Genomic DNA, 121896 nt, shown 5'->3' with positions numbered 1-121896 from the left:
CCATTGTGGGCACTTGTAGGGATAACTAACTGAGATAAGCCCACACATAGTATACGGTCAACAATAAAGGGTCGTTGTTGCTATTAACAGGATTAGGGAGCACAAGAAAACCTCAGGCCCATGTGTTACGAAGGCTTGTTTGTCTAGGCGCTTCTAGCAGCATTGTGTGTACAGTTGTGTACCGGTCTTCTGTCTTAAAGGTGCGTGCAATCCGATTGATCCCAGTGTGAGGGCATACGTGCGCAATAAGTATTAGTTGAATAAATGAATGAACAAACGAACGACTGAAGGCAAGGTCAGCCTCTCAGTGCATTAAGAGGTTCAGATGGGGAGGACATTCATGAAACAGAAGGTTGATACACTCCGCCTCCGAAGTTAACGCCCTCTGTCCCCGTAGCCCCCTGCAATTTTCAGTGAACGTAAACTGTAAGATGGGCATTCGGACACGTCAGGCCTCACCGCGCAGCTGTAGATCAGATAAAGTGCTAGACGTGAAAACCTTTGTAAACGAACGTTCTCTACAAACGTGAGCGCGGCCCCGTATCACAGATGGCCCACGCCCACGCCGCAGTGGCAGGCACCGAGCCCCCGCTCCGCCCCCTCTTCCTGGTTTTTCCCGGCAACCCGCCCCTCCGGTGTCATGTGACAGGGGTGCCCTGCCGGGCCGAGCTCCTGATTGGCCGGGATGCAGAACGCCTCGCGATTGGCCCAAGGCCGGCGGGCCCCCGCCTCCCTCCTCCTCCTCGCCGCGGCCCACGTGAGGGGGGCGAGTCACGCGATTTCCGGGAACCCGTCAGGAAGGACATAAACAAAACAAACCCGAGGCAGCATGGAGAGGGGCCGCGGCCCCTGCAGCGGAACCGGACCCAGACCCTGAGCCGCCCCCACACCCACAGGTGAGCCCCGCTGCCTGCCGCCGGGTGCCCCAGGGGCCTGGGCTGGGGAACGAGCCGGGCGGGGGGCGGAGGAGGGCCGCTGGCCTAGGAGGCAGCAGCGCCGGGGCTCTGGGCCGGGCCGGCGCGGGGCGGGGGCCGGGACCAGGGCCGAGTCTGGGGGCGCGCGGGCCGCAGGCTGCCGCCTGCCGGTCACGGGGGCTCCGGTCCCCTCCCCCACCCCCGGCCCGGGACGGTTATATAAAAGCGCGGGGCGGCGGTGGAGGGGACCCACGGGCGGGCGGCAGGCTAGGCCAGGGGTGGGCAGCGCCGGGCGTCCGCCCTGCCAGGCTGGGCCCTTCACCGCTGCCTCCGAGCCCGGGGCCGTGGCTGCCGGCAACCGGCCTGTCAGAGAAGCGAGCGGGTGGGAGGGGCCGGGGAAGGGAGGGGAGGCGAGGCTGGCGGGGGAGGAGGAGAGAGAGGGGCGTGTGAGGAAGGGCCGGGGCCACGAAGGTTGGACCCGGGCTGGCAGGAGACGAGGAGGCGCGGGCTGGGGTTGGGGGGGTCCAGGCAGGGGTGTCTCGGGGGTAGCCGCTCCCCCTTCCCGTCCCCGCCCCAGCGACAGGCGAGAGGGGCCTCCCTCCCGGGATTTGTTTATATGTCTTCTCAAAGCAGCTTGAAGCGGCTCGTAGGCGGAGCCCTCGGAGCGGAGTGGCAGGCGATGCTGCCCAATGGGGCAGGCTGGCGGAGGCTGCCACGCCAATGGACGTGGGGGAGGCGGTGCCGCGGGCCCCCAATTGGTTAGGCTGTGCCGGGGGTGGGCCGGGTGGGGCGGCCATGTTAGATGGGAGGGGACCTATGGTGGTGGGTCACTGGGAGGGGAGGAGACAGGGCAAAGGGCGAGGGAGCCGGGCCGGGGGCGTTTCGGGTGTCCGAAGGCGAGTCCGATCGGACCAGGAAGTAGCACAGGGGAGCCTGACCCCGACCCAGCGCTCTCCCCACCCGAGCAGAGGAGGCAGGGAAGTACCGAGGGCAGTCTAGCCGCCCCTGGGGGTGGTTCCTGGGACTAGATGAAGCTCAGTCTCTGGATTCTCCCTCTTTCTCGGCCCTACGCTTCCTGACAAACCCAGCCGCCAAACCCTGTAATTGCCCTCCTTTAACCCGAGAAAGCAAACCTTTCTGCTGTTTCTGAGCGGGCTTGAGCCTTAAGACTACCTTAAGAAGGTACTTGGATAACTAGCGGTCTGAATTTCTGCACCAGGCCTCAGATGGAGGCAGGCAGTGAGGAGGAAGTTCTGCTTTTCTGGATTTTGCACGGAGAAAACCAAGACTAGAAAAGCCGAGAAAGTTAAGGGCTGGGCGGGGTTTCCATGTTTTCATCAGAATACCTTCTAAAGATCAGGCCTCTGTGCTTGCCCTAGTCTTAGTAGTGATTTGCCCCTACTGCTCGTGTAAATTGGTAGCGAACGTAAATCAACTTGAGAAAACTGAGCCTTGAGAAAATTATTTAGGTTTGAAGGTTCTTTAGGATTTTGTCTTGCGAATACCCTGCAGGTGAGAGATAGGATCAAGATCTGACTTATTTCTTTTAAAAAAGCAGAATATAAGACCTCTGTGTAAATCTTATGAGCTGTGATAAACTGTCACTTGATTGTACTTCTAAATTTTTTTTCTCGTTTTCTTTTAACCCAAAATAGCTAGGAGAAACACCAAAGATGAGGGTGGACGTGGGTGAATAGAAAATCACTTGTTTTACTTTGTTTTGTGATTATTTTGGCATCATGTTAGCCTTATTAAATGCTTAGTTTAGCTTTATGTTAACATCCGATTACAACCTGTGATTGCGTTGATATTGTCAAGGGTATCAGGCTTTTGATGCATCTTTGGTTAAGCACTTAGGGTAGGAACACGCCTTAGCTGTAGCGTGCAGAGGCTATTCAAGTTGACTATATTTATTTAGAAATTTGCGTTATCTCCTATTTTGTTAACTAGGGAAAAATAATAATTGGTAAATAAATGATTTGTCGATTTCTTTATTAATTTGACGTGATATGATTGACTGACAGTTCTGTTAAGAATGATATGTAAAAACATAGTCCCTGATAATTTGATAGACTTCAGTTCTTAAATACAACTTTTGCAGCAAATGAAAATAATAGCTCATTTTTCCTCTTATTCTGGGAATGGCAAATAGATGCAACAGGACTTATTTGAGTGAAGTTCTTTTGTATGACTGATACGGCAGCTTTGGAATTTTTAGGCTAGTAAGCGTAGAAGAGGCTGGATAGATCCAGAAGAAGAGACTTTGGATGCTCCACTTAACATCCCATTCTCTATCTGTTACGGCAGGTGAAGACAAACTTTTACAAAGACTGTGTCCTATTTAGTTTACTAGTTCATGGTGTGTGGGTTCTTGGATGCCAGTGTTAAAGAGTAAGGGAATAACTAGTATGGTTCCTGGTGCTGGTGAACTAAATACAAGTGACAGTAAAAGTACAATGAGCTTGTATGTTGATTCTATTAACGTAGCACAATTTTGAAAAGATTAAGAGAACTGAATTCACCTTTTGCCTTTAAAGTTTAGTTTTTAGTCAAGATTGACAATTATATGACTTTGAATGAATCAGCAGAGGTTTGTTTCTATGTGGGTTTGTAGTTGGATATTTGTGGTAAGAATTCTCTTTCACCGTATGCAGTAGTTCATCTTGCAGGGCAGATAAACTCTTAGGCTAGACATAAATTTGTCAGATCATTGGTTCTGATGATTCTGTGATAGAGGTCAACAGACTTATTCTGTACTGGGTCAAGTAGTAAGTATTTAGACTTGTCGGTCGTATAGTCTTTGTCACAACTACTCAGCTCTAGAAATTGTAGCATGAAAACAGCCATACTCAGTATGTTTGGGCTATATTCCAATAAAACTTTATATATAAGAACAGGCTATGGTCGAAGGCTGTAGTTTGTCAGCCCTGTTCCAGGACATCAGTCATTGTGTTTTAAGTACTTAGATGTTACGATATTGCAGAATATACACACATTTCCTTAAGGTAATATTTGAGCACTTGCAGAATGTACATATCTCTTGCCTTGAAGAGTTTTTAGAGTAAGAGCACATGGCAACGTTGTATTCTAGATTTTTATTTCATTTACAAATAGATGTTCTCCTGAAAAACTGTTTAAAGCAAATGTTAGAATATTAAGTCCTGTTTATTTTAGAGATGCGTTCTGATTGAAAAGACTTTGGCTTTAAGATATGATACTTAAGAACCTTAATATATTCAAACTTATGGTCCTGTTTAGGTTTAAAAGTGCTTTTAGCATAGCTTTCCTAATCAAACTGTGTACATCTGTTTCGAGAGATGTTAGTCAAGTGATTAGTCAACACACATAGCTCTTAGAGACGTTTAATTTGGAAGCCCACATTGATTGTGCCATTGCCTGAAATGTTTATAGAATTACCTAGATAGGGTAGGATATTTTTTCAAACAAGACTCAAAAGATAGCAGGTTGCCGCCCCTCCCTGTCCTCAGAAAATGTCAAGTGGTGCTAAGTGCCCACTGAAGCAGAGATGCTATAACCTAAAAATATTATGCAGGCAAATACTTAATTTTTTCGTGGGTAGCTTTTTGCTGTGTTTTTATGTGGTATTTCACCAGTTTTGTTGACTTAAACTAGATTTCAAGTGCAAGCATGAAAGTTTAGAAAGGAGAATATACTGACCTCTTAAAACTGGAAGGCGTCACGGGGCTGGTGATCTTGTTTCTGGTTCTGGTTAACCTACTGTTTGGCTGGGTGAGCATGGGCATTTCAGTTTATTAATTTGTACTAGTAGGGATTAATGATGTTTTCTACCTCATAGAGGGATATTGGGAAATTATTAGTTATTGTGTTCTCAAGCTTTTGTGCTTTGAATATGCTAATACTTCGGGCTACTTGGAACTACCTCTCAAATCTGGATTTGATTTTTTTTCTCTTAGCTTAATTGCCTCTCAGTTTATCTTTATTAGCCCCACTCTACAGTATTTCTCTATCCATTTACTAGTGAGCAACTTGAGGTCAGAGTGTGCCTCTTATTTCTGTATTCCCAGTGCCTCACACTGTGCCTGAATCCTTTTAGTGCCTCTGAACTGTTTAAATAAATGAGTGAATTGCTGAAAGCTGCTTATCTGGAAGGTAACAAAGTCAGTCTACTATTAGTAGAGATGTTGGGCTTTTCTTAGTTGGAAGGGAGGAATTAATCACCATCTGAGCAAGAAACATTCATTTTAAAATTGACCCTTTCTTTTAAGAAAGTTTATAGAGAAGCTATTTCTGTGTGTGTGAGAAGCTATTTTAATGATGTCTGAAAGTCCCTTGCATTCTTTTGTTAATTTGTTTTCAGATACATTCCATTAGTTAGACTTGTTGAATATTCCTTCCAGGCACGAAAAAAGTTGTGCTTTGTCCTTTGGATTTGTCATTAGCTCTTGGCACACTTGATCTCTGGGTGTTTGGCAAATGTGAGTGGAACCTCTTATTTCTTGGAGGTTTGGGATAATTGTTCATGTGTATAGAAGGGTCTTTTTTTGGGGGGAAGCAAATGATTTTTGGTAAAATCATTCTTCCTGATGAGTCTACTTCACTCCAGTGGGAAGGGCTGTACTTGAGAGAGTTTGATGCAGGGGGCTGCCGTCATACTTTGTACAATCCTGTTCCACCGCCAGCCAAGCCGTGTGTGCCTTTTCACTAGTTCATGACCTCTCTTCCAAAATCTGTATGGGAGCTCTCCTCCCTAAACAGCTTTCTAAACTATTCTTCTCCCTACTAATTCCCAGCAACTCTGTCATCCCATCATTCTGTCCTTTTAACATCAAAACCACTTTTACATCTTCTGTTACAAAGTTATATTTTTACTCGTTTATCTTTGGGTATTGTTGGCTTTGACAGTTTCCCATGAAAGCTTCACGAGCTTGCTGATTTCTTGTCCTTCAGACTCTTGTACTCTGATTTTCTTCCGTATAATCTTCTTTCTTGGAGAGTTTAAGGTGCTCCTTTTATTTTATTGAGCAAGTCCCTTCTGTGACTGCTACATACCGTTCCTGATGCAGTCTGCCTTCTTCTCTCTTATATGATTGCCATTCACAGAGAAGTTTAAAGCATTACAAAAATAAAACGAAAGAAAAGGTCCTTGATGGTAGGGGGAGGATATAGGGATAGGGTGGGATGTACTTTGGTTCAAAAGATTCGTTGACGAATCCCTTAAAGCAGCAGGGCTTCTAGCATTCTGCTAGCGTGGTATAAGATGAGGCAGACTCCGCAGTTTTTTCAACTGCTTTTTAGTAAGGGTTTTCGTCCTTACTGTTGGAGCCTCAACTGGAGTTGTGCGTAGACTAGTAGAGCAGACAGACGTTGCAGTTCAACGTTATGATAATATTTAGAACAAAATGTTCTGAAAATGTGGAAGAGGGACTACTGGCTCTGCATGGGAAAGTTGGAGAAGGGTCACAGAAAGGTGGCACTTGCACTGGGTTTTGAAGGATAGTGAAGGAAGCATTCTAGTCCAGTCAGCAAGGTATAAAATGTATACAAGATGTGTGGGGTCAGGTTGGTATGAGGAGGCTTCAACTAAGGCAGAGGCGTGGGGAGCGGGGTAGATGGAAGAGTAGGTGATTACTTTGTGAGGTTTAGGAGGAAAGAACATTTTTACTTTGCCCTTGTCCTCATTCTCCTGGGCTTGCTCTATACTGTCAGGTCTCCCATCTCTTTTCTCTGTAGCTCTGGGTTTCGTTGATCTCTTTTCCCCTAGTTTTTAGTTTTTCTTTTAGTCCCTCGTTAAAGTCTGACACACCTCCCTCCTTCTTCTCTCTTCTAATCTGCTGGTACCAAGGTACCTTTGATTCTGACGTAGTGTGTCCCTTGCCTGTATTTCACCTCCTTGCCTCCATCCTTTCCTTTATTCCTTTTGGGTTTCTTTTCCCTTTTTTTAACTCTTGCTTTTCCTTTTCATTTGCTTTATAAATTCAAAAAAACCACAAAAATTCTTTCACCCTATTTGCTTATTTCCCCTGTGAACAGCAATATATGTCTCAGTTGATTCCGTCTTGGGAAATCTTGTAAGATCAACTTGTCTTTGATACTTGTCCAAGAACTAATTATCCATCTCTATGAATTTCCTTTTATGAAGCGTTTTCCTTTGTAGTCAGAGACGCCACTTCTCATAGGCTACAATGCAGAATAAGACTACTTATATGCAGTTTTCTACTTCTTATGTACCTTAAAATTGTTCTGTGATGAGATCCAATTCAAATCTCACCTTTTCCTGAAGCTTTCCCAGTGTTTCCCAGGTAGAGAAGATAGTACTCTCTTTGTCGTTTTACAGTATTTTACAAACACTTCTTTTAAAGTTAGCTTTATTGAGGTATAATTTACATAAACTAGAATTCACCCAACTTTTAGTTTTGACAAAGGTATGCAGTCATCTCCCACCTCTACATTCATGATGTGGAACATTTCCTCCCTTACTGCAGAAAGTTCCCTCATGCCCCTTTCACGCCTGGCTCCAATGACTGATTTGCTTTCTATCACTGTAGTTTTGTCTTTTCTGGAATTTCATATAAATGCAATCATAGAATGTGTTGTCTTTTCAATCTGACTGCTTCTACTTAATGCTTTTGAGATTTCTTCATGTTGTTTCAAGTATCAATTGAGTACTTGTTATTGTGTAGATGTACCACAATTTGCCTATGCATTTACCGGTGATAGATATTTGGGTTGCTTCCAAATTTTAGGCTATGGTGAATAAAGCTACTATAAACAATCATATACAGGTCTTTTAAATATCTCTTTTAAAATTAACTACCTTTTATTTGAAGATGGAGTTGCAGATGGTTAAGAGCGAAAGTCCTGGAGTTAGCTATATTCCCAGACTTTTTGCTAGCTCTGTGGCTTTGAGAGTCTCTAAGCTTAGATTCCCCGTCTGTAAAATGGGACTGGATGGAGATGGGAGCAGGCTGGAGAGCACAGGCCTGTTTACAGGGATAATTCTCACTTTAATTCAAGTAATCGTTTTGCTGGGAATATGTTCCCAGTGTTGTCATGTCTGATTTTCTTTTCCCAAGAGAATGGCATTTGATGCTAGGAATCAGAAATTTTATATGAAATTTCCTATTTAAGTGCTGGCAGTTAAAACTTAATTTTTTAAAAAACACTAATGGGTGGGCAGAACAAAACCCATACTACAGGCATTGTTTTGTGGCTGCAGTCCAGTGTGAGACCTTTGCTTTAGATCTTCAGTTAACTTGTCTTTTGTTTAAAATGTAGGTACTCCTGGTAGAGGAAACTTGTTGGGACCCTGTTACCTTTGTTGTATGGCTTAGCGTAATAACTTGCTGGTTGTGTAAACTCCCAAGTTAAAAACTAATGAGTTGCTGTAAATGAATTTTATTCTTTCCTCTGATTGGAGGGATGTGAGACTACTGAGTGTCTGATGGGAGGGCGGGACTGGGTTCCGGTTACTCTGTGCTTTAGCTACTGCTTCTATTCGATGCTCTGTTTTCCTGGCAGTTCGGATAGTCTGCCTCCTTTGTTTGATTTATTTTGAACCCTGTTGAGACAAGTATAGTATAAACAGTGTGTTTGTTTATTAGAAACTGTGTAAGGTATAGTGGATATAAAGATAAATTTTCTGTGAGTCCATTCCCTCGAGTTGCCTGGAATCTGTGGTGAAGCCGGTGTGACTAGAAAAAAGAGAGAAATTGAATGTCGTCGTTTGAACAGTAAGAGCAATAAGCTCTCTAAGAAGCCCTGTCCCCTTGTAATTTATTTGCCAATTCTTTATTGTGTATAGAGATGACTAGTTTGCTAGCTTTATGAATTTCTTTGTGAATCCAAAGATTCTTTTGCTGATTAAACCAGCATAATTGACATTCACCCTCATAAAGCCGGGGGCAAGGGTGTTAAATGACCTGTGTATCCCTTATTCACCCTAGTTCCAGGCAGTTGGGTTTTTGTGATAATTAAGTGTGGAATTTAGACAATCTAGGATTCTGAGTTGAGTTTGGGTTTATACCTTCATAGCAGCAACATCTCAGGGACATCTTACACAGGGAAGGAATCTGAGAATAAAAATAACCACCATTTATTGAGTGTCTGTTTGGTGCCAGGGCTAGATACTTTACATAGTATCACAAATCACAATATCCCTACAAAGTAAGAGGGGGAATTATTGCATTTATACATAAGGGAAGGCAAGTGAGAATCTGGAGTGAAACTCCAAATATTTGGTTATAAGGCAGAATCTTTTATCTTGAATCTAGAGTTTACTTCTCATAGACCAAGGCTTTTAGGAGTATTAGAGCCAAAGGGACAGCCAGCAATGACTGCAAAACGGTATTCAAACCCTCTGTAGCTGTCTGCTTACGGCCTCTGTGGCAGCTGTTCTGTAGTGCTGTGCCGGGGCTGCAGTAGTCCCTCATCAGCACTTTCACTTTCCGCAGTTTCACTTACCCACGGTCAGCTGTGGTCCGAAAATTTTAAATGGAAAATTCCAGAAATAAACAATTCGTAAGTTTTAAATTGCGTGCACTTCTGAGTGGCATGATGAAATCTCGTGCCATCCCACTCCATCCCGCCAGGGGCTGAATCATCCCTTTGTCCAGCATATCCACGCTGTATATATGCGACCAGCCACCTTGGTTATCAGATTGACTATATTGGGTTTGGTACTATCGGCAGTTTCAGGCATCCACTAGGAGTCTGATAGGCCCCACGGATAAGAGGGGGCTAGTATATAGCCCATTTCACACAGGAGGAAGGAATTTGAAGGCAATTTCAAAATTGTCTCTAGTTATTATTCAAGCTACTTTTGAAGAAGTGTCAAATCTGGAAAAGGAGGGAGGAGACAATACATTTTGAAAAAGAGCCAACATCCCTGATAACAGAGTGCCAAAGTTATTACACTATGTCCAGAGTGTCCTGTGATGGATGTTTCCCTGGAATCTTGCTGTAAGACTCCAGTGTGTTCTCACCTGCGCCACTGTGTTTTTATGCTGCTGCCTTTAATTGTATTGTTCCCTTTTTACATTTGTAGATTTCTACAGAACAGCTCGGAAAACATGATTCTTTAAAACTCAAATCTTTAACCATCATAAAATATTTTGTTTTAATTAAAAAACGTGTGTGAGAATATATATACAATGGAATACTACTCAGACATAAAAAAAGACAAAATTGACCCATTTGCAACAACATGAATAGATCCTGAGGCTATTAGGTTAAGTGAAATAAGCCAGACAGAGAAAGGCAAACACCATATGATTTCACTCATATGTGGAAGATAAATGAATACATGGACTCAGAGAACAGAACAGTGGTTACCAGAGGGGACGGGGGTTGAGGGTGGGCACAAGGGGTAAAGAGGCACATATATGTGGTGACTGACAAATAATAGTGTACAACTGAAATTTCACAGTGTTATAAACTATTATGACCTCAATAAAATTTTTAAAAATGTGTGTGTGAGAGAAGGAGAGAGAGAAAGACAACAGTATAACATGTATCAATCCCAGTGCCTGGATTCAGTGGGTTTAAATAATTTTTAATCTCACTCCTTCCTCTACCCTCTCCTCCCTAGACAAGAATTATCCTAGGTCTTTAAAATTGACTGAAATTCAAACAGTACTCTTCCTGGAAATTTTTTCAAAAATTCAGGAGTACAATTTTAAATATTTTTACTGTATTATATAACAGTGATTCAAGACTCAAATTAACAAGCTACTACAAGATACTTTGGAGCACATAAAAGATGCTTGATAAATATTTATTGAATGACTGACTTCTTTGTACTGTCCTCTTTGTACGTGAAGAATGTTGCACCTCTGACTCCTTATCCAGAAGGAACTGTGGTCTCAGGGGATTTCCATTGATTGTCAGTTAACTCTTGTCTGGATGCCAAGAACAAGGCATTACTTTTGGCACTGTAGTGAAATAGACATGAGAGAGAATAATCATTCCCAAAGATTTTACAATCTGGTTAGTGGAGGAAAGGAGTTGGGGAGGAGGAAGAAGAAAAATATTGTGAGCAAAGGCATGAAAGGGCTGGAGTCTCACTATTGGAGATCCTTAGTGGAGTGAAGTGGGACTGTAATTACGTACCTCAAGGATTTGGGGGAAGTTGTAAGATCAAGCTAATATTAGTGTTATATTTATAGAAGAGTAGTGGAAGATGGGGTTGGAAAGGTAGTTTGATTGTGTCTGAGTATTTTGAACATTATCCAAGAGATGTTTCAAAGTTGCTGAAAACATATGAGCACAGAATAATTTTATAATGGGACATAAGAACTGGAGGGAGGGGTGGGAGATGGAAAGATCTGTAGGGCAAATATTGGAATGGTAAGTATAAAATGATGAGGCCAAGTAAAGGTTGAGAAGGTGGGAAGGGCAAAGTCATACACATGCATTTGTGCTCGATACAAGGTAAGTTGTCAGTATATCTTTGTTAGAATTGGCATGATTTAACAAAGCAAGTGAGGAGGAAGAAAAGAGTCAAGGCTGAGATGCGTGTTCCATGCCTGGATGTCTGAGAGTGATGGTACTATTGACAGAATAGGAATATTTGGATAGGAACGTGGCACATTGTGTCTGAGGTCATGGGATGTGAGTGAACATGGAAATCCTGGATCTCAGATGGTAGGGCTCGTGCACTTGTGTGTTTGGGCTGAAGATGTAGATTTTGGAGTCCTCTAGAGATGATCTTTAAGGCACTGAGAATAGAAGTGGTCTCTCTGATGATAGGTTTGCACAGAGGCATCCATTTACAGAATGACCTTGGACAAATGTCTTATTCTTTTGGGGGGGGGGGGGAGATTAACCCTGAGCTAACATCCTTGCCCATCTTCCTCTGTTTTATATGTGGTATGCCTGCCACACCATGGCTTGATAAGTGGTGCTAGGTCCACACCCGGGATCCAAACCAGTGAACCCCGGGCCGCCAAAGTGGAATGTGTGAACTTAACTGCTGCGCCACCAGGCTGGCCCCCAAATCTCTCTTGTTCTTGCTGAACTTTTCTTAATGTAAAAACTGTTGGACAGAGGGTAGAGGATGGTAATGATGCTGACACTTATCCAAGTTGTTTCATCAAATGACAGGGTGTAGCAATGTGCTTTGTAATCTGTAAAGAGCTACACAAATATGAACTCTTGAGTATTTTGTTGCCAGTGGTAACCAGGGATGGCTGGGGTTAGAAATGTGTTCTTTGGTTCTGTCCAAAACTGTCCCATGCTCTTATTCTTGTGCTCTGAATACTTGGCAGGTATCAAGGCTGCAGAAAGCCCCTAATATCTTGTAGTTGATAGTTCTGAGAAATAAAAAATAGCTCTTCCCATTCAACTCACATTGATCCAAAACCTGCTTTAGTGGTCTTTCTTTTTGGTTCCCTAAGGGTTTTAACTAAGCTCCCATATGTTGTCTCTGTATCTCAAAGATTAAACTTGGGCTGAAGGCTTTGGAAAGAAATTGAATAAAATTCTGAGAGGACTTGTGTCTTCCTCCAAGACTTCATTCTAAGGAGAGATCACTTTTTGAGATTTAGTATCTTTTCTTAGCTCCTCAGGATTCTCAGTAAAATGTAGTTTAATTACTTTGCTTAATTAAATTTTTGTGGCAAATCTCCTTCAACTCCGTATTTTTTAAACTCTGAGTGTGAGAATAAAAGGAGACTATTGAATTGACCCAGGGATAACAAGTTCACAAGGTGGTGTGGCAGAAAGAGCACATCTGCTTATAAGGTGGTGATAAGTCCTATTTGGCTAGGAAAATGATCTTTTCTCACCCAGTCTAAGGGAAAAGTCCTGTCTTCTCCCTCCTTACTCTCCTCTACCCCCTCTCTTCCCCACTTAGAGACCAGCAGCCTCAGGATTTGGAAAATCAATAATGGGAGTCTTTTGCTAATAATTCCTGACATCAGCTGTAACCTTCTGGTTTGAAGTTTACTTGCCTGTTTTCTAAATTTTGGAGTCTAGAGAGCTGCTATTGAAGGGTAGAGAATAGCGATTTGCCTACAGTTGTTTTCACAAGATTTCTATTACATGATAACGGGAGCAGGTGGCCCCCACCTTTCCTCCAGTGTGTTCTTTGCATAGGCGGCTTCTGTTTCCTCAATAGTTTGGAGATTTGGGGATCCCTGATTTCTGCTGCACCGTGAAACAGGTTGATTTAGTAAGCATCTGAAAACCTGTTTTGTTCAATGCTTGCTTAGTAGTTTTCAAAAGGAAAAGAATTACTGAGTAGGACTTATGAAGTATAGCAGGATGGCTGGAATGTGTAGCAATGGGTCCTGGTCTGCTCTGGAGCTTGGGCAAACTGATAAACTAAAATAAGGGAGTCCCATGGGATATGCCCATTGTATAAACTGTTAAATTACCAAGTCAGTGGTCCTTCCTCCCCCCCTCCTCTCCCTCCTCTCCCTTCCCACTCTTCCCTTTCTTTCATCTTTGCTTGGGGATTAAACCTCAGGAGAAATGATTTGTTTAAATTAGGGGTCAGGACAGTAACCACATCTTACAGTTGTGGGTCTGGTACAGTTTAAAGACAACAAAGAGAGAACCCAAGAACTCTGCCCACATGAAAGAAATGATGAGCACAAACCAGCAAAGATTAGGAAAGATCAAAATAAACCATGGTATATCAATTATATAACAGTATAAATGTGTCGGCATTTCTTATGTCAAAAAAAAATTTAAATATTTTTCGTTGTGGTAAATTAAACAAATTTTGCCATTTAAACCATTTTTAATTGTACAATTCAATGGCATTAAATACATTGACAATCTTATGTAACTATCACACTATTTCTGCAACATTTTTATCAACCCAAACAGAAATTCTACCCATGAAACAAAGCTCCTAGCCTCTGGTAATCTCTGTTCTACTCTCTGTCTCTATGAATTTGCCTATTCTGGTAGCTCATGTAAGTGGAATCGTATGATATTTGTCCTTTTCTGTCTGGTTTGTTTCACTTAGCACAATACTTTGAGGGTTCATCCATGATAGAGCATGTGTCAGAATTTCATTCCTTTTTATGGCTGAATGATGTTTCATTGTATGTGGGTACTACGTTTTGTTTATCCATTCATCTGTTGATGGCCAGTTGGGTTGTTTTCACCTTTTGGCTATTGTGAATAATGCTGCTGTGAACGTGGGTGTACGTTTATCTGAGTCCCTGCTTTCAGTTCTTTTGGGTATACAACCAGAAGTGGAATTGCTGGGTCATATGGTAGTTCTGTATTTTAACTTTCTGAGGAACTGCTGAACTGTTTCCCAGCTGTATGATTTTACGTTCTAGCTAGCAGTACACAAGGGTTCCAGTTTTTCCATATTCTCACCAATACTTGTTATTTTCCGTTTTTTGGATAATAGTCATCCTAATGGGTGTGTCAAAGAGTTTTTAACATTTACTCTAGTGAATGTTGGATGATTCAGAAGCACTGCTTATCATTGTGAGGAACCAGTTCCCTCAAGTTACAGAAAGGGAGGAGTGGCCTAAGCCAGTGCCATATAAAAGGAGAGCTGCAGGGATTCTGGCCATCGTATCCAGGATCTGCTCATTCAGAAGACATTTTCATTTATAAAGAGGTTTAGTTTTCTTGATGTCAACCTTTTTTTATATGTGGGCTCTCAGGGATCAACTGAAACCCTCAGCTTCAGAAGGGAAATGATGTAGGAGCTCTTGGATATGTGTGAACTGCTCGGCCCCACCAGGCAGCTCTTGGGTTTGGCTTTTAAATTTTGGATTAGGGGCCGGCCCGGTGGCGCAGCGGTTAAGTATGCGTGTTCCACTTCGGCAGCCTAGGGTTCACTGGTTCGGATCCAGGGTGTGGACATGGACTGCTTGGCAAGCCATGCTGTGGTAGTCATCCCACATACAAAGTAGAGGAAGATGGGCACGGATGTTAGCTCAGGGCCAGTCCTCCTCAGCTCAGGGTTAATCTTCCTCAAAAAAAAAATAAAGTTTGGATTAGTAGTTTGAACGGTCCCAAGGATGAGCTTTCGTAAGAAGTCCTTTGACCTTACCTATTGTTTTACTTTACTTTTTGCCTTGCCTAACACACGTAGTAAGCATCAACATATTTTCAAATGGAGAACCGAAAAAAACGTAGGGTAGGACATAGAGTGGAACATAGGGTGGAAAGGGCCATGAAAGAGCTTTGAAGCTGCAGCTGTCTTCAAGTGGTACCATTGCTGCTCATAAATCTATCATTTGCCCCATCTCATCGCTTCATGGAGTTAGTTCTCTGTTACCAGAGTATCTTCCTGTGCCTAAGAGCTGTTGTTGAATAGTTTTGAATGAGGCCAGGTACAGAAAATCTATTGGTAAATATTATTTCTGATGGACCTACAGTCCTCTCTCCCTTGAAGGACTCACAAAACTGTACTGCGAACTGGTGAGCCAGAGCTGTGAATACAAGGAAGTAGTAATTAGGGGAATTAATTTAGCCTTTCACCTAGTGTTTTGGTTTTTTTTTTTTTTTTTTGGAAGAAACACTAGTCTTAAGGTCGGCCTGAGGACAGGGTAGAGGATTTTATGATCAAATAAGTTTGGGAAATTATATCTGCTCTGCTTACCTATTAATGCTTCATAACATGCATTAGCACCTAGCACTTTAAAGTTTCCAAGAAGTCCTGCATAGAGGCACTATAACAATTTTGTTGGACGTGGTGTTTTCCAAACCTCACAACCCTGTTGTTGAGTAACCATCTAACATACCTTGGAACAGATATTCCTTAGGTTACACATTGGGAAATTAGACCATTGCCTTCTATGTACTTTAATATCAAAGCTTTGAGTAAAATATGGATATTCTTTAGCCCAAAGAAGTGTGCAGGCATCTTGAAAAGCGAGTTGGTACATCTTCCTACTCAGTGTTACTCAGGTGTCTAAGCATTACTGTACCCTTTGTGTGTGGCTCCCTGGTATAGGATATAGTTATGGAGCAATGTATCATGTTGGAAGAGTCTATGTAATGGTAATTGCTGTAGAAGCCTATATAATTTTTTTTCTTCCACTTTTGGGTGAGGAATTTTGTTCTTTATGCTTGTGTCACAATAAATGTTTGGAACGGTACCAAGTATTTTTGGAAAATGGTTGGAAAACGTTGGGGATGAGGATAATTTGTTGTGAACTCGAGTCATTAGTTTTAGAGAATGGAAAGTGTTTACCCCTGAAAAGAGGTCCTACTGCTTGGAGTAGAATTGGCCCCTTCCCCCTCCTGTTTGCTGCTACCTGAGAGAGCAGGAGAAGCAACTAAGGACCTTCAACTGTCCCAAGTGAACTAATTCAACCCTTTACATAGCGGATACCCTCACTTTGGGAATTGGTGTCTTTAAAGCATTTAGCCTTGCTGCCAACAGCTGTCACAGATGTTGAGTTTCTGAGCTGGACTAGCTATGGGACAAAAGAAAGGATTGGCAAATTATACCTATTGATAATAATCACCTTTCAGATATATTTTAGTACTATATCCTAATTTAATATCTCATTCAATTCTGATAACATCCCTATTACATAGTTAAGGGAGAATAATTGTAATTCCTCAGACTAGGAGGTAAGGCAAAAATTTAAGTAACTTGCTCTAATTTAGGCTGTTTAGTTTTTCAGGTTTTCTTTTTAGATTTTATTTTTCCCTTTTCTCCCCAAAGCCCCCTGGTACATAGGTATATAGTTGTGTATTTTTATTTGTGGGTCCTTCTAGTTGTGGCATGTGGGATGCCGCCTCAGCATGGCCTGACGAGCGGTGCCATGCCTGTGCCCCGGGTCTGAACTGGCGAAACCCTGGGCCGGGCTGCAGAAGCAGAGCGTGCAAACTTAACCACTTGGCCACGGGGCCAGCCCCAAGGCTGTTAGGTTTAATTATGGGATCAACTGGAATCCAGGTCTCCTGTCTCCCAAACAAGTGCTCTTTTTGCTAACTGCATTGACTGAAGTTTGTTTTGAGGCCACGAGTGTAAATAAGATTTTAAATAAATACTTATATTTGTATGGAAGTTTTATGGCATATAAAACTCAGTAGCCAGGAGGAGAGAGTAGTATTGTTTTCTTTCTAGAGGTAAGAAAAACGAGGCTTAGGAAGACTGCCCTACCCAGTGTTAGACAGTTTGCAAGTGAGAGCTGCAACTGAACTTAGCCCTTTTTTGTCCAGTGTTTCCTGATCAACCATGCTGTTGGAAGATGGTGTCTTTAGTAGATACCAATAAATATATGTCGAATAGAGCTCAATCTCTTCTTGAATCTTCAGCTCTGTTGCTGGTAAGGATAAGTTTCAGGTTTTAGAGAGTATCAAACCAGGATTACACTGTACACTTTGTTAAATGCATCACTTGAATCATTTGCCTTTTTGGGGTCTAAGTAATAGGAGTAGAAAAGGCAACTGACTTTGTTTCTCACAGGAATCAGGGGAAGAGTTAAGATTGAGACTACAAATCAGCAGTGGGACTAAGGCATGAAGCGATGTGAGGAGAAGATGGGCCAGAACTGGCCTTTGGCAGGAGCAGGGATCAATCCACTTAGACTGTAGCACTGGATTGAGACGTATAGTTAATTCTGTTTCTAGGCCCAGACTGGACCCTTGATGGTGTTTCTTAGGGTAGAACAGCGAGCTGAGAATGACAGCCCACCAGAGGGGAGAACCTACCAAAGATCCAGGAAATACAAATGGTAGTCAATTTAGTAATCTAATTAGATAGAACAGTTATTGAGTCCCTTGTTGACTTGCTCTTATTTGTTCAGCAAGAAGTCTTTGAAATTGAAATAATGGACACTCAAAGCTTCTAGCCCAGAGAATGTGTTAACTACAGAAGGCAGCTCATCTTAAATTGACTCTTTATACCAATCTAAGAAATGATACTGCATCTAGACTGAATGAGAGCAAGGAGGTCAACTGTAGGGCAGTGGTTCTCAGATTTTAGGGAGGATCAGAATTCCCTGGATGGCTTGTTAAACACATTACTGGGCCCCACTTCCAGAGTGTCTGCTTTAGTAGGTCTGGTCTGGAGCCCAGGGTTTTGCATTTCTAACAAATTTCCAGGTTGATGCTGCTGTTGATGATGCTGATCCTGGGTCACACTTTTGAGGACCACTGATCTAGGAAAAGATGAAGTAGGGTATAGCTGTTTAGTTCCTCTTGATTAAGGCCTTCACAGAGGGGAAAAAAAGGAACTAACATTTAAGTCCCTACTACATAAGACCTTCTGCCAGGTGATTTGCAATCATTGCTTAACTCTTGAAACCACTCTGCAAAGTAGCCCTTATCCCGTTTTCTCCCCCTCAAGAAATGTGTGTTAAAAACTAAATGGAATACTTATTACTTCAAGGGAAGCTTTCATTTCTAACTCAATAATGTTGCATATACCAACAGAAGTATTGGTTTAATAGGAGATTCTGTTTAATGTAGAGGATATAGTCTATCATTGACTATTACGTAGATTTATGAGAGAGATAAAATGTAGATTAATTTAGCGGTAATGATTATACAATAGATAGAATTAAAGCTGAGATGTTTTCTCATACAGAACATGAAGTGAATGGAAGCTTTCAGATCACAGGACAGATGGGTTTATGTTAATTGTGTCAGGCTGTTTTTTAAAAAAGTGTTGCCAATTGGTTATTGACTAACCCTATTTTAGAAACAAATAAAAGGAGGAATGGTGACTTTCAGTTGGTACTAAGAAGCAACCAAATTCTTGATATTGCAGCCGCAAGACTTACTCCTTTAAAGTGTTCTTCGTTAATGTCTTTTTTGAAAGGTCATCTTGTTTTTAATGGAGCTCAGTGAAGTTACTTTGTGTTGTTGTTTGACAGATTCACACAGAATTATTATTATTTTTTTAAAAACAGCAGTGATCCAAGCAGTTGAATTGAAGGTGTTCTGGGGAAACCTACCGTTTATTGTGAAAATCGTCTTTGATCTTGAAATTAAAAGTAAAGCTGGAAAGGAATTTACAAACGAGAAAAAAAAGAAGTTTGGGATTGGACTCACAGGATCTGGGCTTGGAAATGCCTCAGGTAAATCATTCAGAGTAGGTGCCAAATTTTATATTTTGCCACTGCAGAAAGTACCATTGGTTCTGTAAATTCTTTGAATCTTAACACAACTTGACATACTAACTACCTTTTTAAGACATTTTACTTCTGATCTCAGCTAGTTTTGAATACATGTCATGGCCTTCCTTCCATTGCTTCTGTTTGCTCCTCTGCTACAGGTTTGAAGTTTAATGAGCTTGACATGAGGAATATGGTGAATGAAAAGTTGGTTAGATGCTGGACGTCTGCTGGCTTTATGGAGGCTAGACCAACTCCCTGAAAATTAATCTGCCACAGAAAGCCCATTTCCATCTCCGTCTCCTCCCTGTTGCCCAGTTGTTCCTTTCCATTTATGCCTGTTGAGTTTAGAAGTAATTGTTAGGAAATGCGGAGGCACTTCAACCTCCGTCTCTTTCATACTCTCACACACAGTCATTCACACGTCTGTATACTCCCCACAAAATCTGTCTAAGAATTATATCTATTTATATTATGATAACTGCTTTGAATTGATCAGTTTTGGTTTGAGGTAATAACCACTGAAACAATAAGTGAAGCCCTGTTAGTCCCCACTCTGCACGTCCAAACTTCTTCCCTTCCGCCTCCAGTGGTTAGGTGTTTCCCCTCCCCTCGTCGTGTTCAGTGCTGGGAAGAAACCTAGAACTAATGAGAGGACAGGGACTCTTAGGTGGCTTTATGTGGGGCCAGGAAGAACTTCTCTTGAGCACAGGGCATCAGCAACTTGCCAGGACTGTCCAGTGACTCAGAGGCAGGCAGCAGAGGCAAAGAAAGGGAATAGGCTAGCTGGTATTAGAAAGACTAGTGGCCCAGCTCCACCCCAACCTCTGTGCCAAGTGGACTGCATACACTCATTTACAATTCTTTCCCATTCAAGGTTTAACTTGCTATTTATTGAATACTTGAATTTAGAGCTAATGAACACTTGTTTTCTCAAGCTAAATTTTTCTAGGAAGAAAGTTTCTGCAGCCTGGTAGGGTTGGGGGAAATCAGAGAAAGAAAAGAATGGGATGAGAAGTACCAATGAAGAAAAATATGATGAGAGAGTATGTGAAAAGGCCAGTCTGTGGTTATGTAGAAGGTGTATGGATAGTGAAATATAGGCAAATAGACTAATATAGTTTTTAAGAGTTTCGACAGAAACTTGCAGAAGAAGGACAAAAAGGCAAAGAGGAAATTTTTATTCTTTCCCATCCTCTTTCTTCATCCAAGTTAGATTTCAAGGTGAGGCTTTTCATTTGTTTGGGCCACTTTAGGAGTTTCAGACCTGACTTTACTCCTGACTTCATCAGAAATGGAAAAGGGAGATGAAGAGAAAAGAAGAAGGAGCATTAATTCTGGGTGCTGAGTCTTTTTTCCCTTTCTTATTCATTATGGAATGAATTGTACCCTTTCAGGGATCAGGATTAAGGCTACTGAGCTCATGCCCAAATTACTGGTCCCACTCAGGAGTTTTTTGGCTAATTGATGGATCCTGTGTCCATCACGTTCCTGAAGGCATTTGTTGGACCAGAGATGCCCAAATCGGTCTTCCAGCTTGTTTGGGGAACTAAGACATTGGACTCACTTAGGAGTGCAGAGTGAGACTACTTGCTACCTCTGCAAACTCCAGGAAATGGCAGGGAATTCTCCACTTCAGGGAGTGCTGTTAGAGATGGCTTTGAAGAAATGTTGTATAGCTAGGTAAAAGTATTCATTAGGTACTGTATGCTGGCTGTAGTGGCAAAATAAGTGTTAGATTTTAGAAGTTAGGTATTATTAACAATTGCCATTCTATTTCTTTTTCTGTTTTTAATGCATCCTAGTAATTTTCCTAAGTCCATAGTTTAATGTAGTTAAGTCTCTTAAATGTACTAAAGAGTAGAAAAGATACAGAATTGTGTTCTGAAAATAATGTTAGTAGGCGTGGGAGTGGGGCTTGTGTGTAATAAATTGGTCTTGAATTTGTCTTTTAACTGTCTAAAATTAAAATTACTCTGTTGTAGCCTAGTGTAAGCGGAATGGATCCGCCTTTTGGGGATGCCTTTCGAAGCCACACCTTTTCAGAACAGACTCTGATGAGCACAGATCTCTTAGCAAACAGTTCAGATCCAGATTTCATGTATGAACTGGTAAGTAACATTTTCTTGGATTCTGCTTTACTTGATTTGGGGTAAAAGTTTTGTGGTAGAGGTTTTTTTTTTAAATAAATGGCTGAGAAGAAAAAAAGATGAGATTAGGCCAAATTTGATTCTTCTGATATTGGTCTCATAATTTTAGAAGGCTATAAGAACCCATTGAAAATAGTAAGAGGAAAGGTTATCTACATATCTTTAAGTCCAATTTTTGTTGATGAGGATGAGAAACTGTCTTTTTTTTAAATGCCTGACTGCTAAAGGACTTTTCAACTGGAAAATTTAGGAGTGATAACATTGAGCAAGGTGTATGACTCAGAGAATGTGAGACAAAAATAGCAATTCCAAGCAGTGTCTGAACGTACTTATCCTTTATTCTTGAGGTAAGTGGACACTTAAGATTCTTAAGAAAAACGTTTTTAAAGTAATTTTAATTACATACAACTTGAGCAATACAGAAGTATATAAAGACTGGAAAACTAAGTACACAAATCTGTTCACTTACTAAAAATAATTGTATGCTTAATACAGGTGAATATTATAGTATATGAGCTGTACTTCAGTGAAGCTGTTAAAACACAGACACCCACACACAAGCCAAAACAAAACAAAAAGACCCAAACAAATGCAAAAATCAAAACAGAACAGAAACAAACTGAAAACTTCCTCGTTTCCTTCCTGAGCCTCTACCCTCCAAACCTCCTCCACAAACGTAGCTACTACTAACAGAGTTTTCTTTGCATATGTGAATATATGAATATTTTTAATTGGCTATCATCTTTATAGATACAGTATTCTGTAGCTTACTCTTTTTAATGTAAAAGTGTATGAGGAACAGCCTTTCGTGTGAGCACCTTAGAGCTTCATTGGGTTCTTGTTAATGGCTGTGTCGTCTTACTGGCATTTTAAAAATCACGTCTCTACTCATGAGGAGTCTCATACGCATGAGGAGTGTTTTATTCCCCATGCCCAAGAGTTGTTACAAGGTCTTACAAGGATCCTATCTTTCTGTGGCTGAGTTCCAGCTCCCTTTGGATTGCTCTTTGCCTCTATATTTAAGTTCTCACTGAAGAAGACAGATTCCTCTGTGATGAAGGTAAGGTCTTCATCATTTGCTTCATAATTGAAGCTTTGTTTCTAAGGAGATCCCAAAACGCTTCTAAGTCAAAGATCAGGAAATAGAAACTTTTTTGCAGAAAGAGTGTTTGTAGTAAAGTTCAAGAGCCCTTGATGTTTGGACCATACCTAAACCTCTCAAGGGACACATTTCCCCTCTTTTTTCTCCCTTGCCCAAGGAACTATTATATGGAATGGTAAAACATCATATAAGTAGTCTTTATCTTAAAATAAAACTGACCAGAGATGGAGTACTGATTTATCAATTTGATATATGGAAGTGAGGATGGAGAGGAATATTTCTTTCCTAAAATATAGTGTATGATTTTTTTTTTAAACCCTTCTCAGGATAGAGAGATGAACTACCAACAGAATCCGAGAGACAACTTCCTTTCTTTGGAGGACTGCAAAGACATTGAAAATCTGGAGTCTTTCACAGATGTCCTGGATAATGAGGGTGCTTTGACCTCAAACTGGGAACAGTGGGATACATACTGTGAAGACTTAACAAAGTACACCAAACTAACCAGCTGTGACATCTGGGGAACAAAAGAAGTGGATTACTTGGGTCTTGATGACTTTTCTAGCCCTTACCAAGATGAAGAGGTCATAAGTAAAACTCCAACTTTGGCCCAGCTTAATAGTGAGGACTCTCAGTCTGTTTCTGATTCCCTTTATTACCCTGATTCACTTTTCAGTGTCAAACAAAACCCGTTGCCCTCTTCATTCCCTGGTAAAAAGATCACGAGCAGAGCCGCTGCCCCTGTGTGTTCTTCTAAGACGCTTCAGGCTGAGGTCCCTTTGTCAGACTGTGTCCAAAAAGCAAGTAAACCCACTTCAAGCACACAAATCATGGTGAAGACCAACATGTATCATAACGAAAAGGTGAACTTTCATTTTGAATGTAAAGACTATGTAAAAAAGGCAAAAGTAAAGATCAACCCAGTGCAGCAGAGCCGGCCCTTGTTGAGCCAGGTGCACGCAGATGCGGCAAAGGAGAACACCTGCTACTGTGGGGCGGTAGCCAAGAGACCAGAGAAAAAAGGGACGGAGCCTCTTCAGGGTCATGCCACTCCAGCTTTGCCTTTTAAAGAAACCCAGGAGCTCTTACTCAGTCCCCTGCCCCAGGAGGGTCCTGGGGCAATTGCAGCAGGAGAGAGTAGCAGCCTTTCTGCCAGCACATCGGTCTCAGATTCATCCCAGAAAAAAGAAGAGCACAATTATTCTCTTTTCGTCTCTGATAACTTGGGTGAGCAGCCAACCAAATGCAGTCCTGAAGAAGATGAGGAGGATGAGGAGGATGTTGATGATGAGGACCATGATGAAGGGTTTGGCAGTGAGCACGAACTTTCTGAAAACGAGGAGGAGGAAGAAGAGGAAGAGGATTATGAAGATGACAAGGATGATGATATTAGTGACACTTTCTCTGAACCAGGTATTGTAATGCTTGGAGGCTTGCCAAACTGACCTTTCTCCTACTATCTTGAAATAGAAAGTTTTGCCATGGGTGCTTTTTTCGTCTTAGTTTAGGCATTAAATGACTGAATATCTTGGCTCAGATATGTAATTGCTTTTTTTCCTATTTAGGCAGTTCTAAAATAATCACTTTGGGGGCTGGCCTGATGGTATAGGGGTTAAGTTCATGTGCTCCTCTTTGGTGGCCTGGGGTTTGTGGATTTGGATCCCGGGCACAGACCTACACACTGCCCATCAAGCTATCCTGTGGCAGCCTCCCACATACAAAATTGAGAAAGACTGGCAAGATGTTAGCTTGGGGACAATCTTCCTCAAACAAAAAGAGGAAGATTGGCAACAGATGTTAGCTCAGGCCAATCTTCCTCACCAAAAAAAAAAAGAATCACTTTTGCTCATATAGTGGTTCATATGCTGATTCCTCGAGGGCTTCTCCTTACTTTATCTTATATTAAGTGACCTGATTTGTCACTCTCTTGAGCAGCTCAGCAAAGATGCCAAGAATTGGTTGGTTTAAAAAATATTCTGGGGCCAGCCCGGTGGCACAGCAGTTAAGTGTGCATGTTCTGCTTTGGCGGCCCGGGGTTCGCTGGTTCAAATCCCGGCTGTGGACATGGCACCATGTGGCAAGCCATGCTGTGGCACGCATCCCACATATAAAGTGGAGGAAGATGGGCACGGATGTTAGCTCAGGGCCAGTCTTCCTCAGCAAAAAGAGGAGGATTGGCAGATGTTAGCTCAGGGCTAATCTTCCTTGGAAAAAAGAGGAGGATTGACAGATGTTAGCTCAGGGCTAATCTTCAAAAAAAAAAAATTTCCAATTTCTGCATGTGTCTCTCTATCACAGTTGAGTAAGTTAGGAGTCCCTAGAAAGGTGAACCAAGTGACGATGGTTTGTATTACTCATGCCTATAACCAACAAAGCCTGCTTAATGAATAATGTAAGAGAGAGCTTTTTCTTTGTATCTGCTGCATCTTTCATTCACACAGTATTTTTCCATTTAAGAAAAATACATTCTATGATTAAATGAGTGTAAAGGAGACTCTGCAACCTGTGGGGAACTGGTTCACTTCAGCATTTACCTTCTTGGGCTGTTGCCACTCACTGTTGGCTTGTGTAGTTTTTTTATGAAAATGGTATTGCCACATGGCACACAGTTAGAAATGTGTAAAGAAGTGAAGATCTTCAAATTTAAGCAAAAGTTTTCTTCAGAAATAATGTTGATACTGTAACTTCTACATAAAAAAACTAAGTTATTAAAAAAACTTTATAAATTGTCAAGGAAAGCCCTTTTGTATGATGGTTGCTGGAATTTCTGGCAGTATGAATGCTGATGTTTAGTTTTCAGAAAGATTTTAAGCCATAGTAGCTATATTGTAGCCACTGAAGCACTGTTATTGCTGAAAGACTTTCCTTTTAGTGAAATCTTTCTGTTACACAAATGCTTAGATTTATGTATTTGATACAACCAAGTTGTTTGACTTGGGTGGAGTTTCAAGTAAGGAAAAGGTACTTTAAGTTTAATGTGGGGGAAAAGGGCTTATGCCTTTTTTGGTTTACTTTAGAACCCTGTACAGTCTAGATAGAACCATTGTCTCTTCTACCTAGCAGGAAATTTTTCTCTCAACAAATGAATAAAATCTGCTTTGAGGTGTTTCAAGGGAAGTTGTCTTTGTAGCTAATGGTAAGTTCTCTCTCTCTCCCCCATAGGGAGACCAGAGTGCTGTCTGTGAGTGGTCCTTAAAATCGGACAGATAGCCCTGTTGCTTTGAATCCCATGTTTAGGATTAGGGTAGGCGAGTAGTGGAAGGGTGAGACAAAGGGGAGATGGGTAATAATGAAGGGAAATGGAAAGTGTAGGCAAGGAGATACCTTTACCAGCTGGTGCTTAAAGGAATACAGAAGTCAGAGGGAGCCAGTAAATCCCGCCATCACCAACTAGGGCCAGCAAGGGCTATACTGTCTACCCCACTTCTGGTTGTAGTTTTGCTTTATCTATTTTTTTTGAGGAAGATGAGCCCTGAGCTAACTGCTGCCAATCCTGCTCTTTTTGCTGAGGAAGATTGGCCCTGAGCTAACATCCGTGCCCATCTGCCTCTACTTTATATGTGGGACGCCTACCACAGCATGGCTTGCTGAGTGGCGCCATGTCCGTACCCAGGATCCGAACCGGTGAACCCCGGGCTGCCAGAGCAGAACGTGCACACTTAACTGCTACACCGCTGGCCTGGCCCCTTGCTTTTCCTTGCCTTTTAACTCCACTTTAAATTCGTCCTTGATCTTTTGACTTGGTTGCACCTGGATAAATGTGTTGAGAGATGAGTAGGTCCATGAAGAGAGACCACTTGGTATGTGGACTCTCATTTCTATTTTCTCAGCCTTTTGACTCTCAAGGGAGGGGGAACCAGTGTTATAGTTGGTGTTGTCCTGTCATGCCCATTCTCTTGCATTGTCTCTTTCAGAAGAGCCCTGATCTGTGAGCTTGTTAATGGTAAATAACCAACACTGTTTTAAAACAGAGATGCATTAGCTGGCACTCGGCAGGGTAAAACCTCTCTTTCTGGCGTTATTTAACAACGCTAAATGTTTGGATGGCATTTAATTCACTCACTTCCAGTTGACTTGAGATACAACTTCTTTGGTTAGTATTACTTGGACACATCTCACAAATGTGAAGGAGTGACGTGATTTAACCACAAAAACAACACGATTTTTGGTATTATTTGGGGTTTATTTACATTTGCTGATGAAAATTTCTCTCTTCCTTGGAAGAGAGAGCTGAACAAGTGACTTCAGGAATGCAAAAGTGAATTACTGGTGAGAAACAGGAAGATATTCTTTGAAGCAGAAAAGTGGGGATAGTTCTAGTTTCTTCAGAATGCTTGTTTTAGGGTGGGTTGATTGGTTTAATTTGCGGCAGACGGTTTACAAAGGCCCTTTTGTGATGACTAGCTCCCTTGATGCTGTTTTTTTGGCAGTTGGCTACAACAGTGCCTGAGCTTACAAAGCTCCTGGAAAGGTGTAAAATGGAGTTTCAGTCCCTGCTCTGGACTTGCTCCCGAGTTTTAATAGAGCCTATTCTGTGGACAGGCTACCACTGTTTGGGGTCATGGAATTACATGGTTGTAACACGAAGAATTAAGTCCTCAGAATGAGACTTTATTTTGCAATCCCTACTAAACATTTTCACGATTGACTTTATCAGCTTCATGGCAGTAGTCTGCACTAACCAAAGACTTATTTTAGAATTTTAGGCAGTAAATGTGGCCTTTTTAACGGCTTTTTGATAATCATGTCAGGAAGGAAGGAGTTAGATCAGTATGGTGATCCAAATGAAAAGAAAAGGGAAAAGGCTCCACGGGAAATGTTGCATCAAACAAGTAATTGATTTGTTAAAAACATTTTGGAGGGAGTGCCCACTTTTGTGCAGGCACCATGTGTATTAGGTATTGGCTATCCAGAGATGAACAAAACAGACATGATCCTTGTTTTCATGGAGCTTAGCGTTGAGCGGCTTTATTTACTGTGTTATGATTTCTCAGCCTTTTAGTATGCTTGTGTGTACTGTGACTTGGCAAGAGAGATTCAGGGTGAGAGTCTCTTAAAACTTATTTGACCACAGAACTCACTTGGGGATGAAGACGTATCTTACAGTAATAGTGTTCCTTAGAACATACTATGAGAAATATTTGATTACCTTAAATTCTAGACCAGTGATCTGGGAATATAATTTTCCTGCCTTCTACTTGATCACAGTAGTCTGTATTGAAAGTTGGATGGCTTTAACTAACAAATCCATTGTGTGTGTGTGTTGGTGAATTTATGGTGTATACTATTAGAAAATGTCAATATATTGGGTCAAAGAAAACTGACGGGCCTTAAATGTTTTCTTTGGAAAAACACTGATCATATATAAGTAAATAAAACTTGTAACTAATTTGAGTGGGACAGAAGAAATCGAAATCTGCCTGACTCTTTGGGTTTAACATGGAGTATAGATTTAAAAAATCAGTTTAGACCATTTAACTGGATAGGTACAGGGAAAGTGGGAAGCCCAGTCGGAGCTAGACTCCTTGAGGCATGGGGCCTGAGTCAGTCCCAGCTCTGCGAAATCGCTTAAGGCCTCCATGAGCATGTTTCTTTGTGTAAGTGGGGTTAATAACCTCTTCCTACCAGGTTCTTAAAAGTCTCAAATTAAATATCTGTAAGTGAAATACGTAAGTATATTATGTGAGAGGGACAGTGTTTTGCCAGAAATCCAAGCCACTTGAGGAGAGTTGCTAGCTAAGGGAGCATGTCAAATTGAGTGTCGGGGGGATGGGCTGCCTGAGGAAGCTGTCTCCCTTAGGGCTGGGGTGGACTTACAGTGCAACACTAGGTCTTGACATTGGTAGGAAGGTGGGAGTGTTGTGGTTGGTCCATCAGCCTGTGTTGAGGTGTTTCCAGCCATACAAGGATAGTCTCTGTAAGCCAGTAATTTCTGTGAGCCAGTAATTTTTGCTTGGCCTGGTGGAGCAAGGGCCTTTTTAAAAAGGCCCTTGAGTCATGGGGTCTGAGTGGTACAAGGTGGCCCTTGCACCGTTTCCAAAGCTAGTTTGATAACTGGAATAAGATAAAATCCTTTAATTTCAAGTGAAACATTAGCACAAATCACTAGGCCAAAGCTAGTGCTTTATGTCTAACACAATTTTTAAAAATCAGGCTCCTAGAAATGATTGTGTCACTCATCTTGTGTATCATTTCTTAAGAAGAACCTGAGGTACACGGTCCCACTGCTTGCCACGTTGTCTTCAAGTACCACATGTGTACTCTAACGCTGTTAATGCCAGCAATGCTACAAAAATTTGTCTTCATTGTTGCCCTGAAATCATTCTGCTCTCTGAATTGATTCTTTTTTAAAGGTCATGTTTATTGAGGTATGATTTTCACACAGTAAAGTTCAACCTTCTTTAAGTGTACACTTCTGTGTGTTCTGACAAGTGCATGTAGTCATGTAATCACCACCACCACCGTCAAGATACAGAGTAGTTTGATCACCCCCCAGATTTCCCTCATGTCAGCCCCTCTCTCCACCTCCAGCTCCTGGCAACTACTTTGTTTCTATAGTTTTGCCTTTTCCAGAATGTCCTATAAATGGAATCATATTTCTGGTTAATTATTAATCTGAAGAAAACCTGATAAAATTCTTTTTTCTAAAGATGCAGATATCGTCACTTTCTTAGTGTCAGTTCCAGAGGAGCCATGTTTTTAGGAGGGAAAGTGGTCATTTTGCTTGGCCAGTGCAGGCTGGTATTTCCTGGCCACCTCAGGTTTAGGGTTGCATACATCCTGTGCATGGCCCCCTCCCCACTACTCCGTGTACCTAGACTAATGACGCGGAGTACATCTAAGATGGGCATTCTCGGGGAGTGTTTTAAATTTATAGGTCATCCTGTATTGGGTGTGACCAACAGTTCTAGCAGCTCAGAATTAAGTATTTTATGAAATTTCCCATTAGTAAGGAAAATAACTTCTTAAGAAGTGAAGTAAATGCAAATTGCTTTCAGTAAAATATTTGTTAGGCTAGGCATATGTGTTTTTTGATAGCCTGTGTGAGAACTGTCGTTTTTGTCCCTTTAAGGAAGAGGTAAGGTGGGAGGTAGGCAGAAGACTGCTGCTGCCTCGCACCATGCTGCCTAGTGGGGTACTATCATGGACATGCCCACAGCTCTGCCTGGGAATGCCTCCGATGCATCATATTAGAAGGAAGACATTTAAAATCACAGTGTAGTGTGGCTGAGTATCGTTATCTAATGGTACTTTGGATAGATAGTCTGTAGCTATATTTCGTTATTCTCTCAATCCTGTGTGAAGATAACAAAAAATGTGTCATATGCTAACTTTTAACAACCAAAGGGAAACCCAAGGAAGATCAACAGTGTAGTCATCTATGTTTATTCATCTCTGAATGTTTGAAAAGTTTGAGATTTCCATATTAAAAGTTACTTTATAGACCTGGTTTATTATCTTTGACATGCCAGTGATGTTTTCAGATGAAAGGAAATGTATCAAGTGACAAACAGAAGGGATCTTTTTGTTTGTTCTGATTAGTTTATTGAAATTTATGGAACTTAAAAAATTGTGATTGGGGGGGCTTTCTTTTTTTTTAAGGCTATGAAAATGATTCCGTGGAAGACTTGAAGGAGATGACGTCAATATCCTCTCGGAAGAGAGGTAAAAGAAGGTACTTCTGGGAGTATAGTGAACAACTCACACCATCACAGCAAGAGAGGATGCTCAGGCCGTCGGAATGGAACCGAGACACCTTGCCAAGTAATATGTATCAGAAAAATGGTTTACATCATGGTAAGAGGGGATTGCAGTCAAATATTTCGTGTCACTTTAAATAGAGATACTGAACCATAATACCTACTCAGTGGACCTACGTATTCAACCCTTTCTAGTAAACTGGAGAGAGGAACAGTAGAGCTGCTGTGTTTGCTGTGACTGCAGATATACTCACACATAAATAGCTTTGACCAGTGTTAAGAGCCATCACCTAAACAGGGACGAAGGCCTGTGTAAAAATGATTTCTAGTCACTTCTTATTCTACTTATCCTACTCAGGAAATGCCCAGGAGACTGCTGATTCCTGACCTGTCACAGTTACTATAAACCAGAAGGGTTGGGGAGCCAGAGAATGGGCTTCAGCATCTCTCTCTTCCATTCTCATCCTGTCTCCAGGCTGAAATGTAAACGAGGAGATTGACATCGAAGCAGTTGGGGGGAGACAAAAGCAGGGGAAGGAGAAGAAAGCAAGCATAGTTGTGGAGGGAAAGGACTAGAGGGAGGAGAGTTGAATAGTAGTGATCAGGAGAAGTCTGTAATCTCAGGAAGGCCACATTTTGAATTGTGAACCTAGGGAGATGTAGTTAAGGAGAATTTCTTCTGCTTAAATGTTACTGTTAGGTTAATCCAGTCTCTACCGAAAGAGGGGAGGGCAGTGGTAAGTTTCGTGCTCAGTAAAAAGTTTAGTCATCACTCATGCTACAGATTGAAGTTGCTAAGCATTTTTGACACAGGAATTGTATCAGAAGCATATTTGTGCCTTCTTTTCCTTTTCCACTGGCACCCAGGTCTGCACTCCACTGTCTTTCAGTGAGTAAAGATCTAGTTTTTGCCTCCAGATCAATTTTCTACCAGAAATGAGAAGACAGGTCCAATAATTAGTTTAAGGCAGCCTGTGGTGAATACTAGGAAAGTTGTTTGGTGTGTTGTAGTTCTGAGAACAGAGCCGTCCATCCTGCCTGCAGTGATAAGGCAAGACCCTTTGAGTCTTCATAATGTTATTTTTCAAACTAACTGAAGAATCGCTTTCAAAAAAGGCAATCCTTATTTGATGGACTTTTGAGTCCAACACAAGAATATGTATGTCTGACAAATTTTCAGTCATAGCATGAAAGCATCTTGGTTTAGGTAAAATCTCCTGACTCTTTTCTGACTGTAAATTATACCCTAGCCCTGATTTTTGTGTGCAGCTGAACTTGTACTCCAATCCTGAGTTTTGAGATGCTTTAACTGCCATGCAAATAATTAAGAATCTGTCGTACCAGGGCTAGAAAGCTAAGGTTGCGAAGGACGGAACAGGCTGGAGTAGGCCATATTACCCCCATTTCTTGCAGTCACAATGTGGAGAGGGGAGGAAGCTAGCCCTTCCAGCACAGGTGGTTAGCATGCTGAGACTTCTGAAATATGCCAAGACTTCAGGAAAAGAAAAGGGGCAGGGGGAGAAATGTGGTTTTAAAATACAGCTCTAGAGAGTATCTCTCTTGTTAAAGAAGATATTCTAACTTAAACTCCTTTTGAACCATCTATAGGAAAATATGCAGTAAAGAAGTCACGGAGGACTGATGTAGAAGACCTGACTCCAAATCCTAAAAAGCTGCTTCAGATAGGCAATGAGCTACGGAAACTGAATAAGGTCATTAGTGATCTGACTCCAGTCAGTGAGCTTCCCTTAACAGCCCGGCCAAGGTCAAGGAAGGAAAAAAATAAGCTGGCTTCCAGGTAAGTGCTAATCGCTTTCGCTCATGTGAATGAGGTATTGGAGGTGAGGTTAGACTCTCAGTGAGCTTGTGCAGCAGGGACGATCCCTAACCATTTATTCAGAAATATACTTTTATCTTACAAATATGATAATGAGAGTATTGTAATTTCTCCTTTGAAAGTAGAAGATGGTATTTATGCTTCACGGAAAAAGTTTTTAAAGGGGACAAGTGAATGGACTCAGGTGCATTATATTGTAGGATAACACGAAAAAACTTGTCATAGCTTTATTTTTTGTTTGTTTTGTAGTAGTTTAGGGTTTTTTATTGAGGTATAATTTACTTGCGGTAAAATTCATCCCTTTTAATATACACTTCTGTGAGTTTTAACAAACATATCCAGTCATGTAACCACCACTACAATCAACATATTGAACATTTTCTTCACCTTAAAAAGTTTCCTCATGTCTCTTTGTAAAAGTAAACCCCTTCTTCCACTCCTAACCCCTCACTACCACTGATCTGTTTTCTCTCCCTACAGTTTTGCCTTTTCTGGAATGACGTATAGATGGAATCATACGATAATGTAGCCTTTTGAGTCTGGCTTCTTTGACTTAACATGATGCATTTGAGATTCATCCATGCTGTTGCGTGGAGTAATAGTGTGTTCCTTTTTATTGCTGAGTAGTGTTCCTTTGTGAGGATATACTACAGTTTTTGCATTCACCAGTTGAAGGATGCTTGGGTTGTTTCCGGTTTTTGGCAATTATGAATACAGCAACCATAAACATTCACTTATAGGTGTTTGTGTAACATACGTTTTCATTTCTCTTGGGTAAATACCCAGGACTGTATGTTGAACTCTATAAAAAACTGCCAAAGTAGCTATTTCCCAATTAATAAAGTAAATTTTAAAAATATTTACTATTTTCCAAGGTAGCTGTACGTACTAGTTTACATGCCCACCAGCAACATATGAGAGTTCCTCTTACTTCACATTCTCTACAACACTTACTATTTTCAATTTTTGTTTGTTTATTTGGGTGTACTGGTCATAGCTTTATTTTTGAATGTGTACTAAAATTTTTTAAAAACCAGTTTGGATAAATGGTTATGTTGTGTTTTTTGGTTACTGAGTTCCTTGATAGAGACATCAGTAGGCAGTGATTTTTGTTGCTATTGGAAGATGTTTGACAGCAGCAAAAAGGAGTATTCATGAAATGACCACTTAAAACAAAAGGTGAACTAATTGCTTCTTCCTTTCACAGGGCTTGTCGGTTAAAGAAAAAAGCCCAGTATGAAGCTAATAAAGTGAAATTATGGGGCCTCAACACAGAATATGGTAAACCTAAACTTTTAAGAATTTGATTAACTTCCTGTTACCTTGCTGACCCCTTTCTTTTTCTTTGGTTTTGTTGTTTGCTTTCCCTGTATTCTGCCCAGTTTTAGTCCAGCCTCCTGTCCATGCAGTAAGCTGCATGCTCACTTTATTCATTCATGTCCTCCTTTTAGTGTGAGTGTCTGTATCGGGGGCTACGCAAGTCACATCTCTCCCCTAAATCTCGTCTCTACCTTAAAGAGCTGATCCACTTGTAACCACAGTCATCTCTTCCTTCCATTTTATGATTGTATTGCTGGGTTAGCCAATTTTATTTTATGAATTTAATTTAATTTTCTTTATTGCTGTAACTTTGGTTTATAACATTATATGAATTTCAGGTGAACATCATTATATTTCGATTTCTGTGTAGATTACATCATGTTCACCACTCAAAGACTAATTACAGTCCATCACCCCACACATGTGCCTAATCACCCCTTTCACCCCCCTCCCTCCCCACTTCCCCTCTGGTAACCACCAGTCCAATCTCTGTCTCTATGTGATTGTTTGTTGTTGTTTTTATCCTCTACTTATGAGTGAGATCATATGGTATTTGACTTTCGCCCTCTGGCTTATTTCCCTTAGCTTTATACCCTCAGGGTCCATCCATGTTGTCACAAATGGCCAGATTTCATCGTTTCTTGTGGCTGAGTAGTATTCCATTGTGTGTATATACCACGTCTTCTTTATCCATTTGTCCCTTCATCGGCACCTACATTGCTTCCAAGTCTTGGCTATTGTGAATGATGCTGCAATGAACATAGGGGTGCATGTGTCTTTATGCATTCATGTTTTCATGTTCTTTGGATAATTACCAAGCAGTGGAATAGCTGGATCATATGCCAGTTCTATTCTTAATTTTTGGGGGAATCTCCATACTGTTTTCCATTGTGGCTGCACCAGTTTGCACTTCCACCAGCAGTGTATGAGGGTTCCCTTCTCTCCACATCCTCTCCAACACTTGTTATCTCCTGTCTTGTTAATTGTAGCCATTCTGACTGGAGTGAGGTGATATCTCATTGTAGTTTTGATTTGCATTTCCCTGATAGCTAATGATGTTGAACATCCTTCATGTGCCTGTTGGCCATCTGTGTATCTTCTTTGGAGACATATCTGTTTGGATCTTTTGCCTATTTTTTAATTGGGTTGTTGGTTTTTTTTTTGTTGAGATGTATGAGTTCTTTGTATATTTTGGATATTAACTCCTTATGAGATATATGGTTTGCCAATATCTTCTCCCAGTTGTTAGGTTCTCTTTTCGTTTTCTTGATGGTTTACTTTGCTGTACAGAAGCTTTTTGGTTTGATGTAGCCCTGTTTGTTTATTTTTCCTATTGTTTCCCTTGCCCAGTCAGACATGGTGCTTCAAAATATGCTGGTAAGGCCAATGTCAAAGAGTGTACTGCCTGTGCTTTCTTCTAGAAGTTTAATGGTTTCAGGTCTTACATTCAAGTTTTTAATCAATTTTGGGTTAATTTTTGTGTATGATGTAAGATAATTGTCTGCTTTCATTCTTTTGCACCTGGCTGTCAAGTTTTCCCAGCACCATTTATTTTATTTTTTATTTTTTTCTGCTTTTTCTCCCCAAATCCTGCCAGTGCATAGTTGTATATTTTAGTTGTGGGTCCTTCTAGTTGTGCGAGGTGGGACACCGCCTCAGCGTGGCCTGACGAGTGGTGCCATGTCTGTGCCCAGGATCTGAAACCTGGGCCACCAAAGCAGAGGGTGCAAACTAACCACTTGGCCATGGGGCCGGCCCCCCAACACCATTTATTGAAGAGGCTTTCCTTTCTCCATTGTATGTTCTTGGCTCCTTTGTCGAAAATTAGCTGTCCATAGATGTGTGGCTTTATTTCTGGCCTTTCGATTCTGTTCTGTTGATCTGTGTGTCTGTTTTTGTGCCAGTTCCATGCTGTTTTGGTTACTGTAGCTTTGTAGTATATTTTTAAATCAGGGAATGTGACACCCCTAGCTTTGATCTTTTTTTTTCAGGCTTCCTTTGGCTATTCAGGGTCTTTTGTTGTTCCATATAGATTTTAGGATTCTTTGTTCTATCTCTGTGGAAAATGTTGTTGGAACTTTGATAGGGATTACATTGCATCTGTAGATTGCTTTAGGAAGTATGGACATTTTAAGTATATAAATTCTTCAAATACGAGAGCATGGAATATCTTTCCATTTCTTTGTGTCTCCTTCAGTTGCTTTCAACAATGTTTTATAATTTTCGGTATATAGATCTTTTGCCTCTTTGGTTAAGTTTATTCCTAGGTATTTTATTCTTTTTGTTTCAATTGTAAATGAGATTGTGTTCTTAATTTCTCTTTCTGCTACTTCATTGTTAGTGTAGAAATGCAACCAATGTTTTTTAATTCATTATTTTTTAAATTTAATTTTTTTTTTTTTTTTTAAAGATTTTATTTTTTCCTTTTTCTCCCCAAAGCCCCCTGGTACATAGTTGTGTATTCTTCGTTGTGGGTTCCTCTAGTTGTGGCATGTGGGACACTGCCTCAGCGTGGTCTGACGAGCAGTGCCATGTCCGCGCCCAGGATTCGAACTGACGAAACACTGGGTCGCCTGCAGCGGAGCGCGCGAACTTAACCACTTGGCCACGGGGCCAGCCCCTTAAATTTAATTTTTATTGAGTTAATGATAGGTTACAATCTTGTGAAATTTCAGTTGTACATTATTGTCTGTCAGTCGTGTTGTAGGTGCACCCCTTCACCCTTTGTGCCCATCCCCACCCCGCCTTTCCCCTGGTAGCCACTAATCTGTTCTCTTTGTCTGCATTTTTAAATTCCTCATATGAGTGGAGTCATACAGAGATTGTCCTTCTCTATCTGGCTTATTTCACTTAATATAATTCAGCTCAAGGTCCATCCATGTTGCAAATGTGATGATTTTGTTCTTTTTTTACAGCTGAGTAGTATTCTGTTGCATGTATATACCACATCTTCTTTATCCAGTCATCAGTTGATGGGCACTTAGGCTGCTTCCACATCTGGGCTACTGTAAATAATGCTGCAATGAACATTGGGGTGCATGGGACTTTGGGAATTGCTGATTGCAAGCTCTTTGGATAGATACCCAGTAGTGGGATAGCTGGATCGTATGGTAGTTCTATTTTTAATTTTTTTTAGGAATCTCCATACTGTTTTCCATAGTGGCTGCACCAGTTTGCATTCCCACCAGCAGTGTACGAGGGTTCCTTTTTCTCCACAATCTCTCCAACATTTGTTACTATTTGTTTTGGTTATTTTTGTCATTCTAATGGGTGTAAGGTGATATGTTAGTGTAGTTTTGATTTGCATTTCCCTGATGCACAGCGATGATGAGCGTCTTTTCATGTGCCTATTGGCCATCCATATATCTTCTTTGGAGAAATGTCTGTTCATGTCTCCTGCCCAGTTTTTGATTGGGTTGTTTGATTTTTTGTTGTTGAGTTGTGTGAGTTCTTTATATATTATGGATATTAACCCTTTGTCGGATGTATGACTTGAAATGCAACTGATTTTTTTATGTTGATTTTGTATCTTGCTACTTTACCATATTCATTTATTATTTCTAAAAGTTTTTTAGTGGATTCTTTAGGGTTTTCTATATGTAAAATCATGTCATCTGCAAATCGTGACAGTTTCACTTCTTCCTGTCCAATTTGGATCCCTTTTATTTCTTTTTCTTGCCTGATTGCTCTGGCTAAGACTTCCAATTCTATGTTAAATAAGAGTGGTGAAAGTGGGCATCTTTGTCTAGTTCCTGTTCTTTGAGGGATAACTTTCAGGTTTTCTCCATTGAGAATGCTGTTAGCTGTGGGTTTGTCATATATGGCCTTTATTATGTTGAGATACTTTCCTTCTATACCCATTTTATTGAGAGTTTTTATCATAAAAAGATGCTGTATCTTGTCAAATGCTGTCTCTGCATCTATTGAGATGATCATGTGATTTTTATTCTTCATTTTGTTAATGTGGTGTGTCACATTGATAGATTTGTGGATGTTGAACCATCCCTGCATCCCTGGAATAAATTCCATTTGATCATGGTGTGTGATATTTTTAGTATATTGTTGTATTCAATTTGCTTGTATTTTGTTGAGGATTTTTGTATTGATGTTCATCAGTGATATTGGCCTGTAATTTTCTTCTTTTGTCTTGTCCTTTCTGGTTTTGGTATCAGGGTAATGTTGGCTTCCTAGAATATGGGAGGAAGCTTCCCCTCGTGTTAAATTTTTTGGAAGAGTTTAAGAAGGACAGGTATTAAAGTCTTCTTTGAATGTTTGGTAGAATTCACCAGGGAAGCCATCTGGTCCTGGAATTTTATTTTTTGGGAGGTTTTTGATTACTGTTTCAATCTCCTTCTTGGTGATTGGTCTATTCACATTCTCTATTTCTTCTTGATTCAGTTTTGGAAGGTTGTATGACTCTTAAGAATTTATCCTTTTCTTCTAGATTATCCGATTTGTTGGTGTATAGCTTTTCATAGTATTCTATTATAATCTTTTATATTTCTGGGGTGTCTGTTGTAATTTCTCCTCTTTCATTTCTTTTTTTTTTTTTAAGATTGGCACCTGTGCTAAAAGCTATTGCCAATCTTTCTCTTTTTCCTTTTTCTCCTGAAAGCTCCCTGGCACATAGTTGTATATTCTAGTTGTGATTGCCTCTGGTTGTGCTATTTGGGATGCCACCTCAACATGACCTGATGAGTGGTGCCATGTCCGCTCCCAGGATCCAAACCAGCAAAACCCTGGGCCACCAAAGCAGAGCGCATGAATTTAACCACTTGGCCGTGAGGCTGGCCCTCTCCTCTTTCATTTCTGATTTTATTTATTTGAGCCTTCTCTTTTTCTTGGTGAGTCTAGCTAAAGGTTTGTCGATTTTGTTTATCTTTTGAAAGAACCAGCTCTTGGTTTCATTGATTTTTTTTCTATTTTTTTTTTTTGGTCTTTATTTCATTTGTTCTGCTCTGCTTTTTATTATTTCCTTCCTTCTGCTGATTTTGGGCTTTGTTTTTTGTTCTTTTTCCAGTTCCTTTAGGTGCACTGTTAGGTTGTTTATCTGAGATTTTTCTTGTTTGTTGAGGTAGGCCTGTATTGCTATAAACTTCCCTCTCAGAACTGCTGCTGCTGTATCCCATAAATTTTGGCATATCATATTTTCTTTTTCATTTGTCTGCAGATATTTTTTTATTTCTTTATTGACCCAATTGTTGTTCAGTAGCATTTTGTTTAATCTCCACATAGTTGTGGCTTTTCTGATTTTCTTCCTGTACTTGATTTCTAGTTTCATACCTTTGTGGTCAGAAAAGATGCTTGGTATTATATCAGTCTTCTTAAATTTATTGAGACTTGTTTTGTGGTTTAATATGTGATCAGTCCTGAAGAATGTTCCATGTGCATTTGAAAAGAATGTATTTTCTGCAGTTTTTGGATGGAATGTTCTGTATATGTCTACTGAGTCCATCTGGTCTAATGTGTCATTTAAGGCCAATGTTTCCTTATTGGTCTTCTGTTTAGATGATCTATCCATTGGTGTAAGTGGAGTGTTAAAGCCCCCTACTATTGTTGTGTTACTATTTCTCCTTTTATGTCTGTTAATAATTGCTTTGTATCTTTAGATGCTTTTATGTTGGGTGCGTAGATATTTACAAGCATTATATCCTCTTGTTGGATTGTTCCCTTTATCATTGTGGTGCCCTTCTTTGTCTCTTGTTACAGTTTTTGTTTTAAAGTCTATCTTGTCTGATATAAATGTTGCTACCCCAGCTTTCTTTTCATTGCCATTTGCATGGAGTATCTTTTTCCATCCCTTCACTTTCAGTTTGTGAGTATCTTTAGGTCCGAAGTGTCTCTCTTGTATACAGTATGTATCTGGGTCTTGTTTTCCTATCCAATTGGCCACCCTGTGCCTTAAGATTGGAGCATTTAGTCCATTGACATTTAAAGTAGCTATTGATAAGAATGTACTTATTGCCATTTTGTTACTTTTTTTCTGTGTTGTAGTAGTTCTTCTCTGTTCCTTTCTTCTTCTCTTGCTCTCTTCCCTTGTGGTTTGATGGCTTTCTTTAGTATTATGTTTGGGTTCCTTTCTCTTAATTTTTTGTCTGTTTATTATAGGTTTCTGGTTTGTGATTACCATGAGATTCATATATAATAACCTATGTATATAGCAGTCTATATTAAGTTGATGGTCTCTTTAGTTTGACCTCTTCTAAAAGCTGTGCTATTTTACCCCCCTCCTCCCACATTTTGTGTTTTGATATATCTAACCTCTTTTTGTGTGTGTGTATATCTGTTATCCTCTTATCAGCGAGACAGATAATTTTAGTACTTTTGTATTTTGACCACCATATTGTCTTCATAGTTGGTTGATCTGCTACCTTAACTGTATTTTTGCTTTTATCAGTGATTTTATTGCCTTTTTTGGGGGATAGTTTTATTATTCCTGTTTGTGATCTTCTCTTTCCCACTTAGATAAGTCCCTTTAGCATTTCTTGTAAAACTGGTTTCTTGCCGATAAGCTCCTTTAAGTTTTGCTTATCTGGGAAATTCTTTATCTCTCCTTCCATTCTGAATGATAACCTTGCCAGGTAGAGTACTCCTTGGCTGTAGGTTTTTTCCTTTCAGCACTTTAAATATATCGTGTCACTCCCTTCTAGCCTGTAAAGTTTCTACTGAGATTCAGCTGATAGCCTTATGGGGTTTTCTTTGTGTGCCACTTGTTGCCTTTCTCTTTCAGCTTTTAGGATTCTCTCTTTATCTTTAATTTTTGACATTTTCATTATATATGTGTGGGCGTCTTTGAGTTTATCTTGTTTACTGCTCTCTGCTTCTTGTACCTGGATGTCTATTTCCTTTCTTAGGTTAGGAAAGTTTTCAGCTACTTTATCTTCAAATAGATTCTCTGCCCCTTTGTCTCTCTCTTCTCCTTCTGGGACACCTGTAATACAAATGTTAGTGCACTTGATGTTGTCCCAGAGGTCCCTGAGACTGTTCTCATTCTTTTAAATTCTTTTTTCTTTTATCTCTTCAACTTGGATAATTTCCTCTAGTCTTTAGTCCAGCTTCCTGATCTGTTCTTCTGTATCATCTGCTCTGCTGTTGAGTCCCTTCATTTCCAGTATTGTATTCTTCATTTCTGATTTGTTCCTTTTTATATTTATATTTATAGCTTTCTTAAAGTTCTCACTGAGTTCATCTATTCTTCTCCCCAGATCAGTGAGCATCCTTTTGACTTTTTGTTTGAACTCTTCTGTCAGGTAGATTGTTTATTTCTGTTTCATTTAGTTCTTTTTCTGGGGTTTTGTCCTGTTCCCTTACTTAGAACGTATTCCTTTTCCTCTTTCTCTGTGCTTATATCTGTGTATTAGGTGGGTCAGCTGTGTTTTCTGATCTTGGAGAGGTGGCCTTGAGAGATGCCTTATGAGGCCCAGCAGTGTGCTTCCCTCTCATCACCAGTTCCAAATGTTCCAGGAGTCACCCCTGTGTGGGCTACATGTGTCCTTCTGTTGTGGCAGAGTTGCTCTTGCTGCAGGTGCCCAGGGATGCTAGTCTGTCCCCCTTGCCAGCTGGTTTTAATTCTCAGCTGTGTGTGGCTACTATGGACCCTTCAGTCACTTCACTGGGTGTTGGGAACCCCAGCAAAGTTGGCTGCAAGATCTAATAGCACATTCCTGTTGCAGTTTTTATGTTAAGTGAGTAGGCCCTCAGCATGGCTGATTGCTAGGCTCAGGGACTTACAGTTGCTGTAGGCCTCTGGCCTGCAAGGCTCTTGTCAGCTCTCTCATGGTTGCAGCTGAGTGGACGTGGCCCTAGGCATGGGGGCACCCAATTGTTTCAGGCTTTGGAAGGTGGAGCCAATCCCTTATGTGACTGTTTAAGAAGCACAAGTCTTCTGCAGCTGACAAGTTCCACTGCACACAGGGCCACACATACCATCAACACAGTCCTGCCCTGCGTGTGTCTCCTGACCCCCTGAAGCAGACTAGTTGCCCCACTGCAGAGGCACACACACTCTGCCAACTCCCGACACACTTTACCCACTCCTTGCGCACAGCTGCCCCGCAGAGGGAGACTCACTTGCCTGGTTGCAGAGGATCCAGGCACCCAGCCTGTGCAGGCCCACAAGTTCCCCAAGGGCTTACTGTTGGGACCAGCCCCTAAGACAGGCTTTCTGTCCTGGCTGAGCTGGATTAAACTGGTGCTCTAGTGGGTGGGACAGACCCTGGGCTAACAGGCCAGGGGAAGAACTCCAGTGGTGTCTGCCAGTGTCTGTGTCAGCATGCCTGTACTAGGTCACAGTAATGGCTGTTGCGAATGTCTCAGCCCCTGGAGGGGTCTCACCTCTCACCGAGATACACCCAGAGCCTATCAGGTGAGTCTCTTTTTCACCAAAAGTGTGCAGCTTTCTTTCTGGTGATTTTAGGTTGCTTTCTGAAACTGGTGAATTTGTGCATGGGCCCTTTAAGAGCTGGGGTTTTTTTCCCCTTATGTCCAATAGCTTTTCTGGGGGTATTTCCCATTGTTATTAGTAGCAAGCAAAGCCAGATATTATGAGACTTGTCTCGGTTGTGCTGAGTCCAAAGGATGCTTATAGCTGTAACGCTCCCCTGCTCAGGTCCCCCACTCCTCCAGGGAAGACTATGTACCTTAGGATTGCTCCCGGCCGGCCATGAAGCACCATGGCTTGCAAAGATGGCTTCTTTTCTCTCCAGATAGGAATTTCTGCCTCTTTCACCTCGGTCAGGACTGTCCCTTGTTATGGGGGTACTTTTTATGCAGTTTTCAGTTTTCTCTCAGGGGTGGTTGTTCCCAGAGTCATTGTAAATTGGTTGTGGGAGGAGGCAACTTCAGAGTCTACCTATTCCACCATCTTGACACCTTTCCTCTAGCCAATTTTATTGACTAATATTTATTTCAACATTTGAGTGGATAGTTTAGATTTGTTTTACAAATTTGATTGCTCATTAAAATCTTCTGTGTACATATAAAGATTCCTAGGCTTCTCCTCAGATCTTGTGAATTGGAATCTATGCACGTGGAACCCAAGAATCCATATTTTTAACACTTCCCAGATTATTCTTATGCAACCATCCTAACGCATATTTGGGAACTGTTGGTTTAGATGAGTGCTTCCCAATCTTTCACATCGTGGTACATAAAAAAATTATCATCTCTAAGGCATCCTGGAATACAGCAGAGTAGGCTGCTCATGGGAGGAGGCCCTATGGGCTGAGAGTATCATTATCTCACACACCTGGAACCCTTTTACAGCACACTAGAGACTTGGAAAGCTCTGGTTTTGTTCTTTGTAGTAAGAACTAACTTCCTTTCCCCCTTGCTCTGTTACTATTCCTTAAGCCTGGTATCATAAGTGTTTGTATGTTCCTTTGCCTCTAAAATTGTCCTCTTCACTGTGTAGCTCTTGGGCTAAGTTGTATCTGAAAATGGAACGGTGGTAAAAAGATCAATTATTATTTGTTTCTAGAGATTTTCTTAAGTCCAGCATGATGTCTGGCATGTAGGTGCTCAATAAACTGTGCAATTTTTCTTAATCCTTTACCTTGATTATCTTTTTTCCATTTGTGAGCGCAGATAGAGGATTTCCAACTGTGAAGTTTACAACTTGTGAAATGAACTGATGGTTTTATTTATTAATGGCCACTCAGGAGCTCTAATCAAGGTAAATGAATTAGGTTAAACCTTAGTTGGTTTCTTGGAATGGAAATTTACCTATTTTCCTATTATTCTTTCTTGCTGTTGAAACATTTTTGACCTTGAGCTCTGTGAGCGTGGCTGTATATTTAGTGATTGCAACGTTCTGGGCATTCACATTTCATTTTAGAACCCAGCTGATTCACACTGCAGGGAGGTGTGTTGGGCCACTGGGAGCCTTCTGGGTCTATGTTTCTTTGGACACATATTGGCACTTACCTGTGTGTTTTGAAAAACTGAAGTTAATGTATTTATCCATAATTATGTACATCTGTGTGGCTATATATTTTTGCATTTGTATATATGCAGCTGTATGCCCACAAACATATGCTTTGTGTTTGTGATGTAAATATATTCTAGAGTGGGGAACAGTTGAGAAGTTGGTAAGGTCCAGGAGTATGTGTGATTCTGAATGTATTGTTCTATCGCAAATTGAGTTTTGATGACTGCCTGAAATTTTTCTTGTTTCCAAAGCTAACTTAAAGCATCTGATATTTTCATGCAGGAAAAGGCTTATGTTTAGAAGGCAGCATTTTCTTCTCACTTAGTCAGCGTGGAGGAAGAGGACCTTCTCATTCATTTATTTCTCTTCCACTTCTTTCTTACCAGCATCTCTTCTCTAGTCTCTGTGAAAGAGAGCCTCACCTGTTGGTTTAGAAGGCATCTCAGAACCAATGAGATGCTCTTGTGTACTTTGCCACATGTAGTTTGAAAATTCTTTCTAGAGTTTCTGGTACATCTCGCAAGGGTATGGTGCCCTCGATTCCTCTAAATATCTGGGAGCCTCTTTCACTGTTCTGTGGACAACTTATTATCCATTACCTATCTCTTAACCCAGTGGTTTCTAGTATTTGTGATTCACAAATCAGTGACATTTGAAAAACATTTTGGGAGTTGGAAACTGTAGGTGTGCCAACTTTATATTTTGCCAGGTGAAAACATTAAAAAGAATGTCATCTACAATTGCTGTAATTTCATACAAGGAAGGATATTTTAGCAGTAAAAAATTGAGACAGGTATAATCTCACAATAGAATAAAATTAGCTTTATGAAAAATTTACTCTATTTTCCTTCTCCTTTTTAACTTATCATGAACTAGCACTGTTTGAGGGACTAGCTTTAGGGATCTAGTACTATACTACTCGTCTCATTCTGTCCGACCAAACCTCCTTCTGTTTATTCCTTCAACCAAAGCTCACAAGAAGCTGCTTTGTAGACTCAAATGTAGATTTGTTGACTCGAAATGGGAAATAGAACAACTGAGAGGACTGGAACTTCACCCTGACTGACGTATTTTGTCCCTAAGCAAGCTGTATGGGAAAATTAAAATTGGAAGATTCTTGAATGAACGTGGAATCAGAACAGGAGGGATCTGTTTATAGATTTAACGTTTGGCCTCAGTTTCTGAGAGCCAGATGCCTCCGTTTCCTGCTTGAGAAGGTTTTGGTAGTGTGAGAGCCCTTCACCTCTGCCCTCCCTGCCCCCGGCGTGCTGGGATGGACACTGCCCAGGTTTGAAAAGAACTGTTCTACTCTGTTTTAATTTTGATTTTATAGTGTTATTTTTTTCTATTTATTTATTTTTTTGCTGAGGAAGATTTGCCCTGAGCTAACATCTGTGCCAGTCTTTCTCTGTTTTGTATGTGGGTCACTGCCACAGCATGGCTGCTGAGAAGTGGTGTAGGACCACGCCCAGGAACCAAACCTGGGCTGCTGAGAGGAGTGCACCAGACTTAACCACTAGGACATGGGGCCAGCCCCTTCTTCCTTTTCTTTTTAAGAAATGTCATTTACTTTAGCTGTTGAGGATGTGGGAAGCTCATTGTTTCTCTTAAGTTCAGCCTGTATATTAATGTCCTGACAGTCATGTGCCACATAATGACATTTCAGTCAACAATGGGCCACGTATATGACAGTGGTCCCATAAGATTGTAATGGAGCTGAAAAATTCCTGTTGCCTAGTGACATCGTAGCCATCCTAAGGGTCACAGTACAAGGTGTTACTCATATGTTTGTGTTGATGCTGGTGTAAACAAACCTACTGCACTGCTGGTCATATAAAAGTATGGCATATACAATTATGTACGGTACACAATACTTGATAATGAACAACTTTAACTGGTTTATGTATTTACTATACTATACTTTTATTGTTATTTTACAGTATATTTTTTCTACTTATATAAAAAAATGTTTACTGTAAAGCAGTATACGCTGTTATACCAGCAGCAGCCTCATACATTTTGAGTTTACTGTGTCTCTTGATTGCATCATTTTCTTTTGTGCTTGATTTAATCTCATGTTGTTTTGTCTGTCGTGGCCCCTAAACATAGAAAATCCAGTGTTAATGTTGCCACTAAGAGGCTACATTGAGTGACTGACCTGGAAACGAAATTGAAAGTGATTAAGGACAATGAAGGTGGAAAAATTAGTGATGGTTATTGCTCTCCAGTCAGGCATGTCCCATTCCACCACAGCTATGAGCTTGAAGAACAAGAACAAAGTGACATAAGCTGTTAAAGGATCTGCTTCATTGAAGGCAACGAGACTAACATAAATTCAAGGAGGCCCTATATCAGACATTGAGAAACTTCTAATAACCTGCATTGAACATCAGACACAGAAGCGTATCCCTCTTGGCAACATGACGATCACAGCCAAAGCAGAAAGTTTGTTTGTATTGTTGAAAGAAAAGACTGGACCCGACTCCAATGTTGAATTTACTGCTAGCTCTGGATAGTTTAAATGATTCAAGAATCGTTGTTCATTATAATGTGAAAGTGAGTGGCGAGTCTGCAAGTGCTGATGTGAAGGCAGCTGAAGAGTTTTTGGAAACTCTAGATAAGCTGATTATGAAGGAAAATTACTTGCTAGAGCAAATATTCAATATGGATGAAACCTCCCTATTCTGGAAATGCATGCCTGAAAGGACCTTTATCCATAAGGAGGCCAAGTCAATGCCAGGTTAAAAACTCTTAAGGACAGGGTAACAGCCATGCTTGGGGGCAATGTTGCAGGCTCCAAATTGAAACCCTTTGTGATCTGGCACAGTGAGCACCCAAGGGCCTTCAAACATATCAATAAAGCACACACTGCCAGTGTACTACAGGAGCAATAAGAAGTCATGGGTGACCCAGCGCCTCGTCCCAGATGCCCTCCTGAATTGCTGTGCCAGGGGAGTGGAGAAGTACTGTTTGGAGAATGACATACCTTTCAAGATTTTGCTTATTGTTGATAATGCTCCCAAGTAGCTCCTTTTATTGATGATCTTCATCCCAGTATGAAAGCAGTGTTTCTCCCTCCAAATACCACCTCTTTGATCCAACCAATGGATCAAGGAGTTATAGGAGCTTTTAGAGGCCTACTACCCGACAAGGACCTTTGCCCAGGCAGGCTATTGCTGCAACTGAGGAAGGCACTGAGAAGACACTGATGCAGTTGTGGAAGGATTATAACATCTGTGCTGCATCAAGAACCTTGCTGGAGCTTGGGGTGATGTCACCAAGGAATGTATAAATGGCATCTGGAAGATACTCAAGAGGTTTGTCCATGACTTCAGAGGGTTTGCCAAGGATGAGGAGGTTGCAGAAATCAACAAGGCTGTGGTTGAGATGGCAAACAACTGTAACCTTGTTGTGGATGAGGATGACATTGAGGAGCTTCTAGAGGTGGTTCCTGAAGAATGGACTAATGAGGAGTTGTTGGAACTGGAATAGGAATGCCTAGTTGTAGAAGAGGCAAGAGGAAAGGAAACTGCAAGAGAAGAAAATGAAGAACCTCCAAGGAAATTCACAGTGAAGGCTTTAGCAGAAGCTTTTGCAGACCTCAGCAAGCTCCTTAAAAAGTTTGAAAACATGAATCCCAACACCAAAAGGTTTTCATTAATAGAGAGGAATGTTCATGGTGCATTATCTGCTCACAAGCAAATCTATCATGAAAAAAAGAAAGAAACCAAGTAAACCACCATGGATGTATTTCTGAAAAGAGTGACGCCTCCTCAAGAAGAGCCTCAGGCAGGTCCTTCAGGAGGTGTTCCAGAAGAAGGCATTGTTATCATAGGAGATGACAGCTTCATGCATGGTACTGCCCCTGAAGGCCTTCCTGTGGACAAGATGTGGAGGTGGAGGACAGTGAGATTGATGATCCTGACCCTGTGTACGCCTGGGCTAAAGTGTGTGCTTGTGTCTTAGTTTTTAACAGAAAAGTGTACAAAGTGAAAAAAAAAAGTTTTAAAAATAGAAGAAAGCTTATAGAATAAGGATATAAAAAATATTTTTATACAGCTGTACAGTGTATTTGTGTTTTATTTTTTTATTTTTTTGAGGAAGATTAGCCCTCAGCTAACTACTGCCAGTCCTCCTCTTTTTGCTGAGGAAGCCTGGCTCTGAGCTAACATCCGTGCCCATCTTCCTCTACTTTATATGTGGGACGCCTACAACAGCACGGCGTGCCAAGCAGTGCCATGTCTGCACCCGGGATCCAAACCAGCGAACTCCGGGCCGCTGAGAAGCGGAACGTGCAAACTTAACCGCTGTGCCACCGGGCTGCCCCTGTATTTGCGTTTTAAGCTAAGAATTATTATAAAAGAGTCAAGAAGTTAAAAGAATTAAAAGCTTATAAAGTAGAAAAATTACAGGTAAGCTAAGGTTAATTTATTGAAAAAAGAAAACTTGTTTATAAATTTTGTGTAGCCTAAATGTACAGTGCTTATAAAGACTACAGTAGTGTGTGGTGATGTCCGGGCCTTCACATTCACTCACCACTCACTCATTGACTCGCCCTGAGCAACTTCCAGTCCTACAAGCTCCATTCATGGTAAGTACCCTATACGAGTGTACCATTTATTATCTTTTATGCTGTATTTTTACTGTACCTTTTCTATGTTGAGATATGCAAATACCATTGTGTTACAGTCGCCTACAGTATTGAGTCCAGTAACAAGCTGTACAGGTTTGTGGCCTAGGAGCAACAGGCTACACCATGTAGCCTAGGTGTGTGTTAGGCTACAAAATGTAGGTTTGTGTAAATCTACTCTATGATGTTTGTATAACGAAGAAATTGCTTAATAATGCATTTCTTAGAACATATTCCTGTTGTTAAATGATGCATGACTTTATTAATATTTCAGTACATGGTGTTCTCTCTGTTATTTGTCGAGAAGCAGCATAAAATTTTTGTTTTATGTGATTTAGGGGTCAGCTGTGCTTTTCTTACTTAGTTGCACATTTTACCAACATTGTCCCTGCATGTAGTTTTAAACTGCCCCCGCCCCCAATTATTTCTCACTTCCCTCTTCATCATCAGTTTAGAGTGGTCTCTTCTCAGTATTACTAGTTGAGGGTTAGCAGTGCACTGATTTCAGAGCAGTCTCTGAAGAGACAGAGATTTATTTCAGACCATAAGAATCCTGTGTGTTGAAATTGGAAATGTGTTTTTCCTCCAACTTTATTGAGGTATAATTGAAGTACAATAATTCTACATATTTAAAGAGTATAGTTTGATTAGTTTGAACATAATGTATATACGTGTGAAACCAATCAAAATAGTGAACATTTTGATTACCTCCGGAAGTTTCCTAGTGCCCCTTTGTAAGCATCCCTCTCTTCACTCCTATCCCTGGGTAGCCACAGTCTGCTTTCTGTCACTATAGATTAGTTTGCAGTTTGTAAAATTTTATATTAATGGAATGCTACAATATGTTCTCTTTTTTTGCGTGGCTACTTCCACTCAGCGTAATTATTTAAAAATTCTTCTATGTTGTTACTTGTATCAATGGTTAGATCCTTTTCATTGCTGAATAGTATTCCACTGTATTGGATATACTGCAATTTGTTTATCCATTCACTTGTTGATGGATACTTGGGTTTTGTCTAGCTTTTACTGTAACAAAACTGCTATGAATATTCCTGTACAAATGTTTGGGTGGACATATGTTTTAGTTTCTCTTGGTTGAATACCTAGAAGTAGATTGTCTGGATCATGGGATAGGTGTATATTTAATTTTATAAGAAACTGCCAAACTGTTTTCCAAAATGGTTGCACCGTTTACATTCTCAGAAACGGTGTAGGAGGGTTCTAGTTGGTCCATATCCTTGCTAACACTTGGTAGAGTCAATCCTCTTAATTTTAAACAACCTAGTGGGTGTGTGGCAGTATCTCATTGTGGTCTTAATTTGTATTTGATTAATGATATTGAGCATCTTTACTGTGCTTGTTGACTATTCATATGTTTCGTGCGTGTGTGAAGTGCCTGTTCAAATATTTTACAATTTAAAACATTTGTCTTCTAAAAATTCTTTGTTTATTCTAAATACAAGTTCTTTCTCTGATATGTATTGGAAATATTTTATCCTAGTCTTTGGTTTCCCTTTTTTTCTCATTGACTTCTTTCAAAGACCAAACATTTTTAGTGAAATCCAATTTGTCAGTTTTTCCTTCTATATTTCGTATTTTTTGTGTTCTAAGAAACTTTGCCAACTCCAAAATTGCAAATATTTTCTTGTGTATTTTCTCCTAGAATTCATATAGTTTAGGTTTTACATTTAGGTTTATGATCCATTTTAGGTTAATTTTTGTGTATGGTGTCAGATAAGAGTTGATGTTAATTTGTTTCCACGTGAATATTCGGTTGATCAAGCACCATTCATTGAAAAAAACTTTCCCCATTGAATGGTTTTTGCGCCTTTGTCAAATCAATTGACCCTCTGTGTATGGGTCTGCTTCTGGACTCTGGCATTGTGTTCCGTTCATGTTTGTCTACCTTTATGTGAATACAGATTGTCTCGATTACTGTAGTTTATAGTAAATCTTAAAGACAGATGGTCCTTGTAAGTTTTCCACTTTTGTTCTTTTCTTTCAAAGTTGTTTTGGCTATTCTAGGTCCTTCACATGACCATATAAACGTTGGAATCAGTTTATCACTTTTTACATAAAAGCCTACTGAGATTTTGATTAGGATTGCTTTTAACCTGCAGATCAATTCGGAGAGCACTACCTTCTTAACAAAATGGAGTCTTCTAATCCGTGAGCTTAGTTTCGCTTTCCGTCTAGTTAAAGTTGTCATTAATTTCTCTCTGCCTCGTTTTATAGTTTTCAGTGTAGAATACTTGAATGTCTTTTGTTAGACTTATTCCTGGGTGTTTTGTATTTTTTGGTGCTGCTGTAAATGGAATCTTTTTGAAATTTTATTTTCAAATTCTTTGCTGCTAATATATAAATGGATTTTTGTGTACTTTACTTTTGTGTCTTATCTTGCTAAATTTGTTTATTAGTTCCAGTCGTAGGTATGTAGATGCCCTGGTATTTTCTATTTAAGCAATCATCGTTTGCAAATAAGGATGGCTTTATCTCTTCCATTCTGATCTTTATTTCTTTTATTTCTTTTTCTTGCCTCATTGCAATGTGTAGACATTGAGTAGAAGTGGTGATTGCCTTGTTGCAATCTCATGAGGGAACTCCTTCACGTTTAAGTATTATGTTGACTGTAGGCTTTTTTGTAGATGAGATGCACTCTGTCATTTTGAGTACATTCTCTTCTTTTCCTAGTTTGATTTGTCATGAATGGGTGTTGAATATTATCATATACTTTTTTTTTGCATCTACCAGAAGAATCATGTTGTTGCTCTCATTTATTCTGGTAATATATCACATTTTCACCTGTTAATATGGTGAATTACATTAACTGATTTTTTAATATTAAACCAACCTTGCATCTTGGAATAAACTTTGCTTGTTTGTGATGTATTTTCCTTTTTATATTAGAGTCTATTGCAAATATTTTGTAAGGTTCTATTCTAATATTTTAAGCTGGATTCTGTTGCTACTATTTTAAGAATTTCTGTGTCTGTATAAGAGAGAAATATTGCTCTGTGATTTCCTTTTTTTTGTAATGTCTTTGTCAGGTTTTGGTATTTGGGCTTTACTGGCATTATGGAATGAATTGAGCCATGATCTTTCTTCTTTTTCGAAAAAGTTTGATAAGATTGATTTTATTTCTTCATTGTATATTTGATAGAATTTTCCATTAAAACCTCCTAGATTTTTCTTTTGGGAATGTTTTTGGATGAATTCAATTTCTTTACTAGAGAGAGGCTGTTCAGATTTCCCATTTCTTCTTGTGTTGATTTTGTTAAGTTGCATTTTCAAGAAATTTGTTCATTTCATCCAATTTGTTGAATTTGTTACTGTAGCGTTTTCTTATTATCCTTTTAATGGCTCTAGATTCTGAAGTGATAACCCCTTTTTCATTCCAGATATAGGTGACTCATTGGTCTAGATGGGGATGGGGGTGGGAGTGGGGATCAATTTTGTTAATCTTTTCAAAAATCAGCTTTTAGCTTTAAGTTTCTGTGTTGTGTTTTTCTCTATTTGTGTTCTGTTTCATTGATTTCTGCTGTTATCTTTATTATTTCCCTCTTCCTATTTAATTTTGGTTAATTTTTCTCTTTTTTTTAAGCTTCATAAGATGGGAAAATTTGTTTTTAAACCTTTGCCTTTGAAGGACTTTGTTTGATTTATTTAATAAACATTTACTAAGATCCTGGGATTTGATATACCAGGCACTATCATTGGTCTGAAAGCTATGAAGACAAGTAAGGCAAGTTGCTTACAGGATAGTGGACATGGATATATCTACAATGTGTTATCAAAACTGGAACATTATTTGAAATTAGTCTCTTTGGATAAGCAAGCTTTTATAACCATCACTCCTTAATGTTTTCTTACACATTCTTCATTTTTAGTTGAATATCTGTTCGATATTAATATTTATAACTAAAAGCAAATTCTTCCATGTTAGTGACGTGTTCCAAGTGTCTTGTTCTGTCTTACAGATAATTTATTGTTTGTAATCAACTCCATCAAGCAAGAGATTGTAAACCGAGTACAGAATCCAAGAGAGGAGAGAGGACCCAACATGGGGCAGAAGCTTGAAATTCTCATTAAAGATACTCTTGGTAAGAAGAATATTGGATAAATTAATAACAAATAATAACATGCAGTGTAAGATGTATGATTCAAGGGGAAGTTAAAAATTCTTTTAAGGAAGAACTCAAGTACTCTCACTGTAGTTACTCTCCTTTACAAGTAATTTTGTCGTTGGAGATTGAACATTCATAAACATGTACTGCTGGTTACTACAGTTTGTTATTTAGATTTCATCACTGAACTGTTTTAACACTCAGGAAAGCTAAACTTCTAGAAACTTTAATCTTCTATGGGGAAAGTAAAGAACCCTGAGCTGTCAGGCCTGCAGTTTATACTTTAGTGGAGGTTCTTACCTATTTGTTTTACTCAGTAATGCATTTCACAGGATTCTAACAAGCTTAATTATCTGGTTTTTCCATCCCTGAACAGATTAATTATACAACGTGCAGAGGAACAGAGAGGAAGGCATCCAGAAGTCAGGCAGAGTGGTATCCGACAGGGAAGGCAGAGATAGCTCGTGTAGACATAGACATGAGAACTCTAGAGGCCCAGGAGCTTAGCTGCCATAGGAGCAAATCACCTTACAGATCAGTAGCATCTAGGGACATTGCAGCCTAATGCAATTCATGAAAACCCTGAAGCATCATAAAATTGGTTCAGCTATATTGTATATTCTTTGTTTAACAGTATTTATTCTAGGACTGTCTCTTACAAACTGGTTCTTACATAGTCATTGTGTAGAGTGGTAAACTTCAGTTACCTGAGAATTTTCTTCCAGTTCATTTTTCCCCAGGATGCTGATTGTTTATTGAATCAGGTCACTTAAAAGAATTAGAGCTTACTTTTGTTTTTTTTTTTTTTAAAGATTTTATTTTTCCTTTTTCTCCCAAAGCCCCCTGGTACATAGTTGTGTATTTTTAGTTGTGGGTCCTTCTAGGTGTGGCATGTGGGATGCTGCCTCAGCATGGCTTGATGAGTGGTGCCATGTCTGTGCCCAGGATTTGAACCGGTGAAACCCTGGGCCGCCAAAGCACAGTGCACAAACTTAACCACTCGGCAAATGGGGAAGACCCCTAGAGCTTACTTTTCAATCATTGATTAGTTATTTACCTGAATTTTAGAGTAACAAGCGCTATAATTTGTTTTATTTTTTTTACTTGTAAATATCTTGGAATTTTTTTACATTTCTGTTGACAATTTTTCTGACTTCTAGTTACTATAAATTCATTCATTTCAGAAAATTTTTTCAGTGCATACTGTGTACCAGGTATTGGGGGATACAGGAATGAATAACAGAGACTTGATCACTATCCTTATGAAGCTTATAGTCTAAAAATGGAAGACAAAGAATAAACAGAAAAACAAAAGTAATAAATTGTGATAAATGCTTTGAAGAAATAAAGATACCTAGATGGAGTGGAGTGAGCAAGAATTGTTTATTTCTCTTTATATTTCTCATAGTTACCCAAATGATTGCATTTTCTTTAATTAAAAATAAATGCACATTGAATGCTTCCATGTGTTTAGTAAGTTTCTCATTGTCTTTGAAATTACTTACTAGTTTCTCTTATCAGCATTGTGTTAATACTGAATGTAAAATATACTAATGTTTTTGATGACAATTTGCAATCTTTGGTAACTTGAGCAGTGCATATAGATTTTGACCCAACAATTTCATGAAATTTGACAACTTTCATGTTTCAAGGCCAAAGGAGAAGATATTAGAGAGATCAAGAGCCAGGAAAAAAGGATTCCTTAGGTGTATTAGGAAGGGCTAACCAGCTAAAATTTATTGAGTACTTATTGTGATCCAGGACCTATCTGTTCAGGGTGTTTAGTCATTTACTTCCATAATTCTGTGAAGGAGGTATTATTATCTTGGTTTTACAAATGAGTAATTGGAAGCCCAGCAAGGTATTAAGTATCTTGCTGCTAGTCATACAACCAATAAGTGGCAGAACTAGGAGCAGAACTAAGTTCTCCTAGTTCCAGTGTTTACTCTGTACCCACATATTGTCACTTAGCCCTATCATCTGACGTTTATCTCTGTATAGTTTCTGAACTGTATAGTTGACAAGTGGCCCACTAATTGCCTCATCCAATAGGCTTACTTGAGAATTTATTTTTCTTGACATTCTATGTAGCATTTGATACTTTTGAGCATTTATCTTCGTTCTTGAAGCATTTTCTTTATTTTGAGGCATTTTAGGTTCTACATGTTTACCATGGAGGTTTACCAAAAATGCTAGTGGTTTCTCTGTGGCTCTAGCAATACCCACTGGTCATGTCCAGAAATTAAGATTATGTTTTCAAAAAACAAACTTCGTTTAGTGTAGTGGTTAAAATCAGAGCATTTGAAATCACTTCTAGATCAAGCCCTGCCACTCGCTGTGTGAGAACCCCAGGAGAGTGAGTTCACGTCCCTCAACCTAATTTTATTCATCTATAAAACGTGGACAGTTGTGTGAATTAAATGGGAACAGTGTATATAAAGCACTTGGCGCACTGCTGAACATATAAATTCTCAATACTCAGTAAGCATTAGCTGTTGATGTTATATTACATCTTAAATATTTGGATTTTTTTTCTTAATTTTATTTCCACATTGTTCCTGAACTACGTCATTCATATTTTAGCAAATTGAAGATTTTTTTTCATGACAAAGCCAATTAAAATTAGTTAAATGCCTAAATTGCACACTTACAACATAATATTAACCTGAAGATTATTTGTAATATAGCTTGCTAAGAAAATAGATATAATTTCCTATTTAAGTGTTCCAAATGGTAGAACATTTCAGTGATTATTGCTTTATCAGTAGTTAATAATCAATTCCTTTCGCTAAGCTTTGGAAAATGATTCAAAAATAGTAACTGGGTAAGTTGATAGAATAGTAAAATGAATTGAATATGCAATTATTATATTTGCAGAATTACTTTATTCAAAAGTAGAGTTGCAAATTCATATAAAAATAAAGTACATATGAAATGAAACAAAATTAAGAACAGTATATTTGTACAAAAAATTTATCAACACTATGAAAGGTTGAAAGTTTATCTTGAACAAAACTGTATTTAAATTAAAAACAATCTTAGCTGAAGAGTAGATCCTCAATATTAGTATTTTCCTAAACAACCAATTATTTCCTACCTCTATGTAGATTAATTCAGTACCCAAACATTAATCAAAACAGGGAATAAGAATGGTGAATTTGCTTGGCTTTTTCTTCAAATGGATTGATGTTATTTCTAATGTCTTCTTTCAGTGCATTTCTCTCTTTTCTTTCTTGTTCCTTAAAATCATTTGCAGTCATCCTTTGTTAGGTAGAGGGAAGAATTTAATATTACAAGGAAAAATTCTTTCTACGTTTTTGTTTTTTAATTTAAAGGCTTTGTATGTTGCTAAACTTGTCTATTTCCTTTACAACTGAAAGTCAGTTTTATCAGATAGAGAATCCTGGGCTCACGTTTTCTTTCCTTGAGTATTTTAAATATGTTTCTCCATTTTTCTCCTGACATAAAGTATTGCTATTGAAAAGCCTAATGATTGCCTAATTTTCTTTCCATATAAGTCATTTATTATTTTTGCCTAGATGTCAACAGGATTTTTTCTTTTTCTTTAAATCCCAATAATTTTATTAGACTATATCTTGGAGTTGGTCATTTTAGGTCGATATTCTCATGTATGCATTGTGCTCTTTCAATACACGGTTTCACATCTTTTTAGTGTTTGACCCCTTCCCTTTCTTTGGTTCTCTTCTTCAAGGACTCATTATTTGTGGGTTGGATCTTCTTTGCCTATCTTCAGTATTTTCTGAAGGATATTCTCTTTTTCTCAAATCTTTTTTTATCTCTTAGTTTCTATATGCAGTTTCAAATCTTTTTAGTATTTGACCCCTTCTCTTTCTTTGGTTCTCTTCTTCAGGGACTCATTATTTGTGGGTTGGATCTTCTTTACCTATCTTCAGTATTTTCTGAAGGATATTCACCTTTTCTCAAATCTTTTTTTCTCTCTTAGTTTCTTTTATTTTAAAATTCCTTCTTTTCACCTCCATTTCTCCTAAAAACATTATCTGGTGTGTTTATTTGCTGCTCTTATATTCTTTTTAGTTTTGTCTTAATTTCAGGAATTAATTAATTCTGTTTCTTTTTTGAGTTCTATCACCTTATTTCTGAGTTTTTGTATTTCTGATTTATGTTGTTCTTTGATGTCTTTTAGCATTTTCTTTAATCTCTTTTAGTTCATTTGAAATATTTAGTTCGTTTTGAAATAACAGTGGGTTATGACCATTTGGGATAATAATAGTGGGATCTGACCATTTTTTGGTTCTATCTTTCAGGCACACTTTGATTGTTTGTAGGAATCTTCTTTTTTGCCTTTTTTTCTTACAATAACTTTTTATGGGATTTTGACCTTGATTCTTTTCTGTTGGTCATCTGTATGTGAAATTAGTTTTTCAAAAGAAAGTTTGGTTCCGAGTAGCTTTCCTAACTTCAAACTTCAGACTCCCCTGTTTTCAATTAATATAAAAAAATATTTTGTATTCGTTTATGAGATAGTCATTCAGTCCAGTCACAAGAGGGGACACACGAGAGGAGCGGGAAAAGAAAGTTTATCCCAGAGAGACAAAGTCACTGCATGCCACTGCATGCCACAAGGAGGACACCTGGAGGGCATGCTAAGGGAGCGGTTCAATCAAGCAGGTAGGAAGGAGACAGAGAAACAAATGAACCGAGGGCAAGTGTTTTTGTTGGAGGTCAAGGTGAAGTGCAAACGGTGTGAGGGCATTTCTTTGGTGCATTTGAATGTCACTGGGCCACAGTCAGGTGAGAGCAAGAAGTGGAAAGTGTGGCGGGGGACAGCCTTATCACACTAGGGCACATGGCAGCTTGCTTTCTGAGATTTCTTGTCCTGCACCCTTCCACAGTTTTATCTGGACCGTCTCTTTCTTTCCTGTCTATTGTGCCTGTCTTGCTAATTTTGATTCTTATTCATCCTGGCTCCTGTCCTGCAAGGGAGTCCTGGCTGGTCAGTCTTCTGAGTTCACAGAGGCTAGACTGCTCCAGCCTCTTCACATCTTACTGTGGGCTCCTTGTGTTCACTATTCAGTTGGGCAAAATCTCTCTCAGCTTCAGCTCTTCCTTCTCATGTTGGCCTCCTGTGCCTTCCAGTGAGGAACCTGTTGGCTATTTTAGACTTCACTTGTTTTCAGGTCTATTGTTTCCTTTTGACTCATCCCATACAAGTGTTGATAATGTTAATACTATGCAGGTCTTATAGCTTTGGGTAATTTTTTCCCACTGTCTTGAATTTTGAGGTTCATGGAGATACCTTGTCACTTGTTAATGTTTTCCATGGGCTTATGGTTTTACTATTTAATTGCTGGTTTTATATGGGGAATTGAGATTAAAAATCTATGCTGCCATGGAACTGTCTTCCCAGAATTCCCCTCTGGAGCAGTTTAAATATGTTAGAGTTTCTTTTTCTTAAAGGTTTGGGGGAATACTCTTTGAAATTATCTGGCCCGCTGTGTTTTCTGTGATTAACTCTTTGAAAACGTTCTCTCTGTCCTCTATGATAATTTGCCTGTCAGATTACAAGCTCTTCTGGAATCAGTTTTGATAATTTATATATTCCTAGAAAATTATCCACTTAAATTTATTAAATTTATTAAAATTATTTTTGTTTTTACATTTCTTCTGTGTTAGTGGCTAGTGCTCCATTTTTATTTATTTTCTATCTATTGTATTCTCCTTTATTTCCTGAATCAGTTAGTTATAGGCTAGTCTACCTTTTCCCCCAAAGAACCAACTCTTGAGTTTATCAATTCTTCTAATTTCTTCAGTTAGATGCTTAAGTCATTTCTTTTTATTCTTTCTTGTTCATTGACATACTTAAAAACCTTTGAGATTTCTTTTAAGCACTGCTTTAGCTATAACTCATAAATTTTAATGTCATATTTTAATTGTTTTCTGAATACTTTGAAGTTTTAGGTTTGATTCACTCTTTGACCCAAGAATTGTTTGAGAGAGATTTAAAAATTTTCTAGAAGGTAGGGATTACTATTTTCTAGTTTTATTAACTTCTATTTTTTGTGAATTATTGAGCTTTTTTTCACTACCTAATATATGATTACAATTTTAAATGTTTTGTGGGCATTTGAAAAGAAGGTATATTTTCTGTTTTATATTGACTCCATTATATATCAATTAGATAATCTTAATTATGTCTTCTTTTCCTTTTTATTTTTGTAGGTGGTATCCATTTACTCTGTGTAGAACTGAGAAAACCTCACACTAATGTGTTTCAGTTTCTTCTCGTATGTTCTGGGTTTCTGCCTTTAAATGCTGGGCTGTTGGAATAGGACCCATTACTGGGCTCTCCTGTGCGTTACAGTCCTCGTCATCCTGAGGCACACTTCTGTTACAGCTGCTTTTACGAACACGCTTGATCACGGCTTTTTCCCTGAATTCAGTCTTGTCTGGTATTACAATCGTGAACGAAGCTTTCTTACTATTTTATGATTGCTTGCTATCCCTTTGCTCACCCTTTTATTTTTAATGTTTCTGAATCACTTTCTATTGGATACATCTCTTTAAAAAACATTTTTAATTAAAATTTAATTTAATTTTGATTTGCATATCATAAAATTCACTCTTAGATTTTTATATGTAACATATAGTTGGGTTTTCTTTGTTAGTCTGAGAGTTTTTCTTTCATAGATGAGTTTAGCTCATTTTTATTTATTGAGAGATGTTTGATTTTAGTTCTGTCATCAAAAGATTTGTTAGGGTTAGTTCATATGGCTTTTTTGCCTTTTTATATTGACATTGATATAACAGCTATATGGAGTCCATATTTAAATTTCCCTGGTTATCTCAGTTATGTTCTTTATAGACTTTTTGTTTGTTTTTGATCAATAAAGGATCATGTATTGCATTTAGTTATGTCTTTTTGTCTCCTTTAATCCAGATCAGTCTCTCAGCCTTTTTTTTTCCATGGAAAATCCAGGCAGTTGATCTTGTAAAATATCCCACCATCTGAATTTGTCTGTTTCCTCATTGGATGCAGTTAAATTTCCTTGGGAAGAATACATCATAGGCAGTGTATCCTTCTCATTCTGTCAGTCAAGAGGCACATATATCAGTTTGTCCTATTATGGGGTATGCTAAATTTGATCACATTTTTAAGGTAGTGTCAATTCTCTATTTTTTACGGTATCTTTTGTCTTCTTCCTATGAGCAATGGCTATTTTTCTGCTTCCATCACTTTTTAATTATTTGTTATTTTTCTTATTCCTTTAAAAATATACCTGTTACTTAATTTATTGATTTTAAGTGTCTTTTGATCTCAGCTAGAAAATGAGGAAGACAAAAAAAATCAACGTATTTCCTCTGTCTCCCACCTTTTCTCCCTTTTCTCTTTCAATTTTGCTTATTCATTCACTTTTCTTTAAAATGAAGAAAAAGGAACATAAATTTTATACAGTAATTATAAAAGTGACTGAAAATATTCTTCAGAGCTATATTGTCAGTCACGTGGTGAAGCCCACACATGCGATGTAGTGAGGTTGGAGCAGTTGGAAGAGACTGGCCGAGAGAACGGGGAAACCTGTCCCGTGGGCGTAGGGGACAGTGCATGTCGGCACGCACAGGCTTTGGGTTCGGACTATTAATTGGACCGTTATTACTTGTCCTTTCCCCCTCTTTAAAATGTTAATTAACCCTTCTTCATGATTATTCTTGGTTTGACCCTTCTAATCTTAAAATCATAGGCTCTAATGTGGTGGGTGGAACTATTTTCTGGGCTGCAGTCGCAAGCAGCAGAGCACTCATCTGGGAGCAGTATCAAGCTGAGGGCCACCCCTGGCCCCCAGACTTTCTTATTCCTCATTTTCCATCCATGCCCGCTCCATTTCTGTGTCTAAGTGTGCCTTTTATTCTTTTCCTCAGGTCTCCCAGTTGCTGGACAAACCTCAGAATTTGTTAACCAAGTGTTAGAGAAGACTGCAGAAGGCAATCCCACTGGAGGCCTTGTAGGACTAAGGATACCAACATCAAAAGTGTAATCAGTTTCATTGGACCACTGGTCAGAAACGTCTGTGTTTGTCACGTTATTCATTGTAAATTTTCATTCTGTTTTGCATGTCAGTTTAGCATTATGTAAACATTTACAATTAGGTTACATTGTTTTAAGAACTAAGTAGCATAAGTGAAGCATGATCCAAAATACTTGATTATTGCATTTTCAGAGCATAAACCACGGTTAAAACTGCTGCTGGCATCAGAATTGAAACTTAAAAATTTAAGTAAATGTTTAGATACAGATTGCAAAAATCTGTTACAGCAAAACATTTTGGAGGAGTGAATATATTAGTAAATGCCAAATATTGTGGCAGGTTTATGCTCTGAACCACATAAAAAAATTGAGGAAGCATTTTTTTAAACAGTCAGTTTAGATTGTTTTTAGAATTATTGCTTTTTGTTCTAATTTTCCACAACCATTAATCTCACTTGTACATGGCACAACCCAGCACTCATGCCCATGTGCCATATTAGATGTTCATTTTCCGAGCTCAATATGGTATATATAAATATATATATAAATATATATATAATGTCTGTGCAAGTAAGAAAAAAAAGCATATTCTTTGTGCCTTGTATTTTGGGGAAACTATAAAACTGGTAATATTTTGTATGATGAAAACCCTAATGAGGAAAAACAAGATATATAGATGGAAAAATTATGGGGTTTAAATGTTTTTTTGTTCCAACTCTTTTTCAAGTTTTTTGAATGTATATAGGACTATGTTGAAATGTAGATATATGCCACAGAGTCTGTGTATTGTATAAAAAACAAAACAAAAACACAAAAAAAAGATGGCTCTAGAAAACTCATATTTCGGTACTTGACCGGAAGAAGACAAATACTTGCACATTATTGCGATTGTTTTATTTTTTGTACCAAAGACAAATGCAACTGATATGGCGAACTGCCAGTCTAAGTAAAGTTTTGCACAGCTTACATGATACTGTATGAATGTATGAAAAAAAGGAGAAAAAAAAAGAAAAATGAAAAGGTCAGGGTTAGGGATCTTACTGAACTGTGAATTTTATTTCTGTTTGGGTCCAATTATCTACAGAAGGAGCATCCACACATACAAATATTATTTTGCTGTTCCTCTAGTTCGCTTCCATAGTAGATAAGTTGGTGGCCATTTAGGTGTCTGTAAGTCTTTTTATTTCTGCACTTATTGTAGGAAATTTTAATATATTTCATTTTAGTAAGCTATTGGTAAAATAGTTTTTGACCTTGAAAATTAAAAAGTTTATTTAGCTTATTGTAGTATACTTCCACCAAACAACCAAAATACAGATTATTTTTATTGTATTATGTATATATATATATGTAAAGAAAGAAAAAAGCTAAAAATATCTAATTCTTTAGTTGCCACTTTTCCAATTGATGTATTATTGTGCATGTAATATTTTCAAAGATCAACACAAGCTTAAAACAAAAACAAAAAAATTTATAGATTTTTATATTTTTGTACAGGTATTTTCAAACTAGCTTCTTCAAACTTACATGTGACTTCTTCTATAGTTTCTAGAACTGAGAAATATTAACACGTTTAGTTTTTAGGTGCTCTTTTTTGCTCACATAAAACAGCTTCACTAGTCAGTGTTTCAACTATGTTAAAGCTTTACCTCTTGATGAGAAATTTCTTGTGTCAAGGCAGCATTATAAACCTTCCCCACATATCTTTCCATCCTGTCTCTCTTACTGTTTTATTCTCAGATCTTGTGTTTTGAACTCGGAAAACTGGTGGCTTAAAAACTATACTTAAAAAAAAGAATCTTATCTAGCCAGAAAAAAAAAACCAAAAATTTCAGACCTAGCTGCTGGGAAAGTATCTATTTCTCCAAACGATTTCTCCTTTACCCCTTGGAGAATTTATTCTTTAATTCTATTTTGTTTATATAGTGTGTTTCCTTTTCTTTTACTTTCTCCTTATCCCCCCTCTTTGTAAGTGATAGCACCTGAAGCTATAGCTTATAAAGGGTTGATTCTAAAACACATAGTAACAACTGAACAATGCGCTTACATGCTTCTTTGACATCATGAAAAAGAAACTCTGAGAAAGATTGTCTTAACACCTTAGCTGAACTGTGATGCATGAGATTTTCCTGAGCGTCTGATGGAAACGTACCTGGTTAGTGCATTCACGCTAAACAGATGATAAGCTCAGATCTAATGGTTTCAGAGACTGTAAGTTCATTGTTTAAAGCTTTTCCTTTTTAGGCAGGAGAAGGCAAAGCACAGGTTCGTAACTTGGGAGTATATGAAGTTCTGACAGCGCATGTCTGGTAAATGGAAACGTGTTCCAAAACATGGCAGTTTTGCAATCAGGTGAAAATCACTTCATGATAGAGATTCAGCTGATGAGGTTTATAAAATTGCCCCTTTCTAGCTGCTCTGTTAGGAATTCTGGTTTTTGATACCTTTTTCTTGTCTGCAAACCAGAATTTGATTTTTTGGTCTTGCATTTCAAAAAAAGACTTTGAATCTGTTTAGTAGATTCCATATCCTTGCATTTCAGTGTTTTATATGTACTACTTAAGTTAAATAGTTAAAAGCTTTTAAATAGTTGAGCTTTTTAATGTTGACACTTTATTTTGTACCTATTTATATATGTATGTATATCTTAGAAAAGCACTTTGTTAAAAAAATTGCATTTTATATGATTCCTGCCATTTGCTGCTAAATCTGGGCTGGTCAGAATGCTGCAGCGACACTTGATCTAAACAAAACCTGGCGGTAAAATGTAGAGTGAAGGGTAAATCCTCTTGCTGTTTTAACTTTATCGTAAAGATGACATAGGCAAGCTGTGCAGCTTTACATTTTAACCAGGGGACTCTGTGGCATTTAAAACCGTCTAGAAATGGTTGTACTTTAATGCCAGTAATAATCTGCTTCCTCTATTGTCATTAAAATATATACGTTTAGTGTATCACACAACAAATCTTATAAGGGTAACATAAAAACCCCAACAATTGTACATGTTCTGTTCTTGAAAATTGTGGCATGTATTTTTGGGTGAAGATCATTAGAGAAGAGCTCTCTAAAGGTTTTCTGTGTTCATACATGGTATACAGATAGCTCATAATGAAGTCCAGAATCTTACTTTAAGTGAAGGCATTGTGAATTCACCTCAAATAAACCCATTGTTCCAAAAGCAATTATAAACTTTGACTCTAGTACTACTATGATTTTAAAGAAACAACAAAAAACGTTCTTCCTCATTTCAGATACACTGGATTCTTTATAGAGTTTGTCTCCATATGAAAGCATGCTGTCCAGTTGTGCTTGTTAAGATCTTGTCTGAGTTTGAATTGGGTGCCACACTTTTTCAGTCAATATGATTGCTTGTTCTACTGTACCATGTATGATTCTTGTCCTTTCCTAGATCCTTCATGACAGATTATGATGTGGCTTTATATTGTGCCTTACTTGTACATTTAAACAAAACGTCTTCATTCCCTTCCACTTCCTAAATCTTTCACTTTGACCTTTTTGGTAAGAGAATCAGAGCTATTATAAAAACATCATGAAGGATTTCAGATGGTATGGTTTCAAATTCCCTCTCTTTATAGTTATTTTATATTTGTGTGAAAGACCAGTTTTGAGTGGTCTTTGAATATGAGGGGGAAAGATTAGCGGTAATTTCACTACATCCCTTTTTCCTGACTTTCATGAATTTGTCATACATCTTCTCTCTGATGCTTGACTTTATTTGCTCCTTAGCAATAGTCTGCATTTAAAGAAAGGTGTGTTCAGTTCATCAGCTTGAAATTGACTATTTCATTTTTCCAGAATTTTTTAGGAGAAGAGTACCCGTTTTGTTTGTTTTATAAAACAGATGACAAGTCTCTTTAAAAGAAACAGAAGTACAGTACTTTTGAAATACAATGCTGTTAGTTTGGATTTCTTTTTTTATATATAATATTCATACAATTATCTGATGTTTGCCTTCATTAATAAAGCTGTTAGTTTATTCACCAAAATGTCAAGAATGGATGTGCTTTTCTTTATTCCATACATTTAAAAATATTTTAGCTGCTAAGATTTAGTTAACTTTCTAAGAAACGAATTCAAGTTGCCTTCAGCAGGAATTGAAAGCTTTCGTTCCCTTTCTTTATATAGTCTTCCGAAAATTCTGTTCAAGTGTTTTCTAGTTAATTATGTAACAGAATGTTAGCATCTCTCCAAATCTTGAAACTTGAATTTTGAGAGTGCATTGAATTATGCTTTCAGTGTTAAAGTAAAGGTTTCAATTATCCTTCTAGTGAAGTCTATTGTGGAATACCATTTCCCATGGAACTGAGGCCATTTCCACAACTTTGCACAGAATTGCAGTCTTGTTCTTCCCTGGATCATGACAAATAAGTCTCACACAGTGCCGTAATACTTGTGGATTCTTTTGTAATCTTTGTAATCTTAATAAGGGCATTATGAGAAGATGACTCCATGTTTTTTTAATATTTCAAACACATTGGGATGTAACAATGAATGTCAACTGTAGGAATGGTTGTTTCGTTTTAAGGAATAAGCATGTTGGGGAAAGATGACGAAAACGTACTACTGAAAGTTTTACACTTCCACAGGCAGGTGGGATTATGTGTTGAAGCATAATCCTCGTGCTTAGTAAACTGACTGAAATTGTAGAAATTACACCTAGGAACTGAATTATGCCAAATTGCCATTTTTGTTTAGAAAAGAGAGGTTTGGGGGTAGTAATGAGGGAATAGAACCTTAAAACTACTTCCAAATAGTATTTTAGAATTGAAGACTTGGTGGCTAATGAAGACATCACAGTTGGGTATTTCAGTGTGCCAAGTTTGGGTGAACTAGGTATGCCTTTTCATAATAATGTAAACACAATGGTGTAGTTAATTAAATTCTGGGTGGATGGGAGCGGGACTGATTACTGTGTCTTGCTCTTCGCCCTTTGTTTTTTTCAGAACCAAATAACAGAATTGTGTATGTGTGTACTGTATCTGCCTTTCCACCACATTTTTATGACACTGTATTCCACTGCCTGCTTTTTTGACCTTTGTTCCCTCGGATTTGTCCTATAACTTAGCATCTGTGGTTAACAGTGATCCTAGGGCTGACCGCACATGACAAGTCACAAGAGAAGAGCGGAAGGGCAAGAATTCAAAGCATTTGTTCATACAATGTGGCAGCCTCTTTTGCATAGTCATGTAGGATCCTGTTTGTAATGCTATCATAAATATTCTGTAGTTTTGTTCCCCTCCCACCCCAACTGGAGCTATGAAACTTTTTATTGGATTCAGTCTTGTCTTTTGTCTAGAAAGAATTTTATCTTGTTGACGCATGAGCTGTTTAAAAATTATTCTATTAAATGTTGGTTAATAGTTGTGCAGTTTTTCTTTTCAGAAGAAAAGGCAATTCAAAGGTTGCCTTTGTTTTCTGTCACCTTCCAACCCCTCAGCACTTCTAGTCAGATACAGATTCATCAGTGTATGCAACATCCTTTGTAATTTAAAATAAAAAAAGATGAAAAGAAAAAGTTTGGAATCGTTTGCCTCATGTTTTTGCCCTTCCTTCCTCTGTTGCTTTCGTGTTGCTTACCAAGGTAACCATATGCTCCTCTTCCAGATAACCCACTGCAGAGAACTTCCACTCTAGAGACAGCAGTGAACTGTTGATCCCGCCGCCCGTCTCTTGGTGTAGTGTACACAGAACTACCCGTTATGACACTTTGGGCTGATTTTTGAATACTTTAGTGAAATTTAGCTATTTTGTAGAATTATTTGTCGATAGAAACATTTGCATCATTTATAGTTTAGTTTATACTTATTTCCCCTCTTTGATTCTTTGGGGAAGTAGTTTCTCTGAGAGAAATAAAATGTTTTTAGTCTCTCCTGACTTAAACATTTTTGTGCGTTCGTGTGTTTAATAATTCTAAGTCAGTCTCTGAACATAGAGTCGTAAGTCGGGACCTGAGTGAACAGTGCTGTAGCAGTGTGTTCCTTCAGCCAGCAGACGTTTGTTCAGCACATACTCCGTCTAGACTTGTGCTAGGTACTGGGCCATAAGAGATTAAGGAGACCTCCTGTTTGCTGAGGGAGGTGGCACGTGAACAGGATTGCAGAACAACACAAGAGCTGTTACATGTGCAAAGAGCTCTAGGTATGTTGTTGCTGAGGTGTTTGCAAGGACCCAGGTACCACATCCAGTGGGGTATGTTAGAGAAGAATTGACAGGCTTGTGTTGGCGACTTCCTGGGACCTTGATGAAGCCCTTTTTGCTTCATGTGAGTGACCTGGGGCCATCAGGAAGCAAAGTGCACATGGCCTCTCTTGGGCTGGTTCTGCTTCAGGACCTGCCCTCTCAAGGCCATTCCTTACAGGCGCCTCTGTCATGGTCGGAATTTTAAGGAGCTGGACAAACCGGGTCAGTATAGTCCTTAGGAAACTAAACCCGTGTGTAGCCCCCAGTTATACCGGTCATCCAGTTGGCCCTCCTCACCGACAGCCATTTCAGAACCAGGAGAGCTCTTGAGCCCGAAAGAAAGACGATAGTTGGGAAATACTTTAATATCCCAGCTGAAAGGTTCAGGATAGGAAGAGGGTGTTGGAAAGTCTAGAAGGCCAGGGTGGCATTCATTAAGCCCCTGCTAAGTGGTCTCCCATCAGAGAACTCAGCCGCTGCTCTGAATGGCGTGGTGAGGTAGGCAGTCGTGTCTGCTTTACAGAAGAGTCGGACTAGACACACGTGAGGGGCCTCACCCCAGACCCAGCTTATAAGATAGAGAACTCTAATTCAAACTCCAGTCTGCTTGCTGCACGCACAGACAATTCAATTCATCTCTGAGGGGCCAGGCCAAGTCACAGCAAATTGGATGGATGTCAGTGTAGGAGGAAGACAATGGGCTTAGAATCTGAAAATCAGAAAGAACCAAAGCTAAAACCTAGCAGATGCAGTAACCAAAAGCTGGTCTCAGGATCAGTGGGAAAGATGATGGGAGCAAAATAGCGTCGGCCGGAGTCAGTAATTGGGGGTGTGGGTCACCAAATTGCATATCTATCCCTCAAAGATGGCCTCTAGCTTAAGGGCTTAGAATTGGGGCTGTTAAAGGAGAGTGTGTTGGAATGTGGAGAAAAAAGGAGCCATCTTTTCTTTAATTGCTGCCTAGAGAGGCAGCTGGGGACTGTTGATTGCACAGGAGTTTTCAGCAAGAAGCCTGATGGGAAGGGGCCCAAGGTCATGTGGGCAGATCTGCTGCTTGCAGACTTTGGGCTTCCTCACGGTCCTAAATAGGGAGCTTCTATTTGAGGATCCAGAACAGTTGAGTGACCTGAAAAATGTCAAACTCAGTTTCTTTAAAAGGTTTTAATCTTAAAACATTGCCAAGAATGAACTTAGAAAATGCACAAGGTCTAGATAAAGAATACTTTAAAATACTAGGAAGGACACAGAAGATTTGAACAAATGGAAAGACAGACCAAGTTCTTGAACAGGAGCAGTCAGTAACATAAAGCTGTCACTCCTCCTAAGTTAAATAAAAAATTTAGTGCCATCTCAAAACATACCAAAAAACCCCAAAAAACTAAGGTTTACATGGGGAAAAAAATAATACCTGGAAGATGCTGGGGATTAAAAAATAAAAGAGCTATTCAATCCTAACATATTAAAACACAAACTATAATAATTAAAACTCATTTTGGTGCATGAATGAAGAGACAGGCCAACAGAATCGGAAGTCTAGAAATAGATTCTAACCAAAGAATTCAGTATGGTAAAAATGACATCCAGAATCAGTGAGAAAAAGGTGAATTCTTCAGAAAATAGTGTTGGAACAATTGGGTAACCCTCTGAAAAAGGTAAAGTTGGCTCTATACCTCATACCATAAGCCAACATATATTTCAAAATGGGTAAAGATCGAAATGCTAAAAAAAAAACAACTGTAAAAACAGTTTCCTAGATGGAAATGTGGGCAATTCCTTTAAACCCCTACAGTGGGAGGAAAGCCTTTCTAACTTGGATCTCAAATCCAGGAGTCATAAATGAAGATTGATAAATTTTATGTGAAACAAAACAAAAAATTTAAAATAAAACTTCTTTAAGGCCAAAGAACACCATAAGCCAAGACACAAGTCTGTAGACAAGGAAAAAGCTCATCTCTAAGGGCTATTCCTCCTAATATCTAAAGAGCTCTTGGAAACTGATATGAAAAAGACCAAGAACCCAATAGAGAAATGAGCCGACAGAGTAAATACAAATAGCTCTCAACCTCATTCATGATAAGAGAAATGCAAACTCATAGATGGCATTTTTCACTTAATCAGACTGGCAAAAATCCCAGTGTTTAACACACCGTGGTGAGGGGGTGGGGAAGCAGCATTTATACCACATTGCTGGTGGGAGTGTAAACGGATAGAAGCTCTATGAAGAGCAATTTGGTAACGTGTATCAGAACTTTAAGATGCACATATCCTTTGACATAGCACTTCCACTGGCGCTGGGCAAGCCATTAGCTTCTCTGTGCCTGTTACCTTGTGTAAAACGTGGTTACTCCTACCTCACAGGGTTGTTGTGAGAGTTAGATGATGCGCATGGAGCACTTAGTGCAAAGTGCCTGGCACATAAGAAGTGTTCCAAAAATGCCAATTAGTAAGCATTTTCTTACTGCATGCCACATTACTACATTGTTCTCGGTGCTTTTCATGTGTTACTTCATTTAACCGTCCCGCCAACCCTGTGACTACCACCAGTTAGCCTCTCAGGACACTGAGGCACAGAGACGTGAAGTGGGTTGTGGTCAGGATTCAACCCAGGGCAGACGCCCTAGGCTGCGATATGCCGCCTCTCTATTAGGTGGGGTGGGGTGACAGCACCTTCAGGGCGGGAGTGCGGGGTGCTGGAGGAACACAGATGGGCAAGCGCACAGCACAGCCCCGCTGGTACACTACCCAAGGGCCGTACTTGGCTGTTGAGGGAAGATGTGGCTTTCAGGTAGGGAACTGCCACTTTGAAGTTGGGTAACCTTGGGGCAGGGATGTTTGGTTTGGTTTGGTTTTGATCTACTCTTAGTCCATTCGCCGTCTGTAAAACTGGGGTGTTACTTATTTCAGGGGCGGTTGTGAGGTTTAATAGAAATACACAGCTAGGCACTCAGGACCTCACAATCTATGCTTGCTTAAGTGAAGTGAACAAGAGTGAACGGGGCTGGGGGCAAGTGGGGAAAAGCATTCAAGAAGAGGGAACAGCAGCTTCCACGGCTACAGATCCAAAAAGAGCTTGAAGAATCCAGGAGGGAGGTGGGGCTGGGCAGGGTGGCTGATGGCCTTGAGGACCAGCTAAGAAACTTGGACTATTTAATAATAAAATAAAATGAAAGAGCCTCCATTTGTTGAGGGTCTGCTCCTAATTATTTCCATCAAAACTACATTAATCCATCAAAACAAAACATCAAAACAAAAAAATCGGCGAGGTAGATTTCACAAATCTAACTGTACACATAAAGGGAACCCCCAGAAGCCAAAGAAGGGGTGCAAGCTGGGAGGTGACTTGATCAGGTATGCATTTTAGAAAGATCCGTGGGACCATGTGCTGGTCTGGTCTCACGGGGGGGGGGGGGGGGTGGAGAAGGGTCCCATACATTAAAAAAAAGTCCTAACACGTTTACCATTTTCTCTTTTACTCCACAATTTCTATTCGCTGTAGAAGATATGAAAAATACAAGAAAGTTTAAAGAAATATAAAAAATTGTTAATTCCACCTTCCAGAAACATCCCAATTGATACTTTTCTTCCAGCCTTGTTTTTTTCCCTCTGTGTAAAAAATATGTAGCCCTTAGAATGGCTGATAGGCGGAGGATGGGGAGGGGCCCCTGTCAAAACGCTCTAGGTCCTCCCTTTCCTCTTCCTCTCGGTTTCATCAGGACCGGCCGGGAGGCGAGGCCGGGCCGCCCGCGCGTCGGGAGGATAGCGGGCCTGGGCGCCGCCTGCTCGTTCGCCCCCGGCCGGGCTCTAGGGGGCGCTGCCGTGAGGCCGGCGGCGCGAGAACGCGCTTGCATTTGGGCACCGCCGCGGCCCGTAGCCGGCGTCTCCAACATGGCGGCTCCCCAAGATGTCCACGTCCGGATCTGTAACCAAGAGATCGTCAAATTCGACCTGGAGGTGAAGGCGCTTATCCAGGTACTCACTCCCGGGACCCTGCCGGGCTCCAGGCGCCCTCAGCCCAAGCTCCGCCGGCTTCCTGGGAGCTCGGCGGTCTCACTCCCGAGCTTTCCCCATTGGTCAAGTCTCCGAGGTCGCCCCCCCGCCATGGCCGGCTACCCCCTTGCTGTCCCGCTTGGGTCCCGTTGATCGTTGGCCTTGATTCTCCATCCAGGTGTTCGGCTCGCCCTCTTCCGGGACAGCCCCGTGTCCCCGCCCCTGACCAGGCTTCCGCTCTGCGGTCCAGTTTGGAGCCCCTGGGAACACACCTGTCACCCTGCTCGGCCCCGCCTTCTGACACCGCCTCCCCGGCGCCTCGTGGCGCCCTGGAGGCCGTTCGCCCCGCCCCCGCTGGCCCACTCGGCTGGGTCCCGGGCTCCCGGGGCGTGTCCCCAAGGCCACCTGGCAGTGGAGGCACCGTGGGAATGAACGTAACCCGGGCCGTAGTTGTGACTTTGTAAATGTGGAAATCGGGTAAAGTGCCAAGGCCTGCATCAGAAGGCAGATAGTGAAAGTCAGCCTGGAGAAGGGCCTTAGGGAGTCGCTGTGCTCCTGCATTTACAGATCGGGGGATCGAGGTGCAATGCCTAGGCCGTTTTAGGTAGAAGGCAGTAGGGCGATGAGCCGATTGGCGTAGGCAAGACGTAGGAATGTAGAAATGGTTCCTTGAGTTTAGCTAAAAGCAACCAAGAGACCGAAACCGTGGTTTAAGGAAAGTCGTTTCCATTTCCAACAAATGTTACAAAACATTAGATGTAGACCAGAGTTTGCAGCCAACTGTGGCAAAAAGTGAAGAAAAGTAGGACTTCTCAGGGAAACCAGTTGCTAAAGAAACCAAAGCAGCCGTTCATCCTCGGGTGCAAGGAAGGGTGTTTAGTGAGTAAGCCGCTTGATGCAGACATTTCCACTTCTTGAACTTCACGGCTCCCATGTATAAACTACAAAACTGCTGGGCCAATTCTAGAAAAATAAACTTGGGATTCGTGCTAATGAAATCGCCTTTTGCACATAATCCAAATTGCTTAAGCCCCGTTTTGTACTCTCTAGCATTTGGGTTCTCGTGATTGCTATGACAAAGATTGATCATAGCTAGATTATTGCACTCTTACTTTGTACCAGTTCCTCTGCTAGGCAGGTCACACACGTCCATGGTGTGTGAGGTAGGTGATGTTGTGATGAGGAAACTGAGGCACAGAGAACCCAAGTGACTTTTTCAAGGTTTCACAACTAATAAATTGCTCAGCCAGGATTTGAATCCACATCACCTGGCTCCAGAGTCTGCTCTAAAACCTGACCTTGGTAATTCTGAATGTCCAGAAACAAATTCTAAATCTGCCCTTGAACATGTCTAGAAACGCTGTGATTTATAACAGATGGTTTGGAAAATCAGATAAGATGTTAATTTTGTCATGTGATGCCAGGAATTTCACATCCTGGTTTTCAAGTTGGAAAGATCTAAAGTTATAATATCACCTTTGGATGTCCATTCTTGTGGAACATACAGGCGGCTTTAAGCCTTTCATACTGGCCAGGTGGCATTTTGTTAAACTTTAGGAACTCATGAGTCAAGACAGAATTGTGTTTCTTTCTTCTTCTCTTTTTTTTTTTTTTTTTGAGGTAAAATTGGTCTATAACGTTATAAGAGTTTCAGGTGCACAACATTATAATTTGACATCTGCGTACACTACAGCGTGGCCACCACCATAAGTCTAGTCAACATCTCTCACCATACAGGTGACCCCCTTCACCCACTGCGCCCACTCCCCAGCCCCCTTCCCCCTGGTACCGCCAATCTGTTCTCTGTATCTATGAGTTTGTTTTTGTTTTGTTTGTTCGTTTGTTTTATTTTTTAGATTCCATGTATAAGTGAAACCCTTCGGTATTTGTCTTTCTCATCTGGCTTATTTCACTTAGCATAATACCCTCAAGGTCCATCTGTGTTGTTGCAAATGGCGAATTTTCCTCCTTTTGTATGGCTGAGTAGTATTCCTTTGTATATAGAGTTGTGTTTCTTTTTATGCTTTTCTATTACCTGCTCAAAATTAATCTAAAGATGGATGAGGAAAATGAAAATGATAATGCTTTTGCTTGTGTTGCAGAGTAAAGAGCAAAGATCAGGATGAATTACAGTCAGTAGGCCCGCTTTAGGTGTGGTCTGAGCCAAGTCTCTCACTGTACAGATAGTGTCATTTCGTTTCATTGCCTCGAGAAGGGCCCCCTCATCTCTTCGCTGTCTTCTAGGATATTCGAGACTGTTCAGGACCATTGAGTGCACTTACTGAACTGAATAGTAAAGTGAAAGAGAAGTTTCAGCAGTTGCGGCACAGAATACAGGTGAGTGGCTGCAGAAGGGAGACGCTGAGAACGGGTCACAGTGCACGGGGCTCAGTCCTAGGACAGCTCTGCTGGAACGCCGTCCGGGTGCTTCAGTAAATGTTTAGACAGCAAGTGTAACGGTACTAACCTGGTATCAAGGTAAAAATGAAGAATTTTTATATGCAGAGCCAGTTTTGTTAACAAGTTAACAGCAAGTTAACACTGCCAGCTGGGGTAACCAATGGATGGCAGGGACACTGTTGTCCTTGGAATTTTTCAACTTGAAAACTCTGAAGCCACTTGAACTGCTTTCTCTTCCCTAGCACTCTCTCCCGTCCATTCACTTCAATCCGTCATCAGGGCATTTATTTGGACTGCTTCTATGTTTTTTTGCTTTTTAAAGCTAGTTTATTCCCTAAAAGACTTTTCTTCAACTCACATGGCATCAACTCTCCTTAAGTATAAGTATTTCTTTGTTCTTTCTAAGTATCTGCATGCTCACGTGGTATTTATTTCCTTCACTAATGAAGATGACCTCACCAGGGCATTCACATACTTATTATGTCCCTCCCCCAAAATCAGCTCCTTGAGCACCAGTGTATCCCTGGCACCTAGGAAGGCCCTACTAAGCACATGGTCTGTGAACCAGTAACCCCATCCCAGTTTTAATCTGCATGTCCTAAACGTTTATACCTGGAGATATCTACAAGATTTTTATTTGTTTGATTTTTTTTTCCCAAGGAAGATTAGCCCTGAGCTAACATCTGTCAATCCTCCTCTTTTTGCTGAGGAAGACTGGTCCTGAGCTAACATCCGTGCCCATCTTCCTCCACTTTATATGTGGGACGCCTACCACAGCATGGCTTGCCACGCAGTGCCATGTCCGCACCCAGGATCCGAACCAGCAAACCCCGGGCCACCGAAGCGGAACGTGTGCACTTAACTGATGCACCACCGGGTGGGCACTTGATTTTTTTTTTTTTTGAGGAAGATTAGCCCTGAGCTAACATCTGCCACCAATCCTCCTCTTTTTGCTGAGGAAGACTGGCCCTGAGCTAACATCCATGCCCATTTTCCTCTACTTTATTTGTGGGACGCCTGCCACTGCATGACCTGACAAGTGGTGCGTAGGTCCGCACCTGGGATCCAAACTGGCAAACCCCGGGCCACCGAAGCAGAGCATGCGAACTTAACCACTGTGCCACAGGGCTGGCCCCTTGTTTGATATTTTTAGATCTTACATAAATGTCTTCTCTGTATATTTGCAACAAGATTGATGCTAGGAGAATGGGCCTCCTATCCTCAAAATAGAGTGTTGTGTTCACAGTAAGCGTTAGGGTTAACGATGTGTAAATATCTGTCTGCGTGTCTTTGCATATGGTTCTCAAGCTGGAATTTGAGAGCTGCTTTGCCCTTTCTTCTCTTCTGGAACTATCTCTGATTCTCTGTGACAGAACTTCCAGGCAGCCTTTCCTGAGGAAGCCGTGCGTTTCTCCCTGTCTCCTCTCTCCCTCCTTCCTGCACTTCCCTTCTTCCATCTAGTGGTCTGGGGCCTCGTATGTGCCAGGTGCAGGGGGCACTCGTGATGAGCGCTGGGTACAGTCCTGCTCTCGCAGAGTTTACATTCTACTAGGGAATCTAGATTTTAAACCAGGGATTAACTGATTACATCCGCACACCTTTTCCAGTTCACATTCTTTTTTCCCTGCCTCAGCGGTATCTGAGGCCATACTTTGGAAGCCACCTCTGAGCTGTTGAAATGGTGAACAGACACCACAGACCAGCATGTCAAATGAGTATATAAATACATAAATTAGTGTATACATGAGCTGATACATGGATGTTTTAAAACTGGAACTTGTTTTAATTTGTAAACAAAAAAATTTGACTTGAGGGGCTGGCCAGTGGTGTAGTGGTTAAGGTCATGCCCTCTGCTTTGGTGGCCCGGGGTTTGCAGGCCCGGATTCCGGGCGTGGACCTACATACTGCTCGTAAAGCCATCCTGTGGCAGCATCACACATACACAAATAGAGGGAGATTGGCACAGTTGTTAGCTCAGGGACAATCTTCCTCAAGCGAAAAAGACGAAGATTGGCAACAGATGTTAGCTCAGGGCCAATCTTCTTCACCAAAAAAAAGAACAATGACTTGAGCCTTGAGGTGTAATGACATCTTTAATTATAGTCTGCCTGATGGTTCTGTCATCTGAAGTTCCTGGGGCTCAGCCTGCTGGTTGCTATGTCTGCCGCACCTCCCTCCCTGTGGTGGGCCGCGTGTTTCCTGGTGTTTGGTTCTTGCATGGTGGGTGCTCCTCTCCCACAAGCCGTGTCTGTGGACGTTTGTGCAGCCTGGGAGGAAGTCAGGGCTCTCCAGAGGTGTTAGCACTTGCTTCTGCCTGGTCTCCTGGGATTATCATAAGTCTGGGGGCACTTTTTATGTTAATTTCTCCTCATGAGGGTCTCGAGCCACTCAGGGAGGGTGCATTTGAACCCCGAATCAGTGTCAGGATAGCTCCACGGTTATAAATTCTCAGGGGAGGTATTTCATATCCCTCTAGCCACAGCCCACAGCGCAAAAAGACGAGCTTCCATGTTGTCTCTGGCTGGTTGACAGACGGTTTCCTGGGTCACCTTTCCATGGAGGGCGTACGGCTTCCTGCGTCTTGGATCTGTGGTGGTCTCAGTTCCGATTCCCAGCCTCGGGTGGCCAAGGCTTCATTTTTCTGTCCCTCCATGGGCTTTAAACCCCCTGAACTGCTTGTTACCAGGCCCTGAAGAAATAAGTCAGAGAGTGGGAGTGAGCGTTTGGAGACGTGCAGCAGTTTGATATTTCCATGGTGTCTGAGAGCGGGGCCTGGCCCTGGTTAGTAGCTTTTTTCCCTTTCCATTTCAGGCGTGCGCTGGATTCCAGGAGCGCACCTTCCGCCGCAGGACAGCCCCACGTCTCTCACAGGCTGACCGCTCCGCCCTTAATTCCCTTCGCACTTTGGGGCCCTGGGGATTGTCCTTACTTCCTTGCAAACTCAGCTGTGTATTTAAAAGGATGTTTATTCGTTACATGGCATTACTGGGAGTTCTGTTCTAGGCGGGTTTCAAGTGCCGTCGTGTGACCTGGCTAGAAATAGAAGTGCTCTCCGGCTTCTCTATTGGCTTTTAAAATCATTTTAATGTAGAGCTGTTCTCCCCCAAAGGAGCTTGAGCAGTCCGCTAAAGAGCAAGACAGAGAGTCAGAGAAGCAAGTTCTGCTCCAGGAGGTGGAGAATCACAAAAAGCAGATGCTCAGGTAGGTGGGGCCTGGTCTCCTGCCGGCGGCCTCCACGGGGCCACTCGCTCCCTGGGAGGCTTGTGCCTGGGTTTGCCTAACAAACCTGGGTTTAGTGACGTAATTGTGTCATTTATACACACACTGAATGTTCTCTTTAAATCAGTAACTCTCAAAGTGGGGGGCAAGCAAGGGCTACAGGGTAAGTGGAACTGGGCATAGTTTATAAAAGCTTGTTTAATGTTACACTGTATTTCATATTTTTAAAACAAAACCCAAAAATGGTTGCTTTTGTAATACTGGGGTCCTTTTTTCAAAGGAGAATTGATACAAGAAAAATCCACTGAAAGTGAACCTACTTAAGATGGTCCAAATTTAGAAAGTTTTGAATGGGACTTTATCTTTAAAAATGAAACAAAAAAATATAAATAAGCTTATGTTAAATTAAATTGAGGTTATCATTCCAGCTATGTGCTAATCCTTGATTATGTAATTGAAATATGTGCTATTTCTTGGTATTGAATTGGGGGACTCTTCCAACAAAATTGTCTGAGGGCGTGAAACAGTATCTGTCCCTTGAGGTTTAGCTTTTGCACCAAATTCATAAAGAGGGTTATTGTTGCCAAGATATTTGAGGGCTCCATCCACTTGCCCAATCCTCTGGTAGCAAGATCGTTCTCTTTTGAAGACCCCGCTAGCTCATCCTCCTCCCAGCTGTCCTCCTCAGCCTTGTTGATTGGTCTGACTCTGCCGGGCCTCGTTTGTCTATGGCGTTGCTTCTGGTTCTCCAGCAGTATCCTCGCCGACAGCAGCTGTGTTTATAACCCCAACAATCAGGAGGAGATGCACTGACAAAGGCGCGAGCATGGTGGAGGCTAGTGTGAGTGGGGGGTATGTAAGTGGTGACCAGTGTTACAGTGCTTGGCTCAGTGTTGACACTTTGTCTCATGATGGCTCTTGCTTCCCTAGGCCACCAAGAGAACTCAGATTATAAACACTGAGTAAAGAGGACCCCTTGTATAAAGTATAGGAAGTCACACACGCGAACTCAGCTCTGCATGGGTTTGAAGTTGAGAATGGCCATTCCTGATGTGGAGTTGCAGGCTGGAGGAGAGAAAGCAGTGAAGTAATACTTTGGCAATTGTGTGTTGAAGCAGTACCTGTGTCTGCCTGGGTTATCCTGCTTGTTACATTGGACAGTAAATATTTGTTTGCTTGTCTTTCTCCCCAATAAATGTGTGCCCCTTGAGGGCAGGCACTGTTGCTCATTCATCTGCGCATCACGGGGCCCCGCAGAACTCCCTTGCAAACAGTTTGAAAATGTAATTGATTCTTTTTGAATGTTGGGTGTGAAATGGCCTAGCCGACGCAGTTCCGGCATCAGAGCGCTCATCTGAACACTTTAAGTGGAGAGGCGCTTTTAGAAAACCACCCTATCAGTTCACACACTCTGTGTCTGACTTTTTAAGTATTTCAGGGGTCAGCACAATTGATTTGAGCCAGGTGCATAAGAGTTCTAGAGCATGGGCTTGATGCTCTGAGGGGCCCAATTAATTTCTTGATGGTCTGTCCACAGAGGCCTCACTGCTCCCTCCAGGGAGCTGCTCACCAAGTCTGAGCTGTCTCCCACCAGGGAGGTCAGGTAAAGAATGTAAATCATCGTGTCAGATGAGCCCTGCTAACAGTGTTCTCGTGCTGTCCATGACTGGCGTGTGGCGGGTAGAGGACAGCAGCTCTTAAAGAAACACGGAGGAAAACTGTCTTTTTCTGAGTTTTCTGCTCGGTAGAACATGTATTGCTTGCATAGCTATTGGGCCAGAGGCTGCTGTTCTGGGTACTGGAGATAGAGATGAGTAAGGGGTGGTTCTTGAGGAACCAAACCCCCCAGTCCGGGGGGCAGAGCAGTAGAGTGTTAGAACTTGACAGAATGGAACCGCATGTGCCCAGCTGCGGGGTTGGGATGTTACCCTGAAGTCTGGAGCCATTGCAGGCTGTAAACAGAGGAGTCCCTTGGCCAGACTGCTCCCTCTGGCTGCCTGCGGGGGGAAGGAGAATGGCCCAGGGGCAGCCTCCAGGGTCCAGGCAGAGGTGTTGGAGCCACCGTGGCAGTTGCTGGGGCAACCAAGAGGAGGAAGCGGCAGAAGGTGGGGATGGACTCAGTGGGCCCCTCCCAGATGCCCTTCTCCGTCCCTCCCCGCCGGAAGGAAGCACTGCTGTGACTTGAACTGACTGACAGCGTGGTAGAGTCAGCAGAGACTCACGCATGATCCTTCTAATTCCAGCAATCAGACCTCCTGGAGGAAAGCTAACCTTACTTGCAAAATTGCCATTGACAATCTAGAGAAAGCAGAACTTCTCCGGGGAGGAGACCTCTTAAGGCAAAGGTATCCATCTTTTTCTCTTTCTGGGCTGTGAGGATAGAATAGATAACAGTTGGCAGGGCGCAAAGCCACATGGGGAACCCCCTCTTGTCTTCAGCATAAAGTTAGTATTTAATTTTATTATGTAAGTAATATTTTTTTGAAGTATGGAAGAAGTATGTGCTTATTTCTAGTAAATTGGTACACTAAAGAAAAATATGAATTACGAGATGAAAATAAGCCATAATCGTGTTACTCATGTTAGCGCCTTTTAAAACATTTTAATATATCACCTCCTCCTGTTATTTTTTCTCCCATATGTTTTACAAAGTCAAAATTGTACCGTATATAAAATTTCATATCCTGTTCTTCTTCATGTAGCGTTACAGCACAAAGACTTGCCTGTTTTTTAAAAACTCTTGAAACAAAATTGCAACAGCGCATACTATTCCTTTGTATTAACTCATCCCCCGTTTGTGTGTGTTTACGTTTCTCGTTTTTCAGTGTTGTTAATAACACACCAAGGCACATCTTAGAACATAGGGCCTTGTCCACATTTTGGATCTTTCCTTTGGAGAGATTACTGGATCAAAAGCGTGAACATTTTCCAGGGCTCCTAATGTGTGTTACCAAATTGCTTTACCTAAAGGAGCGCCAGTTTATGTGCCTACAGGCAGTCTTTAAGAGTGTGGTCTCGGGGCCGGCCCTGTGGCCAAGTGGTTAAATTCACGCGCTCCGCTTCCACGGCCCAGGGTTTCACTGGTTTGGATCGTAGGCGTGGACATGGCACCACTCGTCAGGCCACGCAGAGGCTGCGTCCCACATGCCACAACTAGAAGGATCCACAACTAAAATATGCAACTATGTGCTGGTGAGATTTGTGGAGAAAAAGCAGAAAGAAAAGATTGGCAACAGTTTTTAGCTCAGGTGCCAATCTTAAAAAAAATATATAAAAGTGTGATCTCAGCACACTCTTGTCAGCATTGACTATGGTCATTTAAAACATATGTACTAATGTGATGGATTAAAAAAATGGGATCTCATTTGTGTGTGGGCTTTCTTGTAGCCATGCTTGTATTGACATTCCTCCCCTCACTCCGTGCTTTTAGGAAAACCACCAAAGAGAGCCTGGCGCAGACGTCCAGCGCCATCACAGAGAGCCTCATGGGGATCAGCAGGATGATGTCCCAGCAGGTCCAGCAGAGCGAGGAAGCCATGCAGACGCTAGGTAAAGCCGGGTCTGGAGAAGGACGCTTCTCCCAGAGACTCAGGCTCCAGAGCCCTTGCTCCGGGCCCTCCACCTCTGCCCGCCGACTCGGTCCCCAGCTTACTGACTTGTGTGTATGGCTTCTCACTTCTTTCACAGCGTGGTCTTACCCAGAGTGGGATATGCTGCTCTTATTTCTCTTTGGTTTTTATAGTTGTACTACAGGACCTGCACACGCCCATCAAAATGATTCCCCAGCAGAAGTGCTCCCAGGGGCTGGTGTGAAAAGCAGAGACCCCCAGGCCCTCTCCGGGAGAGTGGGTGCCAGCAGTGCGGGGGAGGGGCCTGGGAGTCTTTTCTCAAGGGCTCTGGGGACGCATGTGGCCGGGCAGGTTTGAGAATCATTGCCCCAAGCGATGTTTAGTGTACTGACTGCCAGCTAGTCTGCTACGACCCCAGCTTACAATCATACTCCCCAACGTTATTTTTACTGTGAGCTCCTTTTAAAGGATATAGTCAGAAGCCAGAGCAGAAGCTGCTGGAGACCATCTGGTTCTCTGCAGCAGTGTTCCATGGTGTCTCCCTTGTAATGCATGAGAGAGTTGGCTCTCTCCAGGGTCCTCGGTATAGGAAATCAGAAGAAGAGCGTTTACTCCTTGAGACACTTTTGAAAGATTTCATACAGAGACGGCAGTAGAGAGCATGGTGCATGAATCCCACGAACCCATCACCCAGCTTCAACAGTTGTCAGCTCAGGGCCAATCTTGTTGCAACTTTATCCTTGCTGTGCCCCCGTCTGGGTTATTTTGAAGGAGATCCCAAACATTGTCTTCAAATACCTCAGTAGGTCTCTCTAGAAGATAAGAGAATCTTGAAACAAAAACCAAACCAAACAAAACCACAATACCATCATCACCCCTGAAAATCATCTGTAATTTTGAGCCACTATTTTTCAGTGCACTATTCAAACAGGCAGAAGCAAAAGGAAAGCCAGCAGCTTGTCCCCAAGGTCACTGCCTGTGTTGGAAACTTACCTGGGCGTTTAGGCTTAGAGCCCACGGGTCACCTCCCCTACGTGTGCGCTGGGGGTGGGCCCACGCCTCCGGGGAGGCTTCGGAGAACGCGAGAAAGAGACCACCTGGCCTCTGAGTCGAGGGCTCTTCTGCTCCGATGCGGTGACAGGACACCCCACCCCCAGTGCAGAAACACAATGCAGTGAAGTGGTGAGAGGGGTGCGCAGGTGCTGATGGTTTGTCGGGCGTTGAAGGTTGTTCTCGGGGCACGTTTTGTAGGAGAGGTAGCTGTTGAAGAAGGAAGGGGGTGGTTCTCAATCCTTTCCTTATGGCTCCCAAATTCAGCTGGATTTAAAAGCCTAATAGGACCCCCATTTTTTAAAAAGGCTGTTAGGGGTATGATGTCTGGAATTTGCTGTGAAATCGTGGGGCAGGGGCATTGGGTGGGAGTGGCAGAGGGACAGGGTCGCCAGGGAGCCAGTGGGTCTTGGGGATGGGTGACGGGCACACGGCATTTCCTGGTACTACTCTGTCTGCTTTTGTGACGGTTTAGAATTCTCTGTAAGAAAGTTTAAAGAGAAGGCCTGTCAGGTTTTTACTGAACAGGTCCTTCCTTACCTGCGTAGGCTTTTGAAATGGCAGCAGGCACACAGAAAGAGGGCTGAGAGGGATTTTTACCTGTTTGATTTCCCCCAGTCTGCCTTTTTCAGAACACTCCTCTGTTTCCTCTGGTAATTTCTTTTATTTACTTATTAACTTTTAATTTTGTGAAAAGGTAATATAAATTACATGGTTCAGGAAAAAACCTCTAGGCCAGCACTATCCAGTAGAAACATCCTATGAGCCACATATATAACTTAAAATTTTCCTGGTAAGCACGTTAACAAAAGTAAAACGAAACTTAGGAAGTTAATTTTAGTAATATATTTTACTTAACCAATTATATGTAAAATATTACCATTTCAATATGGGATTAATATGAAAAATTATTGAGATATTTTACTTCCCTTTTTTTTTTTTTTTTTTTTGGTGAGGAAGATTGTCCTTGAGCCAACATCTCTGCCAATCTTCCTCTATTTTGTGTGTGGGACGCCATAACAGGATGGCTTGATGAGTGATATGTAGGTCCACACCCAGGATCCAAACCCATGAACCCCAGCTGCCGAAGTGGAGCGCACAAACTTAACCGCTATGCCACCTGGCCGGCTCTGTACATTCCTTTCTTTTCAGACTGTCTTTGAAACCCTGCCGGTGTGTTACACTTAGAGACATATCCATTTGGGTTAGCCACATTTTCCATGCTCAGGTGCCACATGTGTCTAATGGCTGCCGTATTGGGCTGCACAGCCCTGGACAGGACAAAAGGGAAACAGAAAGACAGCTCTCTCTCTGACCCCCCGACCACCAGGTCAACTCCCCAGGGGCAACTGCTGTTGCCACTTTCTTTTATATCCTTCTGAGACCCTCCAGCGCGCACAGCACAGGCAGATGAAGAGTGATTTCCCCCCTTGCTTACGTGAGTGGGGATGTGGCTCAAACACTTTCACAGCTTGCCTTGTCCCTTAACACGCATTTCGTTCTGTGGATGTCTGGATGGTGCCCGTTAGGCTTTGTAGGAGAATCTTGCTGGGTAAACATCCCCAAGTTCAGGCCCAGATATCCAGCCTCAGAAGTGAATTTGACACCTGGGCACATCGAGCCTTAGGCGGTATGTGCCTCGTCTTAGGCTTCACACAATGGCTAGCATCCGGTGTCACATCTTTAAGGCTACAGCCAGTGTCCCAGGACAGAAGGGCTGGCACAGGTGAGGGCTTGTGGCAGGGCTCAGCCCGACCTTTCGTGGTCCCACGGAGAGTGGGTCTGACTGTGAGGTGTCCTGGCAGGGTGTGCCTCACAGGTGGAAGTCGTGGTGGCTCCCGTTTCTGCCCCTGTCAGACCTCGCAGTGCGTGTCCACAGCCACCCAGGTTAGTTTTGTGCTCGTGGATGTTCTTAGCAGCACCTGCCTGCTTCAGAAAGCTGAGGTTGGCAGTGAGGAAAGGGACCCTCTTCTGCCCTTCTCCCTGGTGTTGTCCATGTCAGAGGACTCCTAGCGATGGCCCTGTGATGTTGTGTGTGAGCAACCACGTCACTCTGAGCTGGCTGGGACTTCGGGAAGCGCCTTTCCTGTTGCATCCTGGCCCCTTTGCCCCTCTGGACTGTCCGTTCACACTCTGTGCGTCTGGCTCGGAGGAGCTTGCCTTGGAGAGCAGTGTCGTTCCCTGGTGACCCAGCCGGCAGAGCAGAGACTTTGGATTTTGTGCTCTGCCGTCTCTGAGTCAGGCTCCCTCCCTCTTTTCTTTCAGTCAATTCTTCTCGGACTATCCTGGATGCAAATGAAGAATTTAAGTCCATGTCGGGGACCATCCAGTTGGGCCGGAAGCTCATCACAAAATATAATCGCCGAGAACTGACGGACAAGCTTCTCATTTTCCTTGCGCTGGCCCTGTTTCTTGCGACAGTCCTCTATATTGTTAAAAAGCGGCTCTTTCCATTTTTGTAACATCTGAGAGCTGCCACTTTTGCCCTTTAAGCTCCGGTGTCAGGATCCAGCCATGCTCCTGAGCTCTGGCCCAGGCTGCCAAACCCATCCGTGTCCCCCCAGTCAACTCCAGTTGCTCAGCAAGTCGGATGGAAACACAGCTGCCCAGGTTTCTGCAGGAGGCTGGCTTGTAAGGGGCAAGCAGAGCAAGGCGAGGCCTGCCATCAGAATGCCTACAGGGACATGGACTCCAAGAGCCGTCGCACACCAAGGGTGGCTGCCACATGGGGCACCCCGAGGCCAGCCTCCAGCATGTGATGCTCTCTTTCCCACTGTGGTTTTGATGCCAGGTCTGGTGGAGGGAAGAGAGAAGGGGGAAGAAAGACGATGAAAACCCACGTCCATTCCTTGAATAAACTTGACTGTGTTTAACAGAGTGACATGCATTTGGTTGTATAAGCTGTCCCCCTGGGAATTTGTGTGCCTCTTTTGTGATGTTCAGATCTGTAGGACGTGAACTTAGATCACTTATTTGTTCATTCAACAAAGAATTATTAAGCAACAGCCACACACAGTGGATTACAGACACTGCTGACCATTACAGATCCCTTGGTAAAGCAGCCATGGTCCCTCCCTCAAGGAGCAAGAAGAACAAGATGCCTCAGACTCTGAGGAAGGAGCATGCAAACAGCCCCTGCTGGAGGTGGCCACCCAACATTTGAAGCGGCTGAGACAGACAGCTTCTCCTCTTGCTATGCACTGTGGCCTGGCCTGGCCTGGGGGTGTGCAGTGTCTCAGGGGCCAGCCCATGCCTTTCTCTTTGAGGTCCAGAACTAAATATAACCAAGGAGAGCAAAGCTAGTGATCAGCTGAGGCCTGTCTGGGCCTGAGTTCTGTTGAGGCCAGGGGGCCAGGGCCTGGGCTAGGCCAGGCTGGAGCTGTTCGTTTCTCCTTGTGCTATAGGCCCGGCTGACCTCGTACATGGAATGCCAGCCTGCCCCGCTATTTATAGCCCCAGAGAGGGAGTGTGGAGGCAGAGGGCAAAGTGGAACAAACATGGACTTTGAAGCTTGGCTCAAAGACTTGGTTTTGAGTCTCAGCTCTATTACTAGTGGACCACATGACCGTGGGCAAGTTACTTTATGTCACTAAGCCTCAGTTTCCCCACCTGTAAAGTGGGAGGTGATAGTCCACGTAGACGCTCGTGGAGTCAATTTGAGAATCAAACAAGAGTATAAAGTAGCAAGTGCATCTTCTGTCTGACTGAGCAATGGGCTTCCCCAGTGTGGCCACCTCCAGGACACTGGCCCCGGGGTTTCCTGCAGCAGACAGCCAGGGGCTTCAGGGGAAGCTGGCCAGGGCGTTGGCAGCTCTGTTTAGATCTGTTTGAGGAGAGGGTGTCAACAGTTAAGGCCGTGGTTACGGAGTGCCAGATTATCATGGGACCAAGTTGTAAGAGAGCGACTGCACACCTCGGACTAACTGGTTTAATGTGTGGGTTCTGAGTTAAAGTGTGTGCACTATATATATCATCCTTAAACAATTTCTGGCCCCAGAAGACTGCACATTGTGCACGCATGTGTCTTATTTATAGTCAAATTAAAGCTGAGAATAAAGCACAGATGGGAAATTCCCACTCGGATTCCAGCTGTAAGTGCAACAGATGGATGTTATCAAGTTCGGATTTTCTTGTCTTAACATTTTTCTTTACTACTTCCCACTAATTGTCAACATCCTCCTCACAATATGGAAACGCGTGGGCTCTGTACTCCCTAAAACTTCTCCCTTTGACACTTCATTCCTCTTTTACTTGCCTCCTCCTGAAAATAGGGTTGAATTTGACCCATTTTGAAATGTCATCAGTAACATTTTATCTTACAACTGCAGTCAGCCACCAGGGTTAAAAGTCGTCCTCACACGGCCGGCTGTGTGGGAGGCGGCATCTCCACGTTCAACCGTGAGGGGGCAGTGCTCACATTCGCTCTGTGGTCTTGCTGTGAGTAAGACCATTCCCATCAGTCCGTGTGAAATGCTCTTATGGACTTCTGTTTGTTTTTTAACAGCAGGTTTTAAAAAACATACAAACGTACAAAGCTTACCTGTGTGTCTTGTTGTTGGAAGACATTTCATAAATGACCTGAGTTTTCAGTGTTAAACAGTCAGGCAAACTTGTATTCTACATTTTTTGTTAGCTGACAGTCAAGGGAACAGACGTATAGAGCAGGGTCAGGAGATTTCATCCTAGAAGTATTTACTGAGCACCTGCTTTGTGCCAGGCACCTTGTTAGATTCACGGTGAACAAAACAAAGAGGGTTTGTCTTCATGGAACTTATAGTAGGTGGGGGAATGCGGGCAGATGAGAAGCAACTAGCGTACTAAGTCAGTCCTTCATTACAGTAGAAAGTAAGTGTTTGTGGCGAGAGTGGAGCTGGCTAAGGACGAGCTGGGATGTAGGCGTGAGGCAGGTTTGCAATGTTAAGTGAGGTGGGCAGACCTGGGCTCGTTGAGAAGGTGAGATCTGAGCATCGGCTTGAGGAGGGGGCACTTAGCCATGCGGACAGCCGTGAGGAACCAGCCAGAGCAAAGGCCTGTTGTAATTTATCATAAGAGATTTTTATTTGGTGCTCATCTTATTGCTGGCACAGAGCTCCTTAAGCCCTTGGAATTTCCTGTGATGGGCGTGAGAGTGGTGCCTTTTGTTATGTTAATGAGTGACTTTGTGGGCTAGTTGCTGGGGGAGCCAAGCCTGTGATTAGAGGGTTGGAACTTTCAGTCCCACCTCTGACCTCCGGGGAGAGGGGAGGGTCTGGAGGTTGGGTTCAGGCATCAGTGGCCAGTGTTCTAACTAATCATGCTGATGTAATGAAGCCTCCATAAAACCCAAAAGGATGAGGTTCAGAGAGCTTCCGGGTTGGTGCACACAGGGAGACTCCGGGAAATCAGCTCTCGGAGAGGGCAGGGAACCTCAGCCCCCTTTTCCCACACCATGCCCTCTGCATCTCTTCCGTCTGGATGTTCCTGAGTTCTGTCCTTTCATAATAAACCCGTAGTCTAGTAAATAAAATGTTTCTCTGAGGTCTGGGACCCATTCTCGCAAATTAATCAAATCCAAGGAGGAGGGGATCATGAGCACCTCCAATCTAAAGCCTGTTGGTCAAAAGCTATAGATTGCGATTGGCCTCTGAAGGTGGGGGCAGTCTTGGAGGACTGGGCCCTTAGCCTGTGGGATCTGACACTATCTCCAGGTAGACCGTGTCAGACTTGAGCTGAATTGTAGGAGAATTGCTTGGTGATGTGGAAGAAAACTCCACATTGCAGTTAGGTGCAGATCGGAGCATGACCGGCACGTTTGGGGAACAGCAAGGGAGCCAGTGTGTCTAGCGCAGAGTGTGAGGAATCGGAGAGAAGTAACCCAGGAGGCCAGAGAGACAGTGGTGGGCAAAATCATGACAGGCCTTGTAGGTCGTTGGAAGGGTTGTCCTGTACTCTGAGGGGCACGGGGAGCCGCTGGAGGGCTTTGAGCCGAGTGACTTGATAGGACTTACGGATTGAGAACAGAGTGCGGGGCTGAGGGCGGAGCAGAGGGACGCAGCTGTCCAGGTGGCAGGTGATGGTGGCTGTGCCAGGCTGACATCAGTAGAGGCGAGGAGAAGTGGTCATGTTCTGGATATATTTTGAAGATAGAACCAACAGGATAGAGTTTCCCGAAGGAATGGGTGTCATTCTTGAAGGAATGAGAGTGAGAAACGATGGAGTTTTTAGCCTAAGTAGCTGCAGGAGGACCATCAGGGGTTGGGCTGAGGACCCGTTGGGCTGAGATTCTATTAGACGCCCTCGTCAAGGTGACAGGTACACAGGTGGCTGCATAAGCCTGGAGTTTGGGGGAGCGGTCAGGGTGACAGAGGGATAAACTTTAAGGTCTCTGGGATATAGATGGAGTTTAAAGCCGTGAGGTGGATGCAATCAGCCAGAGATTTGAGTAGAGATAGTGGAGAAAAAGGACAAAGAGAGAAGAGGAACCAGCCAGTGAGCCTGAGAGGGAACGACTGGGGACTGATGCGACGCTCTTACCCGGCTCCTTCTTGGGGAGTCTGGCTGTTCTTTTCATCGCAGAGAAAGATTTTCTGATCTTCAAGAATCTGTATTTTTCATCATCATTGTCATTATCACTGTCATCAAAAGCATCTGATGTGTGTTGGGTTCCCATTCCGTGCTAGACACCGAGGACTGCACGTCCCTGTGAGGCCCCGCGCCCTCCAGACCATACACGATGGCCGTGGAGCCTGTGCGCTGGCTGCCGCAGAGGACCTGCAGGGCGAAAGAGCGGTCCTCTGGGACAGGGCTCGGGAGACTGCTTCTCCCTTGGGCCACTGCTGCCTCTTTGCTGCCCACCCTGTGACATGGGTCTCCGTTTCCTCACCTCCCACTCCCTGGGCCACTTCAGTCTACTGCTACCACAACCCTCCCGAAACAAGCCTTGCTGAGGTCATCGTTACCTCCAGGCTGCTCATCTCAAGCCGCTCCCCCCTTCCCTCATCTCTCGGCGCTTGTTGACCCTGCTGGTCATTACTTCTCCCCAGAAACCTCCCACTTCTGTGACTCATCCTCTCTTGGTTTTCCTCCTGCTTCTCTGGCAACTCTGCTCACTCTTCTTTGTGCATCTTCTTTTCAGCCTTAAATGCTGGCTTAGATGTTTCCTCTTCTCCCTCTGTATCTTCTCTCCAAGGCCGGGTCATCCATGTCCCCACAGCTCTAGTCATCATCTAGAGGATGATCGTCATTAATGCCAGAGTTCTGTCTCCACTCCGCACCTCTCAGGAGAGCTCCGGCTCCCTCCATCAGCTCCATCCGGGTGGCGCTGAGGGCCCTCCAGCTCAGCGTGTCCCTGACTCTCCCTCCCACGCACAGCCTGCCCTTCTCCAGGCTTCCCATCTTCCCCGACGGGCCTCCCATTTCCCCTTGCTGGTTCCTGTGTTGGTGAATTTAGGTGGTCAGAAAGGCCCTGTTGGAGGTGGTTTAGCAGGGTGACTCGATTTGGAGATGCTTCTAAGGAAAAAAGAGTAAAAAAAAAAAAGTAAAATGTAAAATAAGCTCACTTTTCTTCCTTGGCTCATGGTGGTCTCCCCTGGGGCCCTGCCTGAGGGTTTGCCCAAGCTGTGTTTCTTCCCTGGCGAGGGCAGAGTAAAAATAGCTGGAGACTAATCTAAGAGATACGGATGGGAGTCTGAGCAGGGTTGTCAGGAATGTAGGGCTGCAGGCTGCGCTGCTGGAGGGGTGGATGTTATCAACCCTCCCCCGCTCCGTCCCCAACAGCAAAGCCTGGGGCCCATGGTACTAGCCAACTTGCATTTTCAATGAGCCATAGTGCACAGTGGTCAAAAGTGTGGCCTTTGGTGGCAGAGAGGCCCGGGTTCTAATTGCACTCTTCCTGGCCATAGGCCCTGGGGCAAGGGATCGCCTGCCCTGTTTCCTCATCTGGAACACAGGGACAGCCAGCAGCGGTGACCTCTTAGGGTGCTGGGAGGATTAAAGCACAGAACTCGACCCAGAGCTCACCAGTGCCTCCCAGTGACCCTTGCGCCACTGCGTTCATTCCTAGTCAGAAGCCGGGGCCTCATTCCGTCTCTCGGGGGCTTTATTTTGGGGAATGGTGCTTAGGCAAAGAAGAGGATGCTAGGGTTGGCAAGGAATCAGGACCTAAGGACGGGGTGGAGTTTCTCAAGTGGCAAAGGGCTGAGAGGGACAGAGCTGGCCAGGGCAAATTGGTCATCCTTCCCAATCCATCAAAAAAAAAAGTCAATGGGTAGAGTTCAGTGTAAAATGTTCTCTTTTTTTATTAGTCTTAAACTTTTGCTCTTCTCCTCCCCCTACAATCTTGTTTGCTGGCAAAGAGCGCTCCTGGATAAAATGAAGCCATAAAGTAGCAAATGAATGCAGACTGAAAAATAGGGAAATAGCCAGTCAGTCTTAATCTGAACTTGACTGGTACGGAAAACAAGAGCGCTCCTGGCAGAGTGTCATCCTTCTTAAGAAAGGTGTTCCTAGTTGCGAGAGACGCCTCCTGCACGGTGTTCTATGCCGCCACAGAACAGGTCTGAGATCCCGAGGATTAGAGGAGCAGTGTGTTGTTAGAACTGCAAGCCCCTGGCTGCCTTCCGGAATGACCTTCCCGACCCCCACCCAACCCATTCCAGAATCCTATTGAGTGTGCTCTGGCTACAGCCTGTTGTTGTAAGAGTTGAATATTATCTTACTTTCAGTCAAAAGCTCCATAATCAGTGCCATCAGCTTCTTCTGTCTCCTTCCAAAAAATGTTCTTACGTATCCACAAAAGCGGGCCTAGCCTTCACAGGGATGCAGCAATGTGGCCTGTCCACCAGCATCCGTGCCAGCCGGGTGGTACCCTGCTCTACCAGTTGCTAAATATTTTGCATGTTGCCTCTGTATTCAAGTATATTTGTAGGAGTTTATGTGTATGTATGTAATATATGTACACATATATGTATATAAAATTATACAAATGGAAGAATCCTGTGCCCACAGTTTGGCACCTCCATCGATGTGTCTTAGTGATCCTCCCATTTCAGTTCCCATGGAGCTGCCACATTCTTTCAAACGGCTGTGTGGTGTTCCACTCTGGGGACGTACTTTAAATGATTTACTCTGTTCTCTGTTGGTGGACGTCAAGATTATTTCTAGTGTAACATCATTTGTTAATGATTGCATCATATTCCACGATACAATTAACCAATTCCACAGTTGAAAGGGTGTGTCAGCCATTAACTGTTTCTGCTGTTTGAACCGTGCTTGGTTAATATCTTTCTACATACATCTTTGCTCCCAGCCTCAGCTGTTTAATCAGGCTGTTGACTAACATTGTTGCTTGTGAGCGTTCACCATCCAGTCCCATGTCTCTGTGGCTCATGGAGAAGCAGCCGCGTGCTGTGCTAACCCTCTGGAGATGCAGCCTGGGATGTGGAAGGAGTGGGTGGAGTTATAATCCAAAACTCACCTTGTAAGCCTTGGCTGTGACTTCTTTTTAACAGCTGTGTTGAGATGTAATTCACATACTGTACAATTTATCATTTGAAGTGTACAAGTTAATGGTTTTTGGTATATTCACAGACACATGTAGCCATCACCACAGCCAATTTTAGAACATTCCATCACCTCAACAAGAAACCCACTACCCTTGAGCTATCACTCCTCCATCTCCCACCCCCACACCGGCCCTAAACAACCGCTAATCGAGTTTCTGTATCTATAGATTTCCCTGTTCTAGACTTTCATATGATTGAAATCATACAGGATGTGGTCTCCTGTGACTGGCTCCTTTTGCTTAGCATGATGTTTTCCGGGTTCATTTGTGCTGTAGCGGGTGTCAGAACCTCGTCCATCGTTATGGCTGAATAATGTTCCAGTGTGCGGAACTACCACATTTTGTTTATCTGTTTGTCTGTTGATAGACGTTTGGGTTGTTTACACTTTTTGACTATTGTGGGTGTGTTATGAACATTCATGTAATAGTGTTTGTGTGGGCATCTGTTTTCATTTTTCTTGAGTATTTACCTGGGAGTGGGATTCTGGCACATATGGTCACTCTAGATTTAACTCTCTGACAGACTGCTGAACTGGTTTCCAAAGTGGCTGCACCATTTTACGTGCCCAGGCTCTGACATTTCTGAGCTGTGTGATGTTGAGCAAGTTCCTAAACTTCTCTGAGACTCAGCAACTCTCAGCCATAAAAAGAGACTAACAACTCATAGGGTTTGGGGGAGAATTAAATGAAAAAATGGGTGTGAGGGCAGTTTACGAATTAGAAGTTCTTTAGTAGCTCTGAGGGTAAGTTGTGTTAAAAAAATTTTTTTGGCTGAATCGTAAGTGTATGTGTTTGGTTCTGTGATTTAGGGGACTTGCCCTCATACCAAAACACTAAGGAGCAGGAGACACTGAGGTGTCTTTATCTTCTCTGACCTGTTCTTGATAAAGACAAATAGCCGACGAGAAAGCCAGCACTGTCTGGAACTCGGGGTCCCTGCTCCAGGCCCTCTCGATACTGCAATTGAGTAACAAACTTGGCTCCCTACGTCGGGGAAGCCTGTGGTCACACATAGCCACGTGGTCTTACGTCACGTTGGAGACAGTGGTCCACCCTGACGGATCATGCCTCTCGGCTCCTTACGGCATTTCCAAATGACACGTGGCATCCGTAGTGTGGAAAACGCTCCCAAAGGCCCCAGCAAGTGTCATGTCCCCTTGGTCATGAGCGTCAAGCTACGTCCACTCAGCGTGGCCATGCCAGATGGTGTTTTATTGGGCACTTCCCTAAGCAAGCCCAAGCTCATCTTCGGGGAGGGAGGCAGTGGGAGCCCAGAGAGGGCACTCTGGGTCCTGGGCCAGACACCCTCTCAGAAAGCTCAGACTTCTCAGAATGGGCATCTGGGACCCCCGAAGGTTAGCCTGCTGGGCAGGGCGTTGCTGGGAGTTTGGAGCACAGACCAGAGGTGAATGTCTTTCTGTGAAAGGCAGGGCCATCTGTGAACTGAGAAGCCCCAAAGGTTCCCCGGGCAGTTGTTGGGAGTCAGGAAACACACAGCCAATAAAGGACGAACAGCCGCCCCCCTCACCTCGCACTCCACAATACGAAACCAGAACAAGGCACCATGTCCTGCCCAGCAGAGCGGCAACCGTGCAAAAGGCCCATAATGATTCGGTGTTGGCAACGATGTGGGTAAATGGGAACAAGCACCCCTCATTATCCCAGTCCTGAAATTTGCTGGGTCGTGAATTTCAGAGAGCAACAGGCCATGCAATCCTTTACTTAAATGGGAACGACTGCGTTTCCAGTTCATCCAGAAATCCCAACCCATTTCCCAAAATATCACTGCTCATATGCAGTCTTAGACACCTATATACACAACTCATTGGAAAGTTCTCCATAGTATCAAACATTTAAGCCATCGCTTCAAGGCCCCGTGTGTAATGGTTAGTGCTCTGGGCTCTCAATAGCTGCTTCACACGGAAAGTGAGTATGTGTGTGACACAAAGAGTACCATACGGTATCCAATGCAGATGACCCTTGCCTTATTTATTTGTGTGTTTTGATATTAGTTTATTATTCTTTGTCACTTCCAACTTCTCTTCTAGCTCTCTTAGGCGATCCACTTTCTTCTGAAGCTGTTCTACTTTTTAAGAAGACGTCTCGACTCTGTTTGATGGGGTGTTTGATATGCTAATGCTCAGCACCTTTAGACACCGTGAGCCTGCACTGTGAGCCTGCAGAGTGGAGCGGGCCGCCGCGGCTCGCCGTCCTCTGCCCAGGCCCGCCCTGCTCCCATGCGGTTGCTGGTGCGTGCCTGCAGGTTCGCGAGAGCCAGGTTTTCATTTATCTGGTGAACTCGGGGTAACGTTTTTGCAAGCCACCACAGCCTACAGATGGCTAGTGACAGCTGCCACCCTGATTCTCCTCTGGGCAAGGATAAACTGATACAGCTTCTGAGGGGGGCGATTCGGCAATAACTATTGAGATATAAAATGTGCACTCTTTCCCCCGAGCAATCCCACTTCTAGGTGTCAGGCCAAAAAAGCATCCTCATGTGTGCAGGGAGGGCATGTGCCACACTGTACCAGGCGAAAACTGGAAACAGCCTGAGTGTCCATTAGTCAGGGACATTAGGGATTCCTCCAGTACCTTCGGGAACATCTGCACTGGGGGGAGACAAGGCCGAGCCAGCAGGCGCGAGGGAATCTGAGCGGGGAGCAGGGAGCCGGGAAAGCCCTCGGGGACACACTTCAGTGAACAGAGGACGCCGCAGAGCACACCTAGAAGGAAGCCATTTATGGAAAATCCTCCACGTTTAAACACAGCTGTATGTCTTTGTCTGGATGTGTGTGTGTGTAAATGTGTAAAAACCGTCTGGAGGGCTGTAAAACACACTTACACTCTTGGTGCAGCTGTTTCTAAGGGGGCAGTGGCTGCTGGGGTGAGTGAAGGAGGCTTTTCTTTATGACTCTATATGCTTCTGTCTTATTGACATTTTACAATGATAGCCTGTTCATGCGCCATTTCATTTTAATTAGTTAACTAATTAGTAAGCAAAAATGTAAGGACAAAACAGACAGATGGGACGGAAGTAGCCACCTGGCAGGCTGTTGGCGCAGAGTGAGAGAACCGGGCCCTGTTTCCCACCCCTTTCTGGCCCCAGAGCTCTCAGTCCGTGCTGGTCTCTTAGGCCAAGTCCACGTGGAAAGACTGCAGGGGGATGGGACACAGAGCTCTGACACAAGTGGGGCCCAGTGGGCAGGACAGACCTAGGGGATGTCCACATGTGTGTGACCTTGTCGATGCCTCATGGGTAGATGAGGTCTCTGGAGCGAGTGTGGGACGAGAAAGGGCTCTGTGCTTCACTCTGGGCACAGTGACGCTTAGGGACAGCGGTGGAACAGACCCAGCAGAGAAGACTTGCAAAGGCACAGAGGGAAACGCTGGAGAGGAAGCTGGGAGCAAGGTGGCCCAGGAGGCAAGTGGAGAGAAGGAGGGAAGGGTCCACAGTGTCAGGGGCTAGAGGAGGCCAGGGAGGCCGAGGTCCCAGGAGAGACCTGGGGGCCCTGCTCACCCACTCGGTGCGGTCTCAGTGGCTGGGAGGGCAGAAGGCAGCCTGCAAAGGTAGGCACAGGAAGTGCGTCTGCGAAGGCAGTGAATGTGGACCACGTGTCGAGAAGTCAAGACCAGGTGGGCAGGGGAGAGAATGCTCGAGAGGGGCTGTGGGAAAAGGAGACTCACATTTTGTAAAGCAATAAATGGGGATTTACTGGGAAGACAGTATGATGGGTCCTCAAAAAATTAGACATAGAAGTACCGTATGATCCAGCCATTCCTCTTCTGGGTATTTACCCAAGAGCTGAAAGCAGAGACTCCGAGATACAGTTGTCCACCCATGTTCATATCAGCATTGTTTACAATAGCAAAAGGTGGAAGCAACCCAAGTGTCCACTGATGGTGAATGGATAAACAAATGTGGTATGTCCATACAGTGGAACACTATTCAGCCTTAAAAAGGGAGGAAATTCTGCCACATGCTACAACACAGAGGGACATGCCTTGAAGACGTTATGCTAAGTGAAATAAGCCAGACACACAAAAAGACAAATACTGTATGATCCCACTTACACAAGATACCTTGCATAGTCAAATGCATGGAGACAGAAAGGAGAACACGGGGGCGGGGGGAGGGGAGAAGGAGAAGGGTCGATGGGAGTTACTGTTTAATGAGGACAGAGTCTCAGCGTAGGATGATGGAAAAGTTCTGGAGATGGGCGGTGGTGATCGTCACACGATAGTGTGAGTGTACTCAATGCCACTGAGTTGGACACTCAAAAAGGGTCAAAGTGATAAATTTTGTGTTATGTATATTTTACCACAAAAAAAAAACTTTTAAAAGGGAGAGTGGATTTACTGGGAACCCACTGGAGTGGCTCTAAAGGAGAGCTCTGGAGCCTGGGCAGTTCTGGGACGGAGTCCTGATCCAGGCGCTCACGGCCCCAGGACTCTGCTCCGGCCGCCTCCCATTTCTGCTCTGCTCTGGAAGGCTTCACCTCCCCAGCCTCTTCACAGCAGGATACACGGCTGCTCACTGCCGTGGGATTTCAGAGGACAGAGGGAACTCTCCCATGTTTAGTAAGAAAGATACTAGAGAAGGATTCATGGGATGAGGAAGCTGGAAACCTCAAAGTCACATTCAAAAACTCCCTCACCCCTGTGTCATCACTTCCCAGGGACGGCCATTCTGCATCCAAAGTGAACATTCCTTTGGCCATCCCTTTTCCTGCCTGTCCCGCTGCCCTGATCTCACCTCGCCTGGCTTATTGCAATAACTTTCTAATTGTCTCCCTATCCCACTGCTGAAGGGTGGGCTCATTTAAGGTGAAGAAACTTAGCACATTCCGAGATGTGAGGGTAAAGGGGGAGGAAGGGTGGAACGGTAGGTTGGGCCAGGTCACGGAGGAGCTGATGTCAGAGGGTCGCCTTGGGAAGGAGCTCAGCTTCAGCTCTCAGAGCACTTAGAGGGAGAGTGGAGGTGTGGGGCCATCTGCTGTCCATGGGCTCCTTTCATGAGGAGATAAGGTCTTCTGCTGAGAGCAGGGGGTCCAAGGTGGGGTTTGGGGCTGCAGGGAAGATGGACAAGACCGGGGCTTGTGGGGCCGTGGGTAGGATGGCGGGTGGTGGTAGAGCACTGCCGAGGTTCTTGGCAGCTTTGATTCAGGAAACAGTGTGCCATCCTCTTAAAAGATGTTTGCAAATTTCTTGACTTTCCTCCCATCCAAAGGTGAAGTTTAAGTCCCCCCACCTTGAATATGGGCTGATTTTTGTGACTTGCTTCTGATGATAGACTTCTGCAGCAATGACGTGGTATGACATCCAAGACTAGGTCATAGGGCAATATAACGTTCATCTGGCGCTTCCGGACACCCACCCTTGGAACCCAGCCCCCAGGCTGTGAGGAAACCCAGGCCACACGGGGGGCCACTTGCTAGTATCGTAGCCCACCGAGGGCCCAGCCAACAGCATCAGATGCCAGACACGTGAGTGAGGAAGCTTTCAAGATGCCTCCAGAGCCAGCCGCCAAGTGACTACAGCTGCATGAGAGACCCCGAGGCAGAGACCCCAGGCTGAGCCTGTCGCTGTCCAGAACCAGGAGAAAAGAATCATGAATGAATGGTGTTGTTTTGTGCCACTCTGTTAGGGGTGACTTGTTACGCAGCAGTAGGTAACTGGCGCATGCTGCCAGACCACTCCCAGAACTCAGTTCCTTTTGTCAATTTTGTCCTTTTTGAGTGAACATTAATTTTTTTACTTTATTTTTTAAAAATTTTATTAAATTTTTATTTTATATTGTATTAAATTTATTTTATATTTTATTTAAATGAGCATGATAAAAGTGATGTCCACTCACTTTAAAAAATTCGGAAAACTGAGAAATTCTAAAGAAGACCAAAGAATCACCCGACACCTGTTTCCTGGCAGTGACTCCTGGCACACGGGCCCCCAGGAAAGACCACAGAGCGCACGAACGAACGTGATGGGCAGAGGATATTGGGTTTGACCCCCTTCTGTCCATTCTTGGGCATTTAGGTTGTTTGCAGGTTTTTAGGTGGGAGATGCTTGACTTCTGGAGTTCGCCGTGCTGAGCAAGAGGAAGCAGGGCGCAGCGACTCCAAGTCAGACAACCGCCCCGAGGTTTGCAACCTTAGCATTCGTCTTTCCCAGGGGGAAAAGCCTTTCCTGGAGCCATCAGCTTCCCCCATCAGGAGCACTGACTCAGCCGGGTCAGAAAAGAGATCGCAAAACGTTTTCCCTCTGGAAAATGGATTTACATAGGAAGGGGAGCCTTCGGGCTAATATTTACATCCATCTTTCAATCGGGCTGCTCACGTTACTCAGCGTCACCTGGACTTCAAACACTTCTCTCCAGCAAGTATAGGTGTTACCATCAGCTACTTGAAGGAACAAATGTGGTTGTGTAACCCCAGGGCCTACGGGGAATGTGGCAGCAACTGAAGCCAAATTATAACCATTTTCTGAACCAAAAACCTGGAAAGCAAATAGCAGAGGTACTCTGTGATCCAGAATTTTGTTAACCCTCCGACCAAAATATATCCAGTCCCTTCTGACTTGAAAGACTCTGCTCACAAGGGTAAGTTTGTACGCATTTTAACACACTTGAAATTGCTTCCGTCCTCTTGTTTCCCAGCAGTGACATAACTGGTAAAAACAGGTGTGAGCAGAGTTTCCGGGGGCTCCCTGGCCAACCAGAAGTATTTCCCGCCTCTCTTTAGAGATAGGGGAAGTGGGTCTAGCTAAGCAAAGATGAGGTGGTTTGGTTGTGGTAGGAACAGTCTAGAAGGACCTGCAGGGCCGGGAAGGGCTGTCCTGAGAGGCATGCCCTGGGGGGGCGACTCTGTGGAGTCTGCCTGTCATGCATCCACCCCCCTTCATCTTCGAATACCCACTTGGTTTGCCTTGGGGGAGCCACCCTTCCCCACTCTCAGTCCACATGGTTAGGGTGGAGCTGACCCAACCCTCGATGCCGGGGTTGGAGATGTGACCTGGACAGTTAGGGTCAGAGTGACTGGCTCACTGATTGGTTCACATGACCAAAGCCAGACCACCGAGCTCAGTCCTGGGATGCTTGCTGGAATTCTCAGGAAGGAAGCATTCTCTTTGTGCGGCATCAGTAAGCTCATAGGAAGGGATCCTGGAGCTACTGGGAGGTCATCTTTGGGGGACCCTGCCCAGGAGGATAGCTGGGAGTCAGCATCCTATTGACATAACCTGAGCTCCTGGATCCAGCCATGCCTGATACTGAATCTATCTCTGGTCTTGCTATTTAGGTCAGCCAAAAAGTAACTTCTTTTACTTTGGGTTTCCGTCACTTGCAACCCAAAGTGTGCTTACTAATGTAATGGAGGAGGGAAAGATTAAGAGGGAGGGGACTAGCAGGCTAGCCGCCTCCCCAAGAAGACAGTCAGAGAAGTGCTCTCCACATCAGTATGTCCAAAAGCAAAAGTGTTGCCGTCCAGACTTCTCCCTGCAAAGGTCCCGGGCCCCAGTGCAGGCCGCTGACCTCGTGGCTCACTTCTACTTTTGCCACCAGTTGTTCACTTGACTGTGAACTGGTCTTACCCAGAGCTGGGATTAACATCGCCCCGAAGTGTGGGACTTGGCCCTTCTTGACATTAAGCCTGACCTTTGGCTTCACCACAGGGTTCTGGCCCAAGACCAGGCCCCACCTGACCGCAGAGGGCAGGTGAGGGCTGCCCGCTTAAACCTGACCGTTGACCAAGAATAAAGAAGCTGGTGTCAGAACCTTGACCGGCCGCAAGGCTCCTCGTTCTGGTTGCAGCCTAACTGACCCTGGGAGCTCCTCCCAGCACTGGCCCCGACGGCGACGTCAGAAACTCAGCCTCCTTCGTCTTTGTGTCTTCTGAGGGGTCAGTCACTGAGGCCCCGCTCCTGCGTTCAGCCTCTGCCTCGCTCAGGCCCCTGCCTCCTGTTTGGCTCGTTCCAGCAGCTTCCGACGGTCCCAGGCAGTCCCTCATTAGGCCAGGCCCCACAGCAGCCCTCTCTTCCCGAGGCTCCGGCCTCGCCCTCCTGAAACCCTCAGTGGTCAGGGGGTCATAAACCATAAATGGCCTCAGGCCAAGCGGGGACCCGGGCCCGGTGACGCCACACTTCCAGGTTTTTCTAGAAAAGCCAGATATTTGAACTTTTCGTGACTCTCTTGATTTTTAAATGTTAGCCACTAATTAAGAAAAAACAAACAAACAAAAATAAAAAACGAAAAATCCTGTATGAGCCAAACAAAATACATCTCTGGACCAGACTGACCCACAGGCCATCCGTTTGCAACTTCTGGGCTCCAGAATAGAGTCCAAATGTCCTGGGACATCCCCCTGGGGAGGAGACATCTGAGCTGAGCTCTGAGAGTAAGTCGAAGTCCCCCAGGTGAGGATGGGGCACTGCACACACAGGGAATATGACCCATTCCACAGAGGGCATCTTGGTTTTTCCTGTCCTGAATTCCATCAGTTCCAAGATGCGCATGGTTTTACATCTGAACATCTCTGAACTCAGGATGTGTCTCACAATCAACCCTGTGTTGTAGTTTAAATGGCAGCAAGTTTTCTTTCTTTGTGGTGCGTAATATAACGGTGGTGTTAGAATCTAGGGCACCTTAGTTTTTTTTTTCTCTTTCTTTCCTTTTTTTTTTTTCCTGTGAGGAAGATTGGCCCTGAGCGAACATCTGCTGCCAATCTTCCTCTTTTTTTTCCTCCCCAGAGCCCCAGTACATAGTTGTGTATCCTAGTTGTAGGTCATTCTAGTTCTGCTGTGTGGGATGCTGCCACAGCATGGCTTGATGACTGGTGCTAGGTTGGTGCCCAGGATCCGAACTGGCAAACCCTGGGCCACCGAAGTGGAGCATGCAAACTTAACCGCTCAGCCTCAGGGCTGGTGGGGCCCTTAGCTTTGATGAGATATGGTGAGCTCTTTTGTCTTCTTTTTTAAACAAAGCAAGATCCTGCTGTACCTTCTGCTCTGGGGCAGACAGCGTCTGGCCTGGCTCGCATCGCTGCGGCCCCCGGTATTCAGGCCGTGGTGTAAGCCCTCCCCTTGATGTGGGCTGGACCCAGCGACTTGCTCCGAACAAACAGAACACAGCAAAAGGGATGGGTTGCAGAGGACTGTGGCTTCGTCTTGCTAGTTCTCTCTGTCTTGCTGGTTTTCTCTCTTGCCCTCTTGCTTGCTTCTGCCACGTTGGGATCTGCCCTGTGACAAAGTCCACGTGGGGAGGAACCACAGGAGGCCACCCGTGAACAGCTGGGGCAGAGCTGCATCCTGCCAGCAACCACGTGAGTGAGCCGGGAAGCGGATCCTTCCACTCGGGCCTTGGGATGACTGCAGCCTTGAGGGGCCCCTGAGCCAGAGGAGCCAGCTAAGTCGCCCCCCCAATTCTGGACCCACAGAAAGTGTGAGATTATAAGTGTTGTTTTAAGTTATTCACCGTTGGGATGATGTGTTGCATAGTAATAAATAACAAATACTCAATAACCAAAATTTCTCCATACATTCTGAACATCTCTTCATGTCAATAACTATAGATCTACGTCCCCCTCCCTTTTTTTTTTTTTTTTTTTTTGCTGAGGAAGATTCACTCTGAGCTAACATCCATGCCAGTCGTCCTCTATTTTTTAGTATGTGGGCCACCAGCCAGCAGGCTGCTGATGGAGTGGTGTAGGTCTGGGCCCGGGAAGCAAACCCGGGCCGCTGAATCGGAGCGCACTGAACTTAACCTCTAGGCACGGGTCTGGCCCTCTACGTCCTCATTTTTAATGGCTGCATGGTAGTAATCCATTTTATGGATGTCTTGTGTTTACATAATCAATCCTCTACTGTTAAAAACAACACTGCAATGACCACATGACTTTAGAGGGAGGCAACTTGTGCCAGAAACCAGAGGTCCTCTGAGCAGGGGTGGCTCCCGGAACAGCCCTGGCCTGAACGTGGATCCCAGGTGGGGGTGGGAGTTAGTGCCGGGCATGCACACAGTTTGGCCTCACGAGGGGCGTGGGGTCAGTGCAGCCTTCCCTGGCTGCTGGCTCTCCAGGAACGTTGCTCAGAAGGGACCGTAACACCATAACAAACACAGACTGGGAGAGAAACAAAACTACCTTTGTTGTTTTGTTTTGTTTATTTGTAGACAATATAATTGGCTATACAGAAGACTCAAATGGGTCTACAAATTATTATTATTACTCAGTAGGCTTTCTGGATATAAGATCAATATAAAAAATAATCGCATTCCTAATACAAGCAACAAATGGAAAGCGTATCAAAAAAAAATACCACTTATAACAGCAGGAAAAAAGACTCAGGAATAAATGAGTTGGGCCCAGATCTGGGCCAAGTTTGGTCCCTGGGTGCAGAACCACAGCGCTTGTCTGTCAGTAGCCATGCTGTGGTGGCAGCTCACATGAAAGAACCAGAAGAACTTACAACTATACACAACTGTGTGCTGGGGCTTTGAGGGAGTGGTGAAGGAGGAAGATTGGCAACAGATGTTAGCTTAGGGTGAATCTTCGTCTGCAAAAAAAAAAAAAAAAAAGAGGGGCCAGCCTGGTGGTATAGTGGGTGAGTTCACACACTCCACTTTGGTGTCCTAGGGTTCATGGGTTCGGATCCCAGGCATGGACCTACACACTGCTCATCAAGCCATGCTGTGGCAGCATCCCACAAACAAAAAAAAAACAAACAGGAATATTGGCACATATGTTAGCTCAGCAACAATCTTCCTCAGGCAAAAAGAGGAAGATTGGCAACAGATGTTAGCTCAGGGCTAATCTTCCTCACCAAAAAAGAAAAAACAGAAACATAAACTCTAAAGCAAAGGATGAATACATTTGACTGCATTAAAACTAAACTTGTACATCAGCCAAGACACCATAGAATAGAAATAGTGAATCATGTTGTACAGCTGAAACTAACATAACATTACATGTCAATTATACCTCAATTAGAAAGAGACAGAGAGACACTATGGGAGAAAGGAGAAGCAACAGCTACAGTGGGGGAAGGGCATTGTTATGCAACTCACCAAAGTGAATGCCCATTGAGAGTTATTTAAAGAGCTCTCAGAAGTCAATAAGAAAGACATCACCCGACAGAGAAATGGGCAAAGGACTCGAACGCAGCCCAATAAGCCTGTGTCAAGATGCTTAACCTCGTCCATAATCAGGGAAACGCAAATGAAAACCCTCGTGAGCTGCGATTTCACACTCAACAAATTGGCAAGAACGTGAAAAGTCTGATGACAGCATGTGCTGCTGTGTGCATGCGGGAGGGCCGCTGGGGAGTGCGTCTTGGGGTACCCGGCAGAGCTGCGCTCGTTCGCGCTCACACCCTGGGAATGCCACACCAAGGTGTGGACACGAGGGTGGGGCTTCTCAAACACTTTGGTCAGGACTCTTATCTCTTACAAGGGACTGAGGACTCCACAGAGTCGTGGCTTCTGTGGGTGTATTAGAAATTAAAACTGAGAAATTGAAAAACTACGTATGTATTTATTAATTCATTCACAATGGTAATAAACCAATATAATTTAACATAAACAATAAAGTTTAATGAAAAATAATCATGTTTTTCAAAACAAAAATAGTGAGAACAGTGGCATTGTTTTACATTTTTGAAAATCTCTTTAATGACCTGCTCACTCAAAGCAGCTGGATTCTCATATCTGCTGCTGCATTCATTCTGTTGCAATAAGCTGTTCTGGGTGACGTATACAAAGAAAACCTGGCCTCGAGCAGATATGTGGTTAGAAAACACACCCCCTGAAATACCCTGGGGATCCCGGGATTCCTCTGAGCACACTTCTGCTCTGCTCCCTTATGGCATCTGTTGGATGGGTTTCTAAGCACGTACATATACAAGAAGGGGCATTAAAGCATTGTTTGTAATAGCAAATATCAGAAATGACTTGAATGTCCATTTACACAACAAATTGGGGTATATTTACTCAATGGAATACTATGCAGTTGTGAAAAAGAATATATGAAATCTGTGTGTATCAACATGGATATATCACACAGTGTTAACGAAAAAACCAAGTTACAGAAGGAATTTTATAGTCAAAAACTATTTGTGTAAAGTTTTGTCTTGTTTTGTTTTTGCTGAGGAAGATTAGCCCTGAGCTAACATCTGTGCCAGTCTTCCTTCACTTCATGTGTGGGTTGCCACCACAGCATGGCTGATGATTGGTGTATGTCTGCTCCTGGGATCCGAACCCGTGAACCCAGGCCACTGAAGTGGAGCACACTGAACTTAACCACTGCGCCATGCGGCCAGCCCCTGCGTAAAGTTTTAAACATGCAAAACAATTCTGTATTTTTATGGATACATACACAGGTGGTAGTAAAAATATAAAGGAATGCATGGGAACAATCAACACTAAGCTCGGGGTGGTGGCTGCCTCTGCAGGGAAGAGGGCAGACGGGACTGGGGTGTGTGGGGGTCTTAGTGTTCTGCACCCAGTTCCAATGTCTGTGGATTTTTTCCGCAGCACCGAGGAATTCTCTGACTCCAGAAGAGTGTCCTGCAGTTTAGCTCATTGCTGACACTATCTACCCGTCAGATCCCGCAGTTTAAGAGCTCAGTCCTACAAGGCTGGCCCCCCCCTTCAGATGTCCAGGTATAGATCAGAGGGTCCCACCGCCCCCTCCTTGGGTTCGACTCATTTGTTAGAGTGGCTGACAGAACTCACTGAAACATTTTACTTACTAGCTTATCAGTTTATCATAAAGGATATAACTCAGGAATAGCCAGATGGAAGAGTCACAGGGCCAGGTAGGGGCAAGGGGCGTGGAGCTTCCGTGCCCTCCAGAACATGCCACTCTCCCAGCACTCCCACGTGTCTGCCAACTCAGAAGCTCTCCGAACCCCTCCTTTGGGTTTTCATGGAGGCTTCATTACATCAGCGCGATCGATAAAATCATTGGCCATTGGCGATTGAACTCCATCTCCAGCCCCTCCCCTCCCTGGAGGTCAAGGGGATGCTTCTGAAAGTTCCAATCCTCTAGTCACAGGTTTGGTTCCCCTGGCGGCCAGCCCCTACCCCTGGGTTAATGAGGGACTTTGCAAAAGTAACCTCGTTAACAGGACAAAAGACATCTTTATCGATCTCAACTCTTAGGAAATTCCAAGGTTTTAGGAGATCTATGCTTGGAAAGGGGTGGAAGCAAACACGTATTTCTTACTATAAATCACAGTGTCACAGGCTTCGTTGGGATTCGGAATGGTTTGCATCCTAAGCCGGTGGCGGGGTTGCTTTGAGATGCCCTGTGCTGTTCTCTACGCCACAGCACGTGTGCTGCACCCGGCTGCAGGTGTGCTGCTTTGGACGTGCAGATGTGCCTGCGACACTGACAGCCACAGTCCTGGGGGCAGCCTGGTAGAGCCTGGTAGGCCCTGGGCTGTGAGCCAACTTTAGGGAGCCCAGATGAATGGGCGGGCATGATGGTGGCCCTGTGGGGCCCCAAAGGCCTCACGAGCACTGTGAGCCTCAGCAGCATGCTCTGGGTTGGGCTGGATGCTGCTGCCGTGTGGCTGTTGACAACAGTAGCCAGCCCCAGAGTGCCCACAGCCTGAGCCGGGCGAGGGGCATGGGGCCGGAGGGGCTCATGCTCCAGGTGCTCAGGTGCAGTGGGTACAGCCCACAGCCGGGCCCGCAGGGCTGGGAGGGAAGGCTCAGCTCCAGGCTGCCGGCGTGAGCTCTGTCTTCGAGCAGACACTTCTGCAGGTGTGGCTGATGTGTCCCCTGTGGGGGCAACCGTGCCACCTGCAGGCGGCCGTCCTAGCCCCGCGTGAGTATTTACAACTTAGAGCTTCAGCATTACTTCAAAATGCTCCGTATGAAGAAGTGCGACTGGATTGAAACTCCCAGGAAGCCCCTGTATAGCCATTGCCAATGAAAGAAGAGAGATTCTTTAAGTGCAATTTTGACCATTGTAAATTTTTGAAGTGACAAAACAAAATTCTCTAAACTTTTTTTTAACCACTTACTTGAGTAAGCGGTTTGCCAAGAAAAATTTCTTGGCGATGATGGCCATGAGGAATTTGAAGCTGTCATCATTAAAGCAGGCAGGGCGGGCGGCCGCGAACCTGAAGCCCGACACGAGGCCACAGTCACAGAGGGGTTCTCGTTCAGACCCTGGAAAACAGCTCATGCAAGTTTCTTGTTAAAAATGTCTTCTACTCTTCGTAATTATTTTAAAATCGGAGTTACATACTGTGAAGGTGTGGTCACGTTTTTCCTTAAGCCCCATAGAGACATGCCAGAAAACAAGCACGTGGACCACTGATCTCAAAGTCACTGTATGTGGAATGGTGGTAAAATGTTTGTCTCTTCTCTGCTTTTTAAATTGGTTATAAGAATAACATGATTATCTCCTGGATAAAACTGACACATAAATATTCTCATATGGGAATTCTATATAGATCCCCATTTACAAAACCCATGTGAGAACAAGCTGATTCCCCTTTAGAAAGGTGACTGACAATACGGTATTTTAAAACACAACATCTGAAGTCTTGGCAGACTGTGACTCCTTAGCAGACGTGTGCCAGATGACAGAGAAGATTGAAACAAGCATCGGTTCAGGTACGTCCACACAAAAATCTGTAGACAAATGTTCATAGTGGCTTGAATAGCCTCAAACCGGAAATAACTCAAATGTCCTTCGACAGGTGAATGGCTATACAAATCCTGGTACATCCCTGCAATAGAATACTACTCAGCAGGAAAAAGGTCAAACTACAGTCATGTGTCTCTTAACGACAGGGATCTGTTCTGAGAAATGTGTCACTAGGGGATTTTGTCGTTGTACAAACATTGTAGAGTGCACGTACACAAACCTAGATGGTACAGCGTACTACACACCTAGGCTATATGGTACTGATCTTATGGGACCACCATTGTATATGCCATCCATCGTTGACCAAGTGTTGTTATGTGGCGCATGACTGTTGATATATGCAACAGCCTGGATGGATCTTACAGGAATGATGCTTAGTGAAGAAAGGCAATCTCAAAAGGTTGCATGCTCTATGAGTCCATTTATATAACATTCTCGAAATGACAAAACCAACAAGATGGAGAACAGCTTAGAGCTTGCCAGGGCACTGTGACTATGAAGGGGTAGCATGAGGGAATTCCTATGTGGTGATGAGATGGGTCTGTGGTTACACCAATCTACCCACGGGATAAAATTACATAGAAACACACACACACAAATGAGCATGCGTAAAAACTGGTGAGAAGGGAATCAGGTCGGTGGCCCAGTTCACAGACGCTTATCAGTCTCCTTCTGATGGACAGATGTCTCTCTGAGATGTCGCTGTTGGGGGAGGCTGGGTGAAGGGTCCACGGAATCCAATGTACTATTTTTGCAACTTCCTGTGAGCCTATAATGATTTCCAAATAAAAAGTTTTTAAAAACCCTACATTAGGAGTTACTGCAGATGAATATGAATCAAAAAAGCAAGCTTCGCGCTGGACGCTGGACACTGGAGTTGGGTTTGCTCACCCTGACTCCCTGGGTACCGTTCAGGGCACAGGTCCAAGTGCAGAGGGTCATTTAGCTTATGTGCTCGTGAATTTGACTTGTCTGGTCCCCGTAGAATTCATTCTTGTCCAGGAGCCGGAGGACCCTCTGACAATATACCACGGAATGCAGGCGGTTCGGGGTGACAAAAGCAGGAGCAGCTCCTTTTAAAACCTTCGAGTGGCATCAGAATCCAGTCGCGTGTGTTTACCTTCAGGGCCCCAGTTAGAAATTCACTAGAGACCAAGAGTCACGTTATGGGGCAGGGGGACAATTTAAAAAACGGCCAGTGTTTCCTGAGCTCCTGTTGCCCAGGGAGACTCGGCTAAAAAGTAGTGGGGCCGGGATGTGAACTCAGGCGGGTCTGATGATCTGGAGGCTGGGGTGGGGGTGACAGGGCGTGGGTGTTGTCCTGGTCACCTGGTAACCTCCAATACTGACCCCAGCAAGGCCTTGTCCAAGGTGGAAGGGCTCTCAGTGACTGTGTTGATTGACGGAAAGAACAAATGAATGAGTGAACGAAGGAAGGGTGCGAGGAAGGAAAGAACTCCCTCTTCAAGGAGCTCCAAAGAGCGAGAGCCCTTTTCCTTCTAGTCGCCACTGTCCACCAGGAGAAGACCTGGCTGCAGCTTGTCAGCTGAGACGAGAAGAGGCTTTGTTCCTGGACCCTTGGTCCCCTCCCGTCCCATGGTCATCCAGTTCGTTGGGGACCAGAGGCCACTGACGACGGAAGCACATCCCTCCTGTCTCTCTCCTGGTAGAGGCCATGGGTCCTTTTAACAGAGTGGCCCTTCCAGGTGTGGCCCTGTCTCCCCCTCGCTGGGTGTGGCGCCCACTCGGGAGGCTGCTCAGCACCCCACCGCTGGCTTCAAAGGCAGCCCTTTTAAGGGAGCAGAAGGTTCAGCTGCCCCTGCCCCGTGAATAGCTATGAATTCGAGCGGGAACTCCAGAGAATCGCAGGCAGCTCCAATTCCAGTGCTTAGCGCCACTCAATCCACTGTGCTTTGAAGCCCCAGCTGGGGCGTCTGCGCAGCTTCCAGCCGAGCGGAGTGCAGGAAGGAAGACAGATGGCTGAGCCATTAGCGGAGGACGCGGGCACAGCATCCCCAGGCAGAGCATCCAGAGCTCCAGGTGGGTTTCAGCGTTCCCTCGGGGAGCTCCGAGTCTCTGAAGAACAATCCCAGGATGCCGCCAGCCTCGATGGCACTTCGGGGAGTTAGAAAAGAGTGCCCTTTGAGGGGCATGGGGCCTCAGGCCTCGGCTGGCCAGTGGGTGGCACCTGTGTGTGAGAGTATTCAGGGAAAGCTCAGGTGGCTGGAGGAGCGGGCGGGAACGCAGCCTGGGACAGGCTATGGAGGACTTTGACTTTCGTGCCAAGGGGTTTGGACCTCATCCTGTGCTTGAGGGGAGGGCCAGGTGTTGTCGGTCAGCCCAGATCGGAGGAAAATCCGCTGCCCCACCTGGTGGACGTGATTGACTGCGGTGGTTCTGAGGCCTGGCCGCAGGCTGACACTGCCCCTCTGGGGAGGGTCCGGGTCCATGCCCAGCGGTGCCGTGTCCTTCCTCTTGGAACTCGGGGGGCTTGGGACTGCTTTGACACATAGAGGACAGTGGAGGTGACTCCACACGACTTCCAAGATTAGGTGACAAAGGCCAGACAGCTTCCACCTGGTTGTCTGGAGCCCTTTCCCCAGAGAACTGAGCCGCCGTGTAAGAAGTTTGCTTCCCTGAGGCCACCGTGCTGTGAGGCGGCCCACGCCGCATGGCGAAGCCGCCGTAGACACTTGGGTTGTCAGGTCCAGCCGAGGCCAGTTTCAGAGCCATCCCAGCCCAGCGCCAGGCAAGTGAGTGAAGAAGCCTCCAGAGGGTTCCAGCTGCCAGCCGTTCCCGTCTCCTCAGCTGGGACCCCAGTCACGAGTCATGCACACTGTGTGTGCCACTAGGTTTGGGGCGGTTTGTTACACAGCAGTAGGTACTGGAGCTTTACAGATAATCTGAGTAAGCAGGAGATCTGAGCCTCAGGAGCTTTCTTTCTTTTTTTTTTTTTTAAAGATTTTATTTTTTTCCTTTTTCTCCCCAAAGCCCCCTGGTACATAGTTGGATATTTTTAGTTGTGGGTCCTTCTGGCTGTGGCATGTGGGACACCACCTCAGTGCGGCGCAGCTCGATGATGAGTGATGTCATGTCCACGCCCAGGATTCGAACCGATGAAACCCTGGGCCGCCTGCAGCAGAGTGCAAGAACTTAACCACTCGGCCACGGGGACAGCCCCCTCAGGCGCTTTCACTTGAGCAGGACATGTGGTAAAAATCTGAGAATGGGGCCTCGTGAGGGAGTGGTGGGGCCTGGGGCAAAACCACTGTGCCTTGCAAACAGAATGCCCACCTGATGGCCTTGGGAGAGGCCCTTTGTGACATCAGGATTAAACCAGTAATACCTTAGTGAGTGTGAATGAAGAGTTTTGGGGACACTGCAAACTCCAACCCATGTCATCTAGGGCAATCTCAGGGAGGACCAACCGAGGAAAGGGACAGTGGTGTTTGAAGCAAAAGCCCCATCTGTTACATCGTGCCCATCTAGAGAAACAACCTGGGACCGCTGCAGCCGGGAGGATAGGAAAGGGCTGCCCCTTGGAAGCCTCACCTCACGGTCCCCGCTTCGTCCATCAGTGAGGGCTGGGCGTCACCTCCCCGCCTCTGCTTCCAGTCTCACTCACAATTGCCTCTCCGTGATGGTGGCGCCCTGGTCCCGCCACCCCCGGCCCAGGCCCTTCACCAGCTTATCCATGCCGCCACCCGGCCTCCAGATGCGTCCCCAAGACCTAGCGCAGTGTCTGCACATTGTAGTTGTTCAGTAGGGACTTGGTGCGTGAGAAAGTGGCTTAAAACAACAGAAAATTATTGTCGTGCAGTTCTGGAGGCTGGAAGTCTGAAATCAAGGTGTCGGCAGGGCCACGCTCCCTCCGCCAGCTGGAGTGAGAATCCTTCCTCGCTGCGTCTAGCTTCTAGCAGTTGCCGGCAATCTTTGCCACCCTCGGCTGGTAGGTGCATCGCTGCAATCCTCGCCTATGTCGTCACAAGGCCGTCCTCTCCCTCTGTCTTCACGTAGTCTTCCCCCTGTGCATGTGCGCCCCTGTCCAACTTGCTCTTTCTGTAAGGAGACCAGTCATACTGGATTAGGGCCCGCCCTAATGACTTCATCTTCACTAATTCCGTCAGCAATGACCCTATTTGCAAACAAGGTCACATTCTGAGGTACTGGGGTTAGGACTTCATATATCTTATGGGGACACAATCCAACCCATAATAGCTTGGATAACGTAAGTCTACCCCTGAGATGAGTCTGCTCTCAGGATAGTGACCAAAAGACTTCTGAGCCAGCAGGACGAGGATGAGAACCCAGCCTGGGGGCATTCACCAGGTTGCCAATGGAGCACCGCCCTCCTCCACCCTGAGAGACCTCTGGGGACCCCAATGCATCAGCTACACCGTGAGCTTACTGCCCCATCCAGAGGCGGTCGCCTTTTTATCGTCAGCCTGCAAGTCTCTTACAGGGCAGCACTCACTACCACGTGTCGTCGTGTCGTCGTTCTGGTCTCTGTAAGTTCCCCGAGGGCAGGGTTCTTCTGTGTCTCATTAGCTCCTACACCCCAGCCCCCAGCACACGTGTCAATGAACACCGACTGAGGGCGAGTGAACGCAGGAATGGAGACAGAGGAAAAGCAGGTTTCAGAAAGCTCCCTTTGAAGCACTGTGGAGGGGCAGAGACCCAAGTCGAGGGCAGAGGGAGGTGGCTGCAGCCTCAGGCTGTCGCCTCGAAAGCATTGGGGAACTGATCTGTGGAGGTTTCAGCCTGAAAGCAGAATAGCTGCCTGAGCCTTCCCGGAGATAAGGCGCCCATGTCAGTGATAACGGCGCCCCTGGGAGCCAGGGAGGCGCTGGGCAGCGGCCGGAGCCGCACGGTAAATATAGAGCCGCAGGAGAGCAGGCAGCGGGCGGCCGGCGCCCTCCCTCCCACTGTGCGACCAGCAAACACGGCCCAGGGAGGCCTTTCACCCGCCCTTTTCCAGGCCTCTCTTACCCACTACAACTTTTCTTTCTGGTCTCTGAATGTGGCCAAGGTGACCAGGGACAGTGACAGCCCTCAGACGTGTGCGCTTGGCAAACCTCTTGCAAGAAACAGTCACACCGGCTGGCTGCTGGCCAGTGGGCAGAGTAAACATCATCTTTGTGTTCAAACCATGTGAATGAACCCCATTCGGTGACTTCCGAATCTCTTAACAGCCACCGCTCAGTGACGCCTCGGGTCCCTGTGCCCATTCATGAACACTTGTGAGGTAGGATGTCGTTACCCCAACAGTGCACAAGAGTGTGAAGCACAGAGGGGTGAAGCGGTCTTGGCCAAGGTCACATGGATGGTCAGCTGCGCTCAGCCTGTGCTCCAGCCGCACCACCACCGACCTCCGGTTCCACCCGCCTGGGATTGTCTGTGAGGATCCCAGCTTTGGGGGCTCAGCCTGAAACTGCCTTGGGCCAGTCTCCCGCTTGAGACAGAGCCCCACGGAAAGTGGGGAAGGGGATTGACATTTGCTGAGACCCTGTATTATCCCATTTTATCCTCCCAACAGCATGGCGTGGGGGCTTCATTAGCCCCGTTTTACAGGCAGGGAAATCAAGGCTCAAGGGGGTGGAGGAAGTTGCCCAAGATCTCATGGTGGCAGAGCTGGGATAATAACCTAGGTCAGTGGGTGCTAAAACAGTGTTTTTTCCACTCCCCCGTGGTCCCTTCCCGATGAACACCTCCCGCCCCTCCCTGTTCTCCCCCAGGAGTGTAGGTGCCTGTCTGTCCCACAGCGACAGGGCTTCATGCTCCAGGACTGGTCAGCCACCGGCCCTGCCTGCCTGTAGCTATAGGGTGTGACTGGTCCTCCCACCCAGGACTGTGCCCTTTGGAGACAAGAGGTGGGGACTGCTGGGCTGGGCTGCGTGGCATTTAGAGAAGACAACAGCCCTTACACTGGCCAAGGCCCAGGTGACCATGACCCTCAGGAGCCTCTGCTGTAGAGTCTGGGTGAGGATGCTCTGCAGACAACCAAGGAAGGTTGACAGGGCCGCAGGGTGAGGCACCCTGAGAGATGGCCCCTGAGCTCCAGGGGGCACCTCATTCACCAAATGTTTACCAAGCACAGGGCGGAGGGGAGGGACGGGGAGCAGAGGGCGCGTTCAGAGGCTAAAAGCCCGGCTTCTAAAGCCAGACCGCCTGGGTCACACTCTGGCTCCTGTAGCTGTCATTCTGCTGTTACAGCCTTTGCCACGTCATCTTCTATTCCCCGTTTGTAACTCTTCTCTCTGAATGAGTTAGCTGTGCGCAATAATGCTGCAAACAACAGCAAAGCACTGAAGCTGAGTGGCGCTCAGCAATAAGCCTTCATCAGCTCTTCTGGGCCAGCTCGGCATCGGCATCGGCTGGGGTGGGCTGATCTCCCTGGCTGGCTCCGCCCCACACGCATCCCCCCTCCTCCCAGACCCAGCAGGCCAGCCTGGGCTCGCTCTTCCCGTGGCGCGGGCTGAAATGCGGAGCACAAGCCCAGCCGCGCAAGCGTTCCTCCAGCCTCTGCTGCCGTTTTATTTGCTCACGTCCCGTTGGCCAAGGCACGTCACACGGCTGGGCCCAGAGTCAGGGGCCAGGAAGGTACTCCCTGCCCGTGGAAGTAGGCGGATGAGAGTAAATATGTGGGAACAGTGAATGATCCGCCACACGTTCTCTCCACACCGTGGGCTCCAGTGGGATGCTTCGTGATTGCTGGGTTCTTGGTCCAGCACAGGGCTGGACACAGAACAGGTCCTCAATAGATGTTAAGAGTAAGGGCTAATGTTTAATGAGCACCTACTATGTGTCAGGCACTGTGCTAAGAGCTTGACTTCTATCTTCTTATTTAATTTTCTTAACAACCCTGCGATGTAGGTCCTGATAGTCCCATTTTACAGATGAGAGCACTGAGGCCCGGACCCAATAAGTAAGCGGCCCCAGGTCACGTGGTTGTGAAAGTGAGAGTCAGAACACAGCCTAGGCAGTGGCCCCGGAGTCTGAGCTCCTACAAAAGAGAGAGTGAGCCCAGGGCAGGCACTGCTGAGCTCAGCTGGGGCCGGGGGCAGAGGTGAGATCCCGGAGGCATCCTTTGCCCTGGGGCTGGAAGCGTGAGGAGGACTTACCAGGGGCTTAGTCTGGGGAGGGTGTTCCAGACAAAGCGACAGGCATATGCAAAGGCAGACGGAGGGACAGAGTGTGGCTGTCGGGAGACTGCTACTGGAGAGCAAACTTCCAGAGACAGTCCGGCGGGAGGCGAGGCCAGAAGGATGAGCGAGGACATCACGTGGCAGAGACTGCGCATTCTCTCCTCCTTCCATAGTAGCGTAATTTTCAGACGGGCGTAAACATGGAGACTCGCTTAAACCTACGTCTGTCAGCCTCCCTGGCAGCTGGGGCGGTATGGCGAAGTGGCTATTTTCAGAGAATGGGTCAGGAGTCAAAGTTCTGAGTGAAACTTCTGGATCATGCCCTTAAAGGAGGAACAGCGCCCCTCTCTGCTCTTCCCTGTCCCCCTGGCTGGATGCGGAGGAGGTGGCCCCTGCACGTAGAGAACGAGTTGCAGAACAAGATAGAAAGAACCTGGACTCCCAATGCTGTTAAACCATAGATTGGAACAAACTTTATATGAAAGAGAAACAAATTCTTACTTGTTTAAGCCACTCTAGTTTGGGGTCTCTTTGTTACAGCCGCCTGGCTTTCACCCTAATCACTGTACCCTCCAGCTTCATTATGCCATGCAGAGGAGTTCAGTCTTATCCTCAGATCAGGGGCTGAAAACTCAAAGGCCTACAGGGGCCAGGCAAGCCCTGTAGATGAGTAAGGCAGAATGGGTGCTTCTTTTCACCAAGAAATATCTTCTTTTCTCTTCTTTTTGAAATACAAGATCTTCTTCATCTATCTTTCATTTTCCCAGTTTTGCAAGACACAAGTATAAGAAATCTTTTTCTAGGGGCCAGCCTCATGGCCGAGTGGTTAAGTCCACGTGCTCTGCTTCAAAGGCCCAGGGTTTCACCAGTTCGGATCCTGGGCACGTACATGGCACCACTCATTATGCCATGTTGCAGTGGCGTCCCACATGCCACAACTAAAATATACAACTATGTACTGGGGGGATTGGGGGAGAAAAAAGCAGAAAAAAAATAGATTGGCAACAGTTGTTAGCTCAGGTGCCAATCTTTAAAAGAAAAAAAAAAAAAGGAGAAATCTTTCTCTATTCTCAACTTTGCCATAAGAGAAACAACTGGTGCCACTTCATTATTGGGGATCGATAGAGAGTGGCGGGGACTGTGGCAAATTGGAGAACAGATGCCTCAGGTCAGGGGTGGCTGCTCCTCAGCCTCTCCTAGTTTCTGCCACATGGGAACACGAGCCTCCCATGGCCAGATATCCCAGTTTTTCAAGTTTCATGATCTGGATTTTTAAATTGAGCACAGCCCACGTAGAGGAGGAGCTCAGAGCTTCCTGAGAAAGCAGAGCCAACTCAGAGCCTCAGAGGGAAGAGCTCGGCTCCGACGGACGGTCTTGCAGCTCTGTGGCTCCTCCAGACAGCAGCAGGAGTCTGCTGCACACAAGGCCACCTGGGACCAAAATGACGTGGGACAAAAGAGCAGCCAGCCCGGACCATCACAGAGCCAATCTCCTTGAGCCGCGCTGTGACAGTGAGGAGGAACTACAGGGCATTCCCTGAGCTCCTGGTGTGATCTTTACAACTGATACATAAATACTCATGCGAATTACGTACAATGCGTTCATTAAAAAAATTAACCCTGCGTGGGCTAAACACACCAGTTGATGACCTCGGCTCTAGGGACCAAGAGCACCATAGAGTTGAACAGGGACGTGCCGGGGAGAGAGGTGTGTGGAGGATGGACTGGATGGGGTGGGGGGGTCGGTGCTCCAGGCCGGTAGGAGGCAATGGAGCCTGACTAGGGAGGTGACCGTGGGGACAGAGAGGACGGGCCCAGGGCTGCTGTGGGGCGGAGCGCACTGGCCTCCTCTGCTGGCGTCTGGCTGTGCCTGGGGGTCTCCGACTCCCTCTCTGTGGCGCGGCTGAGGAAGCTGCGGGCTGCTGGCCGCAAGGGTACCTCTCCCTGCCTCACCCTTGCTGTACTGTCACCTCTCTGAGATGGGCCCGTGAGGAAGCCAGATGGGGGCTGGCTCGGGGGAGGCAGCACTGTCCACGGTGCGACTCTAAGGCCCCCAGGCAAGAGGGACAAATCTGGATGGGGCACAGAAAACGTTTATTCTCAATGGTTTTGCACTTCTTTTCATGGCTCTTTGGGAAATCTAACTGGCGTGTCAAAGCTGTGATTTCCCATATACTATTGTTGAGGATTAGGAGAGTGAAAGCAGCGAGCCAATGACAGTGAACTTAATGGAAAATATGAACAAGCACCTGAGTGGGGAGTGGACACAGTAGACGCTGTGACCATGGGACTTGAGTGACACAGCTGGCTTGAGTTCCAGTTTCCAGTTCAACCAATGATTTTTTTATTCTTTTTGGTTTTTGTTTGAGGAAGACTAGCCCTGAGCTAACATCTGTTGCCAATCCTCCTCTTTTTTTTTTTTTGCTCAGGAAGACTGGCCCTGAGCTAACATTCATGCCCATCTTCCTCTACTTTATTTGTGGGACGCCTGCCACAGCATGGCTTGACAAGCAGTGCATAGGTCTGCACCCAGGATCCAGACCGGCGAACCCCCGGCTGCCGAAGCAGAATGTGTGAACTTAACCGCTGCGCCACGGGCCGGCCTCTAATTTTTTATTCTTTTGGTTGCTTTGCCTATGCTGGACTCTGGCTGGGCGTCTGCACACACATCAGGTCCCTGATGGCTCACCAGTCTGCCTAATAAATCTTTTTACCCTCATTTTTGAGGATGAGAAAGCCTGAAGGTCAGGTGACCGGCCAAGGCACCGACTCCAAAGCCAGTGTTTGGCTGTTAGGGACAGGGTGACACAGGGGTGCTCTCTGTGCAAACAGCTCCAAGAGGGGGCCCACCTCGCTCAGGGGCTGACCTGGCCCTCGCTGGCAGAGCAGTTACCAGACGCCGTGCTGAGCGCTTGCTAAGGCTGTTCTGAGGATCCTGCAGGCACAGCCCCACAGTTTTTTTGTTTATTTTTCAACATAACATTTACTTTTTCAGTTTTTCAAGGAAATATATGGTCATTCTGAAAATTCAGAAAGCAGGAAAGAAAAGAGACATACATGATCCCACCAGGGATGGTCACTGTTGACGCCGGCCAGACATTTTGGCCCAGGCTCACGATCTCAGAGCCCGGGGGAAGGCAGCGCTTCTCCACGGCAGCAACGTCGCCCCACATGCCCCACTTTTCTGGTCCCCCATCAGGTTGCCCCTCAAACATTGAAGAAATTTGATAGGTCCAAGGACCTTTTCTTCATCGAATAGAATGTTCTGGTTTCCACCCTTGGCTCCTGGTATCCTCCTGTCGTGCTCTGTCGTCTCTCCTCCTCGCCGGCTGTCCTCACCTGTCTGTCCTGGCCGCAGGTCCACAGAGCTTGGCCTGACTGCTCTGGCGTTGAAAACGCCTGACTTCCACTGTCTGTGACGAGGGCGCTGCCCAGCCCGGCTCAGCGCAGACTGCAGTTTCTGGTAAAGAGATTAGGAACATAAGAAGGAGCCAGCATCTGGGCAGGGAGCTGATTGCTTGAGGCCTCGCCTGCCGCAGCCCCGTGGCTCACCCCACACGTGACTCGGGACCACAGGTCCCAGAGGCCGCGGATGAAAGAGCAAAGAGGATGAATTCCAGCATCTGGATTTCAGCCCGCAGCTCGCACAGCTGCGCGATGTGGGCCCCTGGCTCCACAAGGGGAGGACGCCGGCCATCTGGTTGGTGGGAGCCGGGGGCATGATGAGCTTCTTCTAAATGCCATGCTTAACCCAGGTTCTCTGGCTTTGAAGCCGACTCCTGCAGGACCAAACGGTCCATTTCCTTGAGAGGAAACACTGTCAGGTTTAAAAGCCGTCATTTTCCAGTGAGGCCAGTGGCTCTCTCCTCGTCTGTAAACACTATTAAGGGGGGCTTGGTTTCAGTTCTAACAAGATGAAACTCCTTGAACTTGACACTCAATGGGGACAGGGTGGGCCATAGATGGCCCCAAATAGTTTGGTGTTGTCATCTTTTGATTTCCATGTGTGTTTTATTTTAGCCAAGGCAGCTGGGCTCTCTGCCGCATGACTGCCCTTTAAGAAGGGCACAGCACGTTCTCAGTGCCGTGGCTGCAACTCTGATGGCCACGTTTATGGAGCACCTACTGTGTGCCAGGCAGTGGGGAGCCAAACAGAAGGATAGAGTCCAGCGAATACAAGAACTGGCCCGGGTCCTGAGTTCAGTCCTGCCTCCGTCTGTCCCTTCCTCTCCGTGTCCTGTGGCTGAGACTTTGGGCCTTATCAAACCGAGGATCACGATGGTGTCTATCTACAGGGCTGGGGTGAGGATCAATGTGGTATTGCAGGTGCAGCATGACACTTTGTAGTGCAGCCTGACACTTTGTAGTTGCTCGATACGTGTTGGCCATGATCACACAGTCCTGCCGTCACGGTGCTCACCGTCTAGAAGGGAAGACAAGAAACCAATGCGCCCACAAAGGCGTAGGAGCAGACTGAAATGAGAGGCACTGAAACAAAGGACGTGGGCACACCCAATTTTGACAAGGGCTCCAGGAGATCTCCTCTGAGACAGCTGCCTTCAAGCCGAGTCCTGAGGGAAGAAGAGACAAGGCCACGTGCGAGGAGAGGAGCAGAAGGAGCAGAAGGAAGAGGTCTGCCTGCAGAGCCCAGACAAGCCAGTTCGGCTGCAGCTGGGGATTGGGAGGGAGCGAGGGGGCTGGAGGGGGCCAGGGAGCTCAGCATCCCCACAAGCACTGGGAACCCCAGGGCCTTGTGCAGGTAGTGACAGTGTCCGATTTCTGGTGTTTCATAGGTCACTCTGGCACCGTGTGGAGAATGAACTGTAGAGAAGTATATTCACCTCCTATTCCCACAGATTAGTGCCTTAAAGCAACACAAATGTATTGTCTTATAGTTCTGGAAGCTGGAGGGTCTGCAATCAAGGGTCGACAGGAGGCTTGCTCCGGAGGCGCTGGGGAGAATCTGTTTCTTCCCTTTTCTGGTTTCAGAGGCTGCATCATTCAACCTCGGCCACCATGGTCACATCTCCTTCTCAGACCCTCCTGTGACCCTCCTGCCTCTTACAAGGACCCTTGTGATTACATTGCCTGCACCCCCCCCCCCGATAATCCAGGATAATCTTCCCATTTCAGGACCCCTACCCTAGTGACACCTGCAAAGCCTTTTTTGTCATATAGAGCAGCATATTCACAGGTCCTGGGATTGGGACATGGACGTTGTTGGGGGGCCATTATGCGTTTAACACAGGGAGCAAGAGTGGCAAGGAGGGGACTGGCCGGGAGGCCACTGTGGTCACCTAGGCGAGAGACAGTAGCCGGGACCAAGGTGGGAGCAGTGGAGGTGGGAGCAGTGGAGGTGGGAGCAGTGGAGGTGGAGAGCAGTGGAGGTGGAGAGCAGTGGAGGTGGAGAGCAGTGGAGGTGGGAGCAGTGGAGGTGGGAGCAGTGGAGGTGGAGAGCAGTGGAGGTGGGAGCAGTGGAGGTGGGAGCAGTGGAGGTGGAGAGCAGTGGAGGTGGGAGCAGTGGAGGTGGGAGCAGTGGAGGTGGGAGCAGTGGAGGTGGAGAGCAGTGGAGGTGGAGAGCAGTGGAGGTGGAGAGCAGTGGAGGTGGGAGCAGTGGAGGTGGAGAGCAGTGGAGGTGGGAGCAGTGGAGGTGGGAGCAGTGGAGGTGGAGAGCAGTGGAGGTGGGAGCAGTGGAGGTGGAGAGCAGTGGAGGTGGGAGCAGTGGAGGTGGAGAGCAGTGGAGGTGGAGAGCAGTGGAGGTGGGAGCAGTGGAGGTGGGAGCAGTGGAGGTGGAGAGCAGTGGAGGTGGGAGCAGTGGAGGTGGGAGCAGTGGAGGTGGAGAGCAGCGGGCGGGACAGAGAGGGATTTACTGCTGTCCTGGCAGAGGAAAAATGGGAGGGGGAGAAGTATCCTGGCCCTTTCAGCTTTCGTCTGGAAGTGACACGTTCATATCGCTCCTACCCACACGTCACGTGACCACGATAACTTGAAGGTGGGGGGAAATGCATCCACGGCGCGTGCCCCGCAGGAGGACGATCGAGTGTGCGTGAACTGCCCCCAAGGCCGCCACGTCTGCGGTGGAGGCAGCGGAGCGAAGGGCCATCGGGGGCGGCGTTCACCCAGCGGCTTCTCCTTCCCCTTCCCACAGCGGCTTTCTGTTAGTCAATTATAGTCACCGCAATGCTGTGAAACACCCCGCCCACCAACCCAACAGCTTAAAACCATCAGCTTTTCTCTTCACACGTCTTCGGGTCGGCTGGAGTTTGGCTGAGGCTGGGGCCCGGCCCAGGCCGTAGGTTGGGTCAGGCCCGTTCCCGGTGTCTCTCCTTCTCTTTGGACCTTGGGCTGGCAGAGCACTTTCTTCTGCCATGGCGATGGCAGAAGCCCAAGAGAGCAAGCCCCACCGTGAGGGCACATGTCAAGTCTCTGCATGTGTCACATCTGCTAACATCCCATTCATCAAAGCAAGTCCCATGTGCTGGCCCAAGGTCAAGGTCCAGGGAAGCTCAGGTGTGGATGTAAATACTATGCAGGGGAGTGGAGACCCATGACCGACAAATCAACCCTCTCCAACCCCACGTCGCATTCCTCCACCCCCCACCTGACCTTTAAGGGTTCCAAGCACTGACCACACTTCTCGTTTCTTGAACATGCCAGGGTCATTCCCACCTCAGGGCCTTTGTACAAGCTGCTCCCTCTGCCTTGAACTCTTTTCCTCAGATCTTCCCACGGCTGCTCTGTCTAAACATTAAGGACTTGACCCACACATCACCTCCAGTGTGTGGCTTTGCCAGACCATGAAGTCTAAAACACCCCCCCACCCCCTAACCCCCACCAGCACCCTCTGTCATATCACCCAGCTGAATTCTCTTCTCAATACTGATCCTGTCTCAAACAGTCTCGTATATGCGTTTGTTTAATTATTGCTTGTCCCCAGCAGAACCGAAAACTCGTGATGGCAGGGATCTTGCTCCTTGTTGGGTTCCCCAGTGTCTTCACACTGTTTAATAAATGTGTATTGAGTGCATTTCTGGGCGGCCAGCGGGGAGCAGAGGAGGGCAGTTTGAAAAGTGGACAAGTAAAGTGCAAAAGGGCATTTTTTTTATCGTCCCTAGAAGTGCATTTCTTTATCTGGAAAGTCGAAACAAATACGTCTATCCTTCCACTCGGGCAGAGCCGACCTGTTACACACCTGCTATGAGGCAGCTCTGGGCAGGGCCTTGTGCAGACACAGTCCCCGCCCAGCCCACAGGTTAGCAGCGGAGCAGAATTGGAAGCAGTATTTACCAGCGCCATGACTGTCACAGACAAGACATGCAGGAGATGGCAGGTGTGCTGGCGCACAGCTTCTAGACGCAGGCTCCACTCATTCCCTGTTCTCTCACTCATTCGTCAGATGTGAGCACTCACTATGGAGAGTGTTCTGTATCAAGCACTGTGGCGTAGAGATGAATCAGACACAACAGTAATTACCAAAATACAAAGTCAGTTCTCTAACAGTGGGGGATGCTTCTCAGAAAGGGTGGGCCAAGTGACATGGACCTTGATGGATGAATAGGAGTTCACCAGGTAGAAAGGAGGCACTGCAAACACTAGAGTGTGAGTGTATATAAGAGAAAGTTCTGTCCTTGAGACAGTTAGAACAGGGGATCATCATTCTAAACAAAACTCACGCCAGAAAAAGGGCTATTTAAAATAAATGGAGACCAAAATGTGAAAACAAATTCTAGGAAAAAAGATTACTTTGGGATTTTGTCTTGAAGAAAATGAAATGAAAAATCAGGAAAATAAATTCATTTTATAGTCAATAAATGTTGTTATGTTTACAGTTTTTTAAATTCTTAAAGCAAACCAAGGGCCGGCCCCGTGGCCGAGTGGTTAAGTTCACGTGCTCCGCTTCGGCGGCCCAGGGTTTTGCCCATTTGGATCCTGGGCGCAGACACAGCACCACTCATCAGGCCACACTGAGGCGGCGTCCCAGATGCCACAACTAGAAGGACCCACAATTAAAAAATATACAACTATGTACTGGGGGGATCTGGGGAGAAAAAGGAGAAAAAAAAATAAAGCAAACCAAAATGGAATCAAACGTTGACTTTGATAAAGGTGTAATTTTCCTGGCTAAGTCAGCCACATCCTTCATGTTGCGTTTGACTTCAGGGCACAGGGCACGGGCGGGTGGGCTTCCCTGGGCTCCTCCTCCTCCTGGTGTGTGGACTCATTCTCCCCTGAGGCTGCCTCAGTCTCGTCATTTTCCTTTCATATTTCTCCTCGTTGATGGTTGTCTACTCGCCTCCCCCCGAGACCTCAACTCTCCATGACGGGGCTGAGGTCTTTGAGGCTCTCTGGTGCTACTGTCCTCAACTTCATGACCTCCTGCACCTTTTGCAAGACTTGTCTTCTCATTTTGCCCTTGATTTGCATTTTATTTGCACCATCTCACCAGAATGCTTGTTAGCAAACTCACAAAGATATTCGCAAGACTATGGGGGCCTCGCTGGGGGCCAGGGGCTGGGCCTGGGCAGGTAGGGCACGGGTGTCGGGTGGAGTGACACCTGGTCGGGGCCCCATGGCCTGTTTGTTTCCCTGTGCCTCAGTGGAGTGGGGACTTGTGCACGGCAGAGCCTCTGCAGTCGCCACGTCTGGGGCTTAGGGTGCAGTGAGGGTCGGGGGAGCGGAGGTGGGAATGGAGGGGAGCAAGGTCGGAGCAGCTTCAAGTGGCTGGCTTTGCCCTGAGGGCAATGGGGAGACTGAAGGGTTTACACTGTGTGACCCGTCAGACTTTCAGACCGGACTTCAGAAACCTCTGCCTCTGAGAGAGCCGATTGGCCTGGAGGAGGCAGGGAGGGGCATGGGGGTCCCCGGCCAGATGGAGGCAGGAGCTGCCCTCCCTCAGGGTCCCTGTGGCCCAGGTGACCTCACCCAGCCCCCAGGTTTTCCTTCTGCGTGAGCCGAATCTGAAGGACAGATACCCACTTTTGGCTGGAGGGGGCTCTGCTGGTTGAGGGGCCAGACTGCCGACCAGGGCGCCTTGTGCAGGAAGAGGCGGGCTAGGGCAAAGCTGGAGAAGAGCTGCACCAGCAGGCCCAGACTTTGGCCCTAAGTGTAAGGAGCCGTCTCTGAAGGCCTTTAATCAGGGGAGCGATGTGATTCCATCTGATCCCTGTCTTCATAAGATCCCACAGGCTGGAGGTACCGGAGGGGAGCAAGGAGACTGCAGTCTGTGGCTCGAATCCCAGTGAGGCCAGGTGGCTGCCTGGACCAGGGTGGTGGCACTGGAAATGGACAAACGTGAACCCAGGTGAGATGCAGTTCAGAGGTTCCCCCGCTGGCCTGCCGATGTCCATCCCAGTGTCCGTCCACATCTCACCTCCACCCTCAACGCTGAGGCAACAGAGTGCCCTGGGATAGCCTGGTCTCAGAGGGGAATGGGCCTGGGTGACACTTATGCTGGAATGAAGCCAGTCCTCTCGCCTTTCTGAGATTCAGTTTCCTTATCTGTTAAAATGGGAACAACATCCTCAAAAAAAGCATAGAACTACCATACGGTCCAGCAATTCCACTCCTAGGTGGAATACACCCAGAAGAGCCGGAAGCAGGACTCAACAGAAACCTGTACACTCAGGTTCACGGCAGCACGATTCACGACAGCCAAAGGGGGAAACGACCCATGTGCCCATCGACAGACTGGGTGAACAAGATTCAGTTCTATACATCCAATGGAATATTATTTAGTCACAAAAAGGAATGAAATTCTGAAACGTGCTACAACACGGATAACCCTTGAAGACGTTATGCTAAGTGAAATAAACCAGACACAAAAGGACAAACACTGTATGATTCCACTTGTAGGACGTGTGTAGAACGGGGGGATCCGCAGAGACAGAAAGCAGAATAGGGGTGATGGGGGCTAGGGAAGGGGGCTGGGGAGTCACTGCCTAACGGTACAGAGCTTCTGTTTGGGGTGACGAAAAGTTCCACAAACGCATTGTGGTAATGATTGCCTGGCACTGTAGGTGTGCTTAGTGCCACCAAATTGTACTCTTAAAATGGTAAAATTTTGTCATGTATATTTTACCACAATAAAGAAATATATTTTAAAAGAAAGGGGAACAACAGTATCTGCCTCCTGGGGAGTTAGTGAAGAGCCAGAGAGGCCCCAGCTCATTGTAGAGCCCCGCTGTGCCCCGGCACAGGTGGAGTGAGCGAGGGGAGGCCTCCCCGTCCAGCACATGGGACCACACCGCCCAGGTGAAGGCACGGAGCGCACCCCTGTCCACCCCGGAGCTTTTGTCGGAGCAGTCAGAAAACAACTGCGGCATAAATGTGCGATAAAGAGAGCATTTGCCGTCAAAACAGAGGGTGGTGTAATAAAAACAGGAATTGTGGCTGGAGCA

The 121896-nt window shown here is 44.3% G+C and overlaps 2 protein-coding genes across 8 annotated transcripts; both read left to right on the top strand.

Annotated features, from left to right (window-relative positions):
* The first annotated feature begins 739 nt into the window (after window positions 1-739).
* CREBRF (CREB3 regulatory factor) lies at window positions 740-60753 on the top strand. Of its 5 annotated transcripts, none has more exons than XM_070232907.1 (10): window positions 1744-2096; window positions 17046-17152; window positions 18740-18907; window positions 20929-21054; window positions 22522-23608; window positions 29798-29992; window positions 31504-31693; window positions 32940-33013; window positions 51588-51710; window positions 59634-60753. In XM_070232907.1, the coding sequence occupies exons 3-10, from the start codon at window positions 18899-18901 to the stop codon at window positions 59747-59749; spliced, it is 1920 nt and encodes a 639-aa protein (XP_070089008.1). In that variant the 5' UTR covers window positions 1744-2096; window positions 17046-17152; window positions 18740-18898; the 3' UTR covers window positions 59750-60753. The 5 variants fall into 5 exon arrangements, with proteins under 5 accessions (XP_001502960.3, XP_023472995.1, XP_023472994.1 ...); XM_070232908.1 differs by having other exon boundaries at window positions 1762-2426; XM_001502910.7 differs by lacking the exons at window positions 1744-2096; window positions 17046-17152 and adding an exon at window positions 740-896.
* Window positions 60754-69635: 8882 nt separating this feature from the next.
* Window positions 69636-84268, top strand: BNIP1 (BCL2 interacting protein 1). 3 transcript variants are annotated; one of them, XM_023617223.2, is made up of 8 exons: window positions 69649-69909; window positions 72172-72264; window positions 72435-72442; window positions 72607-72721; window positions 75437-75528; window positions 77790-77891; window positions 78977-79095; window positions 82431-84268. In XM_023617223.2, the coding sequence occupies exons 1-8, from the start codon at window positions 69826-69828 to the stop codon at window positions 82625-82627; spliced, it is 810 nt and encodes a 269-aa protein (XP_023472991.2). In that variant the 5' UTR covers window positions 69649-69825; the 3' UTR covers window positions 82628-84268. The 3 variants fall into 3 exon arrangements, with proteins under 3 accessions (XP_023472990.2, XP_023472991.2, XP_070089010.1); XM_023617222.2 differs by lacking the exons at window positions 72435-72442; window positions 72607-72721 and having other exon boundaries at window positions 69636-69909; XM_070232909.1 differs by lacking the exons at window positions 72435-72442; window positions 72607-72721 and having other exon boundaries at window positions 75419-75528.
* The last annotated feature ends 37628 nt before the right edge of the window (window positions 84269-121896 follow it).

This window comes from Equus caballus, chromosome 14, assembly GCF_041296265.1.
Source record: "Equus caballus isolate H_3958 breed thoroughbred chromosome 14, TB-T2T, whole genome shotgun sequence".
NCBI classification, from domain to species: domain Eukaryota; kingdom Metazoa; phylum Chordata; class Mammalia; order Perissodactyla; family Equidae; genus Equus; species Equus caballus.
The sequence above is the reverse complement of the archived record's forward strand: the minus strand, read 5'-3'. Positions and strand labels throughout refer to the sequence as shown.

What these genes read in the sequence shown, in the direction of transcription:
- CREBRF (XM_001502910.7), top strand. An exon ending in TGACACTTTCTCTGAACCAG is followed by an intron (nt 23,609 to 29,797) that starts GTATTGTAATGC and finishes TTTTTTTTTAAG; the next exon opens with GCTATGAAAATGATTCCGTG. An exon ending in GAAAAATGGTTTACATCATG is followed by an intron (nt 29,993 to 31,503) that starts GTAAGAGGGGAT and finishes AACCATCTATAG; the next exon opens with GAAAATATGCAGTAAAGAAG.
- BNIP1 (XM_023617223.2), top strand. Translation starts at nt 69,826, where the DNA reads ATGGCGGCTCCCCAAGATGTCCACGTCCGGATCTGTAACCAAGAGATC. An exon ending in AGGTGAAGGCGCTTATCCAG is followed by an intron (nt 69,910 to 72,171) that starts GTACTCACTCCC and finishes GCTGTCTTCTAG; the next exon opens with GATATTCGAGACTGTTCAGG. An exon ending in CACAAAAAGCAGATGCTCAG is followed by an intron (nt 75,529 to 77,789) that starts GTAGGTGGGGCC and finishes TTCTAATTCCAG; the next exon opens with CAATCAGACCTCCTGGAGGA.